This window comes from Zootoca vivipara, chromosome 11, assembly GCF_965207765.1.
Source record: "Zootoca vivipara chromosome 11, rZooViv2.hap1.1, whole genome shotgun sequence".
Classification (NCBI taxonomy): domain Eukaryota; kingdom Metazoa; phylum Chordata; class Lepidosauria; order Squamata; family Lacertidae; genus Zootoca; species Zootoca vivipara.
The window spans coordinates 21,492,373-21,602,771 of NC_142594.1; the positions used below are offsets into that span (position 1 = coordinate 21,492,373).

At 44.2% G+C, this 110,399-nt stretch overlaps 2 protein-coding genes across 13 annotated transcripts; both read left to right on the forward strand.

The window, feature by feature from the left end:
* The first annotated feature begins 778 nt into the window (after positions 1-778).
* On the forward strand, positions 779-61,770 carry CPVL (carboxypeptidase vitellogenic like). Of its 12 annotated transcripts, none has more exons than XM_088654201.1 (15): positions 1,326-1,369; positions 1,575-1,697; positions 8,559-8,617; positions 15,580-15,788; positions 17,790-17,908; positions 21,269-21,383; positions 22,967-23,025; positions 24,661-24,740; positions 25,800-25,866; positions 29,122-29,244; positions 29,647-29,778; positions 31,787-31,885; positions 32,840-33,013; positions 49,707-49,889; positions 61,547-61,770. In XM_088654201.1, the coding sequence occupies exons 4-15, from the start codon at positions 15,596-15,598 to the stop codon at positions 61,646-61,648; spliced, it is 1,446 nt and encodes a 481-aa protein (XP_088510327.1). In that variant the 5' UTR covers positions 1,326-1,369; positions 1,575-1,697; positions 8,559-8,617; positions 15,580-15,595; the 3' UTR covers positions 61,649-61,770. The 12 variants fall into 12 exon arrangements, with proteins under 12 accessions (XP_088510332.1, XP_088510328.1, XP_088510327.1 ...); XM_088654208.1 differs by lacking the exons at positions 1,575-1,697; positions 8,559-8,617 and adding exons at positions 2,950-2,986; positions 8,654-8,759; XM_088654206.1 differs by lacking the exons at positions 1,326-1,369; positions 8,559-8,617 and adding an exon at positions 779-902.
* A 25,896-nt stretch (positions 61,771-87,666) lies between these two features.
* On the forward strand, positions 87,667-92,587 carry TRIL (TLR4 interactor with leucine rich repeats). The gene has a single exon (XM_035130266.3). It carries the CDS (start codon positions 88,192-88,194, stop codon positions 90,472-90,474), a length of 2,283 nt encoding a protein of 760 aa, XP_034986157.3. The 5' UTR covers positions 87,667-88,191; the 3' UTR covers positions 90,475-92,587.
* The last annotated feature ends 17,812 nt before the right edge of the window (positions 92,588-110,399 follow it).

The following is a 110,399-nucleotide window of genomic DNA, read 5'->3' on the forward strand; positions in this document are numbered from 1 at the left end:
CATGTTTAATGGGAACAGTACCATCTTCTTGCTTTGTTTGGAATGACATGCAGAACGTGATCTTAACATTTGTGCTCAGTGATACGGTATTCATTGTGTTCAATAAGGCTATATGTGTATAGCATTGCAGCCTTTAGTAAACAATGCCATCACTTTGAAATTCTGGATATCTCTATCTTCTGACATACAATGTGTTGAACATGGAAAATGTTATCCACCTTTAAAATCAAATACAAACATTTTCTAGAAAAGAAAAATATGGCAGGCGCATATATTTATATAATCTGTTTTCTAAATAGTTTGGAAAAATCACAGGGAAATGTAATAAAACTTTTGGTTTCATCAGTGGATTGTGCTCTCTCCTACCACAAGTCACCACGGACCTTTTACTTACTTTACTTGAAAACATTTCTGCTCTGCCTTTCCACGCAGCTTGAGGCTGCATCAGTTTAAAAACAAAAAGTCACTTTGCCTTTATGTTCTGTGGGGGGAAAAATGTATTAAATATGTTTTTAAAAATTGGCTCAGTTTGGGCATGGGCGTAGCCTGGGGGTTACAGGGGTCTAAATTAAGTAAGTAAATAAGAATATATAACTGACCAATTGCTTCATAAATAACTTGGTTCAGCCCCACCTCTCACCACACATAATGCCTTCCCCTCCCAAAGAATTCCTGGCTACGCCTATAGTTAGGGGCACTTAACCCACAAAACGCAATCTACGCCGTTTTGACGTACTGTTTCTTTAAGAGCAGAGAGGAGGAGGTGAGTGGGGCTGTCAGCTGACAGCGGCTGCTGATGCTTTAACGTAGGGCGAAAACACAGGGCTTTCTCGCGTGCACGATTCTAACTGCGCTTAGTCAGAAGCAAATCCAATTCCAAGCCCAACGGGACTTATCTCTCAGTAAATGTCCTCGGCACAGACTTTTCAATTGCAAGCATACTGCGCAGCGTCATATCCTGAGACCTGGCCTTTCATTGCAGATCCCCGCGCAGCGCGATCCTATTCTGCTCTCCTGTTGGGTGGAATTCCTCCCAGTTTAATATTGCAGAAATGAAGTGATGGGGGGAGGGATGGGAAATGTGCTTTTCTTATTTATGTAGACCGGTTTCTTTCAGCCAGGGGTGGGGCGGAATCCATGTTTATTCTGAACGCAGGAAGCCTAAATAATGCGAGGCACGGCTTGGGATCCGCCGAAGGCGCCTTCGCTTTCCCAATGGGCAGGCGCCATAGGCAAAGGGGGCGGGCAAGGGTGCTTCTCCCCCCGCCTTCCCTTCCAGGGATTGCGATTGGCTGCATGCGGGCTTGTCGCTTCGCTTGCCAGCCTTCTTGCAAGGCTCTGATGAGGGTCAGCAGATGATCTGCAGCCGGTGAGTGAGGCCGGGAAATTTGGGGCAATGTCTCTGGGCAGGTAAGCGAGCGCTGTATGATAGATGCGGCGCATTTAGGGTAGAATTCGTAATAATACAGCGCTGGGGGTGTTTTTTCCTTTTGGTTAGGGGGCTCACTAGCTCAGTCCAGGTGTTGCTGCTGTTTGGAAGGGCCTCATGTTGAGCTCCCATGTTTGTTTTTTAGGATAAAGCAGAGCAATAAAGCGCAAGGTCGCCTCCGTGTGGTTAATGGTTATCGGAAACCTGCCAGAACAGCAATGGTTAATTTCCAAAAGGAAGGGTGCCAGGGGTTGCCCACAACTGGAAGGTGTGTTTCTCAGGGAGAGGGAAGGCTTTTCTTCCAAATCCGCATCTTGTGTGTGTGTGTGTGTGTGTGTGTGTCAGTCAGTGTCAGAAGCTGGTGATGGCTACTGGATGACAAAGGCAAAAGTCATTTTAAAGTATGCTGAGCTCCTGTTCCAGCGTTTGGAAAGCCGAAGGCCCCCACTTGAGGCCTGGCTTAAATTGAAAGGGCAGGCTAAAGCGGGTTTGCTCCAAAGTAAGTTCAAATGAGTTCAGTGGTACATCGTAATAAATTAAGAATGATTTGTGGAACGGGAGGGGAACGCCTAACTTCCTCTTAATCTGCTCCTGATAAATAATAGCACTAGAAAGGAAACCAGCATATGCAAAAGTTAGGAAAGGCCGAAAGGTGCTTCCTTGTTGCACAACTGACTTATAAAAGCCGGGTTAAATCCAGCTTCAATTGACAGTTCTGCGGCTGCATGTTTTGCTTAGGCTTTGGGTAGGTCAGCTTGCATAAGGAAACATTAAAGAACGATAGGTTTTGTAGCTCTCAATCGGTAACGAGGTCCAAGCGGCCCCAGCCTTGCACAGCTCTGGACCCTGTGGCTGAGCAGCAAACCCGCAACGAGAAGTTACAAAAATTCAAGGTATGCAAAATTTGTGTTATTTTAGAGGGCATAAAAAGCGACTGATGATGTGAAAAGCAAACTAAGTCCAAGCTCCCCTAGAATCCCAGATCCACATCAGGCATGCCTCTTTCTTCACTGCCCAAAACACCCTGTCATCAGACTCAGTAGTGCTGTTAAATTCCCAGTAATCTGACTTATAAACTAGAAAGCATATATGCACACACCAGGAAAATGCACAGGTGCGTTGTTGCAGCACACATTTTGTGCACAAATTATAAGCCTGTGTCATAATTCTTCCTTTGAATGCTGTCAGGTCACTATTGCTTAGCTCACTTCTTAGGCAATTGCCTCCTGGTGTGTGTGTGTGTTGTGGGGGGGTATGAGAGAAAGGGGGGAAAGATGTGGCTGCTGTATAGTGAGCCTAGAAATAAAAAGGCCTTGCAGGTTGGGAGGATGCCGGAGGGAGAGAAGAAAGATGGATAAAGGGGTAATGCAAATAGAGTGATGAATGGCACAGCAAGAAAGTAGAGCTGTGCAGTGCTGTAACCCACCCATTTTTGGATCTGGTCCTTCCCATCATCAACATACACACCCCAGCAGTTTATCCATGACTCTTGACACATTTCTTCCTTATTTCTTTTCTAGAACAAGGATGGACAGATACTACACTTGTGGAATATTGGTGTGTTTTTTTAAAAAAATATTATTTTACTAAAACTCCTAAACCCATCAGCTGGAGCCTGGCACAAATAGTGGGTCAGATAAGGAGCAGGGTCAGGCCAGGGTTATTCCTGGGATCATGAAGAGAATCTAAGAGGTCCTTGTTAGCATAAATCCTCTGCATGGCACAGATGCTGCATGTGGATGAATGTTTACTTTATGTGATTGCTGTAACTTTCCCACACAGGAGCTCAAGCTGTAACCTGATCTCCTGTCATGTGATGTTCTTTGTTCTGTTTCTACTTTCACTTTCTTCTGAACTGGAGAGTGATGGCTGAACACACACTCTCTGAATAAACGTAGATTAGCACCTACGATTGTTTGCTGTCTTCTTTACCGAAGCCAGTGGCAGTAGTAAGAATATTGGTGATTTACACCCCAATATTCCAACAGTGGTAGCAGAGTTCTGGCAGAGCTCTGGTTCCGATCCACGGACCTCTGAAAAGCGTAAACTGGCAAGGAGGCCTCAATCTGCAGCAGCTGATCCTGAGGAATTTCGCCTGCTTGGGAGTCACCGGTTCCTGCGTTCCAGGGGAGGAAGAGCACGGACGTCTGCGTTCCTTATCACCGGAGCAGTGAGTAACCGGGACTGATTTATAGCGGCAATAAAACCTCTAAAGCGGCAGCTTAATTGCAGATGCCTGCCGAAAGCCTAATTTGCAGCTTCTTTGTACTTTGAAGTCAGAAGCTAGCAGCACGCTTACAGAAGCAAGATGGCTAAAGCCGGGGATTCAGATCAAACACCCAAGAGTTTGTGTCCTTTGTTAAATGACTCAAATTATGCAACGTGGAGTGTTAAAATGGAATGTGTTCTTATCCGGCAAGGACTTATTGAGTTGATTCAGAACGCACCGCCCGTTTTGCCAGGCCACAGGTGGTTGAATCGCAACGCACAGGCAAGGGCAACAATAGTTCTGCATTTGGACCCATCACAGCTGGTTCATATTCGGAACTTAGATAATGCTTATGATGTTTGGACTCATCTTCGGGACGAGCACCTTAGGTTGCGCGCCGGATCAACAACATTATTCTTTCAGAGATTAATTAATTTGCGTCTGAAGGAGGGAGGAGACTTGAGAGCCCATTTGCATCAGATGCGTCAACTACGCCAGGAGCTAGCTGACAGAAACGTCAATTTGGATGACGACATTTATTGCTTTACAGTGCTAAATAGCCTTCCCAAGTCCTATAATGCTATTGCAGCCCAGCTGGGGGCTCAAGACCCTCAGCAAATGACTGCAGCAGGAATTTATGCTTCATTGCTTAATGAGGAGGACAGGACCCGCGCACAGGCGGAGGCCAACGGGGAGCGCTACTCACCCTCACCTAGTGTATCTGCAGAGACTGCACAAGCCCTTAAAACTGTGGTCAGATGCCAGTTATGCAATATTCCTGGGCACACAGCCAAGACATGCAGACGACCCCAGAAGGACTCAGGAAGTCAACAACAGGCTTCTGGGCCTAAGGGGCGAGGCAGCGGCGGTAGTGGCAGCAGCAGCGGCGGCGGCAGCAGCAAGGGCCCTACAGCACGCAAAATGCTTGTAATGCTCACTCAGCTTGATGACCAAGAAGACGACGGGTCTTATCTGATCATAGATTCGGGATCTTCGCACCATATGGTGAACGACAAGAGACTGTTCCAGACTTTTGAAAAGCTGGACTCCATCGTGTCACAGGCAGATGGCAATTCTTTGAAATCCATTGGAAAAGGAACTATTTTTCTGAAATCTCTAAATTTGAGTATCAGTAATGTGTATCTTGTTCCAGAGCTGAAGCAAAACCTTTTCAGTGTTTCTCAAATTGATGAGAAGGGGTTTGAGCTGTGTTTTCACAAGGGCACCTGTGTGATTTCTAAAGATGGAAAAGTTCTTTTGACGGGACACAGAGACAAAGATAACCTTTTCAGATTATCTTATGATAAAAGTGATGCATGTTTTAATGTTGTTGATGATTGTTTAACAGGTCCAGAGGAGCCTAAGGTGGCAAAGAAGCAACCAAGCAAGAAAGGTCTAACACGTTGTTTCCAGATCGTTTCTGCTCATGTTTTTGGTCCTATGCCGAAGTCCCTTGGCAAGGCCAAATACTATCTTCTGATAACTGACCACTTCTCTAAGTATACGTGGTTTTATCCTCTGCAAAAGCCTCAGCAGGCTATTGTGAAATTTTCTGAATTTCATGCTAAGGTTGAACTGAAACATGGTTGTAAAATTGAATGTTTATTGACCAATGACATTCCTCTTTTTACTTCACAGGAGTTTCAAGCTTTTTTTGATGACAAAGGCATTCACCACAAGTTTGCCAAAACCCAGGCAGCTTGGGACAAAAGCTTATGTGTTAAGGTTAACACTGAGTTAGAAGCAGGCATGCAGGCGCAACTGCTGAGTTCAGGATTGTCTGAACAACTGTGGGCTGAAAGCATCTCATTTTTCCTTTACCAGTGGCTCAGACAGGTTCCTAAAGGACAGAAGTGTTCTCCTTATGAGATTCTGTTCCAACATAAGCCTGATGTGAGCAACACTAAGGTTTTTGGAACCAAAATGTGGGTGGCTTCGCTTGAGGGCAACCCAGTCCAAGGCATTCTATTGGGTTTTGAGGAAGGTCAATACAGAGTTATGTTGTCTTCTTCCAATGAGGTGATTCTTACTCAAGAGGTAGAACACACTCCTACGTCACAAGAAACATATGTTCTTGATGAATTTCCCATAGGTGCCAATGATTTTGATGATTCCTACACTGACACAAGTGGTAGTGATAATGATTCCTTTGCTGAAGGCTCTACCCCGAGTAGCTCTGACACAGGGGAGACAGTCATACACAAAGGAACTCATGCTGTTTTTAACAGACCATCATCAGATGATGAGAAAGTGCTTGAAGCACTAGATCCACTGTTTACCATTGGTATGAGTTCTCCCAAAAGTCCTGAAGGGGAGAATCTCAGTAAACAGGATTTGCACCTCTCACGCAGGTCTGAGAGGATTAGAAGAGGACCCAAGAGGTATTCTCAGGAGTTTGCCAACACAGCAATTGCAAATTTAGCTGTGCTTAGAACTCCAAAACAGGCAGCAGTCACACAGGCTAAGCCACAACAACAGGTTGTCAAACGCAACACTGTTTCTGTCAACAGAGCAACTGCTCTGGTCCCCTGGAAGCCAAAGCTGGTCAATCCAGTCTCAGAGAGTTCCACAGCAGGAAAGTCCTACTTTGTTTATGACAACTGTCTGTTCACTTCTCTTAATGATGCTCTCACATTTGCATCTTTTTCCATTTCAGGATTCAGGGGAGATGTTAGCATAAATCCTCTGCATGGCACAGATGCTGCATGTGGATGAATGTTTACTTTATGTGATTGCTGTAACTTTCCCACACAGGAGCTCAAGCTGTAACCTGATCTCCTGTCATGTGATGTTCTTTGTTCTGTTTCTACTTTCACTTTCTTCTGAACTGGAGAGTGATGGCTGAACACACACTCTCTGAATAAACGTAGATTAGCACCTACGATTGTTTGCTGTCTTCTTTACCGAAGCCAGTGGCAGTAGTAAGAATATTGGTGATTTACACCCCAATATTCCAACAGTCCTGGCCTATAATGCTATGATAGCAGGTTTTGGGATGCGATTCTTGCTATAAGCTTCCCACTGCTGTGAACCTAGCATGTGGTAATAGAACGTCTGCTTTAATGGCAAGCTGGAAAGTTCTAAAATCATAGGCCTGGTTAAGGCCCAGATTTAGAGGCCTGGAATCCATTGGGAAAGAATGGCTGCATAGATAGCAGATTAGAAGTGATTCAAGGACTGGTGAGAACTTTGCTGTGCTGAACAGGTCAGTGCATTGGCAGAAACACCTGTTGGGAAAATCTCCAAGGAAAAACATTTGTTTTCAGAACTAGAAAAGTATTCCTACCAAAATCCATTCCCTAAGTGATCTTTACTCAGCAGCCTATTTTATTTTAAGGAAGCTTTACTTTTTACAAACAGCTGGGAGTAAAGAAGCTCTTTCTACTCTTCCCCTAAAATCCCCCAGTAGATTCTGATCTGCCTTTGGTCTCCTCTGCTCTAGATCACCCCAGTGTCCTGAGCTGAAAACAGTCAGTAGTTCTCATTGCCTGTGCTAATTTTGCTTACAGGAAATTCCCAGATCCCAGGAGCAGAGCATCTCCTCTGCACGCAGAAATTCCCAGTTTCCATTCTTGGCATCTGCAGGTAGATTTGGGAATGTCCCTTGCCTGTACCCTGGAGATTCACAGCCAATCAATGTTGACAGTACTGGGCCGGGTGGATCAATGGTCTGCCTTGGTATAAAGCAACTTCCTGTGTGTCTATTCAAATTAGTTTGGCTGGGTTTTCTATTACTTCAGGCAGAATCAGGGCAAGGTCTTAGAAGCACAGACACAACTGGCCTTCCTGCAACCATTGCTGTAGTAGAGCTGTCACTGTCATGACAATCTCTGGTAACCTGATTGTCAGTACAGCCCTGTCTCTGTGACTAGAGCATTTACTTATTTTTAAGTATTGTAAAGTATGGGTGAATGTAGCACTGTAAAAAAAAAGGGGGGGTAGTATAGGGTTTCCTGGCCCTGCACAGTTATTCATTGTCCTTTCAAGATCACTTTCTTTTGAGGAAAAAATGGGAACTCGTTTTTGGAAAGTATGTGACTTGAACACATTCAAGAAGATGCTGTTTTCTATGTTTCCCTTAGAAACGAAACTGAGAACCTTTTGGCATTTAAGGGCCAGTCTCACTTCTCCATTGACTAATATGGGGCAGTAGTTGCAAGGTTAAGGAACTGATGCCTGTCCTATTCATGTCTGTTAAAATTAGTACAGCTGTTGATGTTGGATCAGGGTGGGTACCATAGTAATGGTAAGCAGTCTGCCACTTGTGAAGAGGATAAGAGTATGTAAACTGCTGCAGTTTCTACTGTTTGAAATATTGATTCATATATACGGTACCTATGCATGAGACATTTTTTCATTTCTTCACTTGCTGTCTTTCTCATGCTCACACACATTCTCTTTCCCCTGCCCCAGCAGTTAGGCTTGAAGAAAAGATAATTCCTATAAAGAGGGGGGGGGGGTAATTTTTGTGGAGAGCCAGTGGCGTTGCAAGGTGGGGGCAGGGGGGTGTTGCCCCCGGGTTCCAAGTCTGGGGGGTGACAAGAAGGCACTCCGCGGGGTGCTTGCCCTGCCGCCTTGCCACAGGCATGTCGGCGCGAGCAGCCATTGCGCCGCCGCAGCCACATGTAGAGGATCCTCCGTGGCTGCAGCCGCGAGTAGAGGATCCCGCCACTGTCCGTACGGCGTTCGAGCAGCGCTGGTGGCAAACCGCTACGTACAATGCATGCAGTTGGAACAAGAAGGGATAGGTGGTTTGGGGTTTAAGTAATGGATTGCATATTGAGGCTCCCAGCCCTCAGAAAGTGAATCATGAAGTTCTACAGAATGGGTGGGTGAGGATAAGGAAACGACACATTTGCATGGGGAGGCAAAAAACGAAATGTTGACTGTGATGCAGTGAAATAGTTCCCTTTTCATTAGTTAAGAGGAATCTGTGTTGCCATCTTCTACTGTCAAGTCGCTAAAGCCAGTTTTCATTGGTGAGTTGTGAAGTTGTTTGTTTGTTTGTTTTTTAGCCCAAACTGTTCTCTTTGGGCAAAATGATATAGAAATTCTGGGTGAAAACGAGAAACAAACTCCTCCATTGAAACTGGGAAATGTTGTATCACACTAGCAGAATGGGTAAGTAAATTCAATATTTGAAGGAAGAAGAATGCAAATGGAAGGAAACAATGGAAGTGGTTGTGAAGTTTCACAACGGTGGTTTGATCTTACTATTTTTGACATGACTGTTTTGTAAGATCGGTTTGAGATGACAAGTGGTTGGCATTGCCTTTAGAGCAGCTATGTAGCATTGTTGGAAAATGTGCTAAATATTTGCTCTTATTTACACTTTTGACAATGGAAATAATAATCCAGTATTAGCCACAAGGGGGCATGACGTTGACACAGAATCGGCATCAGCTGTTGTTTTACTGTTGCTGCTGTGTTCGTATGGTACTTATAAAAGTAGTTATTAGCCATTCTGTCCTTTGGGTAGCTCCACTAAAATTTGGCTTGATAGGACTGGCTAAGGAGAAAGTTAGCTTTCTACTCGTAACAGGTAAGAATATAGACCCTCTATGTCTGTGTTGTTCTTGTCGCTGAGCTATTAAAGCAAATACCACTCAGGTATTATTAATATAAAGTTTTTATAACTATGTAAATTTATTATTTCTGAAGCTTGAGGAGCCACGAACCTTTATTATGAATGACATTTTTTACTGTAGCAAGTGAGTAACATCTCTCTTGAATTTTCTGTTTTCATATCTTTTTCTCTTGAACGTGAAATACTTCACTGTTTGCTTGGAAGAGGAGCAAGATGTTACCAAGCAAAATGTAATCCTAAGAAGTAGTGAAATACCATGAAGAAATCTGATTCCTTTCTTAGTTTCTTAATGATTAAAGTTAGCCTCTTCCACTGTTTTGCTGCGGTACACTTGACTGACTTGGAACTTATCATGGTAAAAGTATTTGGCAAGCTCTACTTGACTTTGTCCAACATATTCTGAAAAAAGAAACAAATATTTCTTTTGGTCTTTTCTAGCGAAACTCATAACCAAATTCCAGATTTTTACCCCAGCCTTCCAAAACCAGCAACAAAGAATAGACAAAAATGTTTTGGGGCTTGAAAAAGAGCTGAGATTACAGTGGTACCTTGACTTACGAACGACTCGACAACCGAATTTTTCGACTTACGAATGGGGCTAATGGCCGTGCGCTTACGAATGTCTTGACATCCGAAAGGAAACCGCGGAGGTTTTAGATAGGGATTTTTCGACTTACGAATTTTTAGATAGGGTTTTTCGACTTACGAATGCATTCCTATGGGAAATCGCGTTTACAATGGCATTTTTCGACCTACGAATTTTTCGACCTACAAAGGTGCCTTCGGAACGGATTGAATTCGTAAGTCGAGGCACCACTGTATAGTGAGTCTCAGCAGTTCAATACCTGCTTGACTTGGGAATGAGAAGCACTTTAACTCAGTTGGATTTACTTTTGAGTTGGCATGTATAGGCTGGCAGTGTAATAGTGTGATCCAAGAAGATCCATTCAAACTTTACCTCAGAAGCAAACTATGGCAAACCACTCTTCTTCCAGCTCTTTCATTTTCCCTCCCTACTTAAGAATATTGGCCTAATAGCAGCTGCCTTGAAACTGAGATTTTTTTGTTAAGGGTGGAGAGCCCTTCCGGCTAACCTGTTCTCTAAGGAGATGCAGATCAAAGTACTAATTCACTTGTTGTGATCATGTTGATTTTTAAGAGAATTCAAACAGTGGGAGTACAGTAAAGTGACATGAATTTTGATCCTATACTAATAGCAAGGGACGCGGGTGGCACTGTGGTCTAAACCACTAAGCCTAGGGCTTGCCGATCAGAAGGTCGGCGGTTCGAATCCCCCAATGGGGTGAGCTCCCGTTGCTCGGTCCCAGCTCCTGCCAACCTAGCAGTTTGAAAGCACGTCAAAGTGCAAGTAGATAAATAGGTACCGCTACAGCGGGAAGGTAAACGGTGTTTCCGTGTGCTGCTCTGGTTTGCCAGAAGCGGCTTTGTCATGCTGGCCACATGACCCGGAAGCTGTATGCCGGCTCCCTCGGCCAGTAAAACGAGATGAGCGCCACAACCCCAGAGTCATTCGCGACTGGACTTAACTGTCAGCAGTCCTTTACCTTTTTTTTTTTTTTACTAATAGCAAACCCATCCTTCAACTGTGGATCCTTATGTTACCAAATCACAACCACCCAGAATTGATGGAGCCTCAAGCGTTTGTAGAATAAAACCCCCAAACAGCTCAATTAGGACATCCTCAATGGCTATGGAATGTTGATTGCCCCAGAATGGAAAATAGTTAGGTAGCTTGTCATTCAAGTTGCACCTGTTAATACAGTATTTCCTTCTTCTGTGCAAAGGTGCAGGAGCCCTGCCATCTTTTGCCAGACTACCCGTAAAATAGACTATCATTTAAGATGGCATGGTTGGCTGCCAGGAACACTTTACAACTGCAACATTTTGTTGCAGTTCTTACTTGCCCTACACTATTTGAACTCGTAACTGAATACCAATATTTGAAGATTTGCATTCCTGTAGGATAGTTTACTCCCTCTCTTCTCTGGTCATAGATTTGCAATTGTATAGAAAGGAGAAGACCACCTGCTTTAGAACATATTAAGCAGTTATTCTGTCAGCCTTTCCCATCTAGATGAAAAGTTCTCTGCCATAGTTATCCATTTTGCATTGTTCTTAAACTGATCTATTTTTTCTTTCTTTTTGTAATTTTTGGGCTCTTTTTCTCATATTTTATACATCACATTGGGGCATATATGGGAGGTGATAAAGTAATAATAATAATAATAATAATAATAATAATAATAATAATAATATATTCGGGAGAAACTGTATTGGTTGTTGCGAACACTTTTGAGAGTCACGCTTCTAAGTATGTGAGGACAACAAAAATGTTACTCCCCACCCCACTGGATTTCACATTGCTAAATAATAATGTTTGCTGTGTTCCCACAGGATTCAGGACCATAAAACTTTTTTTCTAGTTTAATTTTTCATCAGCTCTTTTTTAGAGCAATAAAGCAAAAACGAAAGAAACAGATTCCTAGTGAAAGTGTTCCCCTGCTCTATATGATACCAAAGGTGTAAAAAAAAAAATTGCTTACAGGCAGTCAGGTTGAAGAGATGATGCAAAGTTTAGTATATCTGTACAGTCCAATGAAGAAGGGACTTGGCATTTCAGGAAGAAAACGGTGTCTTGGATGCCCTTTCAGGCTGGCTGTTCACTAGTCCCCATTCTGCACGGCTGTGGTGGCCTGATAACATTGTCTGTTTCCTCATCCATTGAGAAAATTCTGCCATTGTTTTATAAGTGTGCCTGAGTGGCTGACTGGTTTTTATATGGGTGGAACTAATGCATCCTTCTCCCTTTTGCTACAATAGAATATTGCCATTTCTCCCCCTCCACCAATCTATTTGTCTCTGAATTCTAAACCTTTGATTAGCTGTTCTACTTTGGACAGCTGTCACTGGAGTGTTCTAATAGATTGCCAAGAAAAGGCGATGTATTTGTTAGCCTTTTCAGTACAGAGGCACAGCTTACATTGCACATGACTCCCTTTAGAGTTCATAAATGTAATTTCCACTGTGAGTTAACAATGCTTTCTCTTGCATACTTTTTCTAGTATTAAACCATATCTAGAAATAATGCTAGCTAGCATCAACTGAGCATGAAGGGAAGGGGGAACTGGATTTGCTTCCCAGTGCAGCATTGTCCTGTGTCCAGTGGTCCATTACACATTGATTGATAAAGTGTCATTTCTGGGCATGGTGCTTTACAAAGTATAAAAGGAGAGGTCCCTGCCCAGAGGAGCTTACAATCTGAAATTCAGTACTGAGGAAGGCAAAGGATATAAAGGCAGTGGCAGCTCAATACTTTTGCTTTACGTGTATTTAGGCTTTGTTATTGTAGGATAGAAGAGCCTTTTTTAATGCTGAGGTGTGAAGTTAAACGCACAGGGCGGGGGAACGAAAGGGAAGATGGCTGTGGTGGATGTCACCTGTTTCTGTTTCTGACCAGTCACCAGGCAGACTGACTCCAGCTGCAAAATTGGCTCCTGTTGTGGAAGGAACCAGATACCATATTTGCTGTGAGCCCTGCAAAGACCTGCTTTGCTGGCTTTCAGATGCTCTGCTTGAAACCATGGAGTAGAGCTGCCAGTCTGTGAAGACAATACTCAAACAATCCCGAACGCCTTGCAAGTCGAATGCTTCGGCTCCCGAACACCACAAACCCGGCATTGAGTGTTCCGGTTTGCGAGCGTTCTTTGGAACCCGAACTTCCAGTGCAGCTTCCGATTGGCTGCAGGGGCTTGGTTTCCAAACGTTTTGGAAGTCGAACGGATTCCATTCAACTTCCGAGGTACGAACCTGTACAGTGGTATCTCAGGTTAAGTACTTAATTGGTTCCGGAGGTCCGTACTTAAACTGAAGCATACTTAAACTGAAGTGAACTTTCCCATTGAAAGTAATGGAAAGTGGATTAATCCGTTCCAGATGATGAAAAACACCCCCTAAAACAGCAATTTAACATGAATTTTACTGTCTAATGAGACCATTGATCTATAAAATGAAGGCAATAATCAATGTCCTGTACCGTACTATAAAATAAATTAGACAGTATTGTAGATGAAAAAAATTAACATTTACGTGGTATCTCAGGTTAAGTACTTAATTGGTTCCGGGGTGCCATTCGCACCCCGAAAAGTACTTAATCCGAGCGGCGATAGCGCGTGCGCGTGAAGCGTCAATAGAGCACTTCTGTACATGCGCAAAGTGCGCAGATCGCTTCTGTGCATGCGGTGCGGCGGTGTACTTAAACTGAAAGTGCTCAAACTGAAGCGTACTTAAACCAAGGTATGACTGTATAAGGCAGGTTCTGGTGTGCTAGCAGCTAGAATGGCTCAGCTAGATTTCTATTTGGCTTTGCATCCGCAAATTCTGGTAGCTGGTCAAAAGGGTGAAATTCTAATTGGGCCAGTAGCATTATGGCCGGACAGTAACCCTAGAGATGTGGCTCCAGTGCAATACTCATATTGCCTGTAATGTGAGAAACAGCCCTTGGGTAGTTCTTACCATTGCTGCCTTCTAGTTACACATTTTCTCCTTTGCATAAAAGCACCAACAAGGTCTGTCTTGTTATAGGGAAACAAAGCATGCCCGACTTCCTTCAGCGATTGTTCTCTCCAAGGCTAGCATTGGGACGTGGGAGAGAGTAGAGGCTTCAGAGGTCATCCTGCTCTGAGTTGAAATGTGTGACTAACAGCCGGGCTGCATTGTATAGATCTGTAATGCTTGAAAATCAATTTAGAACTAGGTTAAAGAAAAGTTCAGCCTGCTTTTGCAGCAGAAAGCACTTCTTTGCTGCACGAACTCTGTGTACACTTGGAATTGCCATTGATTTAACTTTGGTCTCTCCAGCTGCAGCTGGGCTTACGCAGGACGTCTCTAAAAAAGTAATTCTGCTTCTGCAGCTGCTGATTGAAAACCCTTTCCTTTCCGGTATGACTTGTATAGGTTTCTCCTTTCGAAGTCCTGTTTGGAATTAACCAGGTACTCTCTGTAATTGCAGGGTTTGGTGAGAAGGAAATGAAAGAGTGCCATTTCCCAACCCATCTGCTTGTGTACTTTCTTGTCTCAGTTGTTGGTGACTGCTTGGGCCCTCAGTCTTTCATCTCCCTCCTATGCAATTAGAATTATGTGATAGAGAGAGTGGGGATGAGTACCTGTATACTTGAAGGAGCATCTCCACCCTCATCGTTCAGCCCGGACACTTGAGGTCCAGCTCTGAGGGCCTTCTGGCGGTTCCCTCACTGAGGTTACAGGAAACCAGGCAGAGGGCCTTCTTGGTAGTGGCACCTGCCCTGTGGAATGCCCTCCCATCAGATGTCCAGGAAATAAACAACTACCTGACTTTTAGAAGACATCTGAAGGCAGCCCTGTTTAGGGAAGTTTTTAATGTTTGATGTTTTATTGTGTTTTTAATATTCTGTTGGGAGCCATCCAGAGTGGCTGGGGATGTCCAGCCAGATGGGTGGGGTAGAAGTATTATTATTATTCCACAGACTTTCCTATTCCTTCTCTGTCTGCTCTTAACAAGATGCACTCTCTTGCAATCCTAACCACGTCTGCGCAGAATTAAGCCCTGCTGAATTCAATGGTGCTCGCTCCCAGAAAGGGGAGTTATAACTGCAGTCTTAGAATATGTTCACATTACCGCTTCCTCCACATCTTAGTGCTCTCCCACTTCTAGTTTTTGAAGCCACATTCAAATGACGTTAGCAACGATCCATTATCAATCCTGTAGTTACTCTGCAAATACCAGCTTCAATCTAATTAGAAAACTTTGGCTGCATTTGCTTTGTACTTAAGAACAGCGCGCAAATTTGAGACAGCGGTTGCGCATGCGCAGATGAGAGCTTCATGAATGGGAGTTGTGGAGGGGCTACAGCGGCGGGGAAACTATCTGACTTTTAGAAGACACCTGAAGGCAGTCCTTCAGGGAAGTTTTTGATGTTTGATTGTGTTTTTAATATTCTGTTGGGAGCGGCCCAGAACGGCTGCGGCAACCCAGTCAGATGGGCGGCATGTAAATAACAAAATTATTATTATGCATACTGGGTATCCCCACCTGCTCTCTGATGCGAACGACACTCTGCAAATGCAGATTGACACAGCAGGAGAAACAAACCCTTAGTTGTGTTTGTTAAAATACAGCACTTGTAACCACTTCTGCTTTCTCAGCTATGAGAAGGAACAGAGACGGGAAAGCCCTTAACTTTGAGGTAGATGTTGCATAACATCCCAGAGCTACTATTGAGGGGAGGATCTAGACAGACTTTACAAAACCGCAGCAGCGCATGTTTAAAATTGTGCTCTAATCTAATTTATTCTAAGGTAACTGGATGAAAAGATGGGCAAGATAATGCAGGTCTTGCTGGCTTTGCTCAGTCTGAGCTTGAGCTTGGAGTTAGTCTTCACCCAGGAGCGATGGAGTGTGTTCCGAAGGGCTTTTCGGGGAATAAAGTACGGAGCGTCGTTGGGAGGAGACCCTGGAAAACCGCTGTTTCTAACACCTTACATTGAAAGTGGCAAAACCGAGGAAGGTAAAAGTGCTCATCTTATTATTTTTAAATATATAATCATTTCCACCTTTTCTTCATTATCTCCTGTGTAGAATTCTACGCATAGCAGCAGAATGCATTAGTTAAGAGTTGCGAAGCGGGTGGTGATGTGGTCTAAACCACTGAGCCTCTTGGGTTCGCCGATCGGAACGTCGGCATTTTGAATCCGCATGATGGGCTGAGCAACGCCCCCCCTTGCTGTGTCCCAGCTTCTGCCAACCTAGTACAGTTTTACCTTGGTTGTTGAACGCCTTGGTACTCGGACGTTTTGGCTCCCAAACGCCACAAACCCAGAAGTGAGTTTTCCGGTTTGCAAACGTTTTTTGGAAGCTGAATGTCCGATGCGGCTTCCACGGCTTTCGACTGAGTGCAGGAAGCTCCTGCAGCCAATCAGAAGCCACGCCTTGGTTTTCATTTTTTTAAAAAAATAGACTTTATTTCAATTGTACAAACACAGAATACATTATGAAATTCATTTAACCAAAAACAAAAGCACAACATAGCATATTAACAAAAAAAATCATATTCAGACAACAACAAAGAATAACAAAAGAAAGGAAAGAAAAAAGAGAAGGGAGAAAAAAAAAGAAGAAAAAAAAGGGGGGGAAGAGCTATATATATGTAGCCATATATATACACACATATATATAGTAAGACAAAAAGCATATAGACACTGATTTGAAATGTTATTCCATTTCAATAGTCTTAGAACTTAACATACTAAATAATATAACTGATAATACAAAATGATATAACATAATATAACGAAATCAACACCTACAATAATATACCAGATAAAATGTCATATAAGCTTAAGATTTGAATGCAGCCAATCAGAAGCCACGCCTTGGTTTTCAAACCGTTCCGTGAGTCGAACGGACTGCTGGAACGGATTAAGTTCTACAACCAAGGTACCACTGTAGTTCGAAAGCATACCAGTTCAAGCAGATAATTAGGTACCTCGGTGGCGGGAAGGTAAACAGCGTTTACGTGCGCTCTGGTTTCCATCACGGTGTTCCGTTGTGATCTTCCATATGAACTTTTAGAAGACATCTGAAGGCAGCGCTGTATGGGAAGTTATTAATGTGTGATGTTTTATTATGTTTTTATATGTACTGGAAGCCACCCAGAGTAGCTTGGGAAATCCAGCCAGATGAGCAGGGTATAAATATTAAAATAATAGTACCGGTAGTAATAGTAATTATTATATTTATCCTTAATGTTGTTCTACTGTTGCTCATATTTCAAATCCTGCTCGCGTTTTCATGGAACTGTAATAGTTCTTTAGATATTCTACAATTAGATATTCATTGTAGAATGGCCTTGATAGCCTTAACCTTTGTGAATTTGCCTACTCCAATTTTAAGATCACAGCTAATTTATTCTTAATCACAGACATGGGACCACATAATCCTTATTGGGAAGGCAGCATGCAGGGAGGGGAGCCGTTGGAAAAAAATACCCCATTGGTACTAATGATTATTTTTCTTTCTTTGGGCTTGCCACTCATTTTCTCTTTCCCTTACATATGACCAGATTGCCGACCAATGCAAGCACTTTGTAATTGTTCATGATGCTGAGAGGAGATGTTAAATATAGAGCAAATCATCCATACGCTTATTATACTTTGCAAAGCTGCTTATTATTTTCGCTTTCTGTGTGCGTCTTGAAAAAAATGGAGTTAATTCCAATACAGGAGTTCTTTTTTTAAAAAACAAACTATTTTACTCAACGTCACAAATAAAAAACGATGTATCTCCCATGCACCTGAACTTCCAGACACTTCTTAAAGCGCGTCCTCACTTAGCCATGAAGTTCACTGGGTGACCTTGAGCCAGTCGCCAGAATAACCTACCTCACAGAGTTGTTGTGAGGATGAAATGGGGAGGAGAAGAACCACACACACCACCTTGAGATCCTTGAAAGATAAAGGTGATATATAAATGTAAGAAATAAAATTATACTTGTCATTCTTTCTAACAGGAAGGCAATTAAGTCTGGTAGGCCATCTTCCAGGACCCAATGTGAAGAGCTATTCAGGTTATCTGACCGTCAACAAGACTCACAACAGTAATCTTTTCTTCTGGTTCTTCCCTGCTCAGGTGGGTCTGTTGTTTCGATATGCTGCCATATTAAAGCTTTCAAAGGAAACTTCCATTTCATCATCGTAGATATTGGACAAGATCTGTGCTAGCCCTGCTGCTTCCCAAAAGTTAATGTTTGGCATGTAGTACATAAACTGACCAGAAGGCAGAACTGTAACCATATAGCCAAATACAAATGTGAGTTATGTGCATCATCTTGTGATCAAACACGAGAGATTATTGGTTTCTGTGCATTGCTCTGGTTTGCCAGAAGCGGCTTAGTCATGCTGGTCACATGACCCAGAAGCTGTCTGCGGACAAACGCCAGCTCCCTCAGTCTATAGAGTGAGATGAGCGTCGCAACCCCAGAGTCGTCTGCGACTGGACCTAACGGTCAGGGGTACCTTTGCCTTTACCTTTATGTGGTGTTTATAAGCCGCCTCCAGAACAGCCCTGTGGGTGGGGATATTGGGAGATATAACTAGTTGTGTAGCTGTATGTTTCGTACGTGGGAGTAAAGTGTTCAGAGCACATTTTGGACCAATAGGCAAAATGTCTGCTGTGAAAGGAAATTGAGATGGAGAGCACATTGTTCAGTGAGTCCATGCTATATTGGAACTGGAATATACCAAACCCTGATTTAATATCCTATTCACATTTGCTTTGAAAGGTTTCTGTAATTGACTGCCATTATCAGCAAACCTAGACTTTTCCCTTTTGAAACAAAATGTTCGCTGCTTTGACACAGTTTTTCTAGCAGTTATCTGACTTTTTTTTATGTCAGCTTTCAAATTCTGGACACTCTCTTTGCTCTCAATACTAATGACCTAGCTTTTCATTAGAATATGTAGGAGTGTCGTTTTAATCACCGTATTTTTCCATGTATAAGACGCCCCCATGTATAAGACCCCATGTATTTTTTAAAACCAAAAATTAAGAAAATAAGTTGTTTAGCTTTTGGGGAGTGGGGGTGGGGGAGGTCACTTCCGCCAATTGCTCACCCAACTGCTCGCCACTGCCGATCGCTTGCCACAGCCACTGCCGATCGCAAACCTCACCGCAGCTGCCAATTGTCTGCCTGCTCGCCGCCACCAACAGCCCACCCACCCACTTGCCGTATCCGCCAATCACCTGCCCGCCTCGCCACAACCACCAATCACCTGCCCAATCACCGCAGCCGCAGCTACATCTGTGTACAAGACAACACCCAATTTTTGCCTATTTTTAGTAGCAAAAATCACCGTCTTATACACAGAAAAATACAGTATTTATAAATGAACAAAAAGCAATTAAATGAAATAGATAACATGCAGGGACATAAAGGATGATCCTTAAGAGTCCTTAGTTAGAATTGAGAGAGCTCTCTGAATAAAGTGAAGAGCTGAATTTAGAACCTGTTGCTCATAAAGATTTGCATCGCTTGATTCCTTGTGTAATTCACTCTGGCATAATGTGGTTCCTTACCTTCCAGAAAGGAATGAGTTGAATGAAATCTATTTTTTGCCAGAGAAAAAAGTGAGCCATAAGAAGAATTCCAAAATCTGTATTAGGTCAATAACTTTTATGAGGACAACCAAAATACTGCAAGTGTGCAAGGTTACAACTTCTTCTTAGTACTTTCTGCTTAGGAGATGGGGGGAACTGACATGTTTAAAGGAGTTGGCAATTTGGCCCAGATGTCTCTAAAATGAGTGGGATTTGAGACCACTTTAGAAAGAATAGTGGATGAGTTTTCAGAATGTTTTACAGGCAAAGACCTAAAACAACATCCTAGTGGCATTTTCTGAAGAGATTTGAGCTTGCAGTATAAAACTCTTAAATTTCAAAAGAATGTGTTTAAGTTGACACAATGTTGAGAAGTTTATGCCAACAAGTCCCATAAGTTTTATATTTTTTAAGTGTGAATATAATTCAGGCATCCCCAAACTGCGGCCCTCCAGATGTTTTGGCCTACATCTCCCATGATCCCTAGCTAACAGGACCAGTGGTCGGGGAAGATGGGAATTGTAGTCCAAAACATCTGGAGGGCCGAAGTTTGGGGATGCCTGATATAATTGATTTATGGTTCACTGACCACAAATTACTTCAAAAAGTGTTTCTTAGCAGGATGCAAATTCTGAAGGCTCTTGGATGAAGAGGGAAAATGGGCTTTGCACACTGCTTCAGATAACAACACTGCTTCAGTTTAAGGGTGTACTGCTCTGTTAGAAATGTTATTAATCCCAGATGCTATGAGCAACAGATTTGTTTCTGTGTTTAATACTTCTGTTGTACTCCTGGGCTCATTACATCAATAGCATAGTCCATCTTGTGCAACTTATGCCAGAGAGGAAAAACAATTGGCAGCAGTAAATGTTTTATTTAGAAGAGACCCTGAATGGTTTTGCGCAACCGATTTTGCTGGCCAGTCTCATTTGTCAGCTCTAATAAATAAATAATATTGTGGAAAAGAATGAGTGTTGTGAAAAAAGGGAACAAAGCAGAAGCGTTTCAAGCTGGTTAAACTTCCATTACTTGGTCTTCAAAATGAGAGATGTGCAGAAGTTCGCACAGAGTGCAGGAATAATTCAGTGATTGCTCTAGGTCTTTACCCTGTCGTGCTGAATTTCTGTGGGTGGGGAATTGTATCTCACTCTTTCTCTTTTATGGCGGGTGGGCTATCCCATGTTGGGGTTTCCTCCATCTGTTGTTCATTGAACCCCATATAATTATATCGTGGCCTTGCTCACTATGGCACGGTGGGAATCGGCAAGCTTTAGGGTACCCAAAAGGAAAATCATGACCATTTTGCTCCTTTCCCAGACCTGTTGCTGCCATGCTACCCAGATCAAAGCCATGGTTTGGCTTCGTATTATCTCAGTCCCAACAAACCATAGCTTACCTTTGTTCTGGACTTACCACGCATGATTTCCCTGGAGGAAATAGACCACGAGTGCAGATTCACAGATAACACTGAGCCAAACTATGACTTGGCTCTGGAGGAGCTTAGGAGGAGCGAGGAAGGACTGAAATTGTAGCATTTTTCCTTCTGGAGGTGCAGAAGCTTGGTCTTTCTTGCTTCACCATGGTTTGGCTTAATGCTATGTGAAAACGAGGCCTGTGTGCATATGTTGATCCCATTTGCTTTCCTCTACTCCCTCTGTTTAAGGTCTGAAACCTTCTTTTCACTGCGCATGCAAGATACTAGGACTGTAGAGACATGGCTTTCCAAGCACGTGGTCACTCAAAGCGTATGGAAAGCTCTTGTGCTAGTTATAAAATTAGCTGCTTATAAAGAAAGTGTTGGCACTTCTTCCTCATAGTCTACTGAAATAATTCATGCATTCTGTAAATTTTTGTAGGTACAGCTCCAGTTTTTATTGTCCTTCTGCTCTGCAGGTACAACCCGAAAAAGCCCCTGTCTTACTTTGGCTCCAAGGTGGACCTGGAGGAACATCCATGTTTGGCATTTTTGTGGAACACGGACCATATGTTGTCAACAAGAATCTCACATGCAAGTATTGTTTATTTCTAGGGTGAAGGCTTCCAGCCAGATGTTAATAACCTTATAGTTTTAACATAAAAAAGGGAACCTATTCCCTTATGGGTTTGGAATTTGCATGTGTACTCTTTATGCTGCTGAGCAAATTAGTGTGTCTTGCTGTAGCAGTTTGGGAAAGAATGATATTTGATCATTAATGGCATGAAATAGAAGTACCTTCCCCCCCCCTTTTTAAAAAGAACTATTTCCTCTCCCCCCAAACTAAAAATGCATTTGAAATACATTTCCTATGTTATCAGTGGCAGGTTACGGGTTGTTATCATATTAGTTCACAGACTTAAAATAATATTGAAATATGTTTTAATAAATGAATTTTGCTCCTAAGGTGACATCAATGTTAAAGGAGAATGTGCACTTTTCCCAAAAAGTGCTGGGAGGAAAATGGATAAATAAACTGATAGAGATTCCCAGTCTTACCATTCACAGAATCATAGAGTTGGAAGGGGACAATGCAGGAATTTTTTGCCTGGCATGAGGCTCGAACCCACAACCCTAAAAGTCTCGTGCTGTACCGACTGAGCTATCCAGTTACAGTACAATGCTAAGTCTGTGGAGTGTGAAGCTGGCATTTGGCTGCATAATGACCATAATTTTACTTATAATATTTTTACATCAACTTTAGGGCTAAAGCATTCTCAAGGATAGCTTGCAATATAAAATAGGATACAGAAAAATAATTCAAATAACCCACCAATAAAATATAAGGAGCCTTAAAACATGTTTTAATCAATCAAAAATAAATGGCCTTTAGGTTTTGGAAATGTTTTTATCACACACATTCTCCAACCTGGTATGTGACTGATAATACTTGGTTGAAAAAAATACCTTTACAATTCTCACCGCAAGTGATATGCGATGCTTTTTACAATTATGCCAGGTGCTAACATCTATCTGAAGTACTTGGGTTTAGTTTTTTGTTTTTCTATCTTGGCAGGAAATGCAGAACCATATGAAATTATTGAAAAATAGCCAATGCTATGTTTAATAGCCTAAAACAAATAATAGCATTAATGTGTACATTGAAATATTGAATCCATCCAACATGTTCACAATGCAACCTTCTCATGTTGTTCAACATTGCTGCATCTTGTGATATAAAATGAGCAAAAGATTAATTCACTATAGTAATGTGCACCGAGATAATATCACGAAGTCTGGCCCAGTAAATCCATTTTTAATATATACCTTAATTACAGGAGCCATATACTTTAATGGGATGAAAAAAGTAATAGCATACAGCAGTTGGCAACTTAATGCTATATAAGCTTGTGAAAGGGTGCATAGTTTATTTCTGTGGTCTCAAAATGTTGAATAGTGGATCCTACAGTTCAAGCACGCCTTGATTATCGACTTACTGGGTGACTTTGCCATGTTAGCCTACAATCCACTTGGGAGCAAGCCCTACTAAGTTCAGTAGGACTTGACTGCTGAGTAGATACAGTTAGGATTGCACTTTCCGTCCTGCTTCCTTTTCTGACTGATGCTAATGATTCAAGCTGTAGACACTCGACTCTCATTTTCTTCTGTGTTGATAGTGTCTGAACGAAAATTTCCCTGGACCTCCAAGTTTTCCATGCTCTACATTGACAATCCAGTAAGTGAACAACAGATAAGCTTCATGTTGCATATCTAAAGGTGTCCGTTGAAAAAAACACACGTTTGCTTGACAGCAACAATTGCCTTAACCCTTATGTTCTTGCATCTTCAAACGTAGTAATTTTATCTGTTACATGTAAGGATAGTCGCTTTAGCAACAGCCCTTTTTTCCTTGACGTGGTATGGCATTTAAGAAGGATCTCAGTGTAGGGGAAACATGGCTACACAAAATCTTTGAGCAGCTGCCAGGGCTAACCACTGATGTGGACCCTATGGACCCACCATGCTAGGTGCCTCTCGGCAGACGTTTTTAATTATTATTTCCAATGCCCCGCAATGGGGGGCTCTACCAATGAAATGGGGCCCTTTCAGATCTGGAACTAGGACTGTGCTGGCTCTCTACTAACTATGTGGTGGGCTTGGTGTCAGGGGAACTCCCTACAGGGAGCCTCCTCCCCCCCCCGTCATCCTGACCAGCACTTCGCCCAGCACAAGCAGCGAGTCGGGAGGAGGGAATGAGGAATGGAGCAGTTTGGAGAGAGGGCTCAGTGAGGTGTCAGAGCCCTGGCACTGCTCTGGTCGAGGGTCAGTGGATGAGGGACTCAGTGAGACGTCAGAGCCTAGGTGCCACCCCAGCCACCAAGAGGGGAAACCTCTCCTTCCGGCGCCCGAATTGAGGCGCGCGCCCACACGTAGGGTGAAGGGGCGGCGTTTTGGGGTGCCCAGGCTTTTATGCTGGCCGAGAAGCCGGCGGCAGCCATTGCCGGGTTCTGAATCGGACCAGGCAGTCATGTTTTTTTGTTATCTCTGCACTGTAAATAGTATGCACAATAAAACCCTTAAAGACAGTGCGGACTGGAGCGTCTTTACTCGAGAGTAGCCGCAACAATCCCCTGACACTTAGGTCCAAACTAGTCATGACCCACATTATACTTCCTCTGGCTCTTTAGGTTTTAATCAAGCTGAAGCTGAATTTGGGCAGACAGAAGGGATGAGATTGGCGAACCCTGACAGTTTTCCTGTTCAAAATCCCTCCCAGTTAAGGGGGAAAGTTATAGGAGTGAAGGTTTGAGTGGAAAACACTGCTGATTGAGATGTATAGTTCCACCCTTTCATTTTTTTTTTGCTTGTGATACTGCTCAAATTTTAATTCAGCAGCAGCACTCTGAATTCTCTCTTCGCCTCCTTGTGATTCTGGAATATATTTACAATTGAAGGTTGTTGCCTGAGAACTTGGTAGATAAATTGCTAACAGTCACCAGAATGCTTTTTTTAAACAAAGGTTGAAATATATGTCCCCCTTTCCTTATTGACAGGAAAATTTTGGAACTCTTTCTGTGTGCCTTGATTTGAAAAGTGGCATTGTCACTGAATTTCCTCACATCTTGAACACTGTGCTAGAATAATCCTAACTATGCTAGAATAACGAAAATGAGTCTTATTTTCTGCATGTCTGGAGGAATCCAGATCATCTAATGGACTAATTGCAAAACCAGAATTTTTAAACTCCACTTGCAACTGTAGGAGAAACCATATACCTAACAGAATATCATTTTGCTTGATGTCAAAAACAGCAGTGAAGAACTGGAATATAATTGTTCCACAAATATTTTATATTCTCTTTTGCTATCAGGTTGGAACTGGCTTCAGTTTCACAGATGACGAAGCAGGTTATGCAGCGAATGAAGACGATGTAGGAAGAGATTTGTATAGGTAAATCAGTCCATACAAGTTGCATTTTCTTCTGCCAAGCTTTTGAAATGCACCAGAAAAGTCAGTGCTTGCTGACACCTTCTGGAGAGCTTTTGAAATATTTACAGTACAGTAAAATGTTCTTTATCCCCTTCTCATTTTAAGGATATGATTATGTAAGCATTGGGTGAGATAATAGACTCATGTAAAAACACGCTGATTCCCGGACTTTCTGCAGGCCGGATTTAGAAGGTGATTGGGTCGGATCCGTCCCCCGGGCCTTAGTTTGCCTACCCATGACTTAGCTGGATATTGCCCTTGGCATCTGGACTTAATAGAACGTTGTGTGCATGTTTTCAGATGCAGAGAGTAGCACAGTAGATAGCTTTGAAACATTCCTTTCCAGACAGTGGTTTTGTTAAGTAAGATACGTGCAGTTTTCCTTCAATCTTGAGAGACATCAATCAATACACCTGTCTGATTTCATCTGCCTCTTCTTCTTTTTTTTAAATGCATCCCTCTCCTCTCCTTACAGTCTAGATGGTTGTGTGGGAAAGGTGGGTTCACTCTGAATAAGAATGATGCTTGGTAACAGAGATGGCAGAAATGCAGGCTGTGGCTTCCTTCAAGGTGGAAAATTGGAGTTTCATGGCCCAAGCAGAAATGATGCCACGTGTCTTCCTGCTTGCCCCACCCCCACCCCCAGAACGTGTACTTATTGCAGCAGAAAATGTCTCTGTTTAAGCACTGTATCTGCAAGGAGAATTTAAAAAAGTGTTCTGCGGGTGCATATTTGTTAATTAATATTACTGTGAAATAGATTGTGTATGTTGGGATGAGATTAATGCTGCGACACTTCGCTGTAGTTTAATTTTTGAGACAAAATGTATTTTGTGGCTGAAGGATAATGTCACACTTGCCTGTGACCCTATTTTCACGAGTGAATGTCAGCCTGCTTCTGCTGAGGTGCAGCCGCTGAATAAGTTAGCAAGCTTTCATTTTCATCACTACTATGACATTTGACGACAACCTTTCTTAGTGCAGATATTTTTTTTACCTGTACTTCATCTGTTATTTCAGTGCCCTCATCCAGTTTTTCCAGCTCTTTCCTGATTATCAGAAAAATGACTTCTACGCAACAGGAGAAGTAAGTTCAGATAACTTTTAATTTTGGGGCTGTGTAACTTGTGAATATGAAGATCGTCTTAAGAGAAATTGAGGAACTTTTTGTGAATTATCCTAAAGCAGAGGTGGACCTTCCCCCCCCCCCCCCGCGCCCAGTTGGATTTAATTTTAAATTGCATTTCGTAGATACAGGCACATCTGTCAACATACATTGGACAACAGTGTGTTTTACAATTAGTAAAATAATATCTATAAAACAGCCAGCAGGGGGAGCAGAAATGACCAGAACAGTCCCTTCCAGGTTAAAAAATGTGTTGTTACCTAGCGATTCCTTTTCTTCTGGGCATTTCCCAGCCCAAAAGTACATTTTTTTCTGGCAGATAACTTTGGCCTCAGCATTTAGCCTGACAGTGTTGCTTTTTAAAATTAAGGGCTTAGGTGCTTCTATAGGAGCTTTCCCCACTGATCCTTGCTTTGGTACTGAAATTGATTTCAAAACCTATCCTCCCCCCAAGAGAGAGAAGGGAACCTCATTGGTATTGCAACTAAAACCTATCTGTTGCTCACTGCCTCTAACAACTTAAGCAGAGCCGCTCTTTCTTTGATACTAACTGCTAACACATGTGATGACATTCTAGTCAAGAGATACTGCTTTCATTACAGCTTAGTTCTATGGTTCTCCGTTGTCTCTGAAGATGTAGATCCCATCTTGATTTTTCTGGCAAAGAAAGCTGCTTTAATTTTTTTTTTTTTGCTAACAGAGATACTTGTCTAGGAAAGAAATCTGCAGTGTGGGGCGGGAGAAAGAGAGTCAGATTTCATTGTGGCTTTTGCCTGTGGAGACCCGGCGATCACCTTCTTGGTTTCACATCATAAAAAGCCTCCTAAGAAAGGAAAGATGGAAGAGGGTTGGAACAAACAGTTGCTGTGTAGCCTTGTGAAGGGTAAAAGGTCAGCTCTTCATTGGCAGAAATTAAGACAAAAGGCCTGAATGCTTAAAGATGCTGAGAGATGCTGAGAGTATTAGTATATGCTCCTTTGTATAAGTTTATCTTGCATTAAGTTGTATGTTGCCATGTCTTCTGCAGTGTACCTGATATCAATTTGGACTGGGTTACCAATATGTGGAAGCACTAATAGATCCATGGATGAAGGCCTTTTCTGTTACCTTCCCCATCTGTTGCCCCTAGTCCCCCATGTCTTCATTTTCGCCGAGTTGGTTGAAGGTTTCTGTTCTTATCCCTCTCCCCTCATTGATAAAGAACTTTGGCTGTGCCTCTCTCCCAACACCATCCTCGATTATTCTTCAGATGGCTTGTAATAACTTCTGGTTACCTGCTAAATCTTTCCATTCCAAGCACTAGCCACATAGAATCATAGAGTTGGAAGAGACCACAAGGGCCATCCAGTCCAACCCCCTGCCAAGCAGGAAACACCATGAAAGCGTTCCTGACATATGCCTGTCAAGCCTCTGCTTAAAGACCTCCAAAGAAGGAGACTCCACCACACTCCTTGGCAGCAAATTCCACTGTCGAACAGCTCTTACTGTCAGGAAGTTCTTCCTAATGTTTAGGTGGAATCTTCTTTCTTGTAGCTTGAATCCATTGCTCCGTGTCCGCTTCTCTGGAGCAGCAGAAAACAACCTTTCACCCTCTTCTATATGACATCCTTTTATATATTTGAACATGGCTATCATATCACCCCTTAACCTTCTCTTCTCCAGGCTAAACATACCCAGCTCCCTAAGCCATTCCTCATAAGGCATCGTTTCCAGGCCTTTTGGTTGCCCTCTTCTGGACACATTCCAGCTTCTCAGTATCCTCCTTGAACTGGACACATGTTACTTCCAAAGTATGATTGGAAGTCATGGTTCAGAAGCAACCCAGGAAAGCAGGCTGCATGGAAGCCTGGGGCATGCTCTTGATCCTCCATAGATAGCCTGGAAGAGTGCTTTATCCAGCCTAATGGCACATTCATACTTAGGATTGGCCAGCACAATATTACAACTCATTGCTTCATTGGTTTTTTAAGTTCATGGGTTATTCCAGCATTGCAAGCTTTATTGAGCTGGTTAGATACATGTACAGTCGTACCTTGGAAGTCGAACGGATTCCGTTCTGGAAGTCCGTTTGACTTCCAAAACGTTCAGAAACCAAAGACCGGCTTCTGATTGGCTGCAGGAAGCTCCTGCAGCCAATCGGAAGCCACGGGAGCCCCGTCGGACGTTTGGCTTCCAAAAAATTGTTCCAAACTGGAACGGTCACTTCCGGGTTTGCAGCATTCAGAAGCCAAAACATTTGAGAACTAAGCTGTTCGAAAACAAATCTATGACTGTACTAGAAACTAAAAAGACTTTGGTTACAAATTTAATTAGTGTTTTCAATTAAAAGGTTGAAGGATTTTTTTTAAAAAAAACATTTAGGCAGGAATCCAGTTGGTACACACAGAATGTCTTTTGATTCTCTGCTAACAGGAGAGGGGAGGTAAATTTCCCCCATTTGCTTTCTCTTTTGCACCATCCAGAACCCAAAAAATCAACTTGGGAGATTCTCCATACCATGTAGAAGGGGGCTGGCAGGGGAGAAGATGAATCAGAATAAATATCCTGTCCTCTGTGAGCTCCTTCTATGAGCTTAAGAGCACGAATTCTATTGATTACTTACAGCCTTAATAAGGAAAGCTAGCAGGTGCAAATCAAATATTTTAGATGCAATCATACGGCATAAAAGCATTTATCCTTGGAACACGATACTAACTCACCTATCATGCACAAATCTCTTGTGTTTATGCTTCTTGCTGCAGCCAGATTGTTAGTGGCCTCCCATCAACTCCTTCCCGAGAGGAGTGGCTAGCAAAAGTATGGGACATTGCGCTGTCAGAACATCCGACACACGTATGGAGAGTCCTTAACGGTTCATTAAAAATAGACCTCTTTTATTAGACATGGTATAAGTTCTTATCTTAACGTTAACTCAGTTGAACAGCCCACTAAACGTCAGATAAAAGTGTGGAGACGCTTTATAGAGAACTGAATTGACTCTCATACACACCCTTTTAAAAATATATGGTAGTTGAATCCATTATTGTATTCTCAGGTTTTCTTCCCCATTGTATTTTCATTTTATTTTTTCTATTTCTGCATGCAATTTGTACTGACTATACCTATCACTTTTGATGTAATTTGTATGTGTTTATATCAATAAATAGAATTTTTTAAAAATGCATAAAAGCTATTCACACTACCTTTTTGTTTGATTGTCTTCTTCATTATCACTAGTCCTATGCAGGGAAGTATGTGCCTGCCATTGGCTATTATATCCACACACATAATCCTACGGCAAAGATAAAGATCAACTTTAAGGGTGTTGCCATTGGAGATGGTCTCTGTGACCCTGAATTGGTAAGAATTCTCCATATTGTGTTTATTTAATTTTTATTTTTATTTTTTTAAATCAGAAGTGGATTGTGATTCTCAAATTGCAGGGAAAGGATAACGGAAAAAAGGGAAAAAAGAGTATCGTTCCATGTAACTTTTTAATTTCACTAAAACTTTACAGTAATTAGTTTACCACATGTTTCTCAAGAGCAAATTAGCTGCAATCCTGCAGGGAACTAGACTGCTTATAAATGCCACCAAAGTTTTATTGCAGCCTTGGCAAACTATTTAAAATTTGGAAGCTTGCTTTAAAAAAAAATAAACTTCTGCTTAATGCACTGCCTTTAAAAAACAACAACAACGGGCATTCTGGAAGATTAGAATAATCTAGACTAATATCGCTGAGTTTCTTGATTCCCTTTGCAGATGTTTGGTGGCTATGCTGAATTGTTATATCAAATTGGCTTGTTGGATGAGAAGCAGAAGGCGTTTTTCCGGCAGCAGACTGATCTGGCAGTAATCTACATCCAGCAGAAGAAATGGAGAGAAGCCTTTGAAGTACGTATTAGAGGCCCACATGCTGGCCTCCAGCAATTAAAACCATCTGAAGAGAGTAAGGGGGTCAGAAGGAAGCAGAATGGAGGTCACAAGCCCCGCGCTGGAAAAAGGTGTCCATTTATATTGCAGCAGAAGGGCAAAGGGAGGAGAATGAATGGAGAGAAAAATCACCGTCCAATGTTTCTACAAAATTTACCTTGGCCTCTTTTCAGAATTGAGTGCCGTGGCACATGTTTACATAGGCATCACTTTCATGAATTGCTTTAGTTTTTCTAAGTCTGTGCTTGTATGCCCTAAAGGTTTAGCTTATCCCCAGGAAATCAGGAAAGATGCAGTTGTAGAACTCGTTGCATATGCTTGAACACACGACTGAAACCTTTTTATATCCATGAGGAATGGCTCCAATTTTTAACCCCCCACCGAAAGAGCGGAAGGCGAAAACAGCAGAACACACTGTGGGCTGGCGTTTTGCTCTGAATTTGCGGCATTATATGTTTCCCGCGCAGTCATGTCATGAAACAGCCTTTGGATGTGTGCAGCAGTAACCCGCTAATGAGTTACTTACTGCAATACAGTGCATTTTACAGAATAATTTGTCCAATTTAGAAATAACCTTTAAAATGCATATAACTGTATGCATTTCTACTTCCTCCCCATGGGAAGGTCCACCATGCTGACTTATATTCTCAACATTCCAGTTTATATCCATCCTACACATTAGCTTGTTTCATTTATTTATTTTATTTACACACACACACTGGTTGATTATAAGGAAACCTCTAAAATCTTAGCTATGGTAGAGCAGTGAACACAGTGTGCACAACACAGGCAAATAATAGATTGGAGCAGCATTCTAGATTGGATCTTCATGGGGGCTAGCAGTGGGATCGGGGAAGTTGAAGTAGGACAAGAAACAGTGTCTTCCAAAGTTTGAATATGGCAATCAGTTGGCCCCAAGAACAGGAGACACATCCTTCCTAATAATAGTAACAATAATTTTATTACTTACATGCCGCCCATCTGACTGGGTTGCCCCGGCCACTCTGGGCGGCTCTCAACAAAATACTTTAAATGCAATAAAACTTCCAGCCATTAAAAGCTTCCCTGAACAGGGCTGCCTTCTAAAAGTCAAATAGTTGTTGCTCTGTTTGACATCTGATGAGGAGGCGTTCCACAAGGCAAGTGTCACCAGGGTCACTTTTGCCTGGGGGTGAAAGGGGTGCGGGGCACCCCGGCGCCGAATTCTTGGGGGGGGGGGGCGCCAAATGCTAAAGACGGCCCTAGAGGTTGTAGCTAGACATCCCCCTCCCCAAGAACTTTTAGAGGGGAGGTCCGTTCACCGTGGATGGGTGCAGGGGAGGCATGCAAGCCCAGGCGAGGGCGCGGAGGACCTAGCGCTGTGGGCGCCGTGTGATGGCTCCTCTGCATCCTCCCAGCACAGCGGGCGGAGCTTTTCCTTTCCGTGTCCCGCCCGTTTCCTTTCCTTGCCGTGCTTCTCCTCCTGCACCATCAGGTGCCCTGCGTAGAACTGCCCAGGTCCGTCTCGTCTCGTCCCGCCATGGCACCCTAGTCCTCCCACAGCAGCGTAGCCCAGGAGGGAGCGGAGTGGCGGTAGTTGTTACAGGTGAGCGGTTTCTCCCTCCCCTAAAGACGGCCCTGGGTGTCACTACTGAGAAGGCCCTCTGCCTGGTTCCCTGTAGCTTCACATCTTGCAGTAAGGGAACCACCAGAAAGCCCTCGGAGCTGGACCTCAGTGTCCAGCCAGGACAGTGAGAGTGGAGATGCTTCTTCAGGTAGGCAGGGCCATTCAGGGCTTTGAAGAACAACACCAACACTCTGAATTGTGCTCTGAAATGTACTGGGAGCCAGCGTACATTCTTTGCTCAGGTACACTCTACGAAGCATCTCCTCGCTACACATGGCAAACTGAATTATGCCGAGCATTGCAGCCCCTTAGAATTTTTAACCCACCAGAACTCTGTTTCTTTCCATGGCTCTCTTCCTCCAGGTGTTTGATGTTCTGTTGAATGGCGATGAAATTGGAACGACTTCCTTCTTTCAGAACGCCACAGGGTGTAGCAACTACTTCAACTTCATGAAGTGCCAGGTAAGCCCGCCCTTCGGCTAGACATTCTGGTAATGTGCTTTCGAAGCTATGGAATTAACTTGGGCTGCTGCTCTATCAAGAGCGATTGGAGATGGTGGTAACAGTACTGGAGCTTGGGAAAAACAATCCCTCCTCCCTTTTTTCCTGTTGCTGCTTAAATCTCAGCACATCCTTAAATCAAGGGGCGAGTGGGATATTTTGCACCTGGAGCCAAGGTAACACGAGGAGGTCTTTAGCATTGTTCAAATACTGCAGACGATTCACCTAGGATGTGCCTGTCTCTCCACTTGCGACAAACCCAACAGCTGGAGAAAAAAAGGAAGGATTCCCCAGGTCTATTGATGGCTATTGGCCTGGCGGCTAAATGGAATTTCAGTATTTAGAGGTGCTGAGAGAGTGCTGTTGCCTTCATGCCCTGTCTGTAAACTTTCTAGAAGCATCCAGCTAAGCGCTCTTGGAAGCCAAATGTTAAGACTAGTTTGACTTTTCCCCTGCAAGTTTCTCCCCCCTAAGTTCTTATGGAGAATAGTGTAAGATGAAGCAGTTTCCCTAAGCTAAAACTTGATATTGTGTTGCCTGCATGGGACATTGTTTGAGACAAGTAAACTCAGTCTGGCACAGTGACAAATTAATGTGGCTGTGCATTTTCACCAACAGCAAACCTTTCCCCCCCTTTCTCGTCTGATCAGTTACCAAATGCCTCCAGTTTTCATGACCTGCTGGGATTTCCCCCTTATGAAACTAATAGACTTGAACACTTTAAATTGCTTCATAATTTCAGACTTAACTGACCCCTGCAGTTTCATGTTTAACACAATCCTCACTTAAGCGGTGCTTTGCATGCTTCAATGCTAGATAGGATATTCTTGTACATGGATAACTAGGGTATATAATTTTATTGTCTTGATTTTTTGCAGCCATTTTTTAAAATCTTTTTCATCTTTTGTTTAATAGGAACCTGCGGATCAGGAGTACTTTGGACAGCTGTTAACATTGCCAGAAATAAGGAAGTCTATCCACGTTGGCAACCTGACATTTCATAATGGCTCCATGGTTGAGAAACATTTGATTGAAGATGTGATGAAGACAATCAAACCATGGCTGGCTCTTCTAATGGATAACTACAGGGTAGGTAGGCTGCCATGCCCAGCCTCTTAAATTTAAGAACCTGCAAAACTGCCTTGATTCATTATTTTCCAAATATTTAACCTTCGAATATTTAACACCTACTCCCAACTTCTAATCAGCCATCCCTAAAACAGACCCAGTATAGTTTTAGCAATTCAGTGATAATCAGTGTTGCAGCAATGTGTGACTTCAGGGAAATTAGCTGATTAACTTTGCATTTCAAACCTTTACCCAACATTGGAGAGGATAGCTTTGTGTTATAGCATGTAAAGTGTCTGGTTTTTCCCTGCCATTCTTTGTGTGTGTGTGTGTGGGGGGGGGATCAGACTTGGTTAGTAGAGGTGATGAAGTCCTCCGTTGGGGACTGTAGCACCTCAGTTCTCATGTGTATATGTTGCTGTCAGGGGACCACCAGGGGTCAGCGGAGAGTCCAGGAAGTGGGGACAGGGGCTCTTCGATGCAGTAGGAGCCCGGGATGGCAGCGCTTCGGAGCAGTCCACAGAAGGTGGTGCTGACCCTCAGGAAGCGGTGCAGAGCCTTGAGGATGCTGAGAGGGGAAGGTTCCCAGAGGGAAGCGTTGGAGGGTCAGACCAGGGCGCTCAGGAGGGGGAGGTGCCAGAGGAGACAGCACCGGCTCCCCAGCTTGGCAGTTCCAGTGGGGAGAGTTCTCCACCAGCCCCATCACCCCAACAGCGGGGGGGGGGGGAAAGAGGCACGCAGAGAGGAGGAGATTCAGAACGCCTAGGTGGCGCTGTGGTTAAACCACTGAGCCTAGGGCTTGCTGATCAGAAGGTCGGCGGTTCGAATCCCTGTGATGGGGTGAGCTCCCCCGTTGCTTGGTCCCAGCTCCTGCCAACCTAGCAGTTCGAAAGCACGTCAAAATGCAAGTAGATAAATAGGAAGGTGAGGTAAACGGTGTTTCCATGTGCTGCTCTGGTTTGCCAGAAGCGGCTTTGTCATGCTGGCCACATGACCTGGAAGCTATACGCCGGCTCCCTCAACCAATAATGCGAGATGAGCGCCGCAACCCCAGAGTCGGCCACGACTGGACCTAATGGTCAGGGGTCCCTTTGCCTTTACCTAGCGTGTTCTGTTGGCGAAAGTCCCGAAGGGCGGTGCTTCCGGATTCTGATTTGGGATAGAACGGTCATGCTTTTTGTTGTTCTGTCTTGTACATATGTATATAATAAAACTCTGTAAAAACCAGCCACAGAGTTTGGAGCAGATTACTCGTGAGGAAGCAACCAGCACCATTACAATTGCAGGGACTTTCCCCCATATAGCATTTCAAGAGAGCTAACTTTCCAAGCTGGTGAAATACTTCTGCACTGGTGGTTGAAGTCCTTGTCTACAGGACAGCACTGCATTTTAGCAACTGTTTTTGTGCTTGAATGTTTTGCTCTTCCACAGCACCAGCAGATCAATTGTATTATATGTATTATTATTTTTATATATTTATAAAAGTATTTCTGTACAGTCATACCTTGGAAGTTGAACAGAATCCGTTCTGGAAGTCCACCCAACTTCCAAAATGTTCAGAAACCAAAGCGTGGCTTCCGATCGGCTGCAGGAAGCTCCTGCAGCCAATCGGAAGCCGCGGAAGCCCCGTTCGCAAACCAGAACACTCATTTCCAAGTTTGTGGCGTTCGGGAACCAAAACATCCGAGTGCCAAGGCGTTCAGGATCCAAGGTACGACTGTACTGTGGTTCATAAAATATCAGGATTGTGTACTACAACAAAATACAAAATGCCATTAAAAGCAATGCAGATAATCTTTGATGTGCCCGGCTAATCAAAAACAGACAGAAACAGCTGTATAGGTCTGTTGGCATAAAAAGATCCTCAAGAGAGTCAACAGCAAGAATGTTTGCCAAATCTCTGCAGTGAGAATGTTCTGCAGCATAGGACCGGTGGCGCTAAATGTCTGACTTCCAAGTTGAGGCCAGTCAGGCCCCTGTAACATAGGTGACAGCTAACAGCATTCTTCCAGATAATCTCAGTGATTAATCTGAGATATAATGGCTCAGGTGGAACTTGAGGTATCCTGGGCCAAGTTGCTCAGGCCCCTGAACCTGGCCTGATAGCCTTTGGGATGTCAGTGATGTTTCAGGAGTTCCCATAGGCAAGCCTGTTGCTGTAAAACAATACAGTCATACCTCTGGTTACGTTCGCTGTGGGTTGCGTACATCACGGGATACGAATGCACTGAACCTGGAAGTACCGGAACAAGTTACTTCCGAGTTTGGCGATTCATGCATGCGCAGAAGTGCCGAATGACGTCATGTGCAGAAGCGCCAAATTGTGCAGTGAGCATGCACAGATTCGGCGCTTCAGGTTGCACACTGCTCAGGTTGCGAACGGGGCTCCGGAACGGATCCCGTTCGCATCCAGAGGTACCACTATAGAGGCTTGGCATTTGTTGCTTTTCTAAGTGCTGCCCCAGGTAGTCAACTAGAGCTATCTAGTAATGAGTGTAGTAGATAAGGGAGCAGATTACTTGCTTCTTACTTCCTGACCTAGTTTGGTAAGCCACTTGTGGTGTTTAAAAGACTACATAGAAATGACTTAAATGATGAAATGAGTAACTTTATTTTTTAAAATTTAATTCCACATGCCACTGAAATTAATCTTAAACAACTTAAACTGATTGAATGCTGTGTTAACAGTCATGGCTTTCTTCCAGAGAATCCTTGGAATCTGTAGCTTTGTGGGATACTAAGACTTGTTTGTTGGGAATCTTTAGCCCTTCATGTAACTTTTAATTTTTAGCATTCCGTTAGAAGGGCCCACAACAATTACGCAAGCATAAAACAGGTTTAAATTTCTAGTGTACACGTAACCTTAGAAAATATTGAAGAATGTACCTACTGCAGCAGCTTTACATGCTATATTTTTTTTAGTTAGATGCTTTTTTAAGTTAGATATGACACACCCAGTATTGGTCTGTGACTGTAATTTGTTCTGTTTTTAATGCTGAATTTTAAATTGTTGTCACGTGCCCTGGGACCTACTGATGAAGGGCATGTGACGACGATAACAACAACAACAACAACAACAACAACAACAACAACAACAACAACAACAACAACAACAACACAGTGGTTGTGGCACAAAAGAGAAGTATTGTTTTCCTCAGTGCACATCCCATTTGCTGTGGCCAGTCTGAAAGTTACTCACATCTTGTGATCTTTGGAGTTCACGTGTAATATATTGGCTAGTTTGCATTGTATATCACATGGGGGGCATATTGAGCCACTCATTTCTACCTCAAGAATATTGCAATGGTTTGGAATGATAACTTACTTGCACGTCAAGCTTAATGTTCACATCTGACATTGTGACATGGTTTGGGAAAAAGTTGCTTGCCCGTCAGAGCAGTTTTTGTAGTAGCCAGAACGTCTCTGCAAGACTGAACTATCTAACCCTCTTTTGGCCTATGGCAGGGGTCAGCAAACTTTTTCAGCTGGGGGCCGGTTCACTGTCCCTCAGACCTTGTGGGGGGCCGGACTGTATTTTGGAGAAAAAATGAACAAATTCCTATGCCCCACAAATAACCCAGAGATGCATTTTAAATAAAAGGACACATTCTACTAATGTAAAAACACGCTGATTCCCGAACTATCCGTGGGCTGGATTTACAAGGTGATTGGGCCAGATCTGGCCCCCAGGCATTAGTTTGCCTACCCACGGTCTATGTAGGGTTGCCAGACTCAATAGAGGACAGGACTTCTGTGCCTTTAATTGCCCTGCTCTCTTTTGAGTCTGGAAACCTTAAAGAGAAACCAGCAGACCCCTTGTTTAATTTCCAAGCAAAGGGTCTGCTGGTTTCTCTTTAAGGTTTCCAGACTCAAAAGAGAGCAGGGCAATTAAAGGCACAGAAGTCCTGTCCTCTATTGAGTCTGGCAACCCTAGATCTATGCTATGGCTTGGCTGTCAGCATGCATTAACAGGCTTAGGCAGAGTGCCCTAATAACTGAGGGCAGACACTATGGACAGAGAAGCCAAAGTGTCTGCTTCAATAATACCTCTTCCTTGTGGCGATAGGTTTTCACATCCCAGTAAAAAGAAATCCCAATTCACCCCTACCATGTTCTACTAGTGGGGTCGTGGTTTAACTTTGGGGTTTTTTATACAGTCATGCGGTATATAATTTTTATTAACTAACTAACTAAAGCAAAACAAAAACACTTCACATCCCATACCAGTGCCTTACAACATGGTAAATATTAGCATTTTGATCTGAACTATATTGGGAGGGTGAGGACCAGTCCAAGTGGAAGCACTCTGCTTTTCTACGCACTGGAAGTTTGGCTGTTTTGGCAAATCCAGTCTTTTTCCTAAGGCAAAGTATTATTATTATTATTATTATTATTATTATTATTATTATTATTATAATACCGCTTTATACCCTATATCTATACTGCCCTATGGATGTGCCCTTTGAAGTCCTCCGTGTCAGAAATTAATGCAGGAAATTAATGCAAGAAATGCCCAGCATTTTCATACTTTTAGTTGGATTGAAGCATGTGTTCCTTTTAGGATACGTAAAAAGAAACAAAAGAAACTTCTTTGTCTTTTCGCTCAACCAAAGACAGATGGGGAATAATACTACTCATAATTCATTGTACAGGATTTGTGAAGGATGCGGCCTGGCATGTGGTAGCTGCCATAATAGATGCTGCAGCCTACTGACCTTTCGAAAGAGCGCAATCCACTTCTAGATTAAGAGCAGCATGCTTGGTGCTTAGAAATGCTGTCAGGAGTGCTTCAGAAATTCTGCTATTTTTGACACTCCTGTGTCTAGGTTAAACTGTTTGCTATGGTTTCCCCAACCCCTCTTTCTTCCTTTAGCAATTTAATAAGGAATTATGACCAAAAAAAAAAAAAGGAAAACACTATGTTAATGGCATGGCCTATGAGAAATCTGGCACCACTGTTCTTGGTTGTATATCGTGTGGTGATTAGTTTTGTGCAGTATTTGGCAGAAGGCTGTGGGCTCAGCAGTAGAGCAGATACTTGGTTGCCAATGGCCCCAGTTTCAATCCCTGGCGTTTTTGGATAGGGCTTGGAAAAACCTGCTGGAAACCATGGAGAGTTGGTGCCAGTCAATGTAGACAAGTGCTCTTTAGCCTTGTTGGGCTGCAGCTGCCATCATCCCTGAGCTGTGGCTAAATTGGTTTGTGGGATTATGGGAATTGTAGTTCAACCCCAACTAGCGATCAAAGGTTGAAAAACACTAGCGTAGGCAGTACTGGACCCAATGAGCAGACTCACTTTATTTTATTTAAGGTATTTAAATAAATAAAAATAAACATAATCTTTTGGTTTTGGAAGCTTAATAATAATAATAATTTATTATTTATACCCCAGCCACTCTGGGCGGCTTCCAACAGAAGAATAAAATAATTGATTAAAGATTAAAAGCCTCCCTAAACAGGGCTTTTATTTTGCAACAAACTTGCAAGTAAACAGGGCTTTATTGCAAGTTTTGATTCAGTTGGCCATCTTTTCTGCAAGGGTACCGGTATTTAAAAATTTGCTAGGACTCCTGAAGGGTCTTTCTAAAACTTGAAAGAGGAATTTGCCTTAATTAATAAGAAGGAAGCTCATTTGAACATAATCAATTTGACTTTGCCTCATAAATTGCAACATTGGTGAGGTTGCACTTCCTCCTATGAATCAGGTTATTGGCAAGGGGATACTGTTGGATCCATCTTTGCTTCTGGCATCCTTGACAAGGAATTGGACAGTTACCGCTTTCCCTGGGAAAGTAATATCTTTCCGTTATCAGCCTTGTTTTGGACTAGACTATTAGCAATACGCTGTATGTGGGATTGTCCTTTGGGAAATTTCAGAAAGTACATCAACTTGTTAATGAAGACATGCTGAACCGAGAAAGCAAATACTGATCGCACTTTGCTTAGAGAACTTCATTGGCTCCTGGTTGGCTTCCAGACACAATTCAAAGCACTTGTGTTGCTCTTTGGCATCCTAAATGTCTTGGATCACTATACCTGAGGGAGCATTTAAGTGTTATTTGTTGAGATACCAATAGAGGCTGTGCTTCAGGTGCCTCCTCACCACCAATGATGCCAAGACTTCTCTGGAGTGGATAATCAAAAGTCTGTATGGCACCTTTCCTCTTTTCCCTTACAAAACAAATGATATTTTACTGAGTTGTGGGGTTTTTAACATGTGATTCTAATATTTATATTGTGTGGAGTTGATTCTGTTAGCTGCAATACATACTTTTTACTGGAAAGCCAGGATATAAACATTTAGAAAAGATAGTGAGAAGCAGAAAAGTGGGAAGGATTTTTATTCCCCATTTGTCTGTTCTTCTCCAGGGATCCCTCAAACTTTCTACGAAATGCCAGAATCCTCTTCTGTTCCTTGATTGATACCTTCCTGTTATTCACCGTAGATATGTTATCCGGGCTTCCAAGGGTGGAAAGCTCCTTTTGAAAACTTTCCCAATGCTTAGGAACCTGGATATATTTCTTAACTCAGCTATTTATGTGCTTGTTTATGTTTCTGAGCGTTGGCTCCCTTCCCTCCCAGTTTGTAGTTGTGGGATTGTCTCAAGCTGCCTTTTTCCGCTTTAATTTTGGTTAAAGAAAAAAAAACCCTAATAAAATGCAGCTGTTACTGAAACGCTTAGATATTTTATCAGGTTTTCCCATCAGATGTGTTGCAGTGTCACTTGTGAGGAAATATTACACCAGTAGGTTCAGGCAATGAACGAAACATGGCATGTGTGCAAACTGGCCATTTCTCAACACCCATCTACAACATTGGCTCCTTTGTTCATAAAAGAGCTGAGGGAAAGACCTCTGTTACATCCCACACATATCCCGTTTTTCAGCCTTCAAAGATTGGCTTCTATTACTTCCACTGAAAGAGTGTCATTTTTTCTTCAGCATATCGTGGTGTTGCTCCATAAAATAAAGGCAGCCCAGTAGCCTAGTGATGACAACTGTTTTATCCATTCCAGTGCTCCAGTCGCATTACATTTCTATAACACTTTTTATACTACACTCATTGTCACACATTTTTCTCTCACGCACACTCGCACAGCCACGACGGGCATCTCCCACCCATTTCTCCCCTTAATAGTAGATTTGTGTAATTGCACCCCTCTTTGTCAGATGCAGAGTGCTAAAAAAGATTTGTGGGAGGAAATCGTAATACGGGATCACAAATCAGCTGGGCTTTTGCTTCTGAATAACAAATGGTTTTCCAAACTTGGCTCTCCAGCTGTTTTTGGACTACAGCTCCCATCATCCCTAGGTAGCAGCACCGGTGGTCAGGGATGATGGGAATTGTAGTCCCAAAACAGCTGGAGATCCAAGTTTGGGAAACACTGGTTTAATCAAACCATGGTGATAGCAAACATACCAAACACTGCCTCTTCTTGAGTGGGTGTGGCCTTTGTTGGATATATTAGAAGCAAATTTGACCACTTAGCTCTTCAGTGAAAAAATATGTCCGTTTCTTCAAAGAAGAACCATATTGGTGATAAACCAGTGAGAATGTTCCTCTTAATTTTTTAATTTTTTTTGATAAGTACCCATTTGGAAATTACAGTACTGTGGTCATTTGTTGTTATCTCTCAGCACTGTTACCTGCCAGCCTTTCTAGGTTATAGAAAAGTATTTTAAGAAAAATGTTTAATGCCTATAAGAGGAGAAACCAGAAGTCTCATTGTGCAAGCAGATATCTATTGTGCCAGTAGACGGATATATATATATATATATATATATATATATATATATATATATATAATTTCCAGCAGGAATTAAATGAGCAAAGACTTCATTTGCAAGGCAAAACTTGCGTATGATTTGTGCAGGACTTTCTTACGTTCCATACCATGACAGGGGCTTTGTAATAATTGGATGAGATATTTTATCCCAGGAAAGAGGCTTTGGCTTAGAATTCTTTAACTCTAATAAAACCTTTGATGTTTGTGGATCCTGTGAATATATAATTCTGTTAGTATCAGATTTTGCTATATCTACTGTCTTGCCGCTCTCTTGCCCCAAAAGGAGTTGTTTAACGCTGGAAAGGTTAACTTGACTTAGGTTAGAACTCTGTTCTACAGTATTTAAGATTGCATCTAGTTCGGAAATTGTGGCAGGCACTGTCACTTATCATTAAACAGCTCATTAAATCCCAGCTAATTGCATCTTTGTTCCCGCATTTTAAAGTCTTACTGTGTCAGCCCTTAACTACCTCACTAAAATTTTACCATTTGTACCCTCACAATTAACTTCATTAGCTTATTCTAGCACAAGTAAAAACAAGAGTTTTAATAAGATTTTGTTTTGTACAAATTAAAGGCAGAGTGTTTGACATTTGCTCTACCTGGTAGCTTGAGTGACTTTAAACCCACAAGTAAAGTAGTGCGTATTTGAAATGCTCATGACATGTTTATATTTTTTGTAATGTGTTTTGGTTTTCTGTGTTGTTTCAGAGCTTTTAAACAGTTTTTGCTTGTGATCCACAGCATACCCTCCAACACCTCAGTGGCAAAATCCAGGACACATTCTTTTGGGACACTATCTTCCCATTTTTTCTCGCAAGTGAATGGCGACCGTTTTGACCGCCGTAATCTTGAGCAAATTTACGTCACAATTCCCCCCAGAAAAAGCGCCTTTTCCGGCACGGTGCCCCAAAAGGTGTTTTGCGGCGCCACACAAGATTGCAGGCCTGAAAAAGTGCTTTTTTGGGGGGGACACACCACAATCATGGTGTGAAATCAGCAAGATCACGGCATCCAAAATGTTATGCCATGGCAGCCATTTTGTGACTGCTGCCCACAGCACTTCCACAAAATTCAAAAAGTGCTCACTGGTCCTGAAAGGCTGGCAACCTCAGTCACATTCATGCTATTCTTTATGTCTAACTTTTTACTTATTTTGTTTTGCTCCACTTTCCCACTTCGGTTCCTTTGAATGTTTTGGGAAAACTAGGGTTTCATGTCATGATGAGCCCACATCTACTACTTGGAATGGGGAAGCTTGCTGCTGATCTAAATTTCCCTGTTTCAAAGAGGATTTTGTGGGGGAAAATCCTTGTATCCTTTCTTTGGAATTTAGCTTTTATCCCCTTCCTCGCAGAAAGCATGCAAGCAAGCCAAAGACATGAGCCACCCGCATGAGAACATTCTTTCTTAAACCGTTCCTTCATGTAATCCACAAGTCTTAATCCCTTTCTCTTCTGTCTAGGTTTCTTCATCTGCGGTGTTTATTTATGGCAGCAATTGAATTTAATCAGCTACATGCTACTCTCTGCATTGGCCATGCTGCTTTCCCCCTTCTGCTTTTGGCGAGAATGCTTAGCAAAAGGAGGTGGAGAAAATGTAGAGGCTGATAATTATAGTCGTTAAGGGCCTTGGCAGAGGCACAGCCAAGAATAAGAGGATTGTCTTTTTTTTATTTTGGAAAATTTAGTGGTATTTGGAAAAGTTGAAAAGTACAGATTTGTCAACCTATCTCTCCTTCCCAGTGATCCTTTCATGAGTTTACTGTGAATATTCAGGTTGCTTCTGATTTTCTCTTCTCGTAGCATGGTCACAGTGAGTTGTCAACATGCAGGTAGAGGACCAGGAGGATAGTCTTCACTGGCTTTGGTGTATTTGATAATGTCACTGCTTTGCACAAAATAGATTTAATTAATACAGGGATGAGTAACCTCTGGGCCACAGGCCTTCCCAGTTGACCCATGGCGCCATTTTAGCTAAACCATGCCCACCTGTCTTAATAAGGTTTTTTTTTTTTGCACCAAGAACTCCAGCCAGAAATTTTAATGTTAGGAATAAATCCTACTCGCGAGTTACAGTCAAATAAGGTATGTGTTCTGGTAAGACTAACAGTCTTGAACAGAACAAATGAATACAAACAAGAAATGAGCTTCAAGTTCACTAGAGTATATATAGTTTAAAGTGTTACAACTTAGAAAATAATAGTACAGTGGTGCCTCGCTAGACGAATTTAATTCGTTCCACAGGTCTTTTCTTATAACGAAAAATTCGTCTAGCGAATCCCATAGGAATGCATAGAATTTTTTTTTGCCCATAGGAACGCATTAATTGAATTTCAATGCATTCCTATGGGAAACCGCGATTCACTAGACGAATTTTTCATAAAACGAATTCGTCTAGCGAGGCAACCTCCGCTAGAAAAAACCTTTCGTTAAGCGGAAATTTCGTTAAGCAGGGCATTCGTTAAGTGAGGCACCACTGTACATTACAGTGTAAAGACACAAAAGCTATCAACTAATAATATCCATAAATGTCAGTCCGATTCCAAAAGTGTTCAAAAGGGTCGTTTTATATAGAGCCGAATGCCAAGTCGATTCAGTAAAAGAACCCAGGACAGGGGCCTGTTTCGATGTGGATGTCTTCGTCAGCTGGTAATATCAAAAATAACAAATAATAACAAATAATACATAGATTGCATAAAAATTCTCAATTGGTATGGCTCAAGTTTTATAGTATCATATAGCATTATATAACATTTGGTTCCTTACCTAGTTTATGAGATCGTGTTGACTTGTGAAATATAAATCTATGTTTTTCCAATATCGTGTCTGAAAATAACAATGCATGTTTTAAGTCTAAATAAAAGTTGTTAATTATTAATTGTAAGGCATCAAATAGTTGTATGTTTTCTCACCCGAGTTTGTGGAGATCAGCGTGTATCTAAATATTTCTACGTGTTTTCAATTCGGAGGTAAGCTAATTGTCCTTTTTGTGTGTCTCTAGGGGGCGGGGGGGAACAGGCTTCCCTGTTTTTGACCATACCTTATTTGACTGTAACTTGCGAGTAGGATTTATTCCTAACATTGAAATTTCTGGCCAGAGTTCTTGGTGCAAAAAAACAAAAACAAAACAAAACCTTCTTTTCGGTGTATCTACAATTAGAACTCCAATTTATTTAACACCTGTCTTAATAAGTCTTGGTTCGTTTCACTACACAGTTGTATTTATAGCTTCTAAAACGCTGTCAATTTTTGCCTTTCTGGTGGCTGGATCTTTTATGCTCCAGTGCTTAACACAATAGGGAGCCAGTGCTCAGGTTTCCTTAATCAGGGAAAGCAGTATTAGCAGTATTTCACCACTAGTGCTTGGTTAAAGCTCCAGTAGGAAGCAGCCACACACTTGTTGTGCTAGAGCTAAATGAGCAACTGCAGTTAGGAATTGAATAGCTTGAAGTAGCCTCAAATGTAGGTCATATTTGCGCCTTACAAACAAAGAGAATGGAGCCCCAAGCATTCAGTGGTGGAGGTTCAGCAAAACATCAAGCTCCGTTCCTGGTTTACATTAATCTGTCTTGGCCATTCCATTTGCAAGACGGCCATTACCCATAGCTGCCAAGTACCCCGTTTTCTCCGGGAAAACCCCGGTTTTACTTACCTTTTCCCGGTGGTCCCCCGTATCACTTCGTCTCCCGTTTTTCTCCGTTATTTTCTCCTGCCGGCGGCCATTTTTCCCTTTCCGATTTGCCCTTCTATGGGCACCAAATATGGCCGCCGCCGGCTTCAAAAGTCGCATCTACGCATGTCCGGAAGTGCATAGGTGCGACTTCCGGTGTTGGCGGCGGCCATTTTTGGTGCCCATAGAAGGGCAAAGTGACACCGGACGTTACATCGTCCGGGACTTGGAAGGTAAGCCATTACCTCAGGTTGGCCACTGCTACTATGGTAGCACCGAAGTTACGGCAAATTTGTAAAACATGTCTCTGTACCTCCTGTCTGCCATTATGCTCTGATTTTTCTTGTTTCTTTTACGGTGCTCCCTGCAACATGTAGTCACTTACTAGAAGAGAAATATAGCCCATCTTATTGTTTAGCTGTCCCAAAAGTAAAGAGCGTGCGAGGAAGGGATTGGCTGGGAGACAGACTGTTCTTTCATCTGGTAAATGAGACTGTATTCCAGAATCCCAGGGGTTATCTAAAGAGATCTTGTTTTGATGGTTTACTGTAGCCCTGTGGGAGTCCTTTCCCCTTCCTCTGCTGATTGACAGGGATGAATTGTATCCTTAGATAACTCTGTGCAAGAATGCAGATGTTGCATGCCATGCTTGCATTTCAAATCCTGTAATATAACACACCGTTTTTTTAAAAACTAGAGAATAAAATGCTTGGTACCTGCTTAGGCTAGTTACTTGTTACAAACAGCAAAGGGGCAAAAGTGTTCAGATTATTTATTATACTGTAAATGAATACATTTTTTTAGTCTCAAAGAAAACAGCAGAAATGATTCACACAATCTGTATCAACTGGTGATGTATGAATAACTGATACTGTATGTTCCCTTTCCAGAAATTACACCATTAATGACCTTGTTAACCCTAATGAATTTCTGCTCTAAAGAAAAATCATTCAATAGGCTATAATACCCACTGCTTTTGAAAGATGGCTGTAGCTCTTTAATATGACAGTGCTGCCCCCGCCTTTTAGCTGGGGGAGTGGGGAACATCTGTAATTGTCTTCCTTGAAGTTGTCCAATGGGATTTTGGTTTATTTTGTGGAGTGCTCAGAATCGAGATGGCAGCTAATTAGGATCATGGCACAGGCCAGAACATCTTAAGACTGCTCTTCAATCTTCATTTCCTCTTACAGGAAACCACAAAATATTGTAGATTAAGGTCACTGGGGAAAGGATCAAAAGTTTGTTTGCATAGGAAACATAATATAATTGTATAAGGACCAAACAGTAAGGATGGAGCTGGTTTTAAAAACAGGATCTAGAGTTGCAATTTATCACACATCTTATATGCGCCTCTTTCAAGAACCTTGAGGTATTTGAGATGATATGCTTCAAATTCTTTTTAATGAGTGATTGTGATATTCATCAGAGCCCCCAAAGCTGTTTGCTTGAAATTAGAAACAATTGCAGTTTAAAAACAGAAACAGAAAAACAGATTAACACTACTGTTATGTATTCAATGGTCTTCGTTTGCCTGAGATTGAGTCTTTACTAAGAATTCTGAACCCCTGTGTTCTGATTCGATACATGATATCCAATAACAGAACATTTCAGGATTTGGGCCTCTGCCATTGGCCCTTAAACTCTGAGTTGTGATTCACAGCTTGGAAGTTTAGACAGCCAATCACGTTGGGAGTGGGAGTGGCCCAGACCTTCAGAAATGTATATAAGCAGTTGCTTTGCCCCTGTTGTCCAGTTCTGTTAGTTCAATAAAGGTTTTTGCTGTTATCACTTGGGAACCCCACCTACACTTCATCAACCATACCTATACTGAGCACATTACACAATGTGCATAGCAATTAAATCCCCATAGACCTTTGAAGCTTGCATTCATGTTTTTTTTATGCCAGAATAAGTATTATAGCCGATTCTGTATTTAGACTTGTTCATTAACATTATAATAATCATTACACTGCTTGGTGGCTATTTGAACAGGTCTTCAATAAAACTGCATTTCTAATGGGTGATAACTTGAAGTAGACCCACTGAAATCCATTACTCAAGTCCATTAATTTCATTGGTCACTTCTGTGTACAGTATTATTATTGCGTGTTATCCAATGTTTTCAGTGCAAACAAAGGATCTTTAATTTGCAACAAGCCAGAAATTAAGCGATTTTTAATCATGGTTTAAACGTATTTATCGTGATGCAGCCATCGTCAGTGGAAGATGAAAATATACATATAGGACTTCTTCCTTCCACTCTTCTCATATGTTGCTACAGAAGCTTTCTTAATACTAGGAGTATGATTTTGGGGGACAGTCTTGCAATAAATTAGGGATGCGGGTGGCGCTGTGGGTTAAACCACAGAGCCCAGGGCTTGCCGATCAGAAGGTTGGCATTTCGAATCCCCACGACGGGGTGAGCTCCCATTGCTCGGTCCCAGCTCCTGCCAACCTAGCGGTTTGAAAGCACGTCAAAGTGCAAATAGATAAATAGGAACCGCTACAGCGGGAAGGTAAACGGCGTTTCCGTGTGCTGCTCTGGTTCGCCAGAAGCGGCTTTGTCATGCTGGCCACATGACCTGGAAGCTGTACGCCGGCTCCCTCGGCCAATAACGCGAGATGAGCGCCACAACCCCAGAGTCGGTCACGACTGGACCTAATGGTCAGGGGTCCCTTTACCTTTACCTTGCAATAAATTACACCAGCGTTAAAGTCAACCTGTGTGGCCTGCCAGGATACAATACAAATAGGTAAGTGCAAACTCCTGTTGGCATAAAATTATTCAAGCTTTTGAAGTTTGGCAGAAATCGTTTGCACTTTACTGAAATTGCTAGAAGAATGTGTGGTTTGTGTCTGTGAAGGATGTCTTCCCACCAACAAGTGCGCACACACTCTTAGTCTCCATGAAAAATGAGAAAAATAGATAACAGTGCCAATTACATGTTACTTCTGGGTTCGTAGAGCAAAGGATACATAGCCTTAACAGATTGGGCTGTACTGTTTTCACTGCACTGTGTCCTACCCTAAGACGGGTAATTGTAATTATTCCCATACTGTCGAGTGTAACAGCTGCAGAAAATTTTTGCAGAGGCCATGGAGAATCAAGATCTTTGAGGCATAGCTTCTTCATATAAACAGTGCAATTATTTTATTTGAGCTAGCTTGGGCGAGTCTTACAGAAAAGGCTTTTAACCCCACCAGGATTTTTTAGTAACAAAGAATTAATAGTTCATAGGAAACATGTGTGCGTTGCAGCCATACAAAGGGCTCTATCTTGGCTTGAGCCTGAACAGTCTGCTGTGAGATCCCAACTGATACAAAACATATATGCTGTTTGGGTATGGGATTTAAAGAGAAACTTAAACCAGCTTTGTGGGATAGAATATGTTTTTACACCAATCACGCGTTCCCCCTTTTTGTATTTTAAAAAGAAAGAAAGAAAGAAAAAATCCAGTGCGCATTCTGATGGAATCTTTATGCTACATCTTCTTTTTCCATTTGTTGAGCTAAAGTCTAAAGCTCTTCCTGTTATCTCCCTGGAGTTTTTTTTTTAAAGTAAGGCTCCCTTTTTCCATTCATGGTGCATTGTTTCTCAAAAACCATACCCTATAGTCTATGCGCTAGAGATTTTGTTTCTGCTATTGCATATGTAACGAAATCTGTTGTTGCTATGGTTTCTATATTTTCTATTATTTCTATTCTTTGCCTAATGCATGAAGTTATAAATTTTGTACATGTAGTGTGCATTATATTCATAGCTGCCAAGTTCTCCCTTTTTTAAGGGAAATTCCCTTATGCTGAATAGGCTTCCTCGTGAGAAAAGGGAAAACTTGGCAGCTATGATTATATTACCATCCTGATAATATATTGATAATATATTGATACTGATTTCTGTTTGTTGACAGTGGTCCATTGTTATTATCTTGTATGACTGTAGTTTAGTATCAAAGGTTGACTGCATCTGGTTTTGTAAAGATTGGATAAGCTGGAAGACTAATATGAGTTGTTTCCATAGAATCATAGGATTGTAGAGTTGGAAGGGATCCTCAGGATCATCTAGTCCAACCCCCTGCAATGCAGGAATATGCAGCTGTCCCATACGGGGATTGAATCTGCAGACTTAGTGTCATCAGCACCATGCTTCAGCCAATTGAGCTATCCAGGCTGACCAGCACTAAATTGGACATATTGGATTAAATAGTCCTTAATGCTCTTTCAGATTCGAACTATTCACTGAGCTTTTGCTTTAACTTTCATGTACGAGATGAAGGGATCAACTACGTCCAGTTGATTAGCCAAATTGCTCCCTCTGATCCTTTTGCGAGCAATGTCGAGTTATTTGTGCTCCCTCTCCCATTACTTTTAGCATGGGATGTGTGTTTGTATGTGATTGGATTCTTGAGAGTGTTCTTTTTGAGCTCAAATGCCCAGCCATTTCTGAGACATAGAGGGCTATGGCTATCTTTAATCCTACCCTCTTGTTAACATATTTTTATTTTGTTCATTTGTTTGTTTACCACGTATAACGAGGTAGTGTAAAGATAAAAAATATATTACCACAGTAGCAACAGCAGAAACATCAATATCACCAGTTATCAAAAGTAGCTGAATGTAACCAATCAGATTGGACATGGTGACAAACTTTCTTGAGGGCAAATTCAGGCAGTTCAGCAGTGCTTTATCTGTTGCCTTGCCGAAAGGGGCAGGAGAAGGCTTGCTTGAAGCAAATGCAAACTCCTGTCGGCATAAAATTATTCGAGCTTTTGATGGGGAGTGTGGATCCTGAGTATCAACAAGAAGCTGCCCACTACCCAGATGATCTGGGCTGTTGTCCGTTGTGGCTTCAGCTCCTGCAACTCCACCAGATAAGGAGGGGAAGTGCCTCACTCTCCTTGTGAGGCGTCCCTAAAAGTTTGGAACCTTTGCATGGCCTGTAAGTGGGGCTGAGTTCTGCTTATTGGATTTCACAGCTGCACCCTGAATTTGTACATCCCAGAGACAGATGCATCAACCAGACTTCTGCTCCTCTGTTTTTTCCCAGGTCTTAGACCTATCTGTCCCAGGTGTAATAGCTGTGCTCCAAGCTGAGGCTTATTTTTCACCATCAGACTAACCATGTCTCTGTCCTTGATTTTTGGCTTTGGCTTCGTTATACAGGCTGTATAGGATCAGTTCTGTGAGACTCATGGCGCTTTGTATACCTGATCTTTTACTAGACTCTTACAAGCCATGGACCTGCATATCTTTTCCAGGTTCTCCTATACAGTGGACAACTTGATATCATTGTGGGAGCCCCACTGACGGAACGGTTTCTGCCGACTGTGCCGTGGACCAAAGTGGAAGAGTACAAGAATGCCGAGAGAGTTGTATGGAGGGTGCGTGCTAAAGATTCAGACGTTGCTGGCTATGTGCGCCAAGCAGGTGAATTCTATCAGGTAAGGGGGGGGGATGCTAAGATACAGATTTTAAAGAAGCACAGTGCAAATTCAGCTCTGTTTATTTGACTTTTTCCGGCCGAAGGACTCGCTTTTCTCTCTCAACACCAGGTGAAGTGAGTTAAATTCAGGCTGCAATCCTGTGTATGCTTATTATGGAATATATAGCCCCCACTGAACTCATAATACTTATGTTGGAGTTAAACCTCCCATGCTCTTGGTCAGGGGTAGGCAACCTAAGGCCTGGGGGCCGGATGCGGCCCAATCGCCTTCTCAATCCGGCCCGCAGATGGTCCGGGAATCAGCATGTTTTTACATGAGTAGAATGTGCCCTTTTATTTGAAATGCATCTCTGGGTTATTTGTGGGGCCTGCCTGGTGTTTTTACATGAGTAGAATGTGTGCTTTTATTTCAAATGAATCTCTGGGTTATTTGTGGGGCATAGGAATTCGTTCATTCCCCCCCCCCAAAAAAAATAGTCCACCCCACCACATGGTCTGAGGGATGGTGGACCGGCCCACGGCTGAAAAAGGTTACTGACCCCTGCTCTTGGTTGTGCGCTACCAGTGACCTAACCTGAAGTGAAACTATCTCTTAAGCACCCCGCATTACAAAAGCTGTTTTGGGAATGTAGGAATCAGGTGCCTGGTCATTCTCTCCCCACCAACCACACCTAGGCTGAATCCCAAAGGGACTCCAGGAGTAGGACGAGATTCCTGCTACAGATCTTGATGGGATAGATCTCATTTCTGAATGTTTGTTGTTTGACTCTTGGTGTGGGTTCTCTCTGGCAGGGAAAAACGAAAGCTTTTCCTGCAGCTTTTAAAATTGATTTCAGCAACAAAGCACTGAGCATGTGGCCGGAGCAGCTATCCTTGGTCAGTGTTTCTATCCTTGATCACTGTTGACAAAGATGACATTTGCACTCGGCTGCTGGGGGGGGGGAAGGGGGGCTTAGACTTTTCTAGGCAGCAGCTGCAGACAGTTAGCCAACTATTTGTACTGCAGTGCAGTGACAGATCACAAAACACTGCATCTGCGGGCATCAGAACATTCTTCATTTTTAGCCCTTGTAAGCAGGCTCTGCTCCTGATCCTCCAGTTTCTGTAACATAGCATTTACACAATAAAGCTGTGCACAGGGGTAAACCAAATATTAAAGGCCTTTCCTATCTTCTGCTATGTCCCCCCCCCAAAAAAAATCTAAAGACACTCAGTATCTTATGAAGAAAGGAGACATTCAAAAAAGGGGAGGGTTAAATAGAAATGCCAATTCTTCCAGCCGAAAGAATTGACATTTCTATTCAGTTTTTATTCAAACAAAGTCTGGACCAGTGTTAGAAACTGAGACGGGAAAGCTAGGAGCTAAATGGCACTTTAAACCTAGGTTATGGACGCCACTACAGAATGTCTATGCTGAAAATGAATGAACTGCAGCTAAAGTCTTCTGTTCATTTTTCGCATGGTCTAGTCCTCCTCTGAAGGCTGCAAAAGAAATGAAGCCATGCTTCCCCTGCCCGCCCCCTTAATATTCTTATGAGGGTCCCTCAAAACGCTCCCTTTCTGTAAGGGCAGCTGAGAGGCAGAACCTATCAGCTTGCCTGACGCTAAAATGATTTCTTGGAAGTCAAGCAGGCAGGAATTTCTCCTCCCACGCCCTCAGCACCAGCAGTTGCAGTTTTAATCTGGAATCTTACATGCAGTGCCCAGAGCTCAGAAATTGCTCGCGCCAATGAAATTCCCAATCTCAAAACGTGCCTAGAACAATGGGAGTTTTGAACGCTGGTCTGGACAGAGAATACAAAATTCAAGACACCTTTATAACTTCTTATCCTATGCCCAGATCCTTCCAAGCAATATACAGTAAACTGGATAACAGAATGTGCGAACAGCTCACGAACAGCCCCTGGACGCCTCATGTTTACTTCTACAGTGGTGCCTCGACTTACGAATTTAATCCGTTCCAAAGGCACCTTCGTAAGTCGAAAAACGCCACTGGAAACGCAATTTCCCATAGGAATGCATTGAGAACGGAAAAATTCATAAGTCGAAGCAACCCTATCTAAAAATTCAGAAGTTGAAAAATCCCTATCTAAAACCACCGCAGTTTTTTTCTGGATGTCGAGACATTTGTAAGCGTGCGGCCATTACCCCCATTCATAAGTCGAAAAATTCAGTTGTCGAGTCTTTCGTAAGTCGAGGTACCATTGTAATTGGTTACACCAATTATTGGAGTTGCTTTTTCCTTACAACTCTCCCTATGTTTTCCCAGTTTCTTCCTAACTCAAAAGTAGTTTCTGTTAAACTCTTAAAGGTTTGAGATACTTGTTTTCCTCCCTCCCATGAGTATTAAATTGGGAGGTGCTGAATCTACATTTTTAGTGCATTGAGGCTGGGCTTGTGTTCTGCTGGTGTAGCATCCACCTGTTTGCTTATACAGCAGCTCAAAGCATAGAGATTGCTCTTAAGCAGTTAAAATAATTTAAGTGCAGCACAACTCAGAACTTACCGTAAATGATAGGCATCTCATAAATCACATTTATAACCCACTGTGTATGTCAATTAAAAAACATGGATTTCGTTACTCTCAAATATACAGTTAAAAAAACAACCTAAACAGCTGAAATCCTACATAGAATGACTTGTTTTTGCTGGAATTCATCCACACCTTTTTATTTTGGGCTTCACTGATATGCATGACATGAAGGTCTTCTGAAAGTTTTAACGAAAGCTTAACTTAGCCTATAATAATACCGGTATGTCACTACTTTCAGATGGAAGGAAACTATTCAGGCAATTTTCATCATATGCTTCTCACAGGGACTAAGTATAAACTGAAGTGTTATCTTTCACAGTCTCTTAAATTCATAGGCTTATAGACATTTTATTTTCCAGTAAATGCTTCTGAGAAATGGCCTTGTGAGTCAGAACGTGGGTAATATTTACTTTACTGTTGCTTTACTGGGGTGGTATGTGTGTGGATCAACCAGAATGAAATTTTACAATTAACAGGCTGCTTTGAAAACAAAACAAAACAAAAACTACAGTGATTTAAGAACACAGCTAACTTGGCTTCGTTTCAGTATTAGTGGGAGGACTTAAATTTCACTTGCTTTCAGGGGAGCTTAAAATTATGTGGCTGAGTACTTTTCAGAAACTGGGTCCTTTGGAGAATTTTGGGAAGGTTACTGAATTGAGATAAGTAACTGCAAATAAACATATTTCTAATTGAAGGAAGAAGCTGCTGAATAGATTTGGGATAACTTCTGCCAAGGCCAGCTAGTTCCCAGGAAGAAAAATCTTGGCTTCACTGAAGTCTTTGTTAGTTCCTTTGTCAGTTTCTTGCTTCATTCTTTGAGGATGAGTGAAGTTCCTGATGCCACGTAGAAATTTATCCATGCTTAACTTTTGCCCTACACTTTCTTAGGCAGAGGTCTGCACTTAAAAGCTCAGTGTCCAAGCATTCTTTTTTGTTCTGGAACTTTCCCCGCGGAAGCCTGCTGAATTGGAGCAGAGGTCAATTCGGGTTCTCAATTGATTGCTGTTTGCTCCAATTGAGCTTTAAAGAGTGGGTTTTCGTAGGGAAAACTCTGGGGCAAAAAAGGGCATTCAGACATGGCAGAGAAAAGGTAAATGTGGATAAGCCCATAGTGTGATGACTATTTTCTAGAAGCTTCTATGAGTGTCGTGGTTTGTTTAACTGTTTTACATGGTCTTTCTCTAAGCATGCAAAGTGCCTATAGGATAGTGTTGGGCTACTAGCGTGGTCATATTTAGAATATTGATAGAATATATTTTTCAACAAGTTCCCCAGCTATCAAAAAAAATACCTAGCATCAGTTAATGGTTAAAAGGAGCGGGTCTATAGGTCAGTGGTAGAATACTGATTTGCAGTGTTGTGGTCCAGAGTTAGGTCTTGATGAGCAAAATTCAAAGTGTTGGTGCTGATCATTAAAGCCCAAAATGGCTTCAGCTCTATATACCTGAAGGAGCTTCTCCACCCCCATCGTTCAGCCCGGACTCTGAGGTCCAGCTCTGAGGCCTTCTGGTGGTTCCCTCACTTCGAGAAATGAGGTTACAGGGAAACAGGCAGAGGGCCTTCTCGGTAGTGGCGCCCGCCCTGTGGAATGACCTCCTGTCAGAAGTCAAGGAAATCAACAACTCTCTGATTTTTAGAAGACACCCGAAGGCAGCCCTGTACAGGGAAGTTTTTTTATGTTTGATGCTTTACTGTGTTGAGGTTTTAATTTGCTGGAAGCTGCCCAACGCGGCTGGGGCAACCCAGTCAGATGGGTGTAATATAAACAATTTATAATTATAATTATATAGAAAGGCCACCAAAGTGGGCGTCTGGGAAGGAGCTGACTGTGTACATAGTCAGGGTACATAGGCAGCTGGCTTATATCAAGTCAGACCTTTGGTCCAAATAGCACAATATTGTCAGCACTGACCAGCTGGGTTGCAGGCAGAAGTCTTCCACAGTTCTACCCGGAGACCCAAAGGATTAAGCCTGGAACCTTTGGCATGTGAAGAATGTGTTCCACCACAGACCTATGGCCCTCCCCTGAAGGTTAAACTATTGGTCTGACCCATTTATGGGGTAGTTCTTCATGTTCAATGTCTGTCGCCATGCTGGTTTCCTTAATGGGCACCCACCCCTTCTGAAGTCTACATTCATGATCTCGACACACCCATGAGTTATTATTTACCCCCTTGTGTTGCAACTCTTAAGATCGTACTCATCTGCTATGCGACAGCAGCAGCCTTGCTGAAACACGGTCTGATACTTGGCCAGTGCTTGGAACAGTTCCCATTGCAAAGATTTCAGCTCCTGTTAGTCCAAGCGCATTTGTTTGGCTTGGTTTTGAAAGAAGTTTTTAATATTGCCAAACTACCGTATCAAGAGGCGGAGATCTTCTTCAGGAAAAACAAGCCACGGGCACCCTCCAATCTGATCAGCGTGCATTGAGGCTAGAAACCCACCCAACAAACTGGGCAGACAGAGGCTGCCATATTTTAAAGGGGAATGAACAGGACCACTGCTCATCAGTGGTCCTGTTCATTCCTTCTCCTTGCAAGTCACAAGTTTCTGCTTCCAGCATCTTCCTTGCTCCATAGTTCCCTATTCTTCTGGTGTTCTTTATCATTCCCCTCTTTTCCACACTCACCCTCCTTATGAGCTCAGGCCCTCTTGAACTGCTGTTGTCTTGCCTACAGGCATAAAAGAGCTAAGTCAGGCTTCCTCAACCTCGGCCCTCCAGATGTTTTGGGACTACAATTCCCATCACCCCTGACCACTGGTCCTGCTAGCTAGGGATCATGGGAGTTGTAGGCCCAAAACATCTGGAGGGCCAAGGTTGAGGAAGCCTGAGCTAAGTTATCTGCTTTTGAGGGAATGAATGAAATTTGTTGGGGGTTTAAATGGTAGAATTTTCCGGCCCAGCAAGGAAATAGCAGCTCCACATTAGTATTCCACACGGATCTTCAGAATGACACTGCAGAATATTCCCACAAAGCCGCAGCATTGCTTAAGCCAGTCATGGTCCGGCGATGCTGGCTTGCCAATGGTTATAAGTAAAGCAACGTTTTGGATTTCTTTCCTGGGTTCTCCCTGCCGTTTGCCTGTTCAATCCCTACGGCTGCGCACATCTGTTTTGCACTATTCTGCTTGCTGATTTAATTGTACATGGCTGCACATGCATAGATATCCAAGAGGAAACCACAAAGAGTCACTTGTCCAAAGACAGTGAAGCCAAAGAACTGATGCTTGAACAGATTTCTCCTAGAACAGACTTTTATTTATTTCATTGCTTGATAGCCATAGCACTTAATCTTTTAATGCTGATGTTGAATCAAGCTCTCTCTCTCTCTCTCTCTCTCCCCCCACACACACACACTGTGGCTGATTTTAAAATTCCTTATGATGTCAAAAACTGTTACGCTCCCATGTGTGCAGTTGATTTTTGTTCTAAAGCGAGTGCATAGTGATAGTGGTGAAACAGAAGCACAGGCTTTTTTAAAAAATCAAAATGTCTGATTTGCTGTAGTGAGCTAAGGTATAATCAATCCCTAATAGATAACAGGTTTTAAAATAAAGTTCCCAGGAAATGAGTTATGTTAGATGTGCTTTCTCACATGTGTGTAGATAGATTTTAAAATATGGTTTCTGCTTTCTAAAATATGGAGTCCAGTGGTACCTCAGGTTAAGAACTTAATTCGTTCCGGAGGTCTGTTCTTAACCTGAAACTGTTCTTAACCTGAGGCACCACTTTAGCTAATGGGGCCTCCTGCTGCCACCGTTCCACCTTAGCACAATCTGTTCTCATCCTGAAGCAAAGTTCTTAACCAGAGGTACTATTTCTGGGCTAGTGGAGTCTGTAACCTGAAGCGTTTGTAACCTGAAGCATTTGTAACCTGAGGTACCACTGTACCCTGAAGTGGGAGAGGTCTCCTCTCCAGGACTGTATAGGACTGCATAGTCCCCTCTCCATCCGTGAAGAAGCAAGTTGTCAGCTAAGGGGTACAGGCCCCATGGTACAGCCCCCAGCTTCACCTAGTCAAGCCCCTAAATTGTGCCTTGCAGGACCAGGGCACTGGCTGCTTTTGATCCACTGGATCCAAATCCCCATGGATTCTTTGAAGGGCCCAGTCTTTGGACCTTTTAGCTATGCCAGCCTGGAGCTGGTGTACCAAAAAAATGGGGCAAAGTAGCCTTCCACACAGCATTCTCCCCTGAGCATTCCTCAGCATTCATCCCCTGGCTTTGGGATGTGGTAGCCATGCTAGAGAGGATGGGGCCCGAAACAACGGGTTCAAATTACGAGAAAGACAGGTTGGACTAAACAAGTAGAGTGCAAACTATTCGACAGTGGAGCAGCAGACTGGACTCTCCTTTGTTAGACGTTTTAAGCAGAGGCTGGATAGCCACTATCTGGGATGCTGTAGTAGTGGATTGCTTTCATCAGCATGGAGTTAGACCAGAATCAGGGTTTCCTAAACTTGGGTCTCCAGCTGTTTTTGGACGACAACTCCCATCATCCCCAGCTAGCAGGACCAGTGGTCAGGGATGATGGGAATTGTAGTCCAAAAACAGCTGGAGACTGAAGTTTGGGAAACCCTGGACTAGATGAACTTGGATGCCCCTTCCAACTCCTTATGTTTCAGTGATTTGGCTCCAGATCCAGGCGGCTTTCTTTCTTTCTTTCTTTCTTTCTTTCTTTCTTTCTTTCTTTCTTTCTTTCTTTCTTTCTTTCACTCACGCACTGCTGTGAGTGTCCATTAAACATTCTAGGAGTTGATCTCCCTTCTGATCCCTTGAAAACAGGCATGACCAGGCGCCACACCGACATCCCACAGCCGCTGCCTTCCTCTCCTTTCAAATACAGAGGTCAAAGAGGAGGTTTGGGTCACAGTAAATGTAAGCAGAGACCCTGTATTCGGCTGTTACTTTTTTGTCGTGCATGAATGCCGTTTGGACTGGCGCCCTGTGAACTCTGCTGGCTGATTCCACCCCCACCCTGCCTCCACTACTGTATGTTCCTTTTGAAGCTGCGTGGAGGAGGAGAAATGCAGCTGTTTACTGCTTTCACTGAAACTCTGTATGTGTGTGTTTGTATGTGGCTTCAGTTTTTTTGCAATTAGGACTGAAGCCTGGAACAGCACTGCCAGCCTCCGTGGAGCATTTAGCAATCACAGCAGTGATTGGATTAAAGAAAGAGGAGGTCTGTCTGGAACAATGTAAATAATAGCCAGCACTTACGATTCAAAGGGATCCCAAAGCCAAAGTAAAATTAGGGTGGCGGTTGTGGTTTTAAGCCAGTTAACATTGGCTTATAGAGTGTGTCCCAAATAAATTACCACATCTGGTTCCTACAAGGGGAAAGACCAGCAGTGGAGTGAGCATGAAACCCGAATTCTTTCTCACCCTAACTGAAGTGTAGCGGCTGGGTCCATGTTTCATTCCTGTAGTTTGATGTCTCTACTTCTGGGCTCACAAATTAAGCGTGCAGTGTTAATTGAGAAGGGGGAAAAATGGGTGCGGGTGTGTTATTGTTCACGACACAATCCCCCCCCTGCTTTTTGTTTTTTTAAATATTCACCTTGTTTCTAAGTTTTGCATGTATGCTGTTGCTGCAACTGCAGCCCAGATTCAGTCCCTCATCCCTTTCCACTCCTATCCTGCCAATAATGGAGGTGGAGAAGTTCTCCCTGCTTCTCGTAATATTGTGTTGTGTCCTAGTAAAATGGGGACGCGGTGGGTACTGTGGGTTAAACCACAGAGCCTAGGCCTTGCTGTGAGCTCCTGTTACTCGGTCCCAGCCAACCTAGCAGTTCGAAAGCACGTCAAAGTGCAAGTAGATAAATAGGTACCGCTCCAGCGGGAAGGTAAACGCCGTTTCCATGTGCTGCTGTGGTTCGCCAGAAGTGGCTTAGTCATGCTGGCCACACGACCTGGAAGCTGTACGCCGGCTCCCTTGGCCAATAACGCGAGATGAGCGCCGCAACCCCAGAGTCGGTCACAACTGGACCTAATGGTCAGCGGTCCCTTTACCTTTTACCTAGTAAAATAAGTTGGAAAGGTAGCTCAGTAGTAGAGCATTTGCTCTGCATGCAGAAGGTCCCTGGTGTATCCAATTTAAAAGAATCAGGTGATGAATAGGCAATCGTCCAGAATCAACAGTACTGGGCAATATGGTCTGAGGCTGTATAAAGCAACTTCCTGTGGCTGGTGTGCTATTTCTAAGCATGTTGCAAGAAATAGGTCCACCACTCGGGCTAGGCAATATATCGGTATATTGTCCAAAACTGAAGTCCATATCGTGATATCGATTTCATAACTTTTGACCTGGCAATATATCGCAAATCATGATGTGTGTGTGAAGCCAGCCAATGTCTCTACATAGCTACATCCTTATTTCAGACATTGTGATATATCGGTACATCATGATGTTTAGCTGGTGATATATCACAGTTGAAAACCAGGTGTCGGAACATGTATGAAGGCTGTACTTTTATTATTATTATTACAAACATAGCAACTTGCCTTATACTGAGTCAGCCATTGGTTTCAGGCAGGGAATCTTTCCCAGCTCTACCAAGAGAAGATAAGGATTGGGGCTGGGACTTTCTGATGCGAGTAGGGCTACCCCATTGCAGATTTAGGAAGCTGTGTTTGCTGAGAGCCTTCTGTCTCCATTTACTCAGCATCTTGATAAGCGTACTTCTTCTGACATTGCTAGTTTCGATCTGAAGTACAAATCAGTGCTCCCAATTCAAGCAGCTAAACTTTTGGAAAGGAAGAGGTTAATCGTTAACAGTAGGCTTTTAACAAAAACATCTGTACTGTAGTAATGCTAGTGAGGAAATAGCCCAGTGACCTCTGGCAACCTGATGGGACTCTCCTGTTCAGATGTGGAAGAGACTTCTGCTGCCAACTTTGTTTGAAAATATTGTAAAATCCAAATACCACAATGGTGTCCTTCAGCAAGCTCTGTGCTTCTGCAGGAGTCACTGCGCCAGACAACTGCCAAGACAGAAGTCTGATTCTTGTTCACCTTCAAGGCTTCAGGCTTGGGCTGTTGGCGCCACAAGTAAAGATCCTCTCTGGAATAATTTGAAGACACTGTCTGATGTTGTTTGCTTTTTAGCAGTGAATGACTATTTGAATTCCAGCTATGTCTTTATGCTAAGGAGAAAATCTGTAAAAATGAGAATATGAAATCAGCAATGCAACACGGTTCTAACACATACCGTATTTGAAAGAGCATTGTCATTTGATCAGAGCTAGCATATTGACTTATTTCACAGGACTGCTTCTGCCCCAAATGAGAGGTAGTCTGTTTGATTTGTAGTTAGATTAGAGACTATGCTTCTGAGCCACATTACAGCCATTACTTAATGAGTCCGTGGCTGGATTTGCATTGGTATCTTTGGTCTGGCTCCAACATGCCATACCATTGGGTGATTTTGGTCCAGTCGTAATAGATGGCTGGGCTGTATGAGCTTGTGTGATTTGATGGTCGTAGCAATGGGTTAGTATGCGGAAACTCTTTCAAATCTTTCTGAGGCCTGCTGTGCATTTCATATGTACACATCAGATGCTTTTTAAACGTACTGTATATCTAAAACCATAAATGAAAACACACATTCTGCAGGGGGCGGATCTGTTGTCTCATTTCACCATTTGTGATTCAGTTTATTTAGCTGCTGTCGCTCCCTTTGCTCTCAGAATGCGGCGAACTTTTCACTGTATATTTTGTGCCAGAGCACAAGTGCATAAGACCAAGTACAATAAACAAATACATCCAATTAAGAATGGAGGGCATGTATACATGCGACATTGGACATGCCGTTTATGTATTTAAGGCATTTGTATATCTTCATAAATATTTATCCCGAGAAAGTTTACATTGCAAATTTCAATGCAATGAGCCACTCATTGACTCTGTTCCGACTACAGTATTTCAGTGGAACAGTATTCTCTTTGTCTTATTGCATATATTTTTTTACTTAGAATCAGCGTTGGAAGGGTCATGTAGGAATCTCTTTGCCCAACATGGAGTTTGAATTTAAATTTCGCATAAATTTAATAAGCAAATGGCATTTAATAAGAACATAAGAAGAGCCTGCTGGATCAGGCCCAAGGTGGATGGATCACAACCATTGTGGCTACAAGTCTTGTCCTCCATGGATTTCTTCAATCCTCTTCTCAAGCCATCCAAAGTTGGTGTTGGCTGTCACTGCCTCTTGTAGGATTGAGTTCCATCATGTCACATGTGCTGTGCAAAGAAGCACTTAATGTTGTCTGTTATGAATCTCCCAACATTCAGCTTCATTGTGTGTCCATGAGTTCCAGCGTTATGAGAGAGGCAGGAATTTTTTCTCGATCCACTTTCTTCATGCTCAGTACCAGATTTATGTATAAACTAAACAAGCTATAGCTTAGGGCCCCACTCTCTTGGGGCCCCAAAAATTTTTTTAAGGGAAAAAACCTGGGATGTACATATCCAAAATATAAAATAAAAAACAAATAAAATAAAACCTACATACAGCAACAGTGTTTTGTGTTGTGTAGGCTCCTATGATGTAAGTAATAGCCTGCTAGCCTGCTCCCTAAAATATCAGTGGTTTGCTCATTTCTATATATAGGGTGCCTGCATTCTGCATGGACTGGTTATTTTGTTATGTGCAAATGGCTTTAGAAACCTTTTAGGTCCATAAATTACCATATAGCATATATTCAACACAAAAAACAGTGACAATTTGTTGTTGACAAAGGACAGCTGGAAATATAAAGGGCCCCGTTACCTTCAGTAGCTTAGGGCCTCATCAAGCCTAAATCTGGCCCTGTTCATGCCATGCATAATTTTATAAATTTCTATCCTGTCACCTCTTACTTACGTGTTCTCTTAAAGTCTCAATTACTGCAACCAATTCCTCACAGAGGAGTCGCTCCCTCCCCTTGTTAATTTTGGTTGCCCTTTTCTGAACCTTTTCACAACTCTGCAATTTCATTCTGTGGGGATTAATGTTAGCTACAAAGCCCCTAATCGAATTTTTATTGAATGTGTTGGAACCAAAGCTTACGTAGTATGTCCTGGAAGCAGTGTTTTCTCTTATTTAAACTATATATATATATTTCTTTATATAATTCTACAGGCCATTGTTCGAGGCGGAGGACACATCCTGCCCTATGACCAGCCAGAAAGATGTTTGGACATGATCGACAGATTTATATCAGGGAGGGGATTCAAAGCCTAGTGGGTACTGAAAACTCAGCTTCAGTGCTGCAGCTCTTCTGAATTCTCCACAAGAGATTTTAGGGGCTGATAGGAAAACTTGTACTGTGTATAAATAAACTGTTTTTTTCTGCTCAGCTACAATCTTGAGTCTGTTGTCCTTGTCACCGGCTCAGCTTTCCCTACTGTGGTGCAATTTTGAACCTGGTATTACAGAGGAAACTCTTTTTTTTTTTTTTACATAGTTCCAGAATCCCTCATAGGCTGAACTTAAAAAGGTAAAGGTAAAGGGCCCCTGACAGGTACCGTCTTTCCCCTTTTTTAAGACACCGTCTTATAACTTTTTTTCCTCAAAAAAACACAGGGTGGCTTACTTTCGGTGGGATGTCTTATTTTTTTTATTACCGGTACAGTTTTTACAGCTCAGGGCGCTGGCTCAGGGCGCTGCTCGGTTCTCTTGAGTGCTCGGCGCTGCAGCAGCCACTGGTTCCGGGTGGCGGGGCAGCAGGCATCCTAGGCCGGGCCAGGCAGAGGCCGCTGGCTCAGGCGCTCCGCCTGCCGCTGCAGGGCGCTCCAAGCTCCTTGGCCAGGCCAGGCAAGGAAGAAGCAGTGAGCCCAGCGGTGGCGACAAGCACAGAAGCGGCAGGGCGGCGATGGACGAGAAGGCGGAGCGCGGGGATGCAGCCAGCAAGGCGGGAGCGCGATCAGCTGTTAAGCGGAGCTCTTGGAGCACCACTTCAGAGCTGATCGCGCTCCTGCAGTGCCAGCTGCATGGAGTGACTCTGTGAGTGGAGGTGCCTGTGGGGGTTGGTTTCCGCGGAGCGGAAGTATGGCTTATTTTGGGGGTATGTCTTATATTTCTCAAATGCTTAAAAACCCTGCCATGGCTTACTTTCTGACTACGTATTAAAAAAGGGGAAACAGGGTAAGTCCAGTTGCGAACAACTCTGGGGTTGCGGGACTCATCTCGCTTTACTGGCTGAGGGAGCCGGCGTACAGCTTCCGGGTCATGTGGCCAGCATGACTAAGCCGCTTCTGGCGAACCAGAGCAGCGCATGGAAATGCCGTTTACCTTGCCTCTGTAGCGGTACCTATTTATCTACTTGCACTTTGATGTGCTTTTGAACTGCTAGGTGGGCAGGAGCTGGGACCGAGCAACGGGAGCTCACCCAATTGCAGGGATTCGAACTGCCGACCTTCTGATCGGCAAGCCCTTCAGTGGTTTAACCCACAGTTCAGTGGTTCAGTGGTTTAACCCACAGTGCCACCTTAGGCTGAACTTATTCACATGTAAAAAGAGTTACACGTTACACTGTTGAGACTATTGTTACATGGAATGCCCTCTTCCGAGTCCCAAAGGACTTACCCATTGGCGGTCATGCGTCAATTGGATGTGCACAGAATGGCCGCCGGCTGTACAAAGCAGCTTTCAACAAATTCTTTCCGGATCCTAGATGTAGCCAGTCATGCCAGCTGAGGCTTTGTGGGGTTTTTGAGTCTTTGAGTCTCAAGAGGGAACCACGTAATTACAGTGGCACCTTGGTTCTCAAACATAATCCGTTCCAGAAGTCCGTTCCAAAACCAAAGCGTTCCAAAACCAAGGCGCGCTTTCCCATAGAAAATATTGCAAAATGGAATAATCCGTTCCAGACTTTTAAAAACAGCATCTGAAGAATACCCCTAAAATGTGTATCTGAAGAAGTGCGCATGCACACGGAAGCTCATACCAATGACAAACTTAATTGTCTCTAAGGTGCTACTGGAAGGAATTTTTTTATTTTTTTTATTTTGTTCCTAAAACAGCAATTTAACATGAATTTCACTATTTAACGACACCATTGATCCATAAAATGAAAGAAATAAAACACGTACTGCAGTCACACAGTCAATCAATCAGTAGCTGAACTGGGTTCCACACAGTCACAAAAACAAAACAAAAAAGAGCCAGAAAAACAAAAATGCAAAATAAATAGCCAAAACAGACAGACCTCAGCGTAACACTCAAAACAGAAGTGTGGCACTGAAATCGGAAGTGTAACACTTAAAATGGAGCATGTTCGGCTTCCAAAAAGAGTTTGCAAACCGGAACTCTTGCTTCCAGGTTTGCAGTGTTTGGGTTCCAAGTTGTTGGAGTACCAAGGCATTTGAGAACAAAGGTACCACTGTTCCGTGGAACGGGGCTGAACTGCTGATGTTTCCCTGGCATGAGGTACAGTACATGGCTGGGCCTCTGCTCAACTTTCCATGTGTTAGAAGGGGTATCTGAAGTGAAGACTTCAGATGTAAGTTGCTTCTTCACTACAGATACCCATTTTAACACACGGCCTTCTCAGCCAGCACCATGCTAGCCTCACTTTTGAGTAATTGATATGTAAAAGGGGCTTTATTCTCTAACTTGGGGCTTCTCCTCATTGCTTTAACTGCTGCAAAACAACAGACAGATGTATAAATGGAACTTTCTTTTACTTGGACCCGCAGAAGTAGAACAAAAATAGGAACCCATTAAAGGAACAAAGTAGGAAGAAGGAGAAAGACAAAGGAGATATTTATTAATCTGATGAGTTTTGGACCCTACTGTTCATTCTTCAGGGAAATTCGGGAAAATAAAGATTTGACATTTATATGTCCTGCCTCTCTCCTGAGCTTTCCCAAAGAAGGACCAGATGAGTCTGAAATATGTTAGATTAATAAATCTCTCTCTTGTCTACCGTTTTGCTTCCATGCAAGTGAAATTATTAAAAATAAAACAAATCTCCCCCCACAAAAAAATCCTTAAACCCCCTTTCCAGTTTTTCCTATTGTTTTGCTCTCATCTGTAGACTCCTGAACATCAAAAATAATCCACTTAATGATATTTTTGTACACACCCCACTTCTCTAAATAAAAGTTCCAGTAGCATGATACTTACCTGGGCTCCGTTCATATGCCATTTTGTAACATTTGAGTTTATTCACAAAGAGTTTGTATGTAGGTGAACTAACCTGCAGATGTTTTGAACTACAACTCCCACCAGCCCCAGCCCTCACTGGGGTTGATGGGAGTTGTAGTCCAAAGCATTTGGAGGGCTCCAGGTTGGAGAAAGCCAGCTTCTCCAAAAGACAGTCCAATTGATTGTCTCACATCTGATCTCACAGGGAAAGACAGCCCACAAAAGGCTAGGAACCTCTGTCTCTTCCTCACTATCTTACTCAACAATTATCTGTCTTTGGTTCCCTTTCGCAGAACATAATCCTTGGCTGGGGAGGACATGGGATTCCAAATCTGTAATTCCGAATTATAGAAGAGATTTTAAATTACTGTGACAAAAAGCCTCCAGGGCCTATTGAAAAGCCTGTTTTGAGCTGAAAGCTTATTTCTGATGCTTCTGAAAACGAAAACAGCAAAAATAACAAAAGCCTGCAAATAGGAATAGCAAGCAAACTTGCAGAGTTTAATTCTTTTGGATGCTCGGTGTATGCACGCTTTGACAATTTCGTCCTTTCTCATGTATATTTTCATGATTCAGTGGTTCTCTCAAATGTTTTTGACAAAAATTGGAGAGAGAAAAAAGGCATCTCCATTGAGCACTTGATCATCAAATTGCAAGTGTTTTCAAAGAAATGAGCCTCGCCTTGGACCCCAACTACTTACAGGTAATTCTACTGCAGGCATGGACAAACCTGGCCCTCCAGATGTTTTGTGACTACAGTTCCATCATCCCCGACCACTGGTCTTGTTAGCTCGGGATGATGGGAGTTGCAATCCCAAAACATCTGGAGGGCCAAGTTTGGCCATGCCTGTTCTACTGGACTGCTGAGATCACCAAGCCCCCTCTATGGCTCCCCAAACAGACATCTGGGGGAGTCAGAGGACTTCTGTGGTTAGTTGCAATATGCATATGGACTTATCCATTTGCTTAAATTGGGCTGGAGGACAAGATCTGTGCCATGCTCTAGTTTGGTGGAACCAACGTCAAAACAGTGGACACTTTGCAGGTACGGTACCTGCAACCGATCAGGTGCTGCTGCTTCTCCCCACTGCTGCTGTAAGCCTGCTGGATGAAAGGGCCCCCAGGGTGGCATTTTGCTGGGGCTGCCCAGACAACGCAGTACCAGCCTTGGCTCTGGACTTGCTTTCCTTTGAAAGGCACTGGACTATCACAGCCCAGTTGAAGCAAAATACAAACAAGAACTGCGCCCTATCGAAAAACAAAAGCACATTTGGGGAAAAAGTATATGCACCTATTAGAGGTAAAGCTCTTATCACCCCAAGATTATTCGTTTTCAGTCCCAATGCCTTTTGCATTGTATTTATTTAAACAGTATGTACATAGTGGCTTAACTGCATTCATCTCTATGCAGTATAAAAGAAATGCAATACAGAAATGTTTAAAAAAAATTAAACTATAAAACCAGGCTTCAATTAAAAGAGCTGGTGGATTTTTTATTTTTTTAAAGTAATAATAATAGTAATAATAGTAATAGTTATTATTATTATTAAGTGGTTTCCCCAGCTACTCTGGGTGGCTCCCAACAGAAAAATAAATAAAGCGATAAAACATCAAGCATTAAAAACTTCCCTAAACAGGGAAGTACGGTAGGTGCTGAAAGTTGAACAGAGAAGGGGTCTGTCTGACCTCAACTAGAAGGGAATTCCATAAACTTGGGCTGGCAGTAATGAAGACACAATTCCTGGTGAATGTGAGCCATGCATTCAAACCAATTGTTGTCTGTCTGACTCTTTGTGACCCCATGGGCCATAGCACGCCAGGCTCTCCTGTCTTCCAATGCCTCCCGCAGTCTGGTCAGACTCATGTTGGTAGCTTCGAGAACACTGTCCAACCATCTCATCCTCTGTCGTCCCCTTCTCCTAGTGCCCTCCATCTTTCCCAACATCAGGGTCTTTTCCAGGGAGTCTTCTCTTCTCATGAGGTGGCCAAAGTATTGGAGCCTCAGCTTCAAACCATAGGGGGCTACCAACAGTGATTCACCCCAAGACCTCAGTGATTGGATAGGGATACAGGGGATTAGGTGGTCCTTGAGTCATCCTGGACCCTAGTTACTAAGGACTCTGTAAATTAATACATTAGAATATTAATGCATTAGAATACAAATTCTAAAAGAACCTGAAATGGTTTCTTAATTCATTGCGGGAAACTGAATCTCTCTCTTGAAGTGCATATACATGGGATGTTGGAATTCCTGTGTATTACTGAATCTGAGAAGGCTGGTTTATACAGGACATATTTGCTGACACAAATCACTAACATTTCCATGTTTCCACTTCTTACGAGATATAAACTTTATTTATTTGAAACGCAGTGGTGGAAGTCCAGCTTGGAATCTCTGTACATGAGGATGTCAAATAACATTAAATCCACCAAAGTCTAGCTTATGCTGGATACTGGTGAGTTCACAGGACATCCCGTTTTGATAAATACATTACACTTAACAAGACAAAAGCTCTTGGTTGTGTCTTGGGGATAGAATGTCAAAGTTCACTTCTTTAATTTCCTGTACTCTCTCTCTCTCTCTCCCTTTTTAGAACTTCCACTTGAGGATTTGGGAAAGATGATATGTGCACATCCTGAATAACTAGCGTGAAACGTTAAAAGAATGAAAGTAAATTTTCTAATCTGGACCTTTGTCTACATCTTCTGAAGTCTTTTAACAGTTTTTGCTTTTGAAAGAAGGAACATAATCTTATTCTACAGATCAGGATTTTGCAGTGAGCACTATTTGGCATTATTTTATTTCCCCACAAAAAGAGAATCGGTGGATGATTGATCACACCAGTTTATACAGCGTCTTGTCCTGCTGTCTAATTATTTGTGTACTTTTTATGGCGTAAAATACTCATATATCCTTGTTTCCATGCCTTCTTCCTGTTTGTCATTTATTTTTAGATTTAGCTGCAGTTTGATGAGAGAAGAAAAGATGGAGAGTTCCAGACCTTCTGAGCTCCTAAAACAACAGCATTAAGAAACAAACCGGCAGCCCCTGCATCCTATAAAGGGAGACCCAGAAAGATCTCCTTGGTTGATAGGTTAAAAGCCACGAAGATGTCCTGGAAAATCAACAGGGTTGCACAACCCTAGTCTCTCCTGCAGCAAAGGTCATTCTCCCCGGTGACCAAACAACTAGAAGCTAGATTGAAATGGGTCTAGATAATATATTTCCTCCAGGATGTCTGGAATTGGCAGCTACCACCCACTTCAGCACCCTGCTCAAGAAGGGTATATTAACAGAGCCTCATTGATTGTCTATAGTTATCCAAGATGTGCAATGGGATGACTATACCATTGGTAGGTAAGCACCTCTACAAGCACAGCTTGTGAAATTTACTCAGGCAAATGCAACTATAAAATAGGCGAGAGAGAATGACAGAGAGGGAGAGAATGTCATTTTGGAAAGCACAATTTCTTTCTATTGCTACACTATAGTGTAGGTAAAGGTAAAGGGACCCCTGACCATTAGGTCCAGTGATGACCGACTCTGGGGTTGCGGCGCTCATCTCGCTGTATTGGCCGAGGGAGCTGGCATACAGCTTCCAGGTCATGTGGCCAGCATGACTAAGCCGCTTCTGGTGAACTAGAGCAGCGCACGGAAACGCCGTTTACCTTCCCGCCGGAGTGGTACCTATTTATCTACTTGCACTTTGACGTGCTTTCAAACTGCTAGGTTGGCAGGAGCTGGGACCGAGTAATGGGAGCTCACCCTGTCACAGGGATTCGAACTGCCGACCTTCTGATCAGCAAGCCCTGGGCTCTGTGGTTTAACCCACAGTGCCACCAGTAGGTACTGAATAGGTAACACAAAAGCACTGATGCAGGGCTCCCAGACAGAGATGGTGTCACCAGCGTGAAACCACTGTGCTCAATCTCCTGTCCAAGTGAGACCTCAAAATGTTGTTAAGATGCTGAGCACTGTTGTGAAGCAACTATATTTTTTGAAGCCGGAGTAAGTTTCCTTCAGAATCATGCCTGGCTTTCTTGCCCGTCCCAAGCCATTGTTCCACTGGTTTGGGTAGGATCTGAAGTCAGCAATGGAGACCACTGGATCCCCTACCCAACTCAACATGTTTTTTTGTTTTTAAAAAAACTGCTAGATTTACTGCTGTTACATTTCTTACACTCCTTTACTAATCTCCTGAGTAGTCAGCCCAGCCAATCTGTTCTTTCTGTAGGAGCAGTGGGCTGGGAGAGAGCAATAATTCCCCAGAGAATGGATAAATTTGGCAGTCCACAAAAATTTAACCATTGAAGTTTTCACTTGGCCCGCTCTTCCTTTGACGTTGTACATGGAATGTCAAGGAGCCTTTCTGGAACGAGAAGCGGGTAAGTGGGAGCTAAATTATCTGGGCCACTGTGTTCTGTTCTTTTGCAATGCTTGTGTTTTATGTCCAGGCAGCTTGGGAACTGCGAAGCGTTATTTCTGAAGAAATCCCCTCAAGCTGTGATTTGAGGCTTTGGCGTTGACATGACAACCTGAAAAGAAAGCAAGTCGCTCAACAATGAAAAGTACAGTGTGGAATAACGCTGAGGGGAGGACACCAAGGCTATGAAAAATGGGACGAGACAACATAAATTTGGGCAAAACTGAACAATAAACCTGTACTGAAGATGTTGTGTGAACAACCCTGCAAAAGGGTGAACAATCTACATATAATAGTAGTCAAAGTATCAGGTGTCTGGTAACCATCCCAAGGAATGAAAGGATTGTGTTACTTGCTCTCTGGGCAAATCTCCAGGATTGCTGTGTGCCAACAAAAGTTAAGTATTCTTAGCAAAAGAACACTTCAGTTGCTGAAAATTGGAGGCAGAAGTGTAGAACGAACTTCACTTTTAGAGTTACAGGAATACCTAGGAAAGACTAATTATTGCCAAAGGCAAGGAAATATTCGTATTATTTATTTCTGTTTTAATTCCAGTCTCCCTGAAACCTCAAGGTTAATTACAACATAAAACACCCCCCGAAGTCTAATGTTTCTGTTGTGTATTGAGTCAAAGGATTTTATATCTGTATTATTATTGTCTGTATTTGCATTAGGATAAAGTAACTGCCTTTTGGTTCCAGAGGGTACAGCTACTATTGGTTCATTTAAGCTGCTGTATTTGGATCCTCTGTCTTATTGGTTTCCTCCAAAAGGCAGCACTGTGATTGCTTGATATTGTTCCCTCCAAAATGTATCCCTTCCTAGCTAGTCCCCTGTCCCTATAAATGTAGCTTTCCTCTCCTCAGTCTTCAGTCTTGTTCACTTTAATAAAGAGCTGTTACTAGAGAACTGTCTCCAGCATGTTTTGTCAAGAGAGCTGAAATCACAAACCCCACGTCACAACAACTGGCGACGAGGATGGGATCCGGAATGCTGAGGAGCGGTTAAACACAGCCCTGCCTCAGAGTCCGGATTGCAGCTTAGAACAAGACTCACTGGCCAGCTGAGAAGACGACCCTGCCCGCTAGGACAATGGAGAGTCCAAGGGTATTGGAGCCCTTCCAGCCATCAGAGCCCCACACCTGGGAAGACTACGTCGAACGCTTCGAGTTCTTTGCAGTGGCTCAAGGGATCACCGATGCCAGCAAAAGAAGGGCCACATTCCTGAGCTACTGTGGGCCCGAGACCTTCAAGCTGGCCAAGGCATTACTTGCTCCAGCGAAGCTGAGTGAGACATCTCTCAAAGATATTCTTGCCTGCCTAACAAGCCACTTGGCGCCTACTGAGACCAAGATGGCCCGGCGGATGGAGTTCCATAAGAGGCAGCAGCATGCTGGGGAGTCTGTATCCACATTTCTGGCTGAACTCCGGAAGCTCGCTCAGCACTGCGGCTTCCAAAATCTGGAAGAGACTCTCCTGGATCGGTTTATTGGTGGTCTGAGCAGCAAGAAAGCCAGAAGACGCATCGTGGCTAAAGAAGAGGTTACCCTTGCTTCAGCCTTGAAAGAGGCCACCGCCACGGAGAATTATGAAAGAGAGGAGCTTGATGCCAGTCGCAAGGCCACTAAGCCACAGATAGAAGTTGCGCATGCCATGGACGAGCTAGAGGCTACTCCGAGCCAGAGCCCAGTCCGTGGGGTCGAGTCGGTGCGTCAGGCCTGCACAGTGCACAGAGATCGCCGAGGCAGTTGCCCAGGTTGTGGCGGAAACCATGAAAGGAAGAGTTGTCGTTTCAGGGATGCTATCTGCCGGACGTGCGGAAAGACGGGTCACATCGCCAGGGTCTGTAGATCGGCGGCGTCGGGAGCGACAGGAGCACCTAGACTGGAGCATCGCAGACCGCCCACAGCAACTCGTTTTCTAAAGGACTGCCACTACGTAACGGAGATCAACGGGAGGGCCGTGCAGTTTCCAGCGCAAGGCAAGGCACACGTCAAGGTGAAGATTGAGGGTCAGCAGTGCGACATGGAGGTGGACTCCGGATCCGCATTCACCATCGTGTCGGACCAGACCGCGAAGACATTCTTCCCCAGGGGTAAGTTGCCCCCTCTGGAGCCCTTTCCGGCAACCTTGCAGTCGTACTCAGCAGGCCGCATCCATGTTATGGGAATGTGTGCCGTGAGAGTACAGTTCCGGGACAAACAGGCTGTACTCAAACTGGTGATTGCGAAGGGCAGTCGCCCCAGTCTCCTGGGCACTGACTGGTTCCCTGCCCTGGGACTGAGTATCTCAGGGCTTAATTCAATCCAAACCTGCCCTGAGATGAGTGAGGTATTATGCAAGGAATTTGCTGGTCTCTTTAATGGAAAACTGGGTTGTTATAAAGGGCCCCCAGTTGACTTCGAGTTGGACCCCGGGGTGGCTCCAATCCGACTCAAACCAAGGCGAGTGCCATTTGCACTGCAACCCAAGATCGAGGCAGAGCTGGATAAATTGGTCAAGCAGGGAGTTCTCTCACCCGTGGACTCTGCTAAGTGGGAGACTCCAATCGTCACGCCCCTTAAAGCAAATGGGGAAGTCAGGATATGTGCAGATTACAAATGTACTATCAATAAGGCACTCAGGGGAAACTCATACCCCATTCCAGTCGTATCACATCTGTTGGCTAAACTGGCTGGGGGCAAGGTGTTCGCCAAAATTGACCTGGCACAAGCTTACCAACAGCTGCCAGTAACCCCACAATCAGCGGAAGCACAGACTATTGTCACACATAAAGGGGCATTCAGAGTTAACAGATTACAGTTCGGAGTTTGTGTGGCCCCAGGGATTTTTCAAGGGCTCATGGAACGCCTGTTAAGAGGTCTGCCGGGGGTCTTGCCATTTTTTGATGATGTTTTGATTGCTGGGAAAGACCCACAGGAACTGGTTGCGCGTGTCCGTGCAGTGTTGCTCAAGTTCAAGGAGGTGGGGTTGCAACTGAAAAAAGAAAAATGCAGTTTTGGGGTGCCAACTGTGGATTTCTTGGGGTTTAAAATTGATGCATCAGGCATCCACCCCACAGATGCTAAGATTAAGGCCATCATCGAGGCACCACGACCACAGAACAAGACGGAGTTGCAGTCATTCCTGGGACTTATTAACTTTTATCATTCGTTCTTACCCCAGAAAGCTTCGGTAGCTGAACCATTACATAGACTATTGCAGAAAAAGAATGTGTGGCGATGGGGGCGGGAGCAGCAGAAGGCTTTTGACTCCTTGCGAGGAATGCTGAGTAGCAGGAGCATCCTTGCTCATTATGATGAGTCAAAGCCGCTGGTCCTGGCATGTGATGCCTCTCAATACGGTCTGGGGGCTGTGCTGAGTCATAGGGAACCGGATGGGTCGGAAAAGCCCATCTCTTTCTATTCCCGTACGTTGTCGCCCACAGAGCGCAACTATGCTCAAATTGATAAAGAGGCACTGGCTATTGTGTCCGGAATCAAAAGGTTCTATGATTATTTGTACGGTCGCCATTTCTCCATTGAAACGGACCACAAACCACTGTTAGGGTTGTTCAACCCAAACAAACAAACGCCACAAATTCTCTCCCCCAGAATGTTGCGTTGGTCAATATTCCTGAATGGGTTCCAGTACACCTTGACCCATGTGCCGGGGAAACAGTTGTGCCATGCTGATGCGCTGAGTCGATTGCCCCTTCCTGGCGGGAGCAATGAGGATCCTGCTCCGGCGGAGCACATTATGATGCTAGAAACACTTCCGGGGGCTCCTGTAACAGCTACGGATATAGCTGAGAAAACTAGGAAAGATGCTGTTCTCTCCCGTGTGCTCACTTGGGTGGGGAGGGGGTGGCCAGGTGGTCCGCATGAAGAAAAATTCAGGCCTTATGAGACAAGGCAGCACGAATTGTCCATGCATAAGGGTTGTCTCCTATGGGGAGATAGGGTGATAATCCCAGCACCACTGAGAAACAGGGTTCTTGAGACGCTTCACATGGGACACCCGGGAATGGTCAGGATGAAGTCGCTAGCCCGATGTTATGTGTGGTGGCCTGGAATGGACCAGAACATAGAACAATGGGTACGAACATGCAAGGCATGCCAAGAGGTGCGGCCAGAAGTGGCCAGAGCACCAGTCCACTGGTGGGAGCAGTCCAGGACTCCCTGGAGCCGGCTGCACATAGATTTTGCTGGGCCATTCCAAGGGAAGGTCTTTTTGGTTATCGTTGATGCATATTCCAAATGGTTAGAAGTGGCGATGGTCCCTAGCATGGCATCAGCTGCCGTAATCAAGGTGTTGAGGCAGCTGTTTGCTACCCACGGGTTACCTGAGACCATTGTATCAGATAATGGGGCAGCTTTTGTATCCCAAGAATTCAGGGCATTCTTGGCTGATAACTTTATAAGAGGGGTCACATCCGCGCCCTTTCACCCATCCTCCAATGGGCAGGCTGAGCGCATGGTAAGAACAGCCAAAGAATCCATTGCGCGCTTAATGGAGGGTAACTGGTCGGCTCGCATTGCGCGAATGTTATTTTTGCAGCATGCGACGCCGTGTACTGCGACGGGCAAGTCGCCAGCCGAGCTGCTCTTAGGTAGAAGACTGGTAACGGTGCTGGATTATGTCCACCCAGATAAAATGCCAAACCGTAATTCAAGAGCAACCCCCCAGGCTGAGACTGACACAACAAGGTATCTCGCCCCTGAAGATCTGGTCTGGGTGAGGAACTATTCACGAGGTCCGCGGTGGGTGGCCGGTGTGATCACCCGGGCTAGTGGACCTGTGTCCTATTATGTGACCTTGGAAAATGGGCAAGTTTGGAAGAGACATATAGATCAGCTGAGGCGCCGGGCGCTCAGCAGGGAGGAGTCAGATAATTCATCCCTGGCTAATGACGCACAACTGCAAGACCAGAGTGAAAATGGTCCAGAGGTACAGTCACCAGGGGCTTCAGCAAATGAACCAGGGTCTGCTAGTCCTCATGATGACGAGGTACAGGTCGGGGACCCTGAGATGTCTGGGACTCCATCTGTTCCTGATGAAACCCCTATAGCAGCCCCTCCACCACAGGTAACACCCAATCCAGAACCTGCAACACCTGTTGTCAGGAGATCAGGTAGAAGTTGTAGGACCCCACAGTACCTGAGGGATTACGTCTGCTGTGCTCACTAGGGGGGGAGGGGTGTTGTGTATTGAGTCAAAGGATTTTATATCTGTATTATTATTGTCTGTATTTGCATTAGGATAAAGTAACTGCCTTTTGGTTCCAGAGGGTACAGCTACTATTGGTTCATTTAAGCTGCTGTATTTGGATCCTCTGTCTTATTGGTTTCCTCCAAAAGGCAGCACTGTGATTGCTTGATATTGTTCCCTCCAAAATGTATCCCTTCCTAGCTAGTCCCCTGTCCCTATAAATGTAGCTTTCCTCTCCTCAGTCTTCAGTCTTGTTCACTTTAATAAAGAGCTGTTACTAGAGAACTGTCTCCAGCATGTTTTGTCAAGAGAGCTGAAATCACAAACCCCACGTCACAACAGTTTCAGTCCAGAGAACTCTTGCCGACAAAGGAACATATAAATACACCCACCACTTTCTAGAACATCCCCATTTAAGCAAAGGGAGGACCCTAATCTGCAGAAGTTTGCTTGAGCGGTTGGTGGGGGTGGTTTGGATCTATAAAAGAACAACATGAGCACAATGAAGTCATGGTCTGCAATATTTCGCTGAACATTAGCAGGCTAGGTGTTTTTTTGGAAAGGCTATGCCGGTAGGATCACAGGAAACACAAGAGCCTGCATTTTCCCAAGTCAAACCAATGTTCCATCTATGTTCCGCCATGGGTAGCCAATGCGGTGCTCTCTAGATTTGCTGGACTCCTGTTGCCATCCTCCTTGACCCATGCTGTTGTTTTCGTCTGTTACTATGTTACGGTTTTTGTTTTGCTTTGGTTTTATATGGTTAAACCACCCTTTGATTCTAGGACGAAAGGCACTATAAAAGGCAAAGGGTAAAGGGACCGCTGACCGTCAGGTCCAGTCGCGGACGACTCTGGGATTGCGGCGCTCATCTCGCTTTACTGGCCGAGGGAGCCAGCGTACAGCTTCCGGGTCATGTGGCCAGCATGACTAAGCCGCTTCTGGCAAACCAGAGCAGTGCACAGAAACCTCATTTTCCTTCCTGCAAGAGCAGTACCTATTTATCTACTTGCACTTTGATGTGCTTTCAAACTGCTAGGTTGGCAGGAGCTGGGACTGAGCAACGGGAGCTCACCCCGTTGCGGGGATTCAAACCGTCGACCTTATGATCAGCAAGCCCTAGGCTCTGTGGTTTAAACCACACTAAATTTAATAAATAATAATAATAATAATTATAAGGCTGCCAGGCGCTGAAGGGAGTTGAAGTCCAGCAAAATATGGAGACATCTCTGGGCTACACTGACAGGTGATAGCTCTACAGAGTTTTGCCAAGATTCTTTCCCAGATCTCTATGGATAGTCACTACAGGAAGGAGGCTTGCACATACAAAGTATGTGCTCTACCACTGGTATATTTTCTCTCTTCATAAGCACATCAGACAACTTAGACTTGCCCAGAAGTACAAGTCAGTGTCTCGTGGCCTCTACCAGCCTGGCATTACTCCCTAAACAACACAGGAGGATCGTGGCAGTAATGAAGGGCCTTTGTTGCTCTGAAGATCAGATAATATGTTCTTTATGTGAGGTGCAATGACTTCTCCGTGAATCTCCCTCTCACACCAAACAAAATTCCAAAGATAACCAGACAATAATTTCAAAAAGAATGGAGGAAAATGCAGAGAATACTTTAACAGTGTCCCAAAGTATATACCTGGACTTGTTTCGATTGATTTCTACAGGAGACTTTGCGTTTTTTAAAGTCATAACTAGGGAAAATTGTAATATTCGCATATAAAAGAAACAGTATACAAGAGGTAAATAAGGAGGCCATTTACAGGATGAAGGGAGTCTTCTATTTTTATGTTACATTTTCTTTATGTAAGAGGATAGGAGTTTAATTTTGATAATTAAATTGTCAATGGCGGTGGGCTTGTTTCTTTGTATGTATGAGTTGTTGTGGACTATGTTGCAAATAAATTACTAATAAAATAAAAAATAAAAAATAAATTCCAAAGATAGTTCCATGGGGGCTAGAAAAGATCTAGAGGAAAAGTAGAAACCTCAACTGTTTTTAAAAAGCAGCATATGGCTTTGAGGCAGGACCAGCCCAAGACATCTGGGCACCTGAGGCAGAGCCCAAAATAATGACACACACACCAGGGAAGAAGGAAGTGTGCATGCACACGAAAGCTCATACCTATGACAAACTTAGTTGGTCTCTAAGGTGCTACTGGAAGGATTTTTTGTTTTGTTTTGTTTCGACTACGTCAGACCAACACGGCTACCTACCTGTAACAGGGAAGAAGGGGTGAGGGAAGATCTACATCGGGGGAGGAAGAAAGAGTGATATTGGGATTGGTGGCCCAGTTGGACCCAGTTGCCACCTGAGGCGGCCACCTCACCTTGCCTCATGGGTGGGCCGGACCTGCCTTGAGGCCATTCAGGGACACTCCAGCAATGAGCTGCCATAAGTGTACAACTCTTCTCTTCAAGCATTTATTGCATACCGTATTTATTTGTCACACTTGAATCCCACCCTGCCCCCAAGGAGCTCATGATAATGCACATGGAGTTGCCTCGCTAGCTTGTTGCAAGGATGAGGTAAGCTGGAATGATAGACAACGGCTGAGTATGGAATGTAAGATGACGTTCCCACATCCCTGAGGACTGGGCTGAACAATGGCAATGCAAGCCTAATACTTTGGCAAAACAGTAACAGTGTTGTCATGTTTTAATGAAATTCCAAAAGCATAGGGCCCCTTGTAAACAAAGATGATGGCCTACATCTGAATGCAAGCAAAGGAACCCTTCTTGCAGGTTTTTTTTTTAAATATTCTACCAGTACATTGCCAGCTCTGTGAAATCAATATTCACGAGCAGTTGCGATCTTTGTGATAAAATCTCTGACTTTTTACCGCAGTCTTTAAAGTGTTTTGAAAGGATTCACAGAGATAATAGCACAGGGTCACTAGAGGTTCCTGAAATCATTGTTCCAGATCTTCTGGAATTATATAGAGACTGTCACACTGAATATTATTTTGACAGATCAAAATTACATGAAACTGTTCTTTTCTCTTATTAATTTATATAGGCTTTTAAATAAATAAATAAATGAGTTTAAGAGTTGTTCATTCAAGCCCAGACCATACACGCTAACCCATTTGTAACACAAAAATCATGTTGTTGTTTAGTCGTGTCCGACTCTTCGTGATCCCCTTCATGGATCAATGCCTTGTCGTGGCGAAGGGGCTTGAATAACTCAGAGAAGCTATGAGCTATGCCATGCAGGGCCACCCAAGATGGACAGGTCATAGTGGAGAGTTTTGACTAAACGTGATCCACCTGGAGAAGGAACTGGCAAGCCACTCCAGTATCCCTGCCAAGAAAACTCCATGGACAAAGACAACAAAAATCATAGAAGCATAAATTTGTTGAGTTGGAAGGGACCCTGAGGATCATCTAGTCGAACCCCCTGCAATGCAGGAATATGCAGCTGCCCCACATGGGAATTGAACCTGCAACCTTGGCGTTCTCAGCACCATGCTCTAATGCAGGCACCCCCAAACTGCAGCCCTCCAGATGTTTTGGCCTACAACTCCCATGATCCCTAGCTCATCCTCAACATGCCACTTTCAATCTACAGTACTGTAGATTAATTCTAGGTCCTGCCATCCAGAAGACTGGGTGTGGTTCATAGGGTTGGCAAAAAGTGTCAGGGTCCTTCGGATGTTAGATTCCTAGCTGAGGCGGGGATTGTGAGGGCGGAGGATTTAAAACAAACAAAAAGAAACAAAGTCAAAGACCTACTGCAAGTTTAAAAGTATGCAATCCAAGACAAGTTAGGTCCATATCTGTCAACGTTTCCCCTTTTTAAAGGGAAATTCCCTTATTCCGAATAGGATTCCTTGTGATAAAAGGGAAAAGCTGACAGCTATGGTTAGTTCAAATCCAATCCTACCAGAAGAAATACACCAAACTATATTTTTAAAAGTTATGGTAAGGATGGTAAACTGCAAGAAGAGGGCTGGAATTAGGTTATGAGGCCTGGAGCTGGGGAAAAGAGAATAAGGACTTGGAAGCAGTTCGGCTGAGCAAGGCTGTGTTTACACATCTAAACCATGAACAGCAATTGTTATGAAGCATTACTGACACATGGCAGTGATGTGTGGTGTCTTTCCAATGGTGGCTGCCCCAGGGCCAAGACTGACTCACTCCTTCCCCATATGCCAAACACTAGAATTTGCTTCAGAAATGATGAACTAACTACATGGCTGCATATAGATGATGGGGGAATAAATTATATTGTTAAGACCTCTTGGCCCTGAATGATCTTTCAGTCAGAGTCAAGTCTCCTGTATTGCATTAGCAGATTCCAGTGCCGTTTCCATTGCTTTGTTCGTGTGTCGTATTGTTACCAATGTAACAGTAACATGCTTTGTATTTAAATCCACGAATGCATACTTTCTGCGGCATGCATCAGTAATGTACATCCACATGCTGAATTGGCTCTGCATGCATAATGATTAAACTAGTCGGAGACTAGGAACAATGGAAGCACTCTGTTATGAGAATTGTAAGGTCTAAGATATAAAATAAATGTTCATAAATGTACCAGGCAGACACACACACACAAGTATATAAACCACGTGTCTGAAATAGTACAGGAGAACAATCCTGAAGCCATTTTGACTCCCAAATTGACCTCAAATATTTCTCTGCAAGGAGGAAGGAAATGGGAAAAGCTTTCTAATTGTCTTTTGACTGTAGGGGCTTACACCTCCCTTTTCTAATACAGTCTGGCAAGTATCTGTTATGCTGAGAACACCATCAAAATGCATAAGACATTCAGGAACTGAGTATTTACCATCACAAAAGAATGGCCAGACTGCCCAGAAAATGCAACCAGTGACCATTATCAGGTACCCTGGCAAACAGGATTTCTGCTGTTGACCACCTCCTCTGCTGCTGACCGCCTCCTTCTGTGATGTATGCATGATGTTTCCGGGGGTGGTCTTGGACTACAGGGTGGGCAATTTCAAAAGTCTATATAAGTGCTTGCACACCAAAGTTCTTTCTGTAAAGGACTGTAAACACACTGGGGGAAATCCGGAACTGCTAAGCAATCGTCACCACCGCACCTAAAATAGCTATAAAACAAAATGAACATCTAAAGCAGATAATGTCCAGATAATGGGTGTCTATCGTATCTCATGGCTCAACAGAACGACGGAAAGACCTGCTTCATGTGTGGCTACTATCTGGTGGCAGCCTGCTCCCCACAAGCAATCTGGCCACCATGTTCTGCACCTACAGGACCAACCCCAGGGGCAGCCCCACATAGAGCACCTTGCAGTAATCCAGTGTGAGGTTGCATGGACAATTAGTTCGAGCTATCCAGGAATGACTGTAGCTGTCTTACCAGCCCAAAGGCACTCCTGCCAACCTAGCAGTTCGAAAGCATGTCAAAATGCAAGTAGATAAATAGGAACCGCTACAGCGGGAAGGTAAACGGCGTTTCCATGTGCTGCTCTGGTTTGCCAGAAGCGGCTTTGTCATGCTGGCCACATGACCTGGAAGCTATACGTCGGCTCCCTCGGCCAATAATGCCAGATGAGCGCGCAACCCCAGAGTCGGTCACGACTGGACCTAATGGTCAGGGGCCCCTTTACCTTTACCTTTTAGTCCAATAGAACTGGGAGTAAAAGCTATTAAGATGATGGACAATGCTATCAGGTCATGCATTTGATTATACAGTGGTACCTCGGTTCTCAAACGTCTCCACTGATGAACGTTTTGGAATCCGAATGCCAAAAACCTTGAAGTAAATGCTTCCATTTTCGAACGCTCCTTGGAAGTTGAACAGCTTCCGCTGTGTGTTTTTCAATTTTCTCAATTGAATTTGCAGACAGTCCTTTGTGCCTCAGTTTTCGAACGTTTTGGAACTTGAACAGTCTTCCAGAACGGATTACATTCGAGAACTGAGGTATCACTGTACTGTTGCAGGAATCCCCAAACTACGGCCCTCCAGATGTTTTGTCCTACAACTCCCATGATCCCTAGCTAACAGGACCAGTGGTCGGGGAAGATGGGAATTGTAGTCCAAAACATCTGGAGGGCCGAAGTTTGGGGGTGCCTGGTTTACGGCTTATACAGCACTGTCAACATTCCTGATGCCTAACAGAGTTTCATAGATGGTAGATCCCTGTCTCCAGGACACATACATATCTATGCAGAAGTAAATTTCACCTTCCTCCCAGCTAAGTAGATATATAGACTATATATTTAAGCCAAGAGACTTATGGGAAAGGATTTGGAGGAACCGAAAGAGAGATGCTTGGCTGGTTGACTGAAGCTCCCACCCAAGGGTATCAACTGTTGCTTCAAATGCTTGTGTGACAAGTTACTGTATTGCACTGATAAAAACAATGCAGTCTTCAGGAGTGAAGAAAGTTGAAAACACCAGTACCCTATTTCCAAATGCGTTTAGAAATCTCATTCATTGCCCTGTAACTCACCACCACCTTATGAGTGGTGATACTGTAGCCTTCAGGACATAGGAGTAGTGGATTGATGCCCATTTAAAATGATTTTTAAATGCTCTATTTCAGTTATCATGGATGCAAGCAACCTTATATGGGATTTCAGGCTGTTTGGAATCAATTGCAATGCTTTTGGAAAGAAGCATGCAATAGCATTTTATACATTAGGGCCTCAGCACTGCAGTTATAAACGGCATCTCATTCGCTCTGCCTAACAGTTTGAAGCCATGTATGTGATTTGTCCTGCAGCCATTTATGGGTATATAGGCTCTATGGAAAGTATACATTTATCTCAACTCCAGTGTTTGGTTCCCAGAGAAAGGAAATGCCTTATACTATAAAAAGCCCATTAGCAGCTGGGTTATTGGTTCGTTTGGCCAGTGTAGAGGATTGCACTGTTAAAGTAAAAAAGCAAAGTTAATATGCAAACACTTAACCATTCAGTTTAAGTAGCAAATAGGAGCCAAATGCCCTGGGCGGCAGAGATCACTGGGGAACAGGACTCGGAAGACTGAAATAATTATTCAGTTATTATCTTGATCAAATTTCAGCACAACTAAAAATTCCCAGGCAACAATCTGACTACTCAAGTGCAGCTCTTTCCCCCTGGATTGCATCCCCAATTGAATTCAAAGCTGTAGATCGTGTGTGTGTGTGTGTGTGTGTGTGTGTGTGTGTGTGTGCTCCTCCTGGTTTTGTTGGACGTCAACTCCCATTAGACCCAGCCACCATGTCTGATGGTCAGAAACTATGAGGATTGCAGTCCAGTATCTGGAGAGAAATAGGTTCCTTAGCCCTCCTGTAGATTATTTTGAAAATCTAGCAATGTAATACTATGGATAGTTAAGGGCCTTACTTTGTTTGGTCCAATCACCCGGACCTATCAAGGGAAATCCATGAGCAGATGCAGTGCTTGGAACTGATGGAAAGGCACACCTGGAAGTGTATTTGCAGCCATATTGTGGTTTTAATTTGGACCCCATTGCACTGGTTGGATACATTTAGTTTAGGGATGGGAAGCCGCAGACCCCTCCAGATATTGCTCAATGACAACACCCACCATCTCTAACCACTGGACATGCTGATTAGGACTGGCAAGAGTTGGAGCCCAGAAGCATCTGATGTGCCACAGTTTCCCCACTTCTGATTTAGATACAGCAGGGAATGAACATCACCTCCCTTTCAGACCAATATGTGTGCTATTAGCAGTAGATCAGAGCCACTTACAGCCCCTTACCTCATTGGACTCAATGGGAGTTACTTCTGAGTAGGCATGACTTAAAGCAAAACAACAACACATAAATGTGTGCCTTATGCATCTTTAGTCAGGCATTTACTGCTTAACAACTCTTTCCAACGGGCAGAGCAAGTTTTTGTAGTTGAGTATTCCCGTAGGAAAAGGTACAGATAGTTATTAAACCTGTGGCTGCAGTGTGTAGAATATTTACCGTGAGTCTGGAAAACACACTTTCTTCCTGAAGAAGAGCTGAAGGTCTCAAGCGACATTCCATTCTTAAACGAAAGCAAATGATCCCATCAGAAAATACCTTATCTGCAATGCTATTCAACCAACATGAATTACAGATGGCACACAGATTACTTCCACAAGTAAGCCATAAATCTGGGGAAAGGGTGTGTGCATGTGTGTCTATGATGTTTGGCAACCAACTGTCCAAATTAGGCATTGGTGCTGAACGTCGCTCTGCTTAACAGCATATAAAGTTTTGCAGCTTAATTGCATGCTTACTCAGATGCGAGTCCAGTTGTGCTCAATGGGGCTTACTCCCCAGTAAGTGTGTTCCGGATTTTCACTCTTGAGTTTTCGTCTTTGAACGCCGGACACATTGTACGCATTAAGTTGTCAGACGTGTTTGTATTTTTGTATTAGAGCTTTTTATAGAATCTTAGTGGACATCAAACCCCAAAGCTCTCCCAAAACAGCCACAGATGTTATGCAGATGGTTTTAATGCTGGTTTTAGTTTTGTCAGCCACCCTGGGAATGTTTTTAGACTGAAGGGTGGGGTATAAATTCATAAAATAACAAGAGCAGCACAACACCAGCGCAGTACACATCTTATTTGTGTGAGAGCAGCAGTCATTTGTTAAATGATTAGTAAATGTGTTCTGGTGTAACTGAACAGTTTTAATGAATGGAAGTGAAGTTGAGAAAGAGCCAACTATCGATAAAACGGGGTACTCAGAATGAGTGTGTGTGTGTGTGTGCGTGAGAGAGAGAGAGAGAGAGAGAGAGAGAGAGAGAGAGAGAGAGAGAGAGAGATGGGGTGGTGGTGGGAGATGAACTGAAGATAGAGGGAGAATATAGAGGAGGGAGAAAGGTTGTTTTCTGCTGCTCCAGAGAAGCGGACACGGAGCAATGGATTCAAACTACAAGAAAGCAGATTCCACCTAAACATTAGGAAGAACTTCCTGACAGTAAGAGCTGTTCGGCAGTGGAATTTGCTACCAAGGGGTGTGGTGGAGTCTCCTTCTTTGGAGGTCTTTAAGCAGAGGCTTGACAGGCATATGTCAAGAATGCTTTTATGGTGTTTTCTGCTTGTCAGGACTGGATGGCCCTTGTGGTCTCTTCCAACTCTATGATTCTATGATTCTATTCTATGAAGAGCTGTTGAGGCAAACTGGTCACTAACACCATATGTCTACAGTATTCAGAAAAAAAATCTCCACTGATTTCAACGGGATTTAATCCCCCGGAAATTTCAGCCTTAGAAAGGAAGTTGTCAAGTCCAAGACCAGTCCTTTTGGCTGGGCTGGAAACACAGGGTTGATTTTTTTTGGGGGGGGGGAGAATGTTTGTCTTTTCAGATGTTGCTGAGCTACAACTCCCAACACCTCCAGCAGGCATAGCCAAGGGACCTGTAGTTCAGAAACATCTGGAGGGGGAAATGTTACCGGGCAGCACCTGCACTTGATGGAAGATTAAAGCCTCTCCCCATACACCTGATCTGTCAAAGTTCAATGAATCACATTGTTAGCAGGGAACTCACTTGGCAGACGAAGGGAGACTGAGCCAAGGGGCCATGTGGTATGGAGGTTGCCCACCCTGTCCCAAATGTATCACAGCTGGGAATAAAAGCATGCAGATGATAATGGGATGCTAATGGACTTCATTCTTCCACTCCTTGTCCATATGGCAAGAGGGTATATCCTAGTCCAGCATTTCTCAACCACTGTTCCGCGGCACACTAGTGTGCCGCGAGATGCTGGCTGGTGTGCCGCAACGTGCGGCGACGAGAAGGGCGATTTGCATTGTCATGTGCCTGGCGGCCGCCAATGCACAACACTAACCCGCTGGAAAGCAATATTTCTCCTCCTCTTTCCCAGAGCTCAGTGCAATCAAGCCTGGCGGCCGCCAATACACATCACTAACCCGCCAGAAAGCAATATTTCTCCTCCTCTTTCCCAAAGCTCAGTGCAAACGAGCCTGGCGGCCGCCAATACACATCACTAACCCGCCGGAAAGCAATATTTGGCAAGTGTTTCTTACAGTCATAATTATAATATAGGGCGGCACAGAGTTAATTTTTTTAACTTTTTTAATGGTGGTGTGCCTCGTGATTTTTTTCACAGAACAAGTGTGCCGTGACCCAAAAAAGGTTGAGAAACACTGTCCTAGTCGCTGCACCCTTGCCTTCTCCTTTTTATCTGTTTTCACCGCAGGTTTCCTGTTAAACGTTTGGCCAGATATTAAGATGGGAAATTAGCAGCAGCAATGTAATATGCATGGGAATGATAGGTATTGTTTTCGCACTGTCTTTCCCAGATTGATATTCAAGATGTTCGGAACATTTTCCTCCTGTCTTCTCCAGCATGCTGCAATTTCCCAGGAAAAAAATCTAGCGATGGCTTCATACACACTATCCTGGCCAATGTAGTTTGTTAACGGGTTGCTACGAGTTGTAACTTTGCGAGGGATGAACTACAACACCCAGAATTCCTTGAGGGAAAGAATGAGGTTTGAGGGTGCTTTAAAGTATAGTGTTCAGCTTTATTAGTTACAAAATATAGTAAAGGTAAAGGGGTAAAGGGACCCCTGACCATTAGGTCCAGTCGCGGACAACTCTGGGGTTGCGGTGCTCATCTCGCGTTATTGGCTGAGGGAGCCGGCGTACAGCTTCCGGGTCATGTGGCCAGCATGACTAAGCTGCTTCTGGCGAACCAGAGCAAAGCACGGAAACACCGTTTACCTTCCCGCTTGGAGCGGTACCTATTTATCTACTTGCTGATGTGCTTTCCAACTGCTAGGTTGGCAGGAGCTGGGACCAAGCAAGGGGAGCTCACCCCGTCACAGGGATTTGAACCGCCAACCTTCTGATCGGCAATCCCTAGGCTCTGTGGTTTAACCCACAGGGCCACCCGCATCCCTCTAGCACAAATTTGTTACTAGAAGGTGACATCACCCACCAACTTACAGTGACAGGCTGCTGCACTGACACCAGGAGACATGCTATTTGTAAGACACCCATGTGGACCAAGATTCAGGAGATATGATGAATACTTCAGTTGAGTTGAGTTGAGGTCTCTGGGCTCCATCGTCACCCTCCAATTCCTCAAACCATCTTTACTTGTAAGACACCTCCTTGCTTTATATAAGCATTGCATCCATGAGCTTTGAAGACGTTCGAACTCAGGATGAAAGGGAGAAATGTGCTAAGAGGAAGGTACTCTTGGCAAACCCTCACCATGATCAACTCCTGCCCTGTCCCCACTGTGGAAGGACGTGTGGATCCAGAACTGGCCTCCACAGTCACTTGCGGACCCACTGTTAAAACCATGTTTATGGAAGACAATCTTACTCAGCTACGAGTGATCGCGAAAAAAAGAAGCACTCTTAGGATTTCAGTCTTTTTAATTAGTATAAAACTCTGCACCAGCCTGTAACTGATTCACAAGGAACACATATACAGGTATCATTCAGAATCATAGAATCATAGAGTTGGAAGAGACCACAAGGGCCATCCAGTCCAATCCCCTGCCAAGCAGGAAACACCATCAAAGCATTCCTGACATATTTGTATTTTGAGAGTGAAGTGTTGCGTTCAGGAGGCAAACTTTACCAAAAAACCAAGGTCCATAGTGTGAGATCTATTATTACTAGAGCAGTCAAGCACAACCATTTCCTGTTGCCTAGAACGGGCACACAGGGGAATGTGGCTCCAGACAGGGAGGACTTCCTGTCATACCTGCTCTGGAGCTTCCTCCCCCTGTGTGTGGCCAGGTAGATGGGTGTGACCCTAGCTAACCAGATAAAAGGGCTGGGCATGCTGCCATCTTACTCTTTGAAAAGTCTTGCTCTCCTGGCTCTTAGCCAGGGCATGGCTCAAGCTTCACATAGGATGGAGCCCACAAGCAGAAAGTCTGAGATGTAGCTCAGACTTCTTTTCACTGTAACCACAAGATAAAGCCTGCCTTCAGTTTACTGCTGTGAACTGAATGTGAGTAAAACTTTATTCTTACTTTTAAAGAAGACTATGTTGTGTTATTATTATTTTAAGAGGGAAACAAAGGGGAAACTTATCAGGAACAAACCAGACTGGACAAGCCAGACTGGATTGCTTACCTAAAGGACTCTTAACGAAACAGCCACTTGCTTCCAATAAAGTTGCAAAGGAAACACGCTCTGCTGTTTACTCACTAGCGTGAGTGAGGAGGGATAATATCAAAACAATCTGTCCTCTCCTACCTTCCTTAACATTCCCACACATAGGAATGTAACAATATATACTAGGCACCAGAAGGGGGGGAAAGCTTTACAGTGGAACCTCAGCTTGTGGACGTAATCCGTGACGGAGGCATGTCTGCAACCCGCAGTGTTCGTAACCTGCAGCGCCGCGTCTGCACACGTGTGTGATGCAATTTGGCGCTTCTGCGCATGCGGCGAAACCCAGAAGTAACCCTTTCCGGTACTTCCGGGTTTCTCGCGGTCCGCAACCTGAAAACACGTAACCCGAAGCGTTTGTAACCGAAGGTATATCATAGCAGTTAGGAAGGCCAGTACTGTGTCTACAGTTTTAGAATTCTGTTATCTTAAACAAGTATGCTATGTAGTCCATTTATTTTGGACCATTTATTTTGTTTGAAGAAATGGGATTCACGAGCTCTTGGGTGCACTGTTTGGTATCCAGGTCATTACATTACAGCTCAGTTTGGGTAATTGGAGATCCTCTTTGAGGTGGGTTAGGCTAATCCCAGGGCCAGCCCTACCATTAGGAAGTGCCTCAAGAGGCAGATACTAGGCAGCTGCCTGGCTGTTTCTCCTGAGCATCTCCAGTAGCTGTGTGTGCCTTGCTTGCTGGTCTCAGGTGTACTGGAGGATGCCAACTCACCCCCTGTATTGAAGAAAAAAACTCATCTGCCAACCCTTGCAGCTTCTGCAGATGGAATTGTAGGTGGGGGTGCCTCATCCTGATCTGACATCCTATCCCCTGGGGAGGGGGGAGCCTATGGCCCTCCATATGTTCTGGGACTACATCTCCCTCATCCTTGTCCATTGGTCACGACAGCTGGATCTGATGGGAGCTGTAGTGCAGCCACATATGGAGGGCTCATCATACTGGCGCAGCAAAGCGATCCCTTTTGCTCCAGATACTGTGGCGGCTGCTAATCCTAGCAAGCCCTCTTCTCTTTTCACAGTAAACCCGTTTCGTTTTACCTTGCAGCCAGAGGTGTGGCGGGTGGAGGGCAGCGGGCGATTCAGCCGTCGGTGTCAATAGGCCCTAATCTGCGGTAAACCGTGACTATTACTCTTGGCAGGCCGCTGCTCCGTGCAGAAAAGGGGCAAATGGGAGGGACGGGGCGGGCAGTTCGCGCCTCCTGCACAAATTGAAACCATCCAGCGCTTTATCTGCAGCCCACGTGCTCCGATCTCGCTTCCCCTCCTGCCCAGACGGCCAAATTTCTCCTGCGGAGTCCTCCCCCGCTCCCACTTTGCACCCCCTCCTCCTGCTGCTGCTGCTTGGCTGCGCCTCGGCACCCCCCTTCCCCTCGCCTTTCTGCATGCACACATTGACTCCAGCGCGCTGCCCTGGTCCGACGGCCTCCCTCCTTCTGTCCTTTTGGCTGCAGCAGCCTCCCCTCCTCCTCCTTGCAGCCGCTCTTCCCGCGCGTCCCCGGGGGCCAAGAGTGGGAAGTGCGAGTTTCCGCTCCTCCGCTTGTCTGTCCCCGGCCGCCTCTGCCTGCAAGTCCGCAGAGCAGCCCAGGCAGCGGCGGCGGCGGCAGGAAGCTCGCAGGGAGACGCAGCGCCGCCGACGGCTCTCTCCCGCCTAACCCTGCGCGGCGGCGGCGGCGGCAGGGGACTGGCGAGCGCCGTCTCCAGCGGCGGGAAGTCGTCGGTTGACTTGGCGAAGGGGGTCTCTCCGTCCCCTCCTCGGCAGCGGGTTCGAGAGGCGCGCCCCCGACGCCAGAGGAGGAGCCCGACCTGCAGCCGCCGCGCAAGAGAGAGAAAGCGGGAGAGAAGAGAGGGTGGGATGCCGGAGAGACGCCGAGGGATCGGGGGAAGCTGCCGCTCGCCGCCCGCCCTCGTGGGATGGAGCCGCCGCGCCGTCTGATGCCGCTCCTCCTCCTCTACTGCTCCTTGGCTCTGCTGCCTCCTGCCGCGCAGCCCGTGTGCCCGGAGCCATGCGACTGCCAGCAGCAGCAGCACGTCCTGTGCACCAACCGAGGGCTGCGGGCCGTGCCCAAAGCCGTCGAGCCGCAGGACATCCTCACCTACAGCTTGGGCGGCAACTTCATCGCCAACATCTCCGCTTTCGACTTCCACCGCCTGGTGGCGCTGCAGCGCCTCGACTTGCAGTACAACCGCATCCGCGCGCTCCACCCGAAGGCCTTCGAGCGCCTGGCGCGCCTGGAGGAGCTCTACCTGGGGAACAACCTCCTGACGGCCCTGGCGCCCGGCACCCTGCGCCCCCTGGCCAAGCTGCGCATCCTCTACGCCAACGCCAACGAGATTAGCTCCCTGAGCGCGGCTTCCTTCGCAGGGCTGGGCAGCCTGGTCAAGCTGCGCCTGGATGGCAACGCCTTGAGCTCGCTCGGAGATGCTACGTTCTCAGGGATGTCCAACCTGCTCTATTTGCACCTGGAAGCCAACCGCATCCGCTGGCTGAGCCGCAACGCCTTTGCCGGCTTGGGGAAGCTGCGCTTCCTCGACCTGTCGGGGAACCAGCAGAGCCTGCTGCGCCACCCCGACATCTTCCGGCCGATGCGTTTGCTCAGCACCCTCCTCCTCTCGGGCAACAGCCTGCAGCAGCTGGGGAAAGGGCTCTTCCAACACCTGCCCAACTTGACCAAGCTGTCCTTGAGCGGCAACCGCCTGGCTTGGTTGGCGCCGGAAGCCTTTGCTGGCTTGGGGGCCCTCAAGGAGCTGCGGTTGGATGGAAACGTTCTGAGCCAGCTGCCTGTGCCGCTGCTGCAGCCGCTGCGCAGCCTGGAGGTACTGGACCTGAGCCACAACGCCCTTGCCGCTCTCCTGCCGGGTGCCTTCGCTCAGCTGCACAAGCTGCGGGAGCTCAGCTTGCAGGACAACGCCTTGGCTACGGTGCCCGGTGCCCTCTTTGCCTCCAGCCCCGCGCTCTATCGCTTGGAGCTGGATGGAAATCCCTGGAGCTGCGACTGCCACCTGCGAGGCCTGAAACACTGGCTGGGCTCCTGGCATGCACAGGGTCGGCTCCTCACAGTGTTTGTGCAGTGCCGGCAGCCGCGGGCCCTGGCTGGGAAATACCTTGATTACCTGGAGGAAGCCCAGCTCTCGACGGCTCTCAACGGCTCCTCATGCCCCAACGTGGTGGCCTCCTCTCCTGCCCCGCTCGCTAGGGGCAACAGCAGCTCTGGCCTGGGCCCAGTGCAGGAGAAGGTTGGCTCCTTGCCCTCTGCCTCGACCATGCAGCTGCTGGGCTCTCAGAAGATCTTGGCGTCCGGAAGAGAGAGCTGGGCAGCTGAGACGGGCCCCACAACCTCAATGCCCGGCTTGCACCTCAGCACCAGGCCACCCTCCCTACCTGGAGCTGCTTGGCCCAGACGGGCAGGCAAATACCACTCAGTTTCGTCTGGCATCCCTCCACTGGTCACCGACCCCTGCGATTTCAACAAGCTGTTCCTCTACAACCTGTCTGTGGAGGCAGTCGGCTCTGGCACGGTGACGGTGCGCTGGGGGGTCCGCCCGCACCGCAGCCCCCGCCTGCTTGGCCCCGTGCGCTTCCGAGTCCTCTTCGACCGCTTTGGGGCTGCCACCAAGTTCCAGCGGTATGTTTACCTCCCTGAGTGGAGCGAGCCCGTGGCTACCCTGCAGGAGCTGCGCCCCGACACCCCTTACCTGGTCTGCGTGGAGGGCGTGATTGGGGGCCGCGTCTGCTCGGTGGCGCCGAGAGACCATTGCGCGGGGCTGGTCACCCTGCCCGAAGAAGGTGTGGGCGCTTCCGCCGCCGTGGCAGGCAGGTCCCCAAACCTGGACCACCAACTCCTCACCCTGGTGCTGCTGGCGGTCAATGCGTTGCTGCTTTTCCTGGCCCTGGCGGCCTGGGCTTCCCGCCTGGTGCGGAAAAAGGTGCTGGGGTGCCGGCGGCGGAAGGCAGCATCGCCTGTGCACGTCCGGCAGATGTATTCGACCCGCCGGCCCCTGCGCTCCATGGGGACGGGTGTCTCCGCCGACTTTTCCGGCTTCCAGTCCCACCGCCCGCCCCGAAGTGCGGTCTGCGCCCTGAGCGAAGCCGACCTCATTGAGTTCCCATGCGAGCGTTTCATTGACAGTGGCGCCGGAGGGAACAGCAGCGCACGGCGTGGAGAGGATCACCTGCTGCAGAGGTTTGCAGACTAGAGGTGCAGACGGAACAAATGCTGCGGCTTCCATCGCCGCCCTGTTATGCCGGAATCAAGTGCCCAGCGCTGAGATTTGGCAAGGTCTGCTGGGAATGGCAGCCTTTGGTTGGGGATACTTGGGCCTTCTGCTGTGTAAAAATGGCGGCTCATCAGACGAATGTTGGATGGTTCTAGGATAGGGTATGCTGGGAAAACAGGAGCAGCAAAGGGGTTGCTTGTTTCTCATTTGGGGACCAACCCTAGTTAAAGCGGGATTCTACCACTGTTCTCTTAAAATTACCACTGTCCTTTACTGTAGCTGAAGGGGCACTGGTTCCTCTTCGTGGGCAACTATCAACTTGGTGATGAGGGTTTTATGATTGTCCAATCATCAGTTTCCACACTGAGATGGTCTGTTGTTGTTTTCTAAATAACTATTCTGTAATCGTCCCTAACCTGTGGATATAATTCTTTAGCTAATCCTAATTACCGTTGGCCAAGAAATGAACAGAGATACTAGGAATGAATCAGAAGATGGAGAATGTAACCCTATACAAGTGTTCAGTGCTCAGGTGGATTGTGTGCCTTATAGTTGCTCCGTTTTTGCACCATTTTACGTACCAGGTACATCACTTAACGCAAGTCCCAGGTCTCCTCTTTCACAGGACTAGGGTCCTGTTACTTCCGCATATGAACTGTCTTACATGTGAGAACGCCGCATACAGCTTAAATCCCCCTTACCCACTAGAATGGTTAAACCAAATGTTCGTCCAGTGTGGCATGTGGCCAGCCAGATACCTTCAGGGAGCAGGACATGAACACAACAGCTGTCTTCTGCTTGCCTACTCCAATTAGTATTTGGAACGGGGTTTCCTAAACTTGGGTCTCCAGCTGTGTTTGGACTACAACTCCCATCATCCTTCACTAGCGGGACCAGTGGTCAGGGATGATGGGAATTGTAGTCCAAGGCAACTCAAGTTTGGGAAACTCTTGATTTAGAGCAGGCATCCCCAAACTTCGGCCCTCCAGATGTTTTGGACTACAGTTCCCATTATCCCTGACCACTGGTCCTCTTAGCTAGGGATCATGGGAGTTGTAGGCCAAAACATCTGGAGGGCCGCAGTTTGGGGATGCCTGATTTAGAGGCATGCTACCTCTCCAAACTCTATAGCTATCAATAGCCTTACTTTTCATTGAGTTTGTTTAATCCCCGGTTTTTGCTGGCGGCCATCTGTACATCTTATGGCAGGGAGTTCCATAGTTTATGTGCTGCTCGAAGAAGTGCTTCGTTTTGTCTGTCCTCATCTCACACCCTTCAGCTTCATTGGATGACCCCATGTTCTCACGATATGACAAGGAGGAAAGCTTCCTACCTGCTTTCTCCATGTGGTGGATACTTTTTATTTATTTCTGCCACACCCCACCTCACCTTTTCTCCAAACTGAAAAGGTTGAAGGATTTGTAACCTTCCCTTATGGAGGAGAGTTGCGCCAGCTCCGTTTATACTACCTAAATGTATGGAGCCTACGCATGGTGGTTCTGCCACCACTGGGTATATGCTGGCACTGTCATGCACTTGTTGCAAGCACACACATGCCAGGGAAATGTCTAACCCTTCCCTAAGTCCATACAGTGCCTGATTTGCAGACCGTTTGAATCAATGACATTTCAAACACTGACTTCCTGGATCTTTGCACCAGCCTTTATTGAAAACGAGCCAGGCTTGCTTCTGTTCTGAGTAATGTGAAGGCAGATTACTGCTATGACATGGGGACTGTTGTTCATAGGTGTCCAAGCTTGAACACTAGACTTTTAACTCTAGTCAACTTTTTGAGCCCTAGTCTTTTCCACCACAAGAGGTGCCTTGGAAACAAACCTTAACATGCAAGTAATTGGAAGAAACTAGAAATGTGCTTTTTTTTTTTTTTACTGGCCAGAGCCTTTTTTTAATTAGCTCAAATCAACGTGAGCTGATTTAATGTGTGTTTATATATAAAGTATGCAAACATGTTGGTTTTGCAAGGCTAAATTGCCGATACCACTAGGGGAAAACTAACCCGAGTTTGTTATGATTTTGTTTAGAATGGGTTATTTTTACAATGGTCTCGAATAAATACTTTTTGGTACTTCTACAGCTTAGCATGTTTTTCTTGTACAAGGTGCTGCGTATATTGCAAGAGAGTGAAATGCTGAGATTTGGCTCTGAAGGAATGTGACTGGTAAATAGGTAACATGGGTGAATAATGTTTGACCTCTGAAAAATAACGCTCAACATAGTTCAGACGTCTGAAACTGTACTATACCAGATTTCAACTTTCATTTATAAGGAAGAAAAGAAAGAAATTCAGGCAGTTCAGTGGGTCATACAATGAATTGCTCTTCAACATTTTCCTCCCTAATGTGACTCTCACTAGAAGTTTTATCCAGTTGGGCAATTTTTCATTAGCACTAACAAAAATAATGTTGGCAAGCTTTGGTGTTCTGCAGGACTCTTCATTAGACAAGATGTTACACAAACCAAGGGGCGGAGGAAATGGGGGCCTGACTCAAGTTACAGAAATTAGCCTGGGTGTTGTAGCCATGAGATCAGCTTGTAGCCTCAGTTCTAAGATGGAGACTGAAGACGGAATAAATCCCTGTCATGTGTTACAGGTATCGGGTTACACACCTAGAATTCTGGGGTAAATAAACAATGCTTGCTCCCAAATTCTGAGAAATTAAAGTTAGGACATTTCAGGTGATAGGTATTCCCCCCCCCCCACCTCTGCTAATTTATAAGCTATTTTGAAAAATATATATAAATATTGTTGTCTTCAATGTTGCCTGCTAATAAAGTCATGATGACAAGTCAGACTTTAAATTTCTCAGAAACGAGGAGTTCCCATTGCTTTTTAAATTAATAATAATAATATTGATGATGATGATGATGATAATAATATACTCATCTCACTCTCTTCTGTGTTGCCTGTTGAAGAGTTCGGGAGAAATCGGAAGTCTGCTGCAATTTTGTGATATTTTGGTTGGTCCTAATAAAGTTACTACCCAACTGTGGCTTTTGGAAGGTGATCTCCCCTCCCCCTTATGGACTAACACCTTTGCTTTTGAACAAGTTTTATACATATTTTCACATAAAATTTCTGTTATGTCCGTGTTTCTCCGTGTAAAATTTCTCAGCTGGTTGAGCTGCGATGCCTTCAAATCATAGTTCTCATTTTGGGTCATAATCCACTGAGAAGTTATCTTGGTGCAGAAGTAAATGGGAAATCTGTCACTTTTGCACTGTTGTGCAATCCCATTTATTTTAGTCGGAGCTGGACTCAGGGGGTCCTCTTAATGAATGATGCCTGTGGATATTACTTTTACGAGGGAATTAAACTGTTACATAGAAAGTCTTCATGCGATGTCAGAACAACGCTGTTTTACTTCTTGCACAAATATTCCTTTTGAGTGTAGCCTGGAAAAACACTGATTAGATTTCTTTACAGACTGCACGATTCTTAAATCTGTGATCCTTTTATTCTTTGATATTCCATATTCTTTAACATTTGCTTGATAAGTGTATGCCTGATAAGTAAGGAGAAGAGTTGGAAGGGGGGTCCTAAGGGTCATCTAGTCCAACCCCCTCAAATCCAGGAATCCTGCATTCTAGATAGGGCTGGGAGAGACTCCTGACTGAAGTCCAATGCTGAGGGCCTTCTGGCGGTTCCCTCGCTGCTAGAAGCGAAGGTACAGGGAACCAGGCAAAGGGCCTTCTCTCCTCTGAACACTGCAACCATAAAATCTATCTGAAAATGTACTAGCTAGCCAATGTAGGTTTCACAACTGCATTACAAGACAGATTTAAGTACCAATGGGTTTATTAATAAGCCCCCATGTGGAAAAACATGTGCAGCGTGACCCCCAAAGGCATTGCAAAGAGGTGTCTCTCCTTCAGATGTATCCATTAGGAAGTTAGGACGGGGGGGGGGTAGGGGATAAATAACCCCCCCCCCCTGCTAATTGACAGGATGTTATGGAATTATATGCGCTGCATAGCAGTAAACAAGTCCTTATCTTGACGGCACTAAAATGGTAGATGCTTCCACCGCTGCGAATTCGCAATGGGAAATGGGGAGAGAACGGAATGTCAGTGGAGAGGGAGGCCGTTTTCTTGGCAAACGGGGAGAATCTGAAGCCCCTGCTATGTGCATAGCAATGAGCTCAGGCTCACAACAGATGTGTGCGACACACAGAATTCCATTCCGTCCGTGTAATGTGGGAATCGGCCACTGGAAAGCACAGCCGTCATTCTGATAGGGCTTCCAGGAGGCAGTGTTCACCAAGCCCAAATTACATAAAACGCTCTGCAGTATTAGCATTAATGCTGAAGTGTTTTTTGCAGCATGCTTACACAATGAAGAGATAAGGGCCCCATTCCCTTTACTTCTGCTGTTCCGTTTATGCATCCAAAATGATCCTGTCCCAGAGGGAGCTGTCAGTAGGCTTTGTGAAACTGCAAGGTTTGGACAAGCAGAAAATAATACAGTAACTATCTATTCTTTCTCCCTCTCTCTCTCTCTCTCTCTCTCATCATCATCATTATCTATCTATCTATCATCTATCTATCTATCATCTATCTATCTATCTATCTATCTATCTATCTATCTATCTATCTATCTATCTATCTATCTATCTATCATCTAAAAAAAAACCTTAGGGAAATTGCAAGGTTGAGAAACTGCAGAAGCAAACATATCTTCCTGGAATTTAGAGCAGGGGATTAAAATACAACAACCCCAAGCAGTGTATTATGGACTGAGCATGCTCAGAAGCCGCAGAATGCTTTGTGTTTGTTAGAGGAGGGGAGAAAAATAGAAAATGGGTGGGGGAATGGGATGGAATATTTTGAATGAAGGCATGACTAGCTGATGCTCGTCATGTTGCAGACCCCACTTGTATTCTCAGTATTAATGCAAACCAGTTCTCATACCGTGTTTCCCCCTTTTTAAGACACCGTCTTATAACTTTTCCCCCCTCAAAAAACACAGGGTGGCTTACTTTCGGTGGGATGTCTTATTTTTTTATTACCGGTACGGTTTTTACGGTTCAGGGCGCTGGCTCAGGGCGCTGCTGGGCTGTCTTGAGTGCTCGGCGCTGCAGCAGTCCCCAGTTCCGGGTGGCGGGGTGGCAGGCGTCTTTGGCCAGGCCAGGCAGAGGCCGCTGGCTCATGCGCTCCGCCCGCCGCTGCAGGGCGCTCCAAGCTCCTTGGCCGGGCCAGGCAAGGAAGATGCAGTGAGCCCAGCAGTGGCGGCAAGCACGGAAGTGGCAGGGATGGCGGTGGACGAGAAGGCAGAGCGCGGGGATGCAGCCAGCAAGGCGGGAGCGCGATCAGCTGTTAAGCGGAGCTCTTGGAGCGCCTCATCATAGCTGATCGTGCTCCTGCAGTGCTGGCTGCATGGAGTGACTCTGTGAGTGGAGGTGCCTGTGGAGGTTGGTTTCCGCGGCGCGGAAGTATGGCTTATTTTCGGGGTATGTCTTATATTTCTCAAATACTTAAAAACCCTGCCATGGCTTACTTTATGACTACGTATTAAAAAAGGGGAAACAGGGTAATGCCCTTGTCTTTCATGCTCGCAGTCAATTAATACATGGTCTCAGTTTATTAAAATGCTAATTTTGGGACTGCTGTTTAAATGTGTGCTCACGGCTGGAGCGGACATGCTAATCCATAATCTTTCTAAAAGCACTTAGATGAAGAATTATTAAATTTCACACCCTGCACAATCCCTGCCATTTTAATCTTGGCTGATTTACCAATACAATATTTCTTGCAAGTATTTAAGGCTGACCTGGAAAAGGACTCCTACCTCCCCAACTTGACCACCTTCCTACTCCCCACTCTTGTTGGGTACTGTTTCTTCAATGCTTCCTGGATCCTTTCTACCAATAAGACACCCCAGTGAGGACAGGAAGCATTACATTCTGGTTCTGCGCTTAGTCTGAGGTTTCATGAGGACACCGTGAAATGATGCTTCCTTCCTGCTCTCTGGCATTTTCCAAGGAGGGAAGAACTACACAGCACTGAACCAAGAAGGCATCACGACCAGTCCAACCATCAGGAGGAACCTATGTGGCAGCAGACAGCATCACCTCCAGGGTTTGGAGGACACAGAAAGTAAGAACATCACAAGAGCTTGCTGGATCAGACCGAAGACCCATCTAGTCCAAGCATCCTGTTCTCACAGTGACAAGTTCTCTCTGAAAGTTGGTGTAGAACATAGCAATTGTGGCTTGTAGACATTGATACCCTCATGGCCTTCTCTCCTTCACTGAGTCTAGCTTCTATTTGCAGTAGGCCCAGGAGGTTCAGGTCAGTGGGCCCACCTCCCGAGTGGGGGGTCCTTGGCAGATGCTCAGCTGTGCCAACCCTTGGCTCTCTACCTGGTGTCCGAAGTATATGTGTGAAAAGTTTCATGAATCCTAGCCTTCCCTGGCCCTTGAAAGCCCCCAGGTTCAAACAAAGGTAAAGCTAAAGGGACCCCTAACCATTAGGTCCAGTCGTGACCGACTCTGGGGTTGCGCGCTCATCTCGCATTATTGGCCGAGGGAGCCGGCGTATAGCTTCCAGGTCATGGGGCCAAATTCACGCCCGATGCCTTGCTTTGCAATCCAGGCCGATTTGTCCTGAGATAACAGGTGCCTATAGTAGATATCTTTTTACTGTCACTACATCATGGCTCGTTGCTGGGTTGGATACACACATGATTTCCCTGAAAGAAACCTGGGAACTGCAGTTTGCTAAGGGTGCCGGGAATTGCAGCTATGTGATGGGCAAACTCCACTTCCAAGGATTCTTTGGGGAAAGCTATTTGCTTTCTAGTGGTCCAGCAATATAACTGCTAGTGCATTTGCAAAGCTAAGCAGGGTCTCATATGGTTTCAGATTGGATGGGGTACCACAGTTTGAGATTCCTGCATTGCAGGGGGTTGGACTAGATGATGTCTTCCAAAGGTTGAATGAATAATAATGGCATAATGATTTTATTATTTATACCCTGCCCATCTGGGGCAACTCTGGGTGGCCTCTAACACATTTATATAATATGAAACATTACTTAACTCCTTGGCTCAAGGGTTGCATAATTCCATACCCTCCAACATTTCTCTGATGAAAATAGGGACGTCCTAAGGAAAAGTGGGACATCCTGGGATCAAATCTGAAAACAGGATGGCTTCTGTAAATCCAGGACTGTCCCTGGAAAATGGAGACACTTGGAGAGTGTTGTCTACACATTTATTTGCTACAGCAAAGCACTGGACTATTGGAAAGTACACATGATTAAGCAAATAAGTTCTTGGTTTCATTTCTTCACAGAGGACACGGCCTCATTATTTGTGACCCTGTTTGAGAATTAATTAGTCTCTGGAAAGATTTAATCTCTGATTCAGCTGAATTTATTATACCTTGGATGTGTCACATGGAAAACAAGGTTAACAAAAGGAAACATCTGCTCTTTATCTCCGCAAATGAACATTTGCGCAGTTAAGAAGCACATACGATTTGAATCATTGCTTATTTTGTCCTGGCTAGAAGTGATATTTGAGGTAGGGCTCTGTCTTGGATGCATATAGTTGGGAAACCACTTGACGATGATATTCCATTTAATGAGTTCCCATTTTTTCCTCTGGATACTTCTTCATAATAGCCTTTTTTTGATTCTGGAAACAAAAGAGCATGGGAATCTAAGAAAGCCTGAAGTGGAAGACAAAAGCTAGTAAAGAACAGAAACCTCCAGCGCTTTTAGAATGGGAGCAAGCCGTTCCAACTTCATGCTGTTTTTCTCCAAGGAAAAGGGAAAGCAGAGTGGGAAGAGAATTACTCCAGTTTGGCACTCTCCAAGGACACACCTGGACATCTGCTTCAGAAATGGAGTCAACAGTATTGTGCATGTAATATATAGGGAATTTTCTCTTTAGGAGGAGAACATTGCCTTTTTTTAAAAAAAAAAGGAAAAGGATGATACATTTCTATTACAGATAGGGGCATCTTTTCCAGCAATCCTCTGTTCCAGTATGTCTTTATTTCTTTTCTCTTCCCCATAGACATCTGGTTGGCCACTGTGAGAACAGGATGCTGGACTGGATGGGATGTTGATCTGATCCAGCAGGTCTCTTATCTTCTGGTGTTCTTCTAAACCAGGGTTTCCCAGTGTGCTGTAGTGGTTAAGAGCGGTAGACTCCTAATCTGGGGAACCGGGTTCGCGTCTCCGCTCCTCCACATGCAGCTGCTGGGTGACCTTGGGCTAGTCACACTTCTCTGAAGTCTCTCAGCCTCACTCACTTCACAGAGTGTTTGTTGTGGGGGAGGAAGGGAAAGGAGAATGTTAGCCGCTTTGAGACTCCTTCAGGTAGTGATAAAGCGGGATATCAAATCCAAACTCTTCTTCTTCTTCCCAAACTGGTTTTCGGTTACAATTCCCATCACCTCTGACCAGTGGTCCTCCTAGTTAGGGATAATAGGATTTGTAGTCCAAAAAACAGCTGGAGACCCAAGTTTGGGAAACCCTGTTCTAAACCAAAAGGACCTATTTACCACTTAAGTTTGAGTGTCATGTACTATATAGCTACAATGGCCTATTAAGGTGTGTTGTTTTCACAACTGCACAGTATTCACAATTGTTGTATTTTAGGAGAACACAAGGAGAAAGCTACCATACAGCAGAGGGAAGGACTGCAGCCTTCTGGTGCTGGGATGAAATGCTGTTTGGGAAAATTACATTGTCCAAAGGTGCATAAAGGATTTATGAATGGCTGGTTTCAGAATAAAACATCATGAATCGGTTGAGTTGGCATAGATTGCAGAAAAGACATCATTTTTCTTCCTCTGTCTGAGCTCCAGTCCAGAGCAGGAGGTGGATTCCATTCCCCCCAGCACAATACAAGTTTTGCTGCAACAAGGAAATCCCTTTCCACTGTTTGCATGCATTACCTTGCTCCCACATCCATTTCCCCGCTCCTCCTCCAATTCTACTAGTCTTTGTCAAACATTCTATGACTTTAAATGCCTTCAGCTCACTTATGATGGACAGGGCCAGTGCTACCATTAGGCAGAGTGAGGCAGCCGCCTCAGGCAGCTGCTGTAGAGCACCATAAAAAAGGCAGCATAGCTCTAGCTATGTATTTGTGACACTTTCTGCCTCCGGTGCCAGACTAAATTGGTCATCTTCGGAAGGCGGTCATCATTTGCTGGTTTGCCTCAGGCAGCAAAACGTCTTGAGCCAGCCCTGATTACAGAAGAGCTGTCACTTAACCGCCTTTCAACTTTTGCTTGCGAGTAGTTAATGTGTAGCTGCACTGCGGAGAGGAAATTCTAATCCTTGTTAGTAAACATGACATGCAAGTGAGTGATTTTATGTATATGATGAAATCTCCTATGATATTCTCATAGATTCGAAAGAAGGCTGGAAAATTAAGCCATACGAACAACTAAAAGAAATAGGAATAGGATGGCTGCAGTATCATCAAATTAATGCCCTGTTCATGAAAGATAGGAAGAACCACGGATTTGAAAACAAAAAATCTAAATTCCAATCAGAATTAGTGGAAGGTAACGAGAAACTACTGTCCAAAATGTACGATCTTTTACTTGAATGGCACACGAAAGACGAGGCGACAAAAGAATGTATGATTAAGTGGGCAGTGGACCTAGGTCATAATATAAATATAGATCAATGGCAAAAGTTGTGGAACCACCAGATCAAGTTCACTGCCTGTATAATATTGAAGGAAAACATCATGAAAATGATGTACAGGTGGCATCTCACGCCCGTCAAACTGGCTAAAATATATAAAACAAATAATAAGAAATGTTGGAAATGTGATATAAAAGATGGGGATTTCTACCATCTTTGGTGGACGTGCAACAAGGTAAAGATCTATTGGGAATTAATCTACAATGAATTAAAAAGATTATTGTGTTACACTTTCCCAAAGAAACCTGAAGAAATGCTGTTGGGTATACTGGGGAGGGAGATTAAGAAGGAAGACCAAAACCTCTTCATGTACGCTACTACGGCAGCGAGAACCGTCTTAGCCCAAAAGTGGAAGACACCAGAGGTCCCAAGTGTAGACGAGTGGAGAGAGAAAATGACAGAATACTTAGAGTTGGCAAAAATGACAGGAAGTCTAAGAGACCAAAAAGAACAAAGGTACCGAAAAGAGTGGAATAAGTTTAGGAAATATTTGAAGGATTATGTCAAATGATTAAAAACACTAGTAGAATTACATTTAAAATACAACAAAGAATTATAAAGCCATTGTCCACAAAAAATATAAGTAAAACTATGTGTTAAACACAGATGAGAATAAATGGAAAGAACATATATATATATGTATATATATATAAAGGGAAATGGACAGGCAAGAAAGAGTATGGCACCGAAAACGGTGAAATTATAAATAAAACCAAGAAAGAAAACAGGAGGAAGTCCAGTTCGAAAGAACAAGTGGAGAAGATGAACGCTATAAGAGAAGTAAAGATAAATATGACACAACTAAAGTTTGATTGTACAAATGTAAGTTTATTGGAGAGGTACACAGATTTGTATGTTTGTTTTTATTTCTGTATATATATTAATTTTATTGCTGTATGTACCTAACCTAGAAACGTTTAAATAAAATAAAAAATGATGGAAAAAAAAAAGAAATCTCCTCTCTCCTGATATCCCCTCAAAATCAAAATAAAGTCTGGATGCATATACGGAAAGACTATAGTAGCCATGGGAGATAAATTTGGTTCAAGCCATACCTAATTTGAACCCACCTAATTCTCACTCCCCGAAATGTGTGAATGCAGCTACCCCTCAAGATCGTGTGATGCAGATCTCCAACCAAACAATGTGTACAAAAGTGTGTAAACAAGTGAAAAGTGCCAATATAGTACAGTATATGCATGCAAAAGCTATTGCTCAAAATGACATAACAAAATAGGAACTTCAGGAGGAATGCATAGCAAAAGACTGATGGATATCCATAAGGACTTTTTTTTTTAAAAAAAAATCCATCTGTTGTGGAGAAATGAATCTAAGATTGGAAAAATGAGAAGCCCAAAGAAACTGAAATGGAGATATTCTGTCTATCTCTAAGTCTGTAGGTCGTTTCCTAGGCTCCCCAAAACAGCACTGAGTGATGAGAAAATGAATCTGCCCCTGCTATTCAGTGAATAATCTCTGAAGAGCAAGAGATGGTGTTTCTTCTTCTTCACATCGCCATGGGGAGTGTATGTGTGTGATTTTGAGTGTGTGATCTTTGAGAGACGTTTGGGGGCTGTGTGTTTGCGTGAGTGGTGAAGGCAAGTGCTGTTTGTGTGGTGATTGTGCCTGCAGAGTCGGTATGCGGATGGGTGTATGTGTAATGTGTATCTAGATCGTATGTGTGTGCTTTATGGGTGGTGAGTGTGCATGCGCCCACTTGCGCATGCATTGATATGTGCTGGCTATGCTCACTGCTGGCATGTGGCCCCTGAAGGGAAGTCTGACTCTCAACGTGACCCTCTGGCCGAAAAAAATTAGGCACCCCTGCTCTAGGACTTCAGTCACTCCTGTAATCATAACTGTCTTTAACTCCCTTGAGAAAGCTCTCCATCTTTTTTATTTTCCTCACAGATTTTGAAAATTAACTCTCCACCTTTGTATGGCTTTATGGCATGTTGATAGGCTGTGTGACACAGACTTCTTTCTGCCCAATTCACTGTCCTCCTCTGTGTTTCAGACGACTGTTTGCTTCTTTCGCTCTGTGTTGCCCTGTGACGTATCTGGTTACTTCGACCCCCTCAGTGAATAATAATCTCCTGTGCATGGAAGCTATGAAATGGTGACAAAGTTGAGCTGAGGAGGGAGAGGAGAAGCCCTCCAAGAGAGCATTTTCAAGCGAATTAACCTCCTAAAACAATCCTACATGTAGACTTCTTCATTTTTCAAAGTTCGGCTGCCATGAAAAATCATGTTCAAACATAAACCATTTGAGGTTAGGTTGATAGTTGCCACTTTAACTAACTGCAGTTTGATGCTGAATCCAAACCAGATGTTTTATTTTCTGTCAGGGGTGTTTTCTGTTGTCTAGGGAGGGAGGAAGGGAAGGGAGGAGGACGGGAAGGCAGGCACAAAGGGTTATGGAGCAGGGTTGGGGTTTTTTTTAATACTGCAGTTGATTAGGACAAATTACAAAGAACTATGCTTTTGGATTGGAAATGCTGAGGCGTTTATGATCTCAGGCCCCAACAATTAAAAGAAAACAAAAACAGAGGGATTGAAAGAATATGTACTGTGAACCGTTAAACCGAAAGGCCCACGGGCGCACAGCAGCTGGATTTCATTTAGCCTTAAAAAGTTTAATAGCCTAAGCTTGCACATCTCTCCACTTCAGAAGATCATCTGCCAGGTGGGGGAAATTCTACTCCTTCCTCTGCCCCCCTCCTGGTAATAGTAATGCTGTCTCACTTCATTTTTGTAATAAAAAGGTATTGTCTCTCGAAATGTTTTAGCAGGATCTGCGTTTTACCCATAGCAGAATTTATAACCCTGGAGAAATGGGAATTCAGCATAAAGGGAACCGAAGGGATGAGCTGCCTGTAGATCTGTGTATTTTAGTTTCCCTCCTCAGCCCTGTATGACAGAGAAACATTTCATGCCCATGTTTGCCAGAAGACATGTCAAGAGAGTTTAACAAAACCAGCCTTCAGAGCTCTGGTGGGGGGAAATGCCTCAGTCCAAAAAAACCGGCTCCTCCATTTCCCTCATAGATAAACACGACTTGTGGCTGCTAAAAGCTGTCACACCCAGGGAAATGGCTTAAACTGGCCAACTAAAGTGGGTGAGGGTAGCCAATGGGTCTCGAACCCACAGTGAGTTAGGGGTTTCCCCTGCATGCGAAGTCAGGCTCCGGAGGATTGAGTGGATGAGACCAACAGTGGGTTCAATGGTCAAGAAGGCGGTTTGTGAGGGGCAGATGAGGCTCATCAACCTGGGAAGAGTTGAGAAGGAAAAAAACACCTCATGTTAAACCTCCACTGCCCTGTGGGATATCTTCAGGAGAAGAAAAGGCTAGAGAGTAAACCCTACACAATCCGAAGTGGAGTCCCTAAGACCAAGGCCTTTTTCAGCTGGAACTTTCTGGAACTCAGTTCCAACACCCCTCAGGGGACTCCATTGCCATTCTAAGAGAATGATGGAGGAATGCATGGTGACTTCTGGCATCTAGAAGAATTGCACTGCCTAAGACAGTTGGGTGGCACCTTGCATGCCACCTTCCGGCAACTCCTGCAGCCAAGCCGGGGCCAAACTTATCAGTCTGCTTTCTTTTGGACCACATTAGCGAGGCCGAGAGCGTGTGTGTGTGTGTGTGTGTGTGTGTGTGTGTGTGTGTTGTCATCTGAGCAGCCCAGGACATCCATACAGTACACGCTGCCCAGGCTTGCACCCTGGGGAGGTCAGTTTGGTGATGCTAATGTAGCGGTTGGACTTCACTCCATCGTCTCTCTAGAGACAGATGCCAACAACAGCAACATTGGCACCATAGATTTATACATAGAATGATGCCACTTTTAACTGGCATGGCTTCCCCTGGAGAATTGTTGTTTGTTAAGGGTGCTGAGAGTTTGTTAGGAGGCCCCTCTTACTCCCTCACCTGAGCTGCAATTCCCAGAGTGGTTTCCCCTCACAGGAAACCCCGGGAATTGTATCTCTTATGAAACTCCTTTTCCCTTCTAACAACTCACAGTACCTTTAACAAAACATAGCACCCACAATTCTTTGGTGGAAGCTTATCACTGCTTCCAATGTGGCGGCACAAACGAAAGAGCAATTGGTTTTAACCTGGGACAGAAGTCCCAATTTCTGTCATATACACAGGGTCAGTCGCTATCTGCACCAGACAGTGTGGCAGTAAGGTATGTGATTTTAGGGGGCAAAACTTAATTTTTGCAAATTTCTTTAGTGTCGGGTCTTTAAGATATTTTTTTGGTGGGGCATGAGGAATTTAAATCGGCTACTATTTTGGTGATTACAACATTCAGCTTAGAAAGTTTCTGTTTGATGAAGAAGCACATAAACTGCTTTCGGAAAACCAAAGAATTTTAATTTTACCTTCTGAAAATGTCAGGTATTGTCACAACAACAACAACAACAACAACAACAACCAGTGCTTTTTTTCCTGAGAATACTCATGGGTATGCAATACCGGCACCCTTTTTTCTAGAGGAAAAGCACTGATAAGAAATACTAATACTATAACTGTAAGTACTTGGCAGGCATTCATGATTTCTATGCAATTTTACACACACTTTACTTACCAAGCAAAACTACATTGTGTTAATTTAACCAAAATATATTTCGACTTCCCAAGCCATGTTACAACTTTGTAGCACCCTTCATTTTTGGGGAAAAAATTCAACACGTCCTAATGTGGCAGCACCTGCTGAAATTGCGTCTTCTGTCAAGTGGTAGCTGAGGAAGGGTGGAAAGCTTATATAAAGGTAAAGGACCCCCTGGATGGTTAAGTCCAGTCAAAGGCGACTAGGGGGTTGCAGCGATCATCTCGCTTTCAGGCCAAGGGAGCCGGCGTTTGTCCACAGACAGCTTTCCGGGTCATGTGGCCAGCAGGACTAAACCGCTTCTGGCGCAATGAACACCGTGACAGAAACCAGAGTGCACGGAAATGCCATTTACCTTCTCGCCGCAGCGGTACCTATTTATCTACTTGCACTGGTGTGCTTTCGAACTGCTAGGTTGGCAGGAGCTGGGACAGAGCAACGGGAGCTCACTCCGTCATGGGGTTTCGAACCACCGACCTTCTGATCAGCAGGCCCAAGAGGCTCAGTGGTTTAGACCACAGCAACACCTGTGTCTAGCCACTGCCGCCAAGCACTCACACAACATAGGTATTACTAAAGCAGTCTACACTCACAGGAACCAGTGATGCCCTTGACTTACCCCGGCCACTACCAGCCTCCGTGACAATACTTACATCACATGGGGACCCTTCTGTAGAATCAATAAGGGTGTCATTGGCTGCAACCCCCCCCCCCACCTCAAACACCAGAGCATTTGCATCTGAACAGATTCCCATACAGGGCTGGCATCCGTGTGTGGCATCATTCCACTGATGCCTACCCTAGGCTCCTTTAAAAAAACAACACCCCCCTCCTATTTGAATTTCCCAAAATAACTCTGATGCAGCATGACTGTAAGCATTGAGGGAAATTTAAGCAGCGGGCCCCTGCTTGGAGCATTGCTCCTGTCTACCAGTGGTCCCAGATCAATTCTCCAGGGCCTGCCAGCAGAGGAGGGGGCTTAACACAGGAGACATTAGCTAGACAGCCCCCACCCACCCACCACAATGCCCACCCTCAAAGCCAAAGCTGGCCCTGCTCCCACTGGTATAAGTCAGGCTTGGCCTGGAGAGTTTGATAGTTAGAAGAATATCCCAACTGCAAGTTGTTTTCTGCACTGTTTTTCTTTTTAAGCGTTTCCTTGGCATGTTTGCAAATCATCTGGGGAGAAAAGGCAATTCATAACGTAATAAATACACACACACACACACACACACACACACACACACACACACACACACACACACTATAAGATACCACTGAAAATATAAAACACCATGGAAAATATCAAGTCTCCCATACAGTTATAATCCACCCAAAGGAATTTGAATCTGCCAATGCTCTATGCAGATGGATTCCTCTCAAGGGAGGCAGCTGGCTAGTTTACAGAACCTGGACAAATGGCACATTGGCCGCCACCTGGAATTACATATCTGCCTTGTCTTCCAGCGAGTGGATCAAGTGCCCACGTTGCTGGAGAAAATCACTTCCACATAATAGCAGTTTGCTAAATGAGCTGTGACTTGATTGTGGTCCCATAAACCGCCTGTGTTCTGCAGAGTCTACTTTGCTATAAAGAAACCGTGCTGTTGCCTCAGAGCTGGCCTCTGGTGGAGCACAGCAATGTGAAGTCTAAGCTAGGCTTTGTAGCCTGTCACCATGAACAGTTTGTTTATTATAGCCTTTCCTTTCAGAAATGTCATCTGCAGTCTGTGCGTGTTAGGTCTTCTCACAGTTTTTCCTTTTAAAAAAATTTACTTAAAGAAATCTACTGCCACCTTGTGGATTTGGGATTTACTGCAGAGCTTTAAAATTCTCAGATTTTGTCAAAAGATGTGGGATCAAAAGTGGATTGTTTAAAGAGACACAAAGCTAGGTGAGCCACAAAACTGTTTCACTTTAATTCCAAGGCAGTTGATCTCAATTCATCAGTGTGTGAGAATACATTACGAATCTGTCAATACCCAATTATCGTTGACTGCTTACTAAAGCCACATTAAATGTATTTCCATCTGAAGATCTAAATGGCAGACTGGTATACCTGATCAGAACAGACTCTCTCTACATTCTCAGGCTGTCAATAGTATGAAGCATATCTTACTACACTGTGGGCTGTATAAACAAGCTAGGGATCAATTTAATTAAACTCTTATTGGTAAATTTACCTGGAAATACTGAAACCTCAGGTATTTCAGGTATCTTCTCAAAGATAAGTCAAACGACATTACCTTGGCCATGGCAAAATTTCTCTCAGAGGTAATAAGAAATAGAAATCAACATGCTCTGGATAAAACACAGTTACTGTCTTGGTATCATTCCCTTGTATCTCTGCTGCATTTTGCTTTCGAAACTGTTCTTGTGGGTCTTTGGACCGTAATAAAGAATGTGACTACATTAAAAAAAAAACCGCTTTTGAAAATTTGCATCTAATTAACAACGATAACCTATGTTTAAAGTGATATTGGACATATGAACTTTGAGCTGAAGTTCTAAAACTGATTTGTAAAAAAAATGATGGAGGAATCATAAGAAATGGTTTCAGAAACACACTGTCAATGAATCCCATACTTGTCTACTCAGAAGTAGGGGGCGGCTTACAACAGAAAATGAAATAAAATAAAATAATTGAATAAACATTAAAAGCCTCCCTAAACAGGGCTGCCTTCATATGTCTTCTAAAAATCTGGTAGCTGTTTTTCTCTTTGACATCTGATGGGAGGGCATTCCATAGGGCAGGTGCCACTACCGATAAGGCCCTCTGCCTGGTTCCCTGCAACTTGGCTTCTCGGTACTGGACCTCAGTGTCCGGGCAGAACGATGGGAGTGGAGACGCTCCTTCAGGTATACTGGACTGAGGCCATTTAGGGCTTTAAAGGTCAGCACCAACACTTTGAATTGTGCTCGGAAACATACTGGGAGCCAATGTAGATCTTTCAAGACCGGTGTTATGTGGTCTCGGCGGCCGCTCCCAGTCACCAGTCTAGCTGCCACATTCTGGATTAGTTGTAGTTTCCGAGTCACCTTCAAAGGTAGCCCCACGTAGAGCGCATTGCAGTAGTCCAAGCGGGAGATAACTAGAGCATGCACCACTCTGGCGAGACAGTCTGCAGGCAGGTAGGGTCTCAGCCTGCGTACCAGATGGAGCTGATAGACAGCTGTCCTGGACACAGAATTGACATTATAGATGCATGATGCTTACAGTTGTAATAATACGGGTTTGTTTTTTTTACCCTGCTATTAAGCACAGGGCGGGGAAAAGGAAAGGAAGAAAACCCAGGCACCAGTTCTTAAAGTTGCATAATAGTTCTTATTACGACCAGCTGAAATGGGAGCCATTCAGGGTGATGGGAGCTAAATACAGCTGGTCCCTCAGCAGAACTAATGGAAAGCTACTCATCTCTCCTCTACAACCTGATAGAATCGATGAATGCCTAGGAAGTCCAAAGTAGGAAAGGAGTCACCCAAGTCTCCTTCCTTGCCTGCATTCCCTGACCATCATAGCTGCCAAGTTTTCCCTTTTCTCGCGAGGAAGCCTATTCAGCATAAGGGAAAATCCCTTAAAAAAAGGGATAACTTGGCAGCTATGCTGACCATCTGAAAAGAGCTGTTGTAATTAGAAAAGCAACTGTGAGTTATTCTAAAACAATTAATTAAGCAGGAAGACACACACCTTACATGCAAGGCATTTGGCTTTATCACTCAGCTGCAAGAGGTGACATTTGATCTTATCCCAACCTAACGTTTCATCTGAATCCAGTGATTGACTTCTATCATGGTTTGCAAAAAATAAATAAATTGTGCCAAAGCTGTTGGAGGGCAGGGCACCAAATTGGGGGAGACTGGTATATAGGATTGCAGCCCTAAAGTGCAACACGGGCAGACATGAAGGAGAAAATGAACCACCCCGGTTAGTTTTCTTCCACTCCTCTCCAAGTGGTCTTAGTTGTTTATATCCCAGTTGGGTTCAGTGATTAGAAGTCAGCACCACCAGGAGACAGGGGAGCCAACATGAATAAAATATGGGGGGCGTGTGTGCCCAGGTAATCTCTGCAGTGCATAATTGAACACATGAAATGGCACACACACACCATTTGAATGGCAATGCCCATCAACTTTTTTTGGGGGGGGGCAGCTCCCTCAAATATTTTTATTGCGGGGGGGCAGAAGGGACCTCAGTCCCAGGGAGTTGGCTCCTTTGCCAGGATAAAACAGCTAAAAATAATTTACAAAGTTATGGCTACCATTCCCACCACCAAGCCAGCTAGCTATACTTTCAGCTGTCCCATGTACCACGTGATTGGCACCTGTCTGCCTCAGAAGACAATGGAGGAGTGTGCCTTTGCAGGTGAGGTCAAGCTGTTGGGAAGTTGCAGCGCCTGCTGTAGAGATTGATGCAGGAGAGATAAGTTTTGTTGCAGCTGGGCCAGATGAAGGCACCCAGTTGTGCTTTGTTTACGAAGTGGCCGCTCCTCAGCTTGCAAAGGTCTCAGCTCAGAATCAATATGATTTCCTGTGATTTAGAAAGCTGGTCTCTGCAACTGATTGCTATTAAAGATACTGAAGAAAACTCAATGATAGTAAAACCGAGTAGAAGAGCCTTTCCCAACCAGGTGCCCTCCTGATGCTTGAGACTACATCTCCCATCGGTTAGAATGGGTAGCTATACTGGCTGGGGTTGATGGAAGTTATAGCGCGTGGCACCTGGAGGGCACCAGGATGGGCAAGTCTGGACTAGAGCATGGTCTGTTGGTGCCACATTTATCGTATTCTTTTTTTTTATGAAGTTGCCCATATTTGTCAAAGGCCTTAAAAGCTTTTGTTATGGCTCCACGTGACCCTAGTATCTTTCCTTTCTTTCAAATTCCTGCCCGCCAAACATGCTCATTCATTACATACTAAGCATGCAGTCCTAAATACGCCAAACTGAATAATCATTCCACTAAAATCAATGGAACATATATACTTGACAATTTTAATACGGTAGGTTGAAATCAATATGAGTTGAGCATTTCTGTGGATATGCATTGTATTGAATTAGCAACGCTTTTTCTGAAATTGAGCTTAAAAAGATGCTCAGTACCAAGTCAAACTATTGGTCCGTTTACCTCAGTATTATCATTTCTCAAACCCTGTGGTTTTGTGGACTGCTTAAACATTGCTGTGGGTCTTCGCAGACCACTTAATTAACTCTTTCCGTCAGCATCAAAGCCAGCACCATGTTATAAACATCATGGGCAGGCTAAGTACAGATATTCCCACCCGTTCTGCAACCTTTCCATGGAATGTGACCTTGCAGACTACCAGACGTCCATGGCTAATGCCAAGGTTGCAGGTTCAATCCCTGTACGAGACAGCTGCATATCTCTGCATTGCAGAGGGTTGGACTAGATGATCCTCAGGGTCCCTTCCAACTCTACAATTCCATGACTAAGGCAATCTCTGGTCTACTACTCAGACATGAGTCCTTTCCAGCTCTACCTGTAGATGCTGGGTGTTGAACTTGCATGCAAAACCTCTGCTCCTACCACTGAGCTATGTCCCTTCTTTGGGGAAGAAAATCTTAGCATTTACCTAAACCAG

What these genes read in the sequence shown, in the direction of transcription:
- CPVL (XM_088654206.1), top strand. Translation starts at nt 15,596, where the DNA reads ATGGGCAAGATAATGCAGGTCTTGCTGGCTTTGCTCAGTCTGAGCTTG. An exon ending in GTAGGAAGAGATTTGTATAG is followed by an intron (nt 24,741 to 25,799) that starts GTAAATCAGTCC and finishes CTGTTATTTCAG; the next exon opens with TGCCCTCATCCAGTTTTTCC. An exon ending in ACTTCTACGCAACAGGAGAA is followed by an intron (nt 25,867 to 29,121) that starts GTAAGTTCAGAT and finishes CATTATCACTAG; the next exon opens with TCCTATGCAGGGAAGTATGT.
- TRIL (XM_035130266.3), top strand. Translation starts at nt 88,192, where the DNA reads ATGGAGCCGCCGCGCCGTCTGATGCCGCTCCTCCTCCTCTACTGCTCC.